Source organism: Cupressus sempervirens, chromosome 4 (genome assembly GCF_028749045.1).
Source record: "Cupressus sempervirens isolate cs-2001-9-10 chromosome 4, ASM2874904v1, whole genome shotgun sequence".
Taxonomy (NCBI): Eukaryota; Viridiplantae; Streptophyta; class Pinopsida; order Cupressales; family Cupressaceae; genus Cupressus; species Cupressus sempervirens.
Genome location: NC_143121.1, coordinates 357,731,417 through 357,875,595, shown reverse-complemented (window position 1 = coordinate 357,875,595; position 144,179 = coordinate 357,731,417). Strand labels below are relative to the sequence as shown.

At 36.4% G+C, this 144,179-nt stretch overlaps 1 protein-coding gene across 1 annotated transcript; it reads right to left on the bottom strand.

The window, feature by feature from the left end:
• Nucleotides 1–34,197: 34,197 nt before the first annotated feature.
• On the bottom strand, nt 34,198–115,316 carry LOC149561547 (F-box protein At2g02240-like). Its single transcript, XM_089825181.1, has 3 exons — nt 114,815–115,316; nt 114,521–114,639; nt 34,198–34,977 (listed from the first exon to the last, which is right to left on the bottom strand). The coding sequence occupies exons 1-3, from the start codon at nt 115,085–115,087 to the stop codon at nt 34,551–34,553; spliced, it is 819 nt and encodes a 272-aa protein (XP_089681307.1). The 5' UTR covers nt 115,088–115,316; the 3' UTR covers nt 34,198–34,550.
• Nucleotides 115,317–144,179: the final 28,863 nt, after the last annotated feature.

The following is a 144,179-nucleotide window of genomic DNA, read 5'->3' as shown; positions in this document are numbered from 1 at the left end:
GAACAAGGGGATGGAGTGAAGAGGAAAATGAAAGCCAAGGAGAAAGGAAATGGTTACGAGGGCAGAAGCGGGGCGTAAAGTGGAGCCAAAAAGAAGGAAGAGAAGTCATGCCACGTCAAAGTGTGCAACATTATGATCGGGGAGTGGTGGAGGCTAGCAAAATTAATCCAGCTCAAAATCAGCTAGAAGAGGAAGAAGAAGATCCGACCTTGTTGCAGCTATTAGCAAAAGGTGTGATGCAACAAACAGAGGTGAGGGGAAAAGAGAAGGAGACAAACTTACCAAATGTGGGAGTGTTGTTAGAGGGAGCAAGCGCAGAAGATCAGCCATCTGTAGAAGAGACACTTCCAGAAGAGGAACAAAGATCCGTGATGTGACCAACAACGGTTGTATGGAAGAAGGGAAAAAGTAGTTTAGGGGATATGATGTAGAGCTCTAGGGAACAAAAGGGTGACCCAGTGTTGTCTACATTTCGGCCATTTCAAGCATTGCAATCCGATGTTGTAGTACAAGTGGCTCATGATGCAGCGGTGATGATGGAGAAAGCATTGGCAATGGAAAAAGAACGAGTTGACTAGGCGGAGAAAGATGCAAATTTCTTTCAAGGCCTGATTGAAAGAGCATGAGAGGATAGTGCACAGACGAAAGATGAGTGCCTAGGGATGATGTTAATGATGGAGCAAACAAGAGTGGAGACTGTGGAGGCGACTTTGGCAGCGAAGAGAGTGGCGATGGAGAGATGTGAAAATGAATTAGTGCTCCTGCGATCGCAAGTAGAAGCGTTCAGGGAGTCAACAGTGCAGACCAATAGTTTAGCGCGAAGGTCACAAGAGCAGTTGAATGCAAGTAATGCGCACATTACATGGTACCAAAATCAGTTGAATACAGTGAAAAATGAGAGGGAGAAAAATGAAAATGCTAGCGAATAGATATGAAAGAGAAAGTGATATTGCATAGAGGACAACAACTATTCCAGGAGCAGAAAGACTACGGGCAGAAATGAAAGATGTCATGGAGCAATTAGTGAGGGTTGCGCAAGAGGCAGCATACTACATGGGATTATATCACCAAGCGGTCCCTTTGGAGCAAAGGAGAGGATTTTTATACTCTGAAAAACATTTTATGGAGCAGATAAACACCCTCTTGAGGCATGGTAACATCTTGATCCCCATGGATACACTTTGGGCAGGTGTGAGGACGACTCTAGGGCCATCATCATCTGGCACTGGGTCTGAAGGAATGCCATTGATTGGACACCCTGTCTTGCCACCTCCCTCAAGGAGGCCAAAATAAAAAATCTACCAAACATTATTAGTTAAATGGAATGTTGTTGTTGTTGTCCTAGGAGAATAGTAAGTTTGTGGTTGTTGTTGTGGCAATCAAAGGGACAACAAATGTTGTTCATAATGTAATGTCATGTTTTATTTTTGGGATTTTTATGGAAGATATATGGATGTTTTTGTGTTTTTTTTTGTTGAATATTTAAATGTTTTTAGTATGTTTGATATATATTTGAATGTTTTTGTGTTTTTGTGATAAATAATGAAATAGTTTGACTCTTGTAAAAGTGGGAACAATACAATCTGTAGAGGAAGGGTAACCATGACTCGTAGGTGAGAATGTTTGTGTAGATTTAGCAAGTATGACAGACAATAATAAGACAAAATGTGGGGACGTTTCTCTAGGTGTGTGATGAGACAGATGTTTATGAGGCATGGAAAAGGCATTGGGACCTACACAAGGCTTGTGATGGCCAAAAGAGGTCAAGAAAGGCCTTGAAAAGGCCAAAAGAGGACCTTGAAAATGGTGTTTAGGCCTAAAAAGATGTCTCAGGGGCCTGAAAAAGGCACTTGATCCTAAAAAGGCATCTCAGGGACCTGAAAAGGTCCAAATAGGGCCTTGAAAAAAGCATTTGGGCCTAAAAAGGTAGTTCAAGGACCTGAAAAAGGTCAAAATAGGGCCTTGAAAAAGGTGTTTGGGCCTAAAAAGGTAGTTTGGGGGCTTGAAAAAGGTCAAAATAGGGCCTTGAAAAAGGCGTTTGGGCCTAAAAAGGTAGTTCGAGGGCTTGAAAAAGGCACTTGGGCTTATAAAGGCATTTCTGGGGTTTGAAAAGGTCAAAATAGGGCCTTGAAAAAGGTGTTGAAGGCCTAAAAAGATGCTTGAGGGGTCCAAAAAGGACACTTGGGCCTTGAAAAATTATTTAAGGCCTAAAAAGGCACTAGAATGGTCCAAAAAGGACACTTGGGCTTCAAAAAGTAGTGAAGGCCTGAAAAGGTGCTAGAGTGGTCCAAAAAGGACACTTGAGCCTTGGAAAAAGGCTTTTAAGGCCTAAAAAGGCGCTTGAGCAGTCCAAAAAGGACACTTGGGGCTTGAAAAAGCATTTAAGGCTAAAAAAGGCGCTAGAGTGGTCCAAAGAGGACGCTTGGGCCTTGGAAAAATTATTTAAGGCTTAAAAAGGTGCTAGAATGGTCCAAAAAGGACACTTGGGCTTACGAGATAGTATTGATATATTTGTTGAAACTAGATAGACTAATCATGGCCACTGCAACTTAAATAAGACTAAAAATCCTTTTTGATTCACATTAATAATGGTTGCATGGAAGGAAGGCGACAATCGACTTTGCAGCATCTCTTTCGTGATCCGAGTTGTGCTAGATTTTTCTAAGCCTAGAATTATGTTTCAGGACATTACCACGCTTCTTCTTAATATCAATTTCTTAATATCAAAATTTGAGAGGAATTTTGGGGTGGTGTTTTAATGTTTCAAGCTTTTATGGCCATATTTGGCAATTATGACCCCCTTTTGAATGCTTTGGAATTTTTTATTTTTTATTTTTGATATTGTTTGGGCAATTTTTGAATTTTTTAGGTATTTTTGGATGATTTTTGAATTTTTTTGGTAAGTTTGGCTGATTTATGATTTTTTTTGGTATTTTTGTATAATTTTTGAATTTTTAAGGTATTTTTGGGTACTTTCTTTGTGTACCGCAAACAAGCAAGCTATTGCCTTGCTGATTCTCGTCGTTGTGTCAGCTATTAGCACTATCTTTCCCTCCATCCTTATGGGTTTGATTTTGGGGTGGTTTGTGCATAATCCTCTAGCAATCCGATGGAGAACATTGAAGAGCGAGTTTGGCTTCATTTTCTAGATGTATCAATGGTTGGTAGAGGAGTGATGGGGTTGGTTTTGGATATAATTGTTCAAGTTGTCTTGTCCTTGATTTCACACAAATGTCATATCACTCATCAGATAGTGTCTACCGAGCTCAGAAGGTTAGCAAGGCAAAGGACAGTGTCTATTGAGCTCAGAAGGTCAGCAAGGCAAAGGACAGTGTTTACCAAGCTCAAAAGGTCAGCAAGGCAAAGGACAGTGTCTACCAAGCTCAAAAGGTCAGCAAGGCAAAAGATAGTGTTTACCAAGCTCAAATGGTCAGTGAGGAAAAAGGGCAAAAATAGTTCTTACCAAGCTCACTCAGTCATCAAAGGAAATGTGGCAGAAATAGTTCTTACCGAGCTCTCATAAAGGAATTCAGTTCTTACCAAGTAAACTCGGTAGCCAAAGAATTTTATAGATATTGCAATGTTATCCTAGTCAAGAAGGTTAACTCAAGAAATTTCTTGAAGCAGTACTTACCGAGCAGGGTCAGCCAATAAAGGATTTTCATTGTTTTATGAAATATCATTCAGAGTAATATTTGTAGCCGACTGATGTATGGTTTGTTGGTAAATGTAACATGTAGATGGGCCGACTTGACAATCTGAATGGTATAAGAGGTCAAGTTGTGAATTCTAAAAGTATGGATGTGTGGAATTAATATGATATGAAGACTAATTATTGTGGAAGCAAATTTGAAGGATAACCAAAGATCATTGAGGAGCAGCAGAGCCATATTTGATCAAGGAGGATCTAATGATGCTAAACAGAGACCTGTAGCCAGCAAATTCAGTTGCATCTTATTCAGGTCAATTCATTGTTGCTTTCTAACCATTATAGCAGTGATTTCAAATCTCTTAACAGAGTTGGTTTAACAGCCATTTTGTAAATCCTCTAAAAAGGTGACAATTCAGTTGAATTGTTCTAAAGACCTCTAGCAAGGCCACTCCTAACAGGGTGATTAAATCCTCTAACAGGGTCACACCTAACAGTGTGTATTGTAACCTTTAATAGGGTTGGCTCCTAACAGGGCTCACTTCAGAAGAGTGAAAAAATTAGTAGCTAGTTACTTGGTGGTTTTTTCCATATTGGATTTTCACATTAAATCTAGTGTCTCTTGTGTTCATTTTATTTAACTTTTGCATACATATTAATAACTATGAATGCTAAATGATCAGTAACTAGTTAACCTACCGAGTTACAGTATTCCTGCATTATTTACTGAGTATCAACAATAAGTAAGCATTATAGACATCTAAGGGATTTGTGAATTGTTTTGGGATAACTGATTCACACTCCGCGCCCCCCCTGCCCCACCCCCACCCCCCCCCCCCCCCCCCTCGCCCCGCCCTTTCTCAGTTACTCCATCTATAATTCCAACAATTGGTATCAGAGCTCTTGGTGCTTGCAGGAAAAGATTTCAAAGATCTAAGCCAAAGGTCAAGATGTCTTATAAGAGGGAAATTCCAAGAATTAACAGGGATAACTTCTCAGCATGGAAAGGGTTGATGAGACTTCATCTAGCCTCTATTGGAGATACAAGACTAAAGTACCTTGATGAAAAATATGCAGAACCTACTGGTACATTATCTATCAATGATATTGCTAAAAAGAAGACCCACAACAATATGATGATAGATATAGCATCTGCTCTGAGTTATGAAGAATTTGATGACATCAAGGACTGCAAATCTTTCTTTAAAATGTGGAACAAGCTGAAAGAAATCTATGGAGGAGATGATAATGTAAGAAGAGCCAAAGCAGAAAGTCTGAGAGGACAATTTGATCAAATGAGGATGAGAGAGGATGAAAACATTGCAAAATATGTTGAAAGAGTTAAAGCATGTGTCAATGCAATCAAAGCATCTAGAGGAGATATCAAGGAGGAGACAATTATAAGTAAAGTTCTTAGAACTCTACTTCCCATTTATGCAATCAGAGTCTCTGCAATTCAAGAAAGAAGATGTGAAGCAAATCATAAGATAAATCTAAAAGCCATTGTTGGAAGATTGACTATATTTGAGCTAGACAACTATGAAAATTATGTTCCAGCTGCCAAAAACATTGAATCAGCATTTGAAGCCAAGCTTTCACTCAAAGAAAAGGGCCAAAAGCTAAAGGATTCTCAATCAGATAGTGATGAAGAATCAAAACAGAGTTAAGATAGTGATCTTGAAGTGGTTGAAGCTCTGCTAGCAAGGAAATATTCTAGAGGCAAAGGAAAATACAAAGGTAAGGTTCTTCTAATATGTTTTTCTTGTGAAGAAATTGGACATATTGCTGCTAGGTGCCCAAATAAGCAAAACAAGGATGAGAAGAAAGGTCACAAGTACAATGGCAAGAGAGAGTTCAAATCATTCAAGGATAAAGGTAAGAAAACATGTTTTATAGCTAAAGATTCTAATGATTCTGATGATGAAGAAGAAGATGAAATTGTTTACATTGCTGTGAAAGATGAATCTGATAATGATGAAGAAATGACACTTATTTCTCATATGAGTATAAATGATACATGGATCATAGATAGTGGTTGTTCTCATCACATGACTGGTGATAAAACTAAGTTTGAACACTTTGAAGACTATGATGGTGGTAGTGTAAGATTTGGTAACAATGAACCTTGTTGTATAAGAAGAAAATGAAGAATCTCACTAACCAAGGAACTTGTATGTGATAACGCATATTGGGTTGAAGGACTAAAGAATAATTTGTTGAGTGTGGCACAGCTACTCAATAATGGATTCAAAGTAGAATTTATGCATGGAAAAGCAAGATTGCTGGATGGCAAAGGAAAGTTGATTGGATCAGGCACTCAAACAAAAGGTAACTTATTTTATTTTGAACTTAGTGAATGTTCATGTTTTATTACTCAAATTGAAGAAAGTTGGTTATGGCATAGAAATTTGTGTCATGTAAACTTTGACAACTTGGTAAAGATAAGTAAATTCAAGAAAGTAAGAGGCATTCCTAACATCAAGAAACCTGAGGTTGGTTTATGCAAAAATTGTCAAATTGGAAAAATGGGAAGAACAAGTTTCAAAAGCAAGAACTATCAGTCTGAAGAAGTTCTAGAAATTGTGCATACTAATTTGTGTGGACCCATTAGCATTGAAATTTATACTGGTGAGAAATGTTTCATTCTTTTTGTTGATGATTATTCAAGAATGATGACTGTCATGTACCTAAGAGAGAAATTAGAGGCATTCGAAAAATTCAAATGGTATTTGGCCAGAGTTGAAAAGGAAACAAGCAAAAGACTAAAATTTTTAAGGTCTAACAAAGGTGGCAAATTTATTTCACATGAATTCAATAACTTTTGCATTGAAAGGGGAATCAAAAGACAGGTCTCAGCACCATAAACATCTGAACAAAAAGGAATAGCTGAAAGAAGGAACAGATATATCATGGACTGTGCAAGAACTCTAATGATTGAAAAGAGCATTGCTATCAAATACTAGAAGGAAGCTATCAACACTGCAGTTCATACCTTAAACCGAGTACAGCTGAAAAAGGACTCATTCAAAACTCCCTATGAATTATGGTATGGCTACAAACCCAATGTAAGTTACCTAAAAGTATTTGAAAGAAAATGTTACATTTTGAAAGAATCTAGAAAAGGTAAATTTGATGTAAAAGGTGATGAAGGAATATTTTTGGGATATTCTTGCAAAAGTAAAGCATATAGATGTTTGAACCTGTCTACTCACAAAGTCATAGAAAGTGCACATGTGAAAGTTGATGAGTTTGCAGAAAAATCTGAAGAAGAAAGAAAAAGGTTACCTGAAGACTACAGGAGATTTGTTTACATTGAACCGGATACAATACCAAGTATACCAGTTAATCAGGAATCCTCAACTCCAGAGTCTTTAGTTACCGAGTCACAGGAAGTTCAAACTGAGCTAAAGCCTCTCGAGTTGCAAGAACCCGAGTTGCAAACAGAGGCTACCGAATCAACATCTATCGAGCCTGAGCAACCAGATCTAGGACAAGAAGTTGAGATCTAGAATGATAACAATGGAAGTCATTCAAAAGGCAAGGAGTCCATGTTAGCCAAGTATGTCAGAAAGCATCATGCACCAGATCAGATCATTCGAGACAAATCAGAAGGAACAATGACAAGAAGTAAGTTGAAAGGAACTTGTTTACTTGCTGATTTTGAACCTAGAAATGTCAAAGATGCACTAGACAATGAAAGTTGGATTGAAGCTATGAATGAAAAGATAGAACAGATAGAGAAAAACAAAACATGGACTCTTGTACCTAGACCTAAAGACAAGAATGTGATTGAAACAAAGTGGGTATTCAGAAACAAACTAAATGAAGATGGTAAGGTATCAAAGAACAAAGCTAGACTAGTATGCAAAGGATACTCTCAAGAAGAAGGTGTAGACTATGGAGAAAATTTTGCTCCTGTTGCAAGATTGGAAGGTGTCAGAACCTTACTTGCATATGTTGCATTCAAAGGATACAAAGTCTATCAGATGGATGTCAAGTCAACATTTCTCAATGGCATATTGGATGAAGAGGTTTATATTGAACAACCTGAAGGTTTTATTGATCCAGACAAGAAAAACATGGTCTGCAAACTACATAAAGCATTATATGGTCTGAAACAAGCCCCTAGAGCATGGTATGAAAGATTGCATAGCTATCTTATTCAAATTGGTTTTCAAAGGACTAATGATAACAGTAGTTTGTACATAAAGGAAGGACCAAATAATAAGATTCTTTTGGCAGAAATATTTGTAGATGATACTTTATTCACAGGAAATGATGATCTTTGCAAAGAATTTTCAGAACAAATGAACAAAGAATTTGAAATGTCAATGTTTGGTGAGATCAAATTCTTTGTTGGTCTTCAAATTCAACAAAGTAAGAATGGCATCTATATCACTCAATCTAAATACATCAAGGAGATACTGAAAAAGTTTGGTATGGAAGACTGCAAACCAGTTGGGACTCCTATGTGTACTGGATTGAAACTTACCAAAGATGATGAATCTAAGGAATTAGATCAGACATTGTATAGATTTATGATTGGAAAGTTGCAGTATGTAGTTCATACAAGACCAGACATTACACTCGCAATAGGAATTGTAGCAAGATTCTCAACAAAACCAAAAGAAAATCACATGATGGCAATCAAAAGAATCATGAGATACTTAAAAGGAACTGAAGAATATGGATTATGGTATAAACTTGGAGGAAATCTAAATTTAAAGGTGTTCACTGATGCAAATTGGGCAGAAAATATTGATGACAGAAATAGCAGAAGTGGAGGAGCTTTCTTTCTTGGAAAAAGGTTGGTTTCTTGGACAAGTAAAAAGCAGAATTGTACATCTCAATCCACAGCAGAGGCTGAATATGTTGTAGCATCAGTAAATTGCTCAAACATTGTATGGTTTAAACAATTATTGGAAGGTATGAAGCAAGAAATCAAAGAACATGTTGTTATGTTTTGTGATAACACAAGTGCAATTAACATCTCCAAGAATCCAGTGATGCATTCAAAAACCAAGCATATTGCTATAAAGTATCACTTTGTTAGAGAACTGGTGCAAGAAAAAGAAATAAGATTGGAATATGTCCATACAAAGGAACAAATTGTTGATATATTCACAAAGCCTTTACCTAAGGATGCATTCGTGTATCTCAAAGGTAAGTTAGAGGTCATTCCCCTATCTAAAGCTCACTAAAATACAGTTCTAGTGATGCATCAACAAAAACAGAATTGAAAATCTATCAGTTGATGCAGCAAACCAATGAAGACATTGCATATGAATCAGTACATCATGTACAATGCTATTCAACTATTTTGAGTTGTCTTTGGCATGTGTTGTCAAAGAGGGAGAGTATACTGTCAATATTTTTCTGAAATTTGCAAAATAATAAGAGTTTGTGTAAGAGGGAGAGATTATTATGAAAGAAGGAGTTTGTTGTATTTGAAAAAGAAAGTGAAGTATTCTGTCAGTAAAAGACCTATTTTCAAATTGCATCTTGTTATGACATGTTGTGTTGCCATCAATGCCAAAGAGGGAGATTGTTGGATACAATTGTTCAAGTTATGTGTTGTCCTTGATATCACACAAATGTCATATCAGTCATCAGATAGTGGCACCAAGCTCAGAAGGTTAGCAAGGCAAAGGACAGTGTCTACCAAGCTTAGAAGGTCAGCAAGGCAAAGGACAGTGTCTACCGAGCTCAGAAGGTCAGCAAGGCAAAGGACAATGTCTACCAAGCTCAAAAGGTCAGCAAGGCAAAAGAAAGTGTTTACCAAGCTAAGATGGTCAGCGAGGAAAAAGGGCAGAAATAGTTCTTACCGAGCTCACTCGGTCATCAAAGGAAATGTGGCAGAAATAGTTCTTACCAAGCTCACTCGGTCATCAAAGGGAATGTGGCATAAATAGTTCTTACCGAGCTCTCATGAAGGAATTCAGTTCTTATCGAGTAAACTTGACAGCCAAAGGATTTTACAGATATTGCAATGTTAACCGAGTCAAGAAGGTTAACTAAGGAAATTTCTAGAAGCAATATTTACTGAGCAGGGTCGGCTAGTAAAGGATTTTCACTATTTTATGAAATAACGTTAAGAGTAATATCTATAACCAACTGATGTATGGTTTGTTGGTAAATGTAACATGTAGATGGGCCGACTTGACAATTTGAATGGTATAAGAGGTCAAGTTGCGAATTCTAAAATTATGGATGTGTGGAATTAATATGATATGAAGATTGATTATTGTGGAAGTGAATTTGAAGGATAATCAGAGATCATTGAGGAGCAGCAGAACCATATTTGATCAAGGAGGATCTAATGATGTTGAACAGAGACCTGTAGCCAACAAATTTAGTTGCATCTTGTTCAGGTCAATTTATTGTTGCTTTCCAACCATTGTAGCAGTGATTTCAAATCTCTTAACAGAGTTGGTTTAACAGCCATTTTGTAAATCCTATAACAAGGTGACATTTTAATTGAATTGTTCTAAAGACCTCTATCAAGGCTACTCCTAACAAGGTGATTGAATCTTCTAACAGGGTCACACCTAACAGTGTGTATTGTAACCTTTAATAGGGTTGGCTCCTAACAGGGCTCACTTCAGAAGAGTGAAAAAATTGGTAGCTAGTTACTTGGTGATTTTTTCCATATTGGATTTTCACGTTAAATCTGGTGTCTCTTGTGTTCATTTTATTTAACTTTTGCATACATATTAATAACTATGAATGCTAAATGATCAGTAACTAGTTAACCTACCGAGTTACAGGATTCCTGCATTATTTACCGAGTATCAGCAGTAAGTAAGCATTATAGATATCTAAGAGATTTGTGAATTGTTTTGGGATAACTGATTCACCCCCCCTCTCAGTTACTCCATCTATAATTCCAATAGTTGGTTCTCCTTTTGTGGTGTGAGGCAACTGTCATGGGCCTTGCAAATAGTTACAACTCCAAAAGATTCTTTTTGAGAGGTCTATGTGAAAGTGTTGTAAGTCTATTGGTTTCTCATTGTGTAGGGTTTTGTCTCATGTCAAGGTCTTTATTGTGGAAAGTAACGTGTGTGTGAAAAGATTGTGAGAGGAGGAAGCTCTTTCTTTTTTTATAATGATGATTTATGAATGTTTTTTATAATAATTTTTTTGGCAATTTTTGAATTTTTTTTGGTATTTTGAGTGATTTTTGCATCTGTGGGGGTGAAATGGAAGATGTGAGCGAGATTTGGTGGAATGCGGGGGTAACCAAGACCATGTGAGGTACCTAAAGAGGTAATGAAAGAAGTTTATGGATGATACTGGAGTATATGGGGATAGCTGAGAGCTAAATACCAATGACAAGGGATGTACCAAGCGAGGGAAAGATGAAGAGATGGTGAGAAGTGCAAGGATAAAAGAAAAGGGAACAAGTGGTTTTGGGAATGACAAGAGAAAAAATAGGGCTAGGATGGGGGGAATAGAAGGATGAACACGACATGATCTCCAAGGAATATAGTGCCCCCAGTCTATGTGATTCAAGGGGAGGATTTATGAGGGAGATTATAGGATGGAAGATTGGTCAATAAGAGGATAAGGGAGATATATGGAAGCTAGGAGTTTTTTATGAGGGGTGTGATAAGATAGAGGGGTGGATGGTGTAGAGGGAAGCTAGGATAGAAAAGGTGAAGGAGCAAGGAAGATAGGGGATAATAATATTTAGTGGATGAGGATGAGGGAGGATTTATATGGATGAAAGGGGGGTGGAGAAAGGATAGGTGGAGACAAACTTCAATGGGGAATGGATGTCAGAAGGATGACCAAAAACATGTATCTAGTGGTGGACTTTATTTTTATCAAGATCTGAAGGAGGATGGAGGGTGAAATGCATAAGATGTGGTGGGTATGGTGGGATGAGATGGGTATGGTGGGTGATGGAACATGCCCCTAATTGCATAGAGCATTTGGATAAAGGGATTACACATGACGCTTGTTTGCCAAGTTTTCATCATGGTACTTATCCATGGCGCTTGAATTGCCAAGTTTTCACCAGTGGATGATTTTTTGTTTTGTTTTGTTTTGTTTTTTACTCTCTCTTTTTATGCATTTTGACTCATAGATGTTGGTAGGAAGGGAGGGAGTTGAAAAGGATTGGATTATACAAGCAGAGCGATAGTTGAGAGTTGGCCAGTAAGGGATGGAAAGACATGAGGCTTGTGGGTAAATGAATGAGGAAAATCGAAAGATCATCATTAGCACACACCCTGAAAGGTGATGAAGTAGTGGGAAAGATGGTATTGAATGAGGTGAAGGAGAAAATGGAGAAAGACAAATATAAGGACTACAAGTAAAGTTGGAAGATGGAGGATGGGAAATTTAGGATAAGAAACATATGGTCTAATAGTGGACTGGGGGGATGAAGGATGTATATATGGAGATTTGGATAAAGGATGAATGGATGAGGCTTTTTGAGTAGCATGAATGGATGCCAATTGAGATGCAATTCTTTTATGAGCATCTTAAGTATCCACATGATTTTTGACTTCTGTAGCTTGGGCCTTTGTGGCCTCTTGAATTTTTCTTTGATTGGGATTAAATGTTTTGCTTTTGGAACATGTATTTTAGAAGGGACATGTCGAAACTTGGATTTTTGTGGATTTTTGGATTTATACTTTTTAATTTTGGCACCAATATGATTCTATTAGCCATGGGATGGGAACAAGAGCATGGAGGAGATGGAGGGATTGTGGATGGAAAGATAGAGGTTGAAGGTTGGAAGGGATTCAAGGATGAGTGCCTTTGATGATCTAGCTGGTGGATTTGAGGGGATGGAAGGATAGATTGGAACATAGGATATGGATGGATATAATTGCCCAAAATGGATGGAGGGAATGAAGGATATGGGCCCAAAATAGATGGAAACGGGGAAGGTGTAGGTCCCAAAATAGATGGAGGAGATAAAGGATTCATACTAGGTATAAGGACCCAAAATGGATGGAAAGGGTGGGGGATTTAGATAAGGGATATACGGACCCAAAATGGAGGGTTGAAAAGAAGTGGTAGGATAAGAACAAGGTGGAGGAGAACTTTGGGGTAAAGGTGGAAGGACTTGTGATAATGAAGGGGTCAGAGGGATACCAACATCTATAGATACACTTTTCTTTCTTTCTTCAATATGATATTCATTATTTGGAACACAAGATGTTTGAAGGAGTTGAAGCTTTGGATATGATAGTTAGTCCTTCTATCAATCTATCGTCATGGATTATGGGAGATATATGATTATAAAGTAGAGGAGATGGAAGGATAGGATCTTGATCTGGATGGGTTGATGGAAAGGGATCTTGAGATGGAGTAGGTGAGATGGTAGGATTGAGATATGGGGGGGATGGTAAAAGTGGATCATGTAGGGGAATAAGTGGGATGGCGGGATCTTCTGTTGTGTCGGGGGATATTTCAAAATGCTTTTGGACAAGATCTTGACAGGAATGGGTGGGAGTGGATAGTATGATAGGAGAAGTATGGATGGTCTTTTTAAGTGAGGTAGATGGATGGGTAGGAGCTTCTACAATGGGGATGGGTTGATGAGGAATGGACTCATTAGGTTTGTTACATGGGATTGGGATAATGCTAGGAGGACAAGATGTAGATGGGATTTGGAGGGATTCAATGGATGGGAAGTAAGGGATGGAAGGGGTTTGATAAGTGGGGTGGATGAGATAGGGATGGTAGCGATAGGACGATGTAAGAGGAGTGATAGGTGTGGGAGAGGGAGTTGCTTTGGGCTTCCTTGTAAAATTCCTTGGAGACGAGTGTGTTGGACTAGGAGTAAGGGGATTGAGGTGATGTATTGTATGACTAGGATTGATTTGAGGATTTGGAAAGGGGTTTGGAAGAGGTTGGGATGGTGGATTTGGACTAGGGATGTAGCTACTAGAATTGTTCTGGAATGGTGGAGACTGGGAGATGAAGGTAGAGGAAGATGGAGATATGACTAATGTATAAGAGGAATATGTGGGCACAATATAGGAAGGCAGTAAAGATGAGGATAGTAATGGATTTCCCTTGTCAAAGGTATGGTAGGGAGTACTAGTGGGTATACACGGAGGAATGATGAAGTGGTTTGGAGGAATGTTGGGATATTGGAGGTTCTTAGGAGCAATATCTCTAAGGCTTTCAATATACCCGTCATAGTCAACTAGATCTTCGTCATCATTGGAATAGGATGAGGTGGGAGAAAAGGTGTGATGACAAAACTCATCGTAATAGGATTGTGACATGATGTTTTGGGGATGAAGGATGAATATGAAAATGCAGATTAGGATAAGTTGGGAAGCTCAGATTTGGATTTAGATGATGAGTTGGGTAGGGATGGGATGTTACTATTTAAGACATGGAGAGAAGAGGAAGACTCTATGGAAGACCTCGAGAATGATGGTACTAGAGGAAGGCTTGGAAGCTTGGATGAATCTTGGATGAGGCAGTAACTATGCTAAGTATGCCCTTCATTTAGGTTGAATGATTGACCAACGGTTGGGTTGTTGGGAATGGACTTGCTAACAACCATTGCGAATGGTGTATAAGTGATCTCTTTACCAAATGGTCTTGATTGTTTTAGAAACATTGGGAGGATTTTGAACATTCAAGCATATCAAACACACCAACAGCCTTATAAGATGTTTGTTAGGATATACAAGATTAGTTAGGGGTGTCCTCGATATACGCAAGGTATGTGAGGCCCAAATTTGTAGATGAAAGAAAATAATGCCACTCAGCCAGGAGGAGACGATAACCCAAATCTCCACCTTCACTTCCCAAAGGTATAAAGTTCTTTGGGGCTTAGCCAAGAGTGACAAGATTATGCTTCCAAGAAAGGTGTCTTTCGATTCACCTCCCAATGTTTATACTCCGCCAGAACGCTAGAGTTGAGGTCATCCCAAGGGGTGATGAAATCCCCAAGAAGGCCTCCTAAAAAGTGTAAAACAAGACCACATACGTGATCTTGGGTTTAAAAGACACGCGTTCATTTCAATTGATGATTTGGATTTTGAAAGCTATGATTGAAGACACTTGTGATTATGGCATACAATGTTCATTCCAACTTGACAGGGTCAACATAATGGAAATTGAGAGATCGTCAACATAAGAAATGAGAGCGTTGTTGAAGTGTGTCAAAATCATGCAATGTTCATTGATTGTTAGGCATTCAAGATTGTATTTAAGTATTTTATGCCCAAATTTGAAGTGTGAGTTATTGCAATGATTATTTGATCATTTGCATTCAAGATTGTGTTTGTTGTTTTAAGCATGCATTCTAATTAAAAAGTTGTTTTTTTAATCCATGGCATTCAAGATTGATTTAAGCGACATTCATTCAATGAGAGATGTGTTTAAACATGCAAGTTCATTCTAAAAAAAACCTACAAAACAAAACATGATTAGGTTTGTAAGATGCTCTAACCTGCAATGCTACAAAAAATCAATTTGATTAGTCACTCAAAAATCCCCAAAATCAAAGCTTAACTATGGTAAAAAATATTTTTAACTTTTTTTGTTATTTTTTATATGCGTAAATCAACTCAGAATAGTCCATATTCTACGAAACCACTAAAAGTCAAATTTTGATTTATATTCTTTTTTTTGTTGTTGTTTTATAAATTTTTATATAAATAAATTATGATTATGATTTGATTATGAGCTTAAAGATATGGTGATAATACCTATAGAAAATAAGTCAGAATAAAAACGTGCACCAAAAAATGTCAGAAATTTGAACCAAGCGGTTAGAACAGCAAACTCACGGGTTTAAGCAGCGATCTCACGGGCGCGGGAACGTGGGAAAAGTCGCGGGAACGCGACACATGACTGGTAAAAAAGAGTGCAAGAAATGAGGCCACAGGTTAAAAGGTTGCAGAGCAATCCTGCGAAACAGCGATCTCGCAGGTTTATGGAACATGTTCCCACAAATAAGTGGGTGAGCAGGATTGAAGGTGAAAGGATAAAATTGGTTTTCTGGGCGCAGCTATTTTGGACAAGCGTTCCCACAGGTTTTTACAGCAATCCCGCTAGTAAAAACTCGCGCTCCCGTAGGAGGATTTGTTAGCGGGAATGTGAAGGTTATTTTTAACGACAAGTGGTAACTGTGGTTAGGAAAATAGTGATCCTGCCTTTGCGGGTTCGTGTTCCCGCGGGTTTATGACAGCGATCCCGCGATCGCGAGTTCGCGTTCTTGGGGTGGCGGGATCGCGAAAAAAGCAGTTTTGGATGTGTTTTAAAATGAAAACCGATTAGATGGCTAGGAGTGTGATTCCCAACAAGAGACTAGTGTACCTACAAGAATATTAGCAAACCACCTGCAAAAACCCACAAGTATAAAAGATTATTTGGGTTAGTTTATCATTAAAAATTCAAAAACATGATTAGATTGACCCAAATGTGGGGTCCCACCAGGCGTGCCAAAATGTATCACCTAGTTTAGTAGTGCAAATTGAAAACTAACTATTAAATGAAAGCTTTAATCATACTAAACATGAAAAACACTTATGATAGGACCAAAAAAGACATAATTGAGGAAAGCAGACCAAGAATGGTAAACTCCTCAAATGCTTCTCATGATGACGAAGCTATGTCCCTGATGGGAGGGGATGTATGCTCACTTTGTGCTCAAGCTTCCAATGGATGGGGGTTTTTACCAAGTGTGTGCATGGGTGAGGGTTTCAAACAAGGGAGTCATGGAGGTATTTCAACATTATAATAGTATTTTGGTAGTTTCTAAGCTCTTAAAATAGCATTATAACTTTGCATGAAAAGGTGGATGATTTTGTGAAGGGAGGAGGTTCAATTTATAGGCCAAGGGTTGGAGAAATGGAGGGCCAAGATGTCAAGATGATGAAATGATGAGGGATGGTCAAGATGCACTCAAAAGGGAGCATATGGATTGTGCTTGTTTAGCACCAATAGGGAGGTGACACTTGTCAAAGGGTGATTGGATGAAGGGAAGGCAAGGTGGATGGTCAACAAAGGAGGCTCAAGAGATAAGGGCTCCATAAATGCTTTGTAAGAGTCATTGAGGGAGGTGTAAGAGATATTTTGAGGATCTGAGAGGTGTGGTTGAGTTTGTTGACTATGGCTTGGGTTAGCAAGTCTTAACCCTTGCTTAAGGTTGTCACCTGTTTAGGAGGGGGATTAAGATTAGCTTAGAAAGGGGGGTTAGGGGGTAAGGGATCAAGATTAGCTTAGAAAGTGGGGTTAGGGGGTAAGTGATTTAGCTTTGATGGGATGGGTTAGGTAGGAGGATAAGTGAGGTTAGTATGTGTGAATGGGTTGGATTAGGGGTTAGGATAGGGTTTAGGGAAGCTCTTAGGATTTTAGATATTTTATTAAATATTTTATTCAATAAAATGAGAGTATGGAATTAAATTGAATAGTTTTAATGACTTATTCAATTTAATAGAGGAATTGGGATTTAATTGATAAATTGATTTTGGGTGATCATTTGATTTTATCAATTGGACTATAGTTAATTAAATAAATAAATTAACTACGGGATGATGATTATTTAATTAAATAGTAAATATTTAATTAATAACGTCCTAGGAGATGACTAAATATGATTACCTATTGGTGTAATCAGATTTAGGTGTCTACAAAAAGATCAACAAGGTTGCATCCATCAGGATGACTTACAAAAATCAAATGGGAGAGGCACTACATGACCAAGTGAGGACATAAGGTGTTAAAATTGTGTTAGTTACATGCTTTAAGTCATTAGGAGGGGCTTCATCAAGTAGGAAGTAGGTCTCACCTATCCAACTCAAAATGTTATCATTTTGACAACTTTTCTTGTCTATGTTGCAAAGTTTTTGCAACTTTTGTAAAATATTGCAAAGTGGAAATCCAACAGTCATATGATTTTTGGAAACCAAGAGTAAGTTGATTAGGAGATCATAGAGGTCGAATGGAATCATTGGGGAGTCAATATGGGTGAACATTGATGTATGGAGCTGATTTGTAGAATGAAGTTCAACTTTCCTACAATTTCATTGTTACAGAGGCCTACATGTGGATGCAAAAATTGGTTAGAGTTTAAATTCAACTAGAAAAGGTAGGGAATTTAATTAGCTTTCATATGCAGTAAGTTTGAAGTTTCTATGTGATAGGAGTCGAGAGAAAATTGAGACTTTGTGCTAACAGGGCTAATTTTGCACCTATACCTAGGGTTTCTCATAGAAATGTCAATAACTTGAAATTCCAATATTGGTTTTTAACAACCTTTTGGAAATTTATTAAGATTCAGAAAACAATCCTTGAGTACATGTTTAGAGATAGTGGAAAATTGCCCTAGGTGGGCTTTTCTATGTAGTCACTACATGCACAGAGCTAGAAACAACTATAATTTGAAACAAGTGTTGAATGGGAAGTTCAAACTTGGGAATTAGGATGCATTTGTTGTCCCCTTGTTGTTCCAAGCATCGATTTTGGTGAGTCTCGTTTACAACAAATCAAGGCTAATTAGGCCAAGTAGGCCTCTGCAATCTAGCAATATTTTGATAGTTATATTGTGAGTCGGGAATTAGTATTTGGAGATTTGGTATAGCTCCCAAATGAGTATCTAGAATGCCCATTAGCTTCTCTGGTCCTTTGGGAAAGTTAAAGTTGATTGGGAAAAATTGTGTTGGCAAGTCTGCTAGGAAATAGGACCCTTTCTGAAGCAAGTATGACCTATTGTGTTGGAAAAACAAAACTAGTGACTACAACTTGTTTAGTTGAAGGCTTTAACACAGTTTCCAAGTTTGCAAGGTCTCATGAATAATAGGGTGTGTTTTGGGGATGTAGAACCAAATAGCCTAGTTGAGGACACCTAATGAACAAAGAGTATGTTGTTGCATTGAGTTTTGTTTTGGGAACTAAGTCATGGCATATTGAGGGTATTGTCAAGCTATTGGGAGAACAAGGAAGTGAACTTGTTCAAAAGTAGGTTCTTGGTGTATTATGTCTCTTGTTGAAGCTTCCTGAGTTGAATTGATCCATTGGGAAGGGTCCCAAAAGATTACTCTACATCAATCACTCCTAGCATAACTAGGGTTAACCTTCAAAGGAAAGCTAACACGAAAGCATTGGGTAAAGAGACAAATATTGAGGAAGCTACCATTGTCTTTGAGGATTCTATATATTTTTGGTCTATTGGGTTGGTTTGGACCTTTAAAAGTACCCCCTTGAAAAATGTCAATCAGTTACAAAAAAAACGCTTCCCTTGTTTCTACCCCTCTCCTAATGGTGATCCTAAAGGCCCACGAGAATGTTTCTTCTCCCCATTCCGACAACCCCACCGTTAAAGATGTATTACATGGGTACCCTCACACTATGGATAAAGTGGAATAATAGTGCAACCTTTATAACCATCCAAATGTCATATCATCAAATAACTCATTGCACAACTTCATATGACAAAGAAAAATATTTATAGACTGGAAGTTATTGTAGAGGTTGAGGTTAAAATTATGAATCGGTCTTAGACTATTGTGTATGATTATGTTTGGGAAGTAGTTGATGACCTGCCAGAAAATTAGATTATTGGGACAATATAGAGGATCAAGCTCATGAATTAAAGGTCATGATTCCTTTAAAGGAGGAGAAACATAATTTGTTGTTGGCATTGGCCAATATTAATCTAATTGTGACTAGGTGTATAAAAAGATTTCAAAAAAATTTGCTTTCAATAAACAAATGAGTGAAAAAGATAACAAGCTCCTTTAACACCCTCTAGGAGGAGCTAATGTACAAAAAAGAAAGGGAAAAGGGAAAAGGTCCTACTTTGCAAAAATCTCCTCAAATGACAAAACTTTGGCCTTGGCCCAGTGCCATCCAGAAAGAGATCTTTCATGGAAACCTTAAAACTGCTAATTAGGAAAGGATGGAGGTTAAATCCCCATCCATCTAATTTTTTGTCATTAAATTCTAACTATTGGTTTTGTTGTGACTAAATACACTCCTGTGAATTCCTTTTGAACTCTTTTTAAATCTAATGTTATCGATTTGAGCCTTTTATTGATTAACTTAATTAGAACATATAAATCATATAACATTTTATTTTATATTGTATTTTTTTTCTAAATACATTATTTTATGTTTCTAAATCCCTTTTATATCTTTATGTAAAACACGTATAAACATTTAACTTTAATTTTATTTTCCATGTTCATATAATAAATTTAAAAAAATGATAAATGATATTAATTATTTATTTATTTTTATTAAATTTCAATTTCAGTTAATTTTATAATTATTTTAATACTCTTTTTTTTATCGGTAATAGAGATAAATTTATTAATAATATATATAAAGTATACATCGATTTTCAGGTCCTTCTTCACTAGACCGTCATTTCAAAAAAACATGGATATAAAACATTATGGCATCCATGAGCCTCTTTGTAGGCTAATTACATTCATTTTCATAACAAGAAAATAGCAAATTTAAAGCTTTCATCACAAAATTTAAAGCTTTCATTCATAAATCGTCCTTCGACTGTCATTCTACTAGGCTTTCACAACCATCTTCAGCATCCGACAAGCATCTCCTCCAGTTTGAGACTGTTTCACCCAGCTACATCAGTTCAGCTTCCCAAAACCTACATGGACCTTGTGCTCGGGTTTTACATCTTCACAAACAGACAGACCACATCCAACCTCCTACAGACTACGGCAACCATCTCAAAACCAGCTCCCCTTCACTTGAGCTTATCGTCACAAAACAACTTCAAAAAAGTAAACTTACTCCATCAAAACTTCCTCTTGCTCCTGGCTGAGCGTTTTCTTTTAGGGAAATTTCTTGGCACTTCCTTCCTCTGCAGCTCCTTGAAATCCAGAATGGCGCATTTTAAAGTGTTCCATGCCTGGCGCCTCTCATTCGTGTAGCCCTCCCAGTCTTTAAAACCTATTGGCCAATTTACAAAAGGCACAATTCCTTTTTCTATGCCCTCCTCTTCCAACTCATAACCTTCACTAAAATCGAATGCCCACCCTGGGTGAGCCCATTCCAGCAGGGATTCCACATTCAGAATTAAATCTTTATTGAAAAGCTCTCGCATCACCCACCCCACCACTTGCTCATGATCCCCAGTCTGTAACCCCCAAGCCATTACCATGGCTGCTATATCCACTTGAAGTTTCCATTTGTGTTCGGCATTTTGAAAAAGCGACCCCAGCGTTTCTTGGACAGCTTGAATAACCGCTTCAGTTGGACATTTTACCATCTTTTTTATCTTGAAATCTGCAACATATCCGAACAATGCTTTTTGTTGTTTTGAGGTCCGAAAGGTGAAAGAAGGCTCCATCTTGCCTGCTCACACCTTGAACTTCCCCTAAAACCATAAACAAAAAACTACCTAGGCTTCACACTAATAGAAAAAACAACCAACTTGCCACCATTGATAATAAATACTCCCACAAACCTCTTTCCTCTTCTTAATGAAGAGTCCTTCGATCACACGAGTCTGAAAAACTCATTCTTAAATTTTGGGATTTTCCATGATACTTAAAGATTTTTTTCTTTTTTTTAAAAAAAAAAATTCCCATCTTTACTGCGGACCTTCCCATCCTTTTTTTGGCCCATTAGTTGGTTAATAAATAGGTCTCTTCTTCTGGGCCTAAATTCATATTCTTTAATTTATTTGAATGTTGAATTATCAACTTTTCATCTTTTAGTGATAAAGCCCATTTAGACAAAAAATCTGCTGCTACATTCCCATCCCTTTTAATATGAGCAATCTCAAACTCTTCAAATTGACTCAATTCTTCTACTATCTGGTTAATAAAACCTTCAAGATGCCAAGCTGTTATCTGCATTTTTGTTATAGCTTGCACCACCAGAAGTGAATCACCTTCCAAATAAGTTTTTTAATGCCTTCTCTCCTAGCTAATCTGACAGCTAATAAAGTTGCTTTGCATTTAGCAGTATTATTCGTTCCTACAAGTAATTTTTTTGCACTTTTTAAAAGAACCAATCCTCTGCAATCTCTTATGATGACCCCAATTCTTGATGATCCCGGGTTGCCACTGGCTGCCCCATCAAAGTTTGCCTTCATCCATCCTTCATTTGGGACTATCCATTCAACTTTCTTCTCATCCTTTCTTTTCTTTTTGGAAACTAAAGCTCCTGAAGGGGATTTGAATCTAATTCCTAGCCAAGAAACCTGTAGCTTTCTATCTGCATTTGTATAGGGAATATTCATGGCTTTTCTATTTGTAGCTGAAGTGCTTACTAGTTCCTCAATAGCCAAAATGACCCGATTTAAACATCTCCTCAAAGGCTCTTTTACGCCTCCAAAAATTCTTCTGTTGCGTTTCTTCCAGAGTTCCCATAAAATAATAGCTGGAGAAACTATCCATATGCTTGAGAGTGTCGATTTTCCTTGCATTCTAGGCCAACTATCCATCACACCTTTAACACAATTGTCCCTTGGACCCTGCCAACCTAATTTGAGTTGCACTATGTCCCAGCATTTTTTTGCATAGTAACATTGAACTAGGAGATGATCAATGGTTTCCTCATTCTTTTCACACAGAGGACATCTGGATGGGCCATTGATTCCAATTCTATTTAATCGTTCTGCAGTTAGAATTCTTCCTTTATATGCTAACCATGCAAAAGCTCCCGCTTTAGGGAGGTTTTCTTTGTTCCAGCACAAATCCTTAGAGTTGAAGGTAACCTCACTTTTCTCTACCATCATGACATAACCCAACTTAACTGAGTAGTTTCCAGATATAGATCCACACCAGATTATTTTGTCTTGTGTAGTGCTAACCACTATGTCTCTAAGCTTTAAAATATCCTGCATTCGTGAGCAATGTGCTTCTGTTAACTCCAAATCTAACACCTCTTTCCAACTCCAAAACTTTCCCACTGGACCATTTTTCTCTACCATGTAATCAGCTACCTGATTAACCCATTTCCTTTTGAAATAGGCTTTAAGATCTGCATTTTCCTCCTCCAGACCCAAAACCTTATATCCATTCTAGGAGTCCTCCCAAAACTTAGCTTTTAAACCATTACCAATCTGCCATGAAATATGTTTCACTAGTCTCCCTGCAAGAGAGCAAAAAATTCTAAATTGCCGATCCTTTGGGGGGATCACGGATTGTTAAAATCCTATGAGTTTCTTCAGAGTCTAGGTATTTTCCTTTCAAAATTCTTACCCAGTATTGCATTGGATGCTCATATATGGACCAAACAAGTTTAGCTCCTAGAGCTTTATTCATCCATTACCAATTTCTAATGCCAGCTCCTCCTTCCTCTTTTGGTTTACATATTTTATCCCACGCCAAAAGGGGTACTTTATCACCATCATTTGAGCCATTCTAGAAAAACTTTCTCATTTTTTGTTCTACAATCCTAATAACCTTTTTGGCGATCCCCAAACACATCATTGAGAAAATAGGCATAGCTGAGATGACCGTTTGAAGCATTAAAATTTTGCCCGCTGAAGATAGCCATCTCCCCTTCCATCCTTCCATTTTTTTTGGCACTTTTCTATCAAGTTGTCCCATAACTCGGATTTATTTCTACCTGCAAAGAGAGGAATTCCTAGATATTTATTAGGCACCGAACTAGCTCTCATCTGCAATAGCCTACATATCTTAACTTGCAGAACGTTTGGGGTATTAAAGAAGAAAATCGCTGATTTGTTCCAATTTATATACTGCCCTGAGACTCTGCCATATAATTCTAAAGTCTCCTTCATAACTCTAGCCTCTTCAAGATTTGCTATCCCTGCCAGAAAGGTGTCATCCACAAATTGTAGGTGGGCTAAAGCCTCCACTGCCTCCATTATTTTGATGCCTTTCCAAAACCCTAATGCTTTTTGCTTAAGAATGAGCCTTCCTAGAACTTCTGCCATAATAATGAATAAGAAGGGGGATAAAGGGTCACCTTGCCGTATGCCTTTTTCTTGTTCGAAGAAACCTTGAGGACCACCATTAACAAGCACTGAGAAGCGGGGTGTGAATAAACAACTCTCCACCCATTGTAGCCATTCCTGTGCAAACCCAAACTTTCTGAGAACACTAATAAGAAAACCTCTATCAACTTCATCATAGGCCCTTTTTATGTCCAGTTTCACCATCATATTTTGAGTTTTGGAAGTCCTTATAGAGTGAACAACCTCATGTGCCACAACAACACCTTCAAATATGGATCTTCCCAGAAGGAAACCACTCTGTTCTTATGAGATGATTGAACCCATAACAGTTTTCAACCTGTTAGCCATTACTTTTGAAATAATTTTATACACAGTGTTACACAAAGAAATCAGTCTGAAGTCCTCAAAGGTTGCTGGATTATCTTTTTTCAACACTAAGGCAATAAAGGTATTGTTGAAGTCTTTAAGAATAAAACCACCCTACCTTGATTCCTCCACGACTGCCCATAAATCCTTTAGGAAAATGAAACTAAGTTTTTTGAAAACCATTGCTGGAAAACCATCAGGGCCTAGGGCTTTGTCCTCCCCCCCCCCCCCCCCCCCCCATACCATTTAATGCTTCCTCCACTTCACATTCACTAATTGGATCCATCAAAGCTTTATTTTGTAGAGCTGTTATCTTTTTTGGGATTACACTCAACACCTGCTCAATCTCACCTTGAAACAAATCTCTATGCTGACTCTTTTGTGAAAAAAAATTAACTGCTTCAGCCTTTATATCTTCTATATCTTGTAAGATAGTGTCATCTTCCTTTTTAATCTCATATATTTTATTGCTTGCCCTTCGAATTTTGACAGAGTTATGAAAAAATTTAGTATTTTTATCCCCTTCCCTTAACCACACCTCCCTGGATTTCTGCCTCTAATAAATTTCCTCTTTCCTTAAACAGTCCTCGAGATCCTTTTTCAACAACTTCTCCTCCTTAAAGTCATCCTCAAACATTCCATTTTCTATTACTTTAAGACTTAGATTTTTAAGTTTCTCTTCTACTTCCCCCTTCTTGCAAAAAATATCACCGAAGTGTTCTCTATTCCATATTTTCGATTGCTCTTTCAGAAATTGTAGTTTTTTGAAAAAAAATAAATGCCTTATTACCTTTCCTAATAGGAGCCTTTCCCCACCAATCTACTATGAGCTGCACAAAACCTTCAGACTTCAACCACATAGCTTCAAATTTAAAGGGGCATATTTCAAGAGTCATATCATCTTGAATCCGTAAACATATGGGGAAATGGTCTGAACCTTGGAAGGGGAGGATCTCCGTTGAGCATGACCAATTTGCCTCCGCCCAATTTCCAACCACAAGAAACCTATCAAGCTTTTCTGTAATGTTTACAAAACCCTCTCTTCTATTTGTCCACGTAAAGTCCCCTTTTTAAAACTGAATATCAACTAAACCATTTGCACTCACAAAATCACTAAAATCTTTCTGGCTATCTGAAATCCACCCTTTCCCCCCTTTTTAATCCCCTGGGTTCAAAATAGCATTAAAATCCCCTCCCAGGATAGCTACTTCAATTCCTAACACATGCAACTTTGTTGATAAAGAAAGCCATAAAAGTTTTTTCTGAACACTATTATTTGGCCCATAGATATTGAAAACTGAGAAGGAGCAATGTAGTTGTTTTACAAAAACTCTAAACCATTGCCAATTACCATCTAGGTAGAAATCAGTTACCTCCAATATCTTCGATTTCCAAAGGATAGCCATCCCTCCAGACGCTCCATTTGCCCCCGAAAGTAAGCAATTCCATCACCTAAATTTGTTTTTGAAAGTCTGGAAGTCCTCCTCCTTTATCTTGGTTTCTTGCAGCAACACCAAGTCCAGTTTCGATTGATCAAAACATCTCTTGATTAAACGAATCTTGTCAGGGGCATTGCAGCCTCTGACATTCCAGGATAAGGTTTTCATAATGCCCGGGAAAAGGCTAAACCTTTTCCCAATCTTAGGATTTTGGATTGATTTGCATCATTCCCAGCTGCCTCCAGCTTCAATTTGATAGGCTTTGGCCCTCTCCTCTTTCTGCTCCCCACATTTGGTTTCTGCTTCTGAGAGCTTGTCTGTTCTATTGTTCTCTCATCTTGAAGCCCTTGTTGATAAAAAAAGGCCTAGATCATTCAGAGTGTCACCAAATTCCCGGGAGTCTTGTGTAGACCCTTCTTCTTCCCTCAAACTACTGCTCTGCACCGTGCCTTCAAAAGAGTCATGTAGATTTCTAGTAGGTGACATCTCCATGTCCTTGAAATTTCCTTCCAAAACATCATCCGGTGATCCTCTACTCTGTGGTTGGTCCCCCAGTGAAGAGCTCCTAAGGATATCTGCATTTTTTACACCAGACTCGGGCTGGGCTAGCTTTCCTTGTTCCCCCTCTGTGACTGGATGAGAGACATTTTTTAAGCTCAGCCTTTCAAAGCCCACTCTCGCACACTCCGCTTGGTTTGTCTCCCATTTCTCCAGGGGAGTTTCTAGCACCTCTTGAGTTGACAGACATTTATCCTTATAAGAGCTACATTCTCTTCCCTCATTGAAAACCTTTAGACCATCTTCCCCATCATGCTGCAAAATTTGATTTGCCTCAGGTTCATATTGAAAAGGGAGATGAAGGGATCTGTCCTATATCACCCTTTGTTCTTCATTTCATTCCAAAGATTCCAATAGCTTATCAGCCATGAGCCCTTTCCCTTTTGTAAAAAAACTGTCTGCCCTATCAACATTCTCTATAGAAGAGTCTCCTCCTTCCCACACCTCTATCGATTGTTTCCAAACTCCATTCGTTGTGCTGATTGTGATGAAATCTGGGCATGGATTCCCCTCGTTTACATTAACTAACAATCTAGGATGTGAAGAGGAGTCTTTTGTGTTCAACACTTCTTTCGCTCTTACAAAAGTCCCTATAGTGTTCCCTATCTCTAATAGAGCATCCTCCCCCCAATATTCTACTGGAAGATTCTTTAGATTGATCCATAAGGGGAAAACCTGTAATTTCTCCTTATTTGGGTCAAAGTTTGGTTCCCAATCCTTCAAAAAGAAACCTTTACCTTCTAATAAATACGGCCGATTGTTAAGAATGTTCTCTTTCTCAACCTTGCTTGGAGCCAAACCCATATAAAAACAGGGATAGAGTCACAACACACAACTGGGCAGCAGTAAAACACATCCAAAATAGTCATCATGAAACAAAATAAAAAGCCCAAATGGAAGAATTGCCGATTCCAATAGTAAGTACCAGAAAGAGCTCATTTCAACAATAAGTCAATTGTGACAACTGCCACAAAGAGAGCGATAGATAAAATTTGATGACTACTCCAAGAGAGGAAAATACAGAAAACCAATGCTAGCCCAACAACATGAGGAAAATACCTCCAGCCAAATAAAATAAGGCATCAAACAAATCACATTACAAGTGATGACTGAGTACAGTCACACAAGAGGGATAAATCACCACACAAGGCTAAGGAATACATCATCCTAGCATCGTTAGAGAACACACTCACACACATTGAGCAGTATACCATTAGTAAATTCATCAAATTAATACAATTCTACGTAAGCTTAAGAAACAATTAGGTTGGGGACTTCAGTCATTTACCCAAGGATATAATGCAAACCTATTACTTTGCAATGATTCACAATAAACACTCATTTTCAAAGAAAGGAACCATTTCATCATTATATCAACAAAATAAAGAATCAAAATAAGATTCATTCATCAACTTATAATCAGGAGAAAACAAGGAAACAATGCACCCACTCCACAAGGAGAAACAAAAAGAGGCACACAAGCCAACACATGGACACCAATCAGTGGTTCCATCCAAAAAGGGTCACACAAGCAACCAACCAAACAAGGCACATCAATCCCACCTACAAAGCCAGGAAGACTCACTTCCTTTCCCACACACTGCTCTAGTTGCATCTACTGGACAAGCAAGTCCATCACGAGTAGATACCAAAGCAACAAAGATCACGAGTTCTCACCCAGACACTCGCACTCAACCAACGCAGCAACAACTACATGGGCAACATAAACACAGAGATCCCAATGTTTGAACATGGGCTCTGATACCAGATGTAATGCCCCGCTCGGAGATCCTTGGAAACAAGGATTCAAATCAAGCCAAGATATTTTTTTTTTACAAGTATGAATGCACAAGACAACATCATACAGGGATCACAAAGATCACAACGGAAGACTTCAACACAATCCCGGCAACCAACGAATCTCTGAATGCCACTACCCAAATGACACACCCAAATGAAAGCCAACAACCACCACAAGAAGATGAGGGCACAAGAAATGACCACTCACCAACAAAACACCAAGCTGGGGTAAAATGCAGAATCCCGAAATTTGGCTAAGCCTAAAATCCTGAAGCCCTGAAAATTGGCTAAGTCTGGATTTCTGAAGCCCTGAAATTTCCAACAATCCATAACTTATCTCCGAGAGGTTTGAAACCTATCTCAAACGATTTGTCGCATATATTAAAATGTATCTTAAGTATAAGAAATTAAATATACGTCAACTTATAAATATATTTTAGACCCCAAGAGACTAAAACAAAAACACGAAAACTCGATTTCAAGAGAAACCGACAGAATTCAAAATGCAACAACATGGGCTCGAAGAACGCCCAAAAGGGTATCCAGATCAACTCTCAAAAAGATCGGATCACGAAGAAAAGTGCCCGCTGATGGCACGCGCAGGTTTTTCACAAAAACCATGCGACACTTTTTACTAAGGGAGGGCGACACTTCTCCCTTACTGAGTGCGACACTTCTCAAGAAGGCGTGCGATACTGGAAAAGTATCGCGCGACATTTCTCATAAAGTCGTGCAACACTCTTCCAGTGTCGTACGACACTTCTCCAGTAATGCGTGCGACACTTTATCAGTGTCGTACGACATTCTTTGTATGGGTGTGCGATACTTTATCAGTGTCGCACAATGCTGAACAAATGTCGCCCATACAAAACCAAAAACACTTCCAAAACTCAAAAACGGGGAAAAACCAACAAAAGAACCTCCACACCGGAGAGTACTGGATCCACAAAGGCTCGAGGAATGAACACTCAAGTGCAACAACACACGGAATGAAGAACATCAAACCATCTAAACTACAGCAGCATAGAACACACTGAATAAACATTGCGGAGAACAAAAGCAACATCGCAATTAACAGAAATACATCTCAGGAACAAAACAACCAAACTAAGTACGCGGTTCCTCCCAACCGTCAATAGCATCATAAGACCATCGTGGGTCCTAGCCATCCCCCGTGCGTAACATCCCAAGCCACCGACCAGATCGTCAATACTGTCATAATAGGGATGTCACTACTAAAACATGCAACAATATAAGCATAAGGAAATCTAACATGTTAGTAGTAAAGCATAAGATAATCCTACAGTAGATAACATCACCTATCACATGCTAAACAGCAGTAAGCAACAGATATACTACTAAAGCAAATCACATCATCTAATCATATGCTAAACATCATAATAAGGGAATGCGCCAAATAAAATGACATCATCCAAACATGATATACAAGCATCCCAATGAAAGCATAAATCACAAGAAAGCATACTCCGGAACCCGAAGTACCAAGTGAAGACATCTAGCAACAGTCGCACTAGGACAAAAGATCGTCTCTGTACACCGATCCCTAGCAGTGGTGAAGGTAGCTATGCCTCCCAACCACGTGGCACCCGTAGGTCCACACCCGCCATGCTAGTGGAGATAATGATCCAACCACAAACACACATAAAGCACAACATCCAAGGCTAACACTCACGCCAGACGGTATGATGGCTGAACCAAGAACCTAAGACAATGCAAGGAGTAAAGGTCCTGATCAGACACTCAATAGGCTACTATGTAGGGGCTGACATCCTGGAGAGTCGCTTGGCATCAAAAAGCCCAAGCTTGGATCGTGTGTCCTCAAACTTAAACGGGTGCTCACACATTGTGTCCTCAAACTTAATCGGGTGCTCACACATTTTACTTATCTTAAGTTTTATTAACAATCACACATTTATTTAATTATCACTTATAAGCTTCCTCTGCCAACCCATGACGCCATGATCGTCGGGCTGCGAGATAGAAGCCCCCTCCAGATGCTACCCTACCCTACCCATGCTCATCCTACGACAAGTGCCCGTGGGCATGCATACTCCCATCCCAACCCCAATGATCATAACTTCCGATAAATCCACAGAAGATTGGGCCTCGCAAGTCACCCAACAAATGTACGTGCACGTACTCGTGTGTGGCGCACCACCATCACGAAGATCATAACACAAGGACAGGAATGAGAACATAATGCAAGGAAAACACCCCACTGAAAGCAACACATGAAGGATGGATTCTACACGAATCCCAAAGCCAATAAAATCATACACCATGAAATCACTCAACCGGCCTCAATCCGAGAGTATGGATTCTACACGAATCCTAGTGCTCATGAGACAAAAGCAAAGGTCCAAAAGAAACCATAACAGGTATAAAATCACTCAACCGAACACAACATCGAGAGTACGGATGCAACACGCATCCCAATGCAACAAAAAGGTACAAAAGTGGTTTGACTGATATCCAAACGGATCATCTAGGTCCACAAACCACAATGTGCCAAGAAAACCTGAGAAAACAAGGCAGCACGCAAAACGAGGTAAAAACCCCAAAAATTTGGAAAACTACAAAATTAAAACCCATTTGGCCTTTGGGTTCAAAAATTCCAAAATTTCAAAAATAAATGAAAACGGACACCGTATGGAAAAACGGCCAACATAACGGTGCAAAATCCCAAACCCTCATCTCAAAAAATAGAGAAATGTTCATACCCGCCCAACCGGGTAGAACTAGCATACAAAAATGGAGGGGAACACTAGTTCTCAGCCTCCGAACAAACGGCTACCAAAAACAGAAGCGGAAACGAAGCAGAAACAATAAAACGGGAAAGCCCTACCTCACAGCCAAAAGGGCAAAACGGGAATCTGAACCATAAAATAAATATCTCGCAGAAGTAGCTGAAAATCGCGGCAACCCAAGGTTTCCCCGAGCTAGATCCAACGAGCCCAACCTCGCAACGATCCCACGCCCGTAGCTCCCACAACGAACAAAACAGTAAATCCTCGTGAAGAGGATTTTGGGTTTTACTCTCCAACTTTCCAATTTGAAAGTGAGAAGTGAGGAATTAAATTCCTTTTTGGATATTTATTCACTTTTCAGGTGAATAATCGATTAGGGCATTTAACCAGCCAATCCAATTAAACCCTGAATCGACCCAAACGAAAACAAGCTATTCCTATAAATAGGAATTCATCTATGGCAAAGCTGCCAGAAATTAAAATAAATCAAATAAAAAGCCCGAAAACCCAAAAACACATAAATCTCTTCAACAACTTTCGCGACAATGCGAACCTCAAAAATGCACAGAAACGCTTACTGGTCTAATCACATAATGCAAATGAGTTCGGATTTAATAATCACCGAAAGGTTTAAATTAAACATTTAATTAAGGATACGTCAACCATACAAAGACGACATTGGTAAAATATGAATGGCTGAATCACTAACTCCATGTGCCACTGCCAGGGATATAATCCTGCACACTAAACAACACGATCAAGTGCAATTGCATATAATAACATAGCTGAAGCAATAAATGTATTAAATCACCTAATTTAACCATTTATTTAATTATATTAAAATAATCTATTTCCATCACTCACGTTCGTATAAAGCATAACAACGCAGGAATGAAGTAAATAACCATAGCATTAAATCCATCACATAACAAAATCAGAGGTATGTCCAAATACCAGATAACCAGATAACATCATAAAACACACTGTCATCTCAAAATGGCATCATCATCAATATGATTAACTGAACAACATAGTAGTATAACATCTATGATACTGGAATCAAAGTGAACATCTGACCCTCGGGTCCTCTCAAATGTAAAACATCACATGAGTAACAAATATCTCTCTAATCAGAAATATAACAAGGTAAATGTCCGCAGCACATAACCAAAGAATCCAACAAGAATAATCAATTCTAATTACTTAAGCATTTAATAATGATTGATTACTCTGCATAAAAAGGGCATTTAAAACACATAAGCAAACTCAATCATAAACATGACTAACCACTGCTACAGGAACCTAGTCCAATGTAGCATGGTAAAAGAACATAGTGCAATCTCTGCACACATCTCATGGTAATCACGGAACAACCTCATGATACCACATCGATCCTGGTAACCACTGGCACAAACCTTAGTGAACCAACAATCACATCATAATCTCATAGATCAGTCAAAAGCATAATCAACGTAACTGATAAAGAAGCATAAATCCAAACACCTCAACGGTGTAGACCACTCAGGGTCACAATCATGATCCCTTCACAACAAAAGATCATCAAGGTTGCATCCATCAGGACGACTTACAAAAGTCAAATGGGAGAGGCACTACAAATATCCTTCAATTTTTCACTTTGCTCTTATTGCATTTTGGGTTTATAGAATTTATGAGCAATCCTTGTGAAATCAAATCTGTCAAATTTCCTCTAAACCGACTTATTTCCCTGAGGTAGATTTCTCCTATTCCACTCATTCCCTCTCTTCCATCCCCGTTGAGGAGGCTGAAACTGCATCTTATTTTGAAAGTAGGGCTTCTGCCTATGAATCCCAGCATATCTATTGAAATGCCATTTAGATCCATATTGTTGCCCGTAACCCCAACCCTCATGCTGGCGAAAACCAAACTTGGAGCCATCGTTTCTCCTGTAGTTTCCTTCATCAAAACCAAAAGACCGTTGCCCCCAACCTCCATAGCCAACCGCATCCCGCACTCTCGCCATTCCTATTTTAATACTTTTATTAAATACATTTTTCTCTCATCTATAAATCCTTTTCTACCTTTATTTAAAATATATACAAATATTTAACTTTAAAGTTATGCTTTTGAATAATAAAGCAGCCAAAACAAGGGGGTTGGCCCTTGCCTACAACCAGCAAATTACCATCCAAACAAAAGATTACCCCCTACTATGGCTTATCAAAACAAAAACATCATTCGAATGAGTATGAAAATAAAATCTACCAAGCATCCTACTAGGATAACCTATAATAATACTACTTAAAAGAAAGAAAGGCAAAACAACCTTTAAACTGACTAAGCATTTAAACCAACAAACACATAAAACAAAGAGGAGTAGACCCTAATTGGGCTTCTTTTCAGCCTTCCCTTTGAGAAGGATGTTCGTCCAATCTTCTGCCAGGAAATCGAAAAGTATCTTGAGGTCCTCCTGAGTCAAATCCTCCTCTTGCTTGCCCTTCAGCAAGTGCAAGGTAGTGGCTGCCGCATGTGTCACCTTGATGGTGAACTTTGACAAAAGTCTGACCCTCTCCTCTAGCGCTTGCATCCTCTCTTTAAAATTATGTTTTCTTTAGTATATTAAATAAATAACAATGATATGTGATTTTAATTGATTTGTCATGTTTGTAAATTTAAATTCTTATCTAATTTTATAAACAAAATTTTAGTTTTTGACCAATAATTTTTTCAATCATAAATTCAAATTTGTTATCAAATTTTTTATTTGAATTATTAACATCTATGTTGATTCCATATTTACGAAAGCTCATTTCTAATTAGTCAAATTTATTGATTCTCCATCAAAACTTTGAAATAATATGTGGATACTGTAATTATTATTAAATCACTATCAAGTCATTTAGAATCACTTGTTATCACATGCCATCAAAAAAATATTTTCAAATAATAACACCTTACTCTTTCTTCAAATAGAAAACACCTTACTAACATTTTTTTCTCTCACAATTACTCATATCTTTATCATTATTACATTTTATACCAATTACTAGTCGATAGGCTAAGTACTATTGTGACACATTTTGAATTTTACACTTTAACTAGTGATTAAATTTTATGGTTTGTACGCAGCAGAATTAATTGATTTTAACTTTTGTTTTCAAACTAATTTGTTTCATAGATGCAAGATTTTTAACTTTACAATTTTTTATAGTTTGTACGCAACAGAATTAATTGATTTTAACTTTTTTTTTCAAACTAATTTGTTTCATAATGCAAGATTTTTAACTTTACAATTTTTTTAAAATATTTTTCTAAGATTTGATTGGGTGAACTCATTTAGCTCTTATATTGTATAGTTGTTTTTTTATTAAGGTGAACGTAATTCATTTTTAAATTTTTTTTAGTGTAAGTAGGTTTAGATTTTTATATTTTAAGATTGCATTTTTTTATAATATAATGTTTGTTCAGAGCACATGTTTTCGCACATTTGTTGTAGGTTAAATTTCTATTTTAAAACTTTAATAATTGTATATAAATTTTAAGATAGAAAACCATATATTATAATAATATAATGAATATTTTGATCTTTCATATTTTAACTATTATAAAAAAAAATTAACAATTATAAATAAATACATTGAAATAAATTTGTTTTAAAAAGATTTTAAATGTTTAGTCTAATTACTTATTACTATTCTTAATTGAGTCCATTTCATTCCATTCAATTTTTATTAATTAGAGATATTGTGAAACAAAAAATTATTATTCCACTTATATAATAAAATTAAAACTAGTACTATTAAAGACAAGTACTAAGCCATTGCGTGACACTTGTTCTAATTATCTTCTCTCTAGAAGATAAGTTCCCATTCCCTAATTTTTAAACACATTTAAGTTTAAAACGCTACTGGTAAAAACGGCAGTGAGGAAGAACAGTTTTTTCCATCTCCCAAAAGGAAACCCTTATGACTGTCGAAACCACATATACAATGCAATTTACGTTGTTTAAAGCAGAAAGCGAAAAATGATGCATGTAAAATGAAATCACAACACAGCTAAGATAATTGCAGATACCCAATTGTGAAGGCATATTCTGCACACAGCTAATGCTTAGGTGCGATCTTAACACCCTCAACCCAAATACCACTTTTGTGGAAGCCATCTATGTTTTTCATGGAAAACTCAATCTCTTTTGCCCCTCCATTGGGAGACTCCTCTTCTACGAAGAATTCGCCAGCAACAAATTCTAGCCACCCATTCTCATCCTGTGAGAGAGGAGTCATATTCAACCTTTCAACTGATTTTTCTAAATCATCCAAAAATCGAGCAGATTCCATTCGATTTCCATCGGCCACTTCAACTGAGAAGATGAAAGGAGTCTTAACATCATAGGGGTTCCAAAAATCTTCTTGATCGATTATAATGATAAACGAAACTGTGTAGTGTGTATTGGGAGACAATATAGTGCACTTGAAACGTTGCCATATGTGAAACCACCACACAGAACGCAATCTGGCAACTTGCTCGAATCTGAAGGGTGCAAAATTCATAGAAAACTATTAGGATTCACAAAGCGTTAGAGCATTTCATTACAATAATGCATATAGTATGACAGGCAGGTAACATCTGCTGCATATTCCAGTTGATATTGCCAGCAAACTATAAGTAAAGAGAGAAATATAAACAGTATTATGGTATATAGTAAGTTCATATTTTGTTTTTATTAATGTAAATAGGGAAGAGTATGAACCTGTCAAAGATTAGACTTGAACCATCAGAGCAGTTATCTCTCCCTCTATAAATATATATAGTTATCTTCTCCAGTCATTATTAGTATCTAGACTTTTGGAACTTTTGGTTGCCATGAAAATATGCGCAGTTCTTCAATGGTGGTGCTTTTTTTTGTTTAGGATTTCATTTTTCTTCCTTTGAGAGTTGTTCTTGAATCTTTTCGATTAGGAAATTTAATCATTTGTTAGAAATAGGTAAGATTAATGACATTAGATTTATTATCTAATGACATTAGAAATAGGTTTATCTATAGCCTGTGTTATTTCTATATCTCTTCAAATTGAATTTTTGATGTTGCAGACTTTGACAATTAATGTTACCCAAGATTTCACCCCTTGTTTGAATTTTGGCCAAGTCTAGTCCTTTTTTATTTCAATGAGTGAAGTTTGTGAAGTCCTTAAGTTAGAGTTTTTGGTCAATTCCTGAACATCTGTTGGACTCTACAAGCCATATGGAATTCCCTCAAGCTGGTGCTGATTGGATGAACCTTAAGTTTGATAAGTCCTGTTCGAGTTCCATCTCTGACATCACTCCCCGACGCGCCTCTTAGAAAGAAGGAGAAAAATGTTGATTGTCGTTGCACCAAAAAGATCATCCTGCTAATGTCTGACACAACTACTATATTTATAGAACACAAGAGGCGATTAGGTCATGTAGCAAACCCAAGCCTCATGCAGTACAACACAAGCAGACCAAAGGTGTACACCTTGCAAAAATACACCTACCCAGTGCAGGGTTTGAACCTGTGACCTAGACTCTGATACCAATTGTTGTCAATGCACCATAAGATTGAACTGTTAGTGTCGTATACAACCACTGAACTTATAAAGCATGGAAAGCGGTTGAGCTATGTAGAAAACCCAAACATTATGCTGCACAGCTCATGGAAACAAAGGGCGCACACCTTACAACAAAAAGAAGACTAAGTGCAGTATTGAAGAGTTTGCAGCCAAAATATTCAAGTTTTACCTCAGTTGACAGACTCTGACCAAGCGAGTTGAAATGTTGAAGACAAAGCATTGTCATAGCTCCAATTTGAATGTTCGCCTCTGACAATTCTTCTTGAGCCCATTTTTATTCTTCTTGTTCCATTTTCTATGTCGGCCTCCAACATTTCTTCTTGGACTCATTATTGTTCAATTCTGCCCCAGTGATACTGCTCCATTCCCTGTTACAACGTCTGGCCAGCTAAATTGAAATGCAGAAAGGAAATGTATTTGAAGCATTATAAGAAACCTCTCCGTGAACTCATGGCAGGCACCACCAAGCAAGGATGAAATCTTCAAAAGGAAGCAATTGTGATTGTATTTAGTAGCATTTGAAGCAGCTGCCAACATCACTTAAGAAGCTAAAATAAGAATAAATGAAAACGACGGTGCCTCCGATGGTTGAGATTGAAGAGCCAATCACAAAGGTGTTACTACATGGCTCACAACAACATTCTTTGTGCTGTCTATCCTAGCCAAATGTTCTAGATGTCTCTTGGTCTTAATAAATTAATCTAATGTACTGGACTAGAAAAGAAAATGATCAAATAGAAGGTGATGAATGTTTAAGCTGTACAGAGTCCACTCCTCCGTTATCCGAAAGTAATCCTCGCAGTGAAGACACATCAACAGACTTGAAGTAAATAAAGGAAGCACAAGGCCATTGAACACAAAACATAATTGACTCTCCACTCAGAAAATTGCAATGCAAACACAGGCAGTAGATCTTTCAGTGAAGGTGGGTGAACTACATCTGTTAACTGAACATTTTTTTGCCACGAATTGCAAATGCACATACTTATGCTGAAAAGATACCCCAGAGAAGAAGCAACTCTAATATATTTTGACTCAACAGGGAGTAACACTGGAACCACCAAATGAAGTATGACAACCCATATACGCAATACAGTGAAGACAGACAAGGGACAAGCTACACCACATTTAGTGGAAGACAAGGGTTGTGTCATTAATCAATTTGAATATGATCCGATTAGCAATATATATGTTCATGGACTTGATCACACTTAGAATAATAGGAATAGTAATAATGGGAATCAATGTGCCTGAAATTACATCAAATGAGACTATGGCTGTGGGTAAACAACGCCTATGCACTTCCTATGTTAAATAACTTAAATTCCAAGTTAATATATACATGGAAAAGGACATTTCTAAAGCTCTAATCTCAACAGCTCAGGACAAAAAAGCTACTATTCATGGTCATATCAAGCATCGAAAAAATAGAAATAGAAGTGCAAAGGTTCAGTTGCAAAACAAAGCTATTACTGAACATTAGTAAGGTGTCACATTAAGAAAAGAGGCAATAACCATAAGATTGGAGGATGATCGTGGCATATGAAATTTTGCTATGGTAGGGAAAATGATCCTGACATATGTGCAAGAGGAAATGGGTTGACATAAAAAGGAGGTAGCAATGTAATGACTGCATGTGAAAGTTCTTATCCTTCAGCCATGCAGAAATATCCTTTCACCATTATGCACAAAGCCTTATGTTTTAATTCATTATTGAGTTATGTAAGCATGCTTTAGCATCCACATTTTAAACTTCAAAATCAACCCCATTAAAACGAACACTGCCTTTGCGAGGTTTGATCCAAGAAGAATCAGTGTTCTAAGGTGAACCTGAACTTGAACCTCAAAAGTTCAAGTTCAGTGGTTTAAAGTTCAAAGATTGAAATGTACATGCAAAGTTCAGATTCACAGTTCAGGTTTGAGTTCCCAGAATCAAAGTCAGAGCTTCAAGGTTCAAGTTCAAGGTTGAAGGTGCACATGGTTCGAGGTTTGGATTTCAAGTTCAAGTTCGAGTTCGAGTTCGAGTTTGCAGAGTTAAAGTTCAAGTTTCAATTTCAGAGGTCCACCATTGTCAGGCTTGAAATACAGTTTCAGATGCAGTTTCACTGGTTCAGAAGAAATGCAGATTCATTGGCTCAGGAGTTCAGGTTTGAAGTGCAAAGTTCAGATGTGATGTTCATAAAAATGCAAACTCAAGAAATGAAGCTGCAATCAGCCAGCCAATTTGGTGGTATGGTTTAATGTTTTGGTTTCAGCACATCTGGGTTCAAAGTGATTCAGATGGTGCTTTTCAGTTCATATGACCTTAATGGTTTTTGATTCAAGGAAAAATGCAATCATTCAAGATCCCCAAATTGATGATATACCAAATGGAGCATGATAAATGACAACAAGCCACATCCTCATGTATCATATCGGGCATCCAGGATCAGTTGAAACAAATGTCTCTTGAAACACATATTGACAATGATAAAATGAAGATTAAAGAAGCTTTTCTTAGTTCCTAAATACCGTGGATGCGGTTGATTTAGCCAAATAGGTTAAAAGTTTTGATGTTCATTTAAAATAATGTAGAAGATACATTGAACAGAATGGCTATGTTTTGATTGAAACCCTCAACAATCAAACTCTGCAATCTGAAATGTGAAAGAACAGTGATGTTAAAGCCTCACTTTAATGTGAAACCTGATAATGCATGTGCCGAGCACTAAAATACAAAGGCATGAAAAACTAGCATTTTGAGTTTGATCACCATCGTGCGGGATGCTTTTGATGCTCGTTTCAAAGAGCAAGGATGCCCAAGTTTTATGACACTGTCAATGTTCAGCCTTTGATAGTTGAAAGGATTTACTACAAATTATGGACAATAGTAAGGAAAACCGGTGATCACATATCTCAGTCTGAATTGATATCGAGCAATCCAAAGCACGAGTTCCTAAACCATTAAATTTAGAGGGCACGCCAAAATCGTGATTGAAACAACACTTTGGCTTCATGTGTCGATGATCACATGTTTGAGGGACCCGATGGAGTATGATGCCAAGAGAAATGAGGCAACCCGTGATCCACAATAAACAGCACGATGCAGCTAGAGAGTCCCTAAGGAGACATGGTGAAGTTCATTTTGTGGATCAAAAGTGTTAAGCCCATGCAACATGAGAGAAATGGATGGAATCGCATTTGTGCCCATATTTCCAGAACTTTAGCAGTCATTAGTTGCCTTGTTTGGAGAAGTGAGCAACTATGAGCATCATCTCTTGATTGCAGTGGCAAACCAAGCATCATATCACACAGAATTTGGAAGGCTTCGATAACATAAGACAGGATAGCCCATGTCAAAAGATTGGAAAGTTCTGATAGTCCCATCGACGACCTGATTACACTACCATAAAATGGAGGACTCTTCTTTATAGAAGGAGCACGGTATTTGGGATTGAAATATTCCAAACCTTCATGAAATGGGTTGAAGATCTCGATAGTTGTATACAACTATGATGAATGAGAAAGATATTGGGTGCCAGCGGAAAAGATCAAACATTTTAGAGCGCTAATTCCTGAGCCACATGGAGTTACATTACACAATTGTTAATGGAACTCGGGCATATGCATTTAGAGCATATGGTGGAAGAGCTATTCACACCATGCCTTACCTATGACATAGTATAAAGACAGGTGTCTTTGCGCAAAACACCTTAATGGGAATTGTCGAAGACAATATCTTAATGATTATCATGTCTTCATGTGTACAACAGCAACAAGATCAATCATGTGGGTTAAAGTAATCTTCTCAACTGACACAGAGTGTTTATCATGCCACCCATCCAATAGAGAATGTGTGATGCTCAACAGTTGACATTTGTCAATTGATTTTATATATCTAACTAAAGTAGACATAACAAAGTAGGGACATTGAGATACCCGATAAAAGATCATCCATTTATTTAAATACTCTACATTTCATCTTGAAGATGTAGAATGATGAGCTTCCTTAAAAGGGCTAAGTTATATTCTCGAGAGTATCCATAAATAAAATGTGGCGACTCCTCATTATGGAAGAGATAATGGAGAAGTTTGATAATTTGAGAAGTCTGTTTTCAAGAATCAGTTATTTGGGTAACTGAAATATTGGGGGAATTGGCAAGTATTAAAGCTATAAGAGAGCAGTGGTAGAGGGTTCTTCTTTTTCTGGGGAAGTCCTGAGGCTGCCAAGGGGAAGGATACATTCTGATTGTAACAGAGGATAAGGGGATTTGTTTTCTGCAACTTGACTGTATGAGCAGGGGCATAACGATTTTGTAGTTGTTTTGTCATGTTTTTTTTAAAATAAAGATGAATATTTGTATGTTGGATCCTAAGGTCCAAACATTTATTTTCTGATTGAAACCGATCATGTGATTGTTTCTTTCTCATTCTGGAATACAATCCTGTGACATCATGTCAAGTATGAGTGTATTTATAAGTCAGTTGGCTGATAAATTTGCAATTTATAGAACAGATCATGCTATTCCTTTAACTTCTTATGTGATGTGAAAGACTTCGTAGATAGTCTTATGGCTATTTTCTAGTTTTTCTTTCATCTTCTAGTTTTTCTTTCATCTTCTAGTTTTAATCTTCATAGTCACATTCGTCCCATAGTGATCAGCGAATGTTAAAAAACCTTTGTCTTCAGGTAAAAGACATAATTAGTCATTTAATTCATTGTAAATCTTTTTAAGAGGGAGCTGTACCTCTCAATTCAGAGGAGAGTTATCAATCCATGATAACTCGTCCAATTGTTAGTACTTTTTATTCTTCTTTTCAGGCATATTGAGTCATTATTTACATTTCTTTCCAAAGGACAAATATGTTCACTAACAGATTTTTGGCGACTCTACTGGGGAGAGAAAGCGAAGTTCCAGTTCTTTCTTTCCTTGGATATCTAAAGGTACCTCTCTGAGGATGGAGGTTGGTGACTTTGATTCTATTTGCTAAAAGAAGTCCAATGTAAACATGGCCTTGATTGCAACTCAATCATGGCAGCTACATTTTGGTCCTTTGGTTTGTCTCATTACATGATCATGCTTGCCGGATCAAAAAGATACTTTCCTGAGTTTGTCAAAGAAGGTGATCAAGATCCTAACAGCCACATTTGAGCATTCAACCCAGCCTATGCGATTCTTGGTGTCTTAGAGGAGGATGTGTATGTTCGTCTATTTGTTAGATCCCTTGTTGGTGATGCCACTATCTGGTTTCAGCATTTGAAAGGTGGGTGCATCACTAGTTGGAGTGTGCTAGAAAATAAATTCCTTGCGAGATTTAAACCTGTAGTCAATGTGAGCATCCTATTATACCAACTTTTCAAGATTCAAAAAGGAGAAGATGAGATAAGAAACTTTGTGGATAGATTCAACCGAACTTTGACAAAGATTCCACAAGTTGACCAGCCCAGCCAAGCTAAGTTGTTGTCAATCTTTATTGCAGAATTGCATCCAAAGGTCAGATTCCATCTCAAAAGGAGCAAGGTATGTGATTTTAAAATTGATAAGCAAGAAGTTGTTAGAATTGAGGATGATTTTTTGTCATCCAATTGGTTTCAACAAAACGATATCACAAAAGCCTCAGGTTTGGATTTGAAATTAAAAGATGAGCTTATATGTGATAACTTTAAGTCCTCAGTGGATGGTTGTTATAAGACAGGAAGAGAGAAAGTGTACAGCAGAGAACCTTTGGTTCATGGTACACTATTGGATGATGATATGATCATTGGTGGAGTAAAATGTGATAAACCTTTGCAGGAAGGAAATTGTCTCTATGAACAGTAGTATCATCCAGAGGTAAAACCTGAACCAAAAAGGCTTGTTCTCAAAACAATGAAACCAGCACCTCCTGCCCCTATTTGTCAAAATAAGACAGTTTTTAGTGCAGAGGATTTGCTAATGCCTCTTGTGATTGAAAACAGTACCAATAATGTGTCTGGAGTATATCATCTACATGTTGAGTACGATGATGAGAATTTTCAAAAGCCCACATCCACTGAGAATAATTCCTTTGATATGGAAAAAGGTTGTTGTTTGTGCACTAAGAGTAATGTTGAACATATTTCTCAATCAAGTGATCTAACGAATCGTCTAGGTGTGCCTCCTATAGAGGAAGAGATCCGTGAAAATAAGTTGAATGCAAGCTTACCAATGGATACCTCTTATTTAGTATTTAAATCTTTTTCTTTTGAAGTTCCTAATTCAGTTTCAGTCATTAGTGTTGATCAGGAAAGTATGACCGATCAGCATGACAAAGGAAAGATTCATGGCGAAGAAACCAAAGGCATCCTTCAAGTTGATGGAGAGGTAGAATATGAAACCTTTTTATTTCATTACCCACCATCTCGAGAAAAATGGCCACAACCTAAAATACTAGAGGAACAAGAAGACTTGTACGCACCTATGAGGTGCTTGAGAGGCTCAAATGCTGATTTGCAGCGTAAAACTAGATCCCAAATGGGCAATCTTCAGAAATCAGAAGTAATCACACTCATTCATGACAACAACAGTTTCCAACAGGGAGGACCTCTCACATGCCCAGGTGATGGAAACATTCTCAAACTAGTTGATAGATTAGTGAGTGAAACAGAAACAAAATTTGAAGGGCTAGAGGATAAGGTGACTCGGAGTGAGCTTAACCTATTATACCTACCAACAAGGTTTCGTGAGGATGTCACTATTAGAGAAGACCCTCTTTTCCAAGCACAGGAATCACCTTTGGGTGAGAAGGATTATTTTTTTCCCTCTTGGAATAGAGAATGCTGAAGCAAGTATACAACAGGGAGAGCTTCTAGTCTTCAAAGTAATACAGTCTGAAGGACCATTGGAGATTTCAGCAAATATATTGCCTCACAGGGAAAAAGTTCTGCCCAACTTTCTCTTAGCCAACAAAGAAGAAATTGCTCTTATGGAAACTCCAGGTATAAGCCCTTCCAATTTCTCTGTTTTAGATAAGAGTTTTCAAACTTGTTAGCAGCATAGGATGATAAATTTATCCTGGCCAAGATTGACCCTATGCTTGAAGAAGCTCACTTCTATTTTGAGGGTGTTTTGAATTCTCAAAAACCTCTTACTTGTGCTGATCCCAAGAATATATATATTGAAAATGATATAATGCCCACTTTGGAAATATTTGAGCAAGTTTTGTTTTTGTGGGTTGTTGGGAAGGGGCTTGAAAGTTCTTTGCAAAAGACCCAGGAAAACTCATAATTTTATGATGAGAAGTGGCTCTTTGGGTGTGGTGATTAGTTAATAAGATTCCTCCAGATGGTCAATTTGAGTTACCAAGATGGAGAGTTTTCCAAATGAAGATGGTGTTGGGTTGCGCCATGCCGATGCAATTCACTGTTCGAAAAAGGATCTTTCTTCTCATAGCCAGTAAATGGCTTCGTGTAAGTCCTCCTCAGCCATGATTCTTATGGTGAGTTCTTCTCACCTATATATACTTGTAAATATCTTGTTGCTCTCTGAGCTTTTGGTGGTGTTTAGCGTAGTTGGTTTGTTTTAGTTGCTAGTAGTTTAGGTGCTTTTGGTGTTCCCCTTGCTCTCTTTGCAAGCAACTCCTCATTGTTTCCTACCCTATTCCTCTGTTTCCCAATGGCTAGACACTGAGATTGTCGGATTCTTCATGTCCCTCATGGCCCACATCCCCAATTAGAGCCACCTGTAAGTATGGTTTAGCATCCACATTTTAAACTTCAAAATCAACCCCATTAAAAAGAATCTCGATTGGTTTTTGTTACTAATGTCACCTTTGTGAGGTTTAATCCAAGAAGAATCAATGTTCTAAGGTCGTTTTGAACCTGAACTTGAACCTCAAAAGTTCAAGTTCAGTGGTTAGACATTCAAAGATTGAAATGTACAAGCAAAGTTCAGATTCACAGTTCAGGTCTGAGTTCTCAGAATCAAAGTCAAAGCTTCAAAGTTCAAGTTCAAGGTCGAAGGTGTTAGAAAGGACAAGGTTGTCGTTGCACCAAAAGATCGACCTTTCAATGCTCGATACAACCATTAGTCTTATAGAACCATAGGAGGTGACTAAACCATATCCCAAACCCTGCGAGGGATGCTGGCCCACTGCCAAAAATCCCCCTCCCAGCATCACTAGCCATGGCTTGCACGATTTGAACCTGTGACCAAGCTTTGATACCAATTGTTAGAAAGGACAAGGTTGTTGTTGACCAAAAGATCGACCTTTCAATGTTGGATACAACCGCTAGTCTTATAGAACCACAACAGGTGGTTAAATCGTGTCCCAAAGCCTACAAGGGATGTTAGCCCACTACCAACAGAAGGTGCACATGGTTCGAGGTTCGGATTTCAAGTTCAAGTAATGAAAACCTTTGTGTCTTCAGGTAAAAGACATAACCAATCATTTTATTCATTGTAAATCTTTTTAAGAGGGAGTTGTACCTCTCAATTCAAAGGAGAGTTATCAATCCATGACAACTCGTCCAACTGTTAGTATGTTTTGTTCTTCTTTTCGGGCATATCAAGTCATTATTTGCATTTCTTTTCGAAGGACAAATCTGTTCACTAACTAGTTAAACTTTATAAGCACAAGAGTTCTTCGTAATTCATTTTATAACTTTACAAAACTCCTATATGTAAATAGCTAGCTACATTGAAACTGAAAAGACTCAAGGGAAGTTTTATTTCCTCAAAGAAGGGATTCAATTTTAAAATAGGGGACAGTTACAAAAGCAATTATGGAAACTCAAAAAGGTAGATTGAGTGAATTTATTTTAATATGCAATGAGATAATAGAAAAAAGGTAATCTCCCTTTCCTTTGAGGCATGAGTGCAAATTGATTAGAATAGGGCATTACATTCAGTTTTGAGGATAGAGGAGAGGCACTAGTGCTTTTCTTTTGACATGTTTTCTTGTACAATGGATGAGAGCTTGTAATGATCTCGTCATTAAATGAATATTTGATCAAACCTTTGTTAATGGGCCGATTGATTTAGCATATCTCAAACCCATTTTTATTTTGTTTCTATAGGTAGGTGTAGTCTTTGACTATCTTTGTACACCCTCGGAAAGGTTTCCATGATGGGTATTTAAGCATGGCTTGTAGGTAGTTGTTGGCATGTGTGATTTGGATTATTTCTTTGTACTGCGAATTCCCATTGGGATTCTCCGTTGTTCGCCATTTCGGAAGTGAAAGATCTTCCATACTTGGCTATTTCAGTTTCAGTGGGATTCAACCCTCACCCTATTCTAACACCTGTAATACTTTGCTCGGATTTGGCACATCGAAGCACTATCTTGTGACCAATATTAGTTGAAGATTATATGTGTTCAATCTCCATTCTTGTTTGGTTTTATTTGATGAATTCAGGTCTATAAGTTTATGATTGCATGATTGAGCATCCCCCCTCCATCTACACACCATCCACTTCCCAAAGCACGAAGTGCATCTTTCCATACTATAACTTTACCCTACTATATAGCCAATCCCCCTGACTTCCTCCTTCCTATTGTATGGATGACTTTGCCTTCATTTTGTACCCCAGCTCATCACCGAAGACTCCCCTCATCCCACCCTATAACTTGTTTTTGATATCGTACGGTCACCATCCTACCTACCGTACAACCTCTGCCTAGATACCATACAACCACCTCTATACCTCCCGTACGACCTCAACCTAGACATCTTGCGACCAGTTCAGTTGCATTGTATAGCCAATACCAATTGTAGTCTATAGCCATCTCAGACGCCATACCCTCTCCGTACCACACCCTCCGGACACTTGACAAGAACGAATATAGTAAAATTTTGTCTTCTGCAAGATTGGAACATTACGGTGGTATCAAGCCTAGTTATTATGCCAAACTATGGAAGTGAATGCAAGTTTACACCAAACGGAGAAGGCAAAATAACCTTGGTGGTAGAATGACAAATCATCAGGATCCTACGACAAAACTCATAAATCTTTTAAGAGAGCTAAGCAAAAATCAAATGCAAATCAGTGAAACCCAAAGGCCTATGCAAGACACTACAAAAATTAGCCAAGAGAAAGACAACAAGAGAACAAAATGGGCATAGCGACGACTCTGTTTCGGGAAGGAATAACTTTCAACCCTCTTGCTCTCAACCCTCGATACCCATCTTCCTTCCAAGAATGAAAGCACCACATAAAGAAAGAAAGCCCACTTTTTAGGAAATGCACGAAAAACTTCGCGAAGATTGGAGGAACGCAAATATGGAAAATGATATATCTTACAGACTATGCTGATCTAAGAATGAGATATTCAGGTAGGGAAAATCAAGGTTATTTTAATGATGATCTCAGGAGAAAGATCGGTAATGTAAACTTATCACCATTTGATGGATCTAGAGCCATCATTGCATAGGCATGGGTTCTAAAGGCAGACACCTAAATCCAACTCAACCCGATGCCCGAAGAGGAAGCAATCAAGTTTGCAACACTTCATCTAGAAGGAGTGGCGCAAAAATGGTGGCACCATGGATTGGTTACTCTTGGCTGCAACTAGGTAACATCTTATGTTGAGTACACTGAGAGACTCATTGACCGTTTCAATGGGAAGGATCCTGAACTAAACTTCAAAGATCTAGCTTAGCTAAAGCAAACAAGTACGGTAGAGAATTACATTACTGAGCTCCAAAGGTTGTCAGTATTAGTCACAGACATATCTAAAAGACGTTGAATCATGTTATTCATGGATGGGCTAAAAGAGCCTTTGAGAGGCTGGATCAAAGGGTTCAACCCGTGCGCACTCAATGAGACTATTAAGAAGGTACATGACATGGCCGCATCTTCCTCCAAAACTCACGTACCTACACCAATGCTGTCCCTACAAGAAGACAAAGACAAGGAGCCAATTTAAAAAAAACCTCCGTTGGACGAAGACTCAAGGCAAGAGCTCTAGAGGAAAAAGCTTTGTTTCAGGTGCAAGGAACCATGGGGATCAGGTCATTACTACCTTGGGAAGGGAAAGATTCATTATATTGAGGTGTTTCCTGATGATGATGAAGGACAAGTACCAATAGTGACTAACATAGAAAGTAACCAGCATTAGAGACTAAGTGCCCTAATACAAAAAGGGGGTTTCATTGCCACCCTCACTACAATGGCAAGAAGTAGTATCTTCAGGGTTCATGGCATACTTCATGGAAATGAATCACAATCATGATTGATAGTGGTGCCACACTCAAATTTCATCAATTCATCTTTGGTCACTAGTGAGGGCTTGCATGTCGTAGAGCACGGAGGATTTGAGGTTAAGGTTGCCAGAGGAACCTTGTTACCTTGCACTCATGTGATCCCATGACTAAAAATTTCCATGGGAAACTATACCTTGAAAGAAATTTTCTTTGTCATAAATTTAGTTAATACTGATATTATATTGGACATCCAGTGGATGGAGACCCTTGGCCAGTACACCCAAAGTTGCAAGATGATGGACTATTCATTTGAGACGGATGGCAAGAAGGTGCTGCTAAAAGGAATGTCAAATAAAGGATCAAGGGAAGTCACAATCAAGAAGATGGAGGCCATTTTTAAACATGATGAGATCCCAGCCGCTGCAAGTAAAAATATAACAATCAACACCTTGCCCCATTCTCTGGATAATTGGCAGGCCCATCTATTGGTCGAGTACTCCAAGAACCATTTTGCATGTCAGTTGATGGATGGCTATATAAATGATGAAAGATACAAAGTTATTGATGATATCATTTACTATGGCAATAAGGTCTACTTGGTACCTAACTCGAAATTGAAGAAGTTGATTACAAAAGGTTTCCAAGCATCGAATTTGCATTTGCTTGAGGAAAAGCAAATTTTGGGACGGAAGGATTGTAATGTTCCCGTCATTAAATAAATATTTAGTCAAACCTTTGTTAATGGGTCGAATGATTTAGTATATCTCAAACCCATTTTTATTTTGTTTCCGTTGGTAGGTGTAGCTATTGGCTATCTTTGTACACCCTCAAAAAGGTTTCTCCGATGAGTATTTAAGCGCGGCTTGTAGGTAGTTGTTGGCATGTGTGATTTGGATTATTTCTTTGTACTACGAATTCTCATTGGGATTCTTTGTTGTTCGCCATTTCAGAAGTGAAAGATCTTCCCTACTTGGCTATTCCGGTTTCGGTGAAATTCAACCCTCACCCTATTCCGTCGCCTGTAATACTTTGCTCGGATCTGGTAAATCAGAGCACTATCTTGTGGAAAATATTAATTGAAGATTATATATGTTCAATCTCCATTCTTGTTTGGCTTTATCTGATGAATTTGGGTCTATAAGTTTATGATTGCATGACTGAGTGTTCCCCCTCCATCCGTACACCATCCACTTCCCACAGCACGAAGTGCATCTTTCCGTTCTGCAACTTTACCCTACTGTACAACCAATCCCCCCCGAGTTCCTTCATTCTATACCCCACCTCATCACGAAAGACTCCCCTCATTCAACCATACAAGTTGTTTTTGATATTGTATGGCCACCATCCTACCTACCGTACAACCACCTCTATACCTCTCATACGACCTTAACCCAAACATCCTACAGCTAGTTCAGTTGCACTGTACGACCAGTCTACACCGAATGGCCAATACCAATTGCAGTGTATGGCCATCTCAGACGCCATACCCTCTCTGTACCACACCCTCTGGCCACTTGACAAGAACGGATATAGTAAAATTTTGCCTTATGCAGGATTGGAACATTACAGAGCCATTGAACTCTCTAATTTTATCAAGTAAAATAAATGGGATTTTCTGAATCTTAGTTTTCCTTATATTTCTTTTACATTGTCATTTTCCTTTGTGTTTTGTGATCACTCATTGATTTTTATTATAGGTTATGTCAGACAATGGGTGTGTGGATTATATAATATTTGAATCATGTAGTTGGTTCATATCATCTAAAAGAGTCATTGTTTGTTTCTTAATCATTCTCGTCATTATACATTAGATAATCTTTATATCATTCGTCCTTTTTTCCTTTTACTTCTAACATATATTTGCATTTGCAAAAGCCTATGCTTAGATGTTAGTTCACCTTTCGAACTTTCTGGTTAAAAGCATACCCCCAAATTAGATCTCTATCCCTCTAAAATTTAGAAGAATATTTCTACTTGCATAAGCAATTTCTCCAACTGTTAGTATTATGTTTGTCTTTCATTCTGGCCATATTGGCTCATTTTCAAAGGTTATCTTGGAAGGAGAAATGCATTTAATAACAGATTTTTGGGGGTCTCTGCTAGGGAAATTGAATCAAAGTTTTGGGGCTGCATTTTCTCAAAAATCTAAAGATGCCTTCCCTATAATGGAGGTTGGTTACACTATTTAATTTGATTCTTGAAGCATGTTCTTGTTGATGTGTGGTAGCTTCAGTTGGATAAACCTTTATATAATTATCTATGACATATATATGTGTGTGCGCGCGCATTTTTATTATTATATGAGATAAATTAATATAATAATAATATATATAACTATGGTTATATTTATTATAATATTAACTATTTATTAACAAATAGGGACATTATTCATGGCTTATGCTTATTAATATAAGGAGAGCTGCCTTTGGAACACACATACCAAAAATAATGGCAGTGCTATTACATTTGCAACGACCCCGAGAAAATTCAACATGGTATCGGAGCCAAGTTCAAGCACAACCAATGATAGGATTTGAACTTCTGAACATCAAATACTTTGGAATTAATATTTAGCATCGATGTGTTCATAGCAATAAATATGTGATTCGCAGGTGAATTAATTTACTGTGCATTAAAAGAAAAGTATGAATGATAGAGATCATGCTTTCTTATGATGGACCACCGCTTCAGGAGATTGTGCACAAGTCTTGTTGATCTCGAGCAGATTCCAAAACAATGGTTAAGAGAAGAATTTTTAGATCATCGTAGATCCTTATGTTAATGAGGCAATCGATGACATGATCAATGTTACTCTAATCAGAGAGCTAGAAGGGTGGGTGAGAAGTTTCTACATTGTCAAAGGTCACGTGAAGTATAAGTGGCCAAAGTTACTTGAACCCACCACAAGCATGGATCAAATAATAACCAAAACTGATTGCATATTGGAAGATTTGCGCTGACTCGATACAAACGTACCCTTTATCATTGGTGTCATCCACGTCCAATGACAAGTTTCCCTGTTAAATATATAATATATTGAATGGCCAAATACTTGATTCATCTATAAGACAAGGAGGCTCCTTAAATGTGTAGAGGAATGTGGAAGAAAAACAGTATGCTATCACTATGACCATGAAAAGAAAGATAAGACATCGCATATAAAAGGGAGAATAATTGATAATGAATGCCAGCGTGGAAAGAGCCTTAATACGAACTTGGTGCATGAAAAGGATATGTTTAAAGTCACTTCTTGACAAATTGTGTTTGGTAGCAAATTTCATTATTAGTAAAAATCAATGGTCTGCTACATATTAATAATTAGAAAAGACAATAAATCAATCACAACAGCACAACATGTTGCCTCAATCTATGTTGTTTTTACTTTTTCACTGCTCCTACGAGTTCATGTTCTAGTGGTTACTGAGTACTTGTTTAGTAATATGACCCGTAACCCTAAGCATGGACCCGTCACTCACCAAATGGATGTCACGGGGATATGATAAGGAGGCAATATAAATTATGTTTGGACCAATCTTCAGCCACATGGGAAAGACATTCACGTTGGAAAGCACCCAATGAAGATAACGTACATCAGAGTAAAGTTGAAATTTATATAATTCAAGGTGCTTAAAAGTGGCATCAAAAATATTGTTCTTGTTACCTTCTGACACCCGGGTGAGGGGAGATTTAAACAAGGAAAAGACAACTCTTCATTCGCTAACTCAGCTACTACGTGTACTTACACGTAGACCCCACAAAATCTTACAGGATTTATAACTAACTATCACTCGATGGGTGAAAAGAGAAGATCAACAAATAATAGGGGGTATATATAATAATCTTTAAATGTTGAGCAATTTAACAAAGATATTCACAATTAGAATAAAGATTAAGGAATATCAAAAGGATGATTGGTTACCTAATGTAAAGGTATGTTCCTTTTACATTTTGATTCCTAAATATATAGGCATCTATTTAGGAATTAAATAATTGAGGTGATAAGCAATTATTTATAGTTATAGATAGATTTTTAGTTCATAATAGTCAATTGATATTATGAATGTGATTCTATATATATAAATAAATAATATGTTGAAATATAGATTAAAGTATATATAGAAGATGGAATATATGCATATATGTTCAAAGTATATATTTCACTTAGACATTTATCTATATTATTCTCTCTTCTTATTTGTATTTCTATGTGAACTATATGAGCTATGATCTTTTCCTTTGAGAATGTTATTGCAAGCAGAGGAAGATTGAGATTTAGAGGGAGCTTGACATTTCATTATGGGCAACCTTGAAAGAGAGGGAGCGAGATAGGGAATATGATTTAGTCAACCTTTGGTGATTTTGGTCATATTGATTCAGAGGGAGTAAACCACGATGAGATGGATTATCCAGTGATCAATAAATTGTTGTTGTCAAGAGCACCGTAATTCATTCATATATCGTGACCATGTGATTTTAATGGGCGTACCTCTTGTGTACATCATGAGGAAGTGACGACTTCCAAACGATCATCACTTGTATTTGGAGAAGTTGTTGTAAGGTGACGATCTTTCAATAACTTGTATTATGAGATCAAATAAATTGAGTAAATGGTCATTGTCTTGCATCTCAACATTCTGAAAGACCATTACTTAAGAGTATTTTGTGAATATCATTGATATTCTAGGAAGCCAATACTCTTGATGTCAGATGTGTTATCAAACCTTATTTTGAGTTCTTGGTGAATATCGTATGATATTTTGGGAGACCAATACTCATGATATCGGATGTGATATCACACCTTAGTTGAGTACTTGGTGAATATAGGATGTCGATATTCTGAGAGACCAATACTCTTGATATCAGATGTGATATCAAAACCCTATTTGAGTAATTAATGAATATCATATGTTGATATTCTGGAAGACCAATACTCGTGATATCAAAATGTTGAATATCTTCTGATCAAAGATATTCTTATACTGAGGTAATATATGGCCATGTGTTTATCCTCCCTAGCTAAGAGGGAGTGTTGATGTGTAATAGATTCAACTGGATAAACCTATATATAATATCTATGAGATATAGTTATATGTGTGTGTGTTTTTGTTATTATATGAGATAAAATAATATAATACTAATATATATAACTATGGTTATATTTATTACCATAAAAATTATTTATTAACAAATAGACATGTCTATTCATGGCTTATGCTTATTAATATGAGGAGAGCTGCCTTTGGAACACACATACCAAAAATTATGGCAGTGTTATTACATTTGCAGCGATCTCGAGAACATTCAATAGTTCTAGCTCCAACAAAGACAATCATATGTCGCTTCTATAGAAGATGTTAGGGATGAAGATGAAGAAGATTCCTATTGTCACACAGTTAAGAAGAATCTGTTGAATGTGGATTCCTTGAAGAGCGTCTATCACAGTATGTGATTTCAACCTCATGAAGTCATTCCTTCCTTGCTCCGATTTTTGCAAGTTATTGAACAAGAGACCAATGGGAAAAATCACTTGCTCTCTCCAAGTTTGGATGCTCTCATTGATGGTGAATCTGCATGCACAAGTCACTTGATACCAGATGATGGAGAAGCTAAAAAATTTTGTGTTAGTGTGGATGATTAATAGAACTAAGACATGGTGTTGAATTTGTTGAAAGCCTTCCTTTTATCAAATCAGAATTTCAAGTTTTCATCTACAAGACTGAAGACCATCAAGGAATATTATGTCCAAAGAAGAGTCCTCTTGAAGATAAAAAAGCATACTTTCTCGCAATGCATGTAGACATTTGTGACAGAGAAATCATCTTCTCTTTAACATAAAGTTTTGATCCCAAATTGGTGTTTGAAGGTTTCAAAGGATGACTTTTATGTGTAGAGGATGTTTCTCCTTCACCTCTTGTGCTCATAGACGAAGTTGGCCATGCTCGTAAGCTTGAAGTAGATGCACCTAATTATAGTCCTGAAGAAGGTATTAGTGAATGTGTAGTGGAGTAAATCAGACCCTACAAACATGAAACTATGTTCATTTCAGAGCCAATTTCACAACACATTCAGATATCTTACACCAACTAAACTAGTGATGATATCTAATTATGAAGAAAGAAAGTGAATATTGTAGTTGCAAAAAAGGGAAAACCAAATGACAAGGAATATCTAGTCCAAATCTAACATCTTGGCAAAAAACATCAACTCCAAGTGTGAAATCCTATTTAGCGCACTGTATCTTGTATGAATAGAAACATAAAATACTCATAATCTAGCAAAAATCTCGATCTTTACTTCAAATAACCTACAAAACTCAAAAGTCAGAATTGTAATAAAAGGTATTGAACAACAAAAATAAAATGGATGCAAACTCATGCACTCAATAAATTTGCACACACTCAAGAGGAAAAAAATTTGGGGTTGTTTGGAGACTGGCCTTAGTACAAAGGATGACCATGATCTAACCAGTTAAATTAAAAACATTATAAAAACTCAAGTAATATTACCTTCATTATATGGATGAATATATTACGAAGTGATTGGTAAAATAATTGCTTGATATTAACAAAGACCAAGAGGTCAATATATATAAAAGAATAAAACTATGTTTCCTTAGGAAATGAACGTAAAGAATAGAAACATTCTATTCTAGCTAAAAGAAAGCTAAAGAAAGCTAACAAATAACTACAAACTAACTAATATTAGAAACATTCTAATATTTACAATAGATTACAAATAGATAACCATTAACTAAAAATATTGGAATATCGTCCCTTAATGGTTAATCTATCCACAACACCAAGTTGTCCTTTGAATTTGACAAACTTATCAAGACTAAGAGGCTTTGTGAGAATGTTTGCAGCCTGATCTGCGGTAGGAACATACTGCAAGTCTATTGTCCCGTCTTCAACTAGCTGTCATATGTAGTGACAGTGAACATCCACATGCTCGGTTCGTTCATGGAAGACTGGATTTCGTGCTAACTTGATTACGCCTTCGTTATTAACAAACAAAGTGGTCAATCCTACTAGTGACATCTGCATATCCCCAAGCCTCCAACGAAGCCAAACAGCTTCACAACCTACCTTGACTGTCCCTTTGTAGAGGAGAGAGAAACTACCTGTTGCTTCTTACTGATCCATGTGACAACACCTGATCCCAAACTGAACACATATCCACAAGTTGACTTGTTATCGTCAACAAAGCTTGCCCAATCTAAATCTGTAAACTCACTGAGTCTAAGATTAGAACTTCGAGAGTAAAGAAGCTCATAATCTAAAGGGTCATTTATATAACGAAACACACGCTTTGCTGCCATCCAATGATCAACCTTGGGAGCTGTCATAAAGTGTGACATGTAGCTAACTACAAAGTTGATATCAGGCCTAGTTGCAGAGAGGTAGATGAGGCTGCCTACTAGTTGCCTATATGTAGTATCATCAACAAAAGGAGAATCAAACTTCGCTGATAACTTGAGACTTTTCTCCATGGGTGTAGAGACTTGCAATCTTGCATACAGAATTTGTCTAACAGAACCCTGGCATATCTGGACTGAGAGATGAATATACCAAAAGACTATTTCCAAACCTCAACACCTCATCAATAATGCTTGAGCCCAAGATCCATCATATCAAAAGACTGGCATAAATTATGTTTGATTCCCTGAATCAAAGATGTTGAACTGTCAGTGATGATCAAATCATCCACATAAATAACCAGAAAGATGATGTCACTGTCAATAATCTTGATATACAAATTTGAGCTTGAAGAACTCCTCTTGAAGCCTTAATCAGTCAAGTACTTATCAATTTTATGTACCATGCCCTAGGGGGCTGCTTCAAGCCATAGAGAGCTTTCACCAATATGAGAACCTGATAGTTGTAATGCCCCCTTTTTGAGACATTAGAAAATTTAAAGGACACATTCATTTGATGTTAAAATTGACTATGGAAGCATGGACTCAAAATATAAAAGGTCAATTTAATATTCAAAGTGAGCTAAAAATGACAAGGAGAGATAAGACGAAAATCTAGGAGGGGAGTCGAAGAGTCACAGCTGTGAGGATAAAAGGAGAAGAGACTCATTCTTTTGGCATGCCTGATTTATGATTCAGATTTCAATTTCTCTCTTGTGAGAGTTATTCATAAAGCTTCAGCTTTCAACCAATGTTAGGACGTAGCCCCTCGTACTAGCAGACAGTGGATGCAAACCCATTGTCTGTAGAGACGTCACTTTAGGTGTCTCGTATGCACTTACAAGTTCTCTTAGTGTTCCAATCTGACTGTAAAACTGTGTTTAAGATTGGATTTTGAATGCTGGTTATTATTGTTGTTGTATAATGCAATAACATGTTTTAACGAATTTTATGAGAGTTTTCTGGTTTTATACTATTGGTTTGTAAAGCATTTTCATATGCTTGAATCCTGAATATTATTCTTAGAAAGAACGGGTTAATATCTTTTGGAGAATCTACTAGTTTCTATTGTTGTTTCGTGATACATCTGCCTATGTTTAAGTTTTGAATGTATTTATGAGGAAGAAATCGGGTCAAAATTGGTTTGGGATACTTCACTGGTATTAGAGTTGTGCATCTTGCCATCCTGTGAGGTTATTGATTTTATCAAATTTGGAGAACCTGGACGTAGCCCAATCTCTCGTTGGAGATTGTATTTGACGCAAGGAAAATCAGATTTCTAGATAATATCAACAGAGATACGTCGGAAAAGAAATCTATATTGCACGAACTTGTAAGTACGGATTCTTTGATCAAAGTAGCTAATAATTTCATAAGTCTCAGAATTCAGTAATTGCAAGCAGGTGATCCTGTGTGTGGCAGTAGTAGTTTTAAATCTGTATATCGTTAGGGATAGTAGGTTGGATTTAAGGATTTTGAACACTGAGTTTTGATAGGTACAGCCGGAGACTAGTCTATATTGGGATCATTGCAAACTTTACATTTCCTTAATCGAGTAGAGCTAAGGGTGGTTATCATCGGCCTTATTGTTGATGTCAATTTTGTACCACTACATAACATATAGCAACTGAATACTTAACATGGAATGTCAAACACTCAATTCCTCTCTTGAAAAATCAATAATCATGAAGACATGAGAAAAACTCCAATGTTCCTTACACCTATGGATACTAACTCAGTTATCGATGTGATTTGTTGATAATCTCGTAGGTGGCCTTATGCTATTTGTTTAAGGACAACTTGGACTTCTAGTGGGATGGTGGTGACAATGGTGTGAAATATTCGAGTGCCAGATAATATTGATGGTGCTATTGATGGGGGTGGTATGTGTACCAATGATGCCTTTCTTTACTCCCTTCCTCAAAACTCCAAATACTAAACTATTCACTGCTCTACTCCTACTCCTATGAATGAAAAGATTAGCAAATGGATGGAGATCGAATCAAATGAAAGTTTACCAATGGCTCCACCACCATAGATGCAACGATTCAAGGGAAAAGAACTAGTTTACCACACAAGGCTTCTTGACAAGCAGTTAGGATGCTAGTGGCCTGGTTATAGATCCCTATCAAACATCCATTAATACTACCATGCAACTATCCATCTACTTTTCTCTTTGCTTAACAACCTTCTTGAAATGAAATCTACTTTAGCAACTTCAAAGAAAATCTTATTCTAACTATTGGAAGTAGAAACCATGCAACAACACCAAAAAGTTCTTAATCACCATGCACGTCACAACAATGAGAAAGAAAAGCGATTTTGGCATTAGCAATAATTTTCTCCGACCCTTTACAAATGAGAGCAAATGGCCTTATATAGAGGCCAAAATTTACAACCGACGATAGAGATAAAGAGGCAAAATCAATGATCCAAATTAGATCCTAGAAACCCTAATTAGGGTTTCCACTCCATCGGCCAATGAGAAGACGCCACCTCATCAATGGACTAATGAAAAAAAAAAAAGTGGCAACCAATGAGAAGGCACCAAAATGGTAGCATATCAAAATTAGACACTTGTCCTATTTAAGAAGAAAGAGAAATTGCCACTTGGGCTTACATCAAATAATCTTCTAATATAGTTCTACCCTTTTCTTTCATCTTTTTAGCCAAAGTAATGAACTTGGCTAGCTTGTCATTGACTTCCTTCATGGGAGGACAAGGTGTGTGTTTCATCTTGACCTTAGTTGAATACATCATGATGTTTGCTGCTTGCAATGTCTTCTCATGGTCCTTCTCATACTCTTTTGCATATCTAATAAAGGCATTGAGGGAGGCAAGGGTGCCCAAATGTTTCTTCTTGATGGCAACCTTCCCCAACTCATCCAATGTCAATCCGAATTCTATCTCATTGATGTTTTCCTCTTTGATATCTTCAAAATCAAGCGCAACCCCAACATCGCTCATCATGGTTGAAATGGAAGTGTCAACGCCTAGGCTGTGTTGTACAATCTCGCTCTATACCTCTTCAAGTAATCTCAATCTGATAGTCAAGGGAACAAACCAAGACTCCACCGTACTCAATCCTCCTTCATCGATCAACTTGGCCCTTTCCAAATATTTCTCTGGTAGCTCAATGAATGCCTGTAGTCTAGGAATAGCTAAATCCTTGACTGGAAGGAAATCCTTCCATTCACCTTCAAATGTTCTAAATTTATCTCTAATAGCCACTCATGACCTAAATGTTGAGACAAAGGAAGACAAGAAGTTTCGCCTGTCTTGGATTGTATCATGGATCCAATTCTTGACTTCACGCAGCTGAGCCAATATCTCTTCCATGTTGCTCCCGCTATCTTGAGGAAGGGGTACCTGGTGCAACTGTTGGATAGGCTGGCAATCTCTCCAATACTTGTTCTCGGCCTCCAACTTTATGATCTTTTCATTTGCCTTCCTTAACCTTTCTCTGATTGAAACTATGCCCTGCTGGATCTCTTCACATTCCATGTCATCTATGTTTCTTCCCAAGTTATGCTCTATTATCTCGTATTCCTGAGCAACAATTTCATCCAATGCCTTGTTAACCATTGGTATAGCAATCTGAACCTTCTGGTCACCATCGTTGTCACTCCTAATCACCTTTGCCACTGTTTTTGCAATTTGTCTTTGGTTCTCGCTATTACCCTTTTCCATCAACCCTTGGATGTCTTCAACTATTCAGGCAGTTGCTACCTCGCCTCTTGGCATAAGCATTTTCCTTAACCATAGTGGTGCAATACATCTCCCCAAATCTAGATTTGGTTCAATTAGCAAAGCATCACCAACGACCTCAGGTGTCTAACTTATTTCCTCAATATCAATTGGCTCATCCTCTTCTTCACTAGTAACTATCACATCTTCCCCATGTTGGTTCTCTGAGAGAGGAGAGTACTTGGTGTTGTCACTGTAACCGCTTGATTCTGAATCAGAGCTCACCTCTATCGCGGCCTCTTGTCCACTTGTATTAACTTCTTGGCTTCTAGCCTCAATTATGCTCTCTCTTGATGGCGCTGCATTCTGTCTCTTTACTGGAGGTTCCTAATGTTCTTTACCCTTTTCAACCTCCAAACCTCTCTTCTCGCTTTGAAATATTCCTTGCTGCTAGCCACCTCCTTCACCCATCTATCTGACCAACTCTGCTGGACCTTCTTTTGGTTTCATCTTTTCATAAGTAAGGTGTACCCTTTGTAATTTCCTGAACTTCCCATTGTACCACGACTCGGTGTGCAAATCAACTGCTCTTGTAACTGCCTCCAAGGAAGGATCCTAGTGATCGTTCCAATCCACTGGATTCAACTCTATTTCCTCCATTGTATTATAATCTTCTCTCAACACATTTTCATCATCCTCCAGTTGATCGGGAATATCAAGGCCTCTCCATCTAATTGTCCTCATCATGTTCACTGACAATCTTGAGAAAGCTAGCTTTCTCATGTGAAAATCATCCCGTGCATTGGCCCAGAAATCTTTTATAGTAGGAACATGTTTGAATGTATTTCCATGAGATACCTTGATAAGACCATTAGGATCAAATCCTTGCCTTGCTCTATACCATGCTAGATGATACCATTCCAATTCTTTCTCCACAGCTGCAAAGGCGACATGATTGGGGCAACTATCATTACCAATTCCAAATGAGAAGGAAATACATGTCTCACCTTTAAGTTTCATCATTCTATCATAATGCTCAAGTTGCCTAGCCAATTCCATCAAAACTACCTTGTTGGGTGGGTACCTTGGAAGTCTCTTGGAACATACTATGCTTCCTGCTACTCTAATATATGTGAATTGCGGAAATTGGATGAACCAACTTCCATACTTTTTGACTTTTGCTTCTGCTTCTGATGAGAGTCTCTTAGCAAGTGTCCCTTGCAATATCCTTACCATTTTCATGGAAAAGGCGTCACAAAATATCTTATAGTCTTTGTTGTTGTGCAAGTGAAGTTGTGAATAGCATTCATGCACTAAACATTGCCCCGGCCTATTACCAATTACTCCTAGGGCCTTAAGTCTCAAATTTTTGTACAATCTCGCAATTAGATAGAACAGATAAGGAGCCATATAGAATTACTTTTGATTTTGTAGGTCCTAAGTTGCAATTCTAGATTCTTGCTTATGATCCTAGCCCAATTAAATCTTCTTTTTCCTTTTTCAATTTCATCAATAAAGAAGTAATCCAATTTTCAAATTGCATACCTTGAGCTAGGCCCATGATCCGGCTGAGAAGCACAATGAGATCGCCACACTCTGATTTGAGATCTGACACGGTGAGCCTTGATGATCCGGTAACTCCATTTTTGCCTTCGTGTAGCTAATCTTGCTTTAGATGAATGAAATAAGCCTCCTAGTTATCCTGAAATAACTTAACTGCCTAATCCATCATTACCACTGTCATACTTTTTACTGGGGGATATTCAATGCTTCTTCGATCAATTGTCCGCCGATGTTGGCTAACACTCTCTTCCCTTCATCAAAAATGGACTTACTAACCAAATCAAACAGGGATGTGCATTCCATTACCAATTCTGGACAAGGCAAGGTAGGAGGTAAGGCTGCCGCGTGTATAATTCCGCTTTTGTAAATCTTCTTTGCCATGGGGGATTGTCTTTCCTTCAGTCTGTCCTTTAGCTATATCATGTTTATTGTGCCGATATTAGTATCGCTTATTCGCCTCACTTTCAAGAAGAAGGTGGTCTTAGGCATCATGTCTTCCTTGTCTTTCTTAGTATTTGTTCCCTTGGGGTTCTTTCTTGCACTAACATCTACCATCCTAAACACTTATTTTTGTCCCTTCGTTCTAAGTGATATGGACTACCCTTATCAATTTCCAACCTTCTTTCTATCAATGGATTCTAACTTATTTCTACCTCACCAAGTCCTATCACTACACTTATCAATCTCGAATCTTCAACTTAGGGGTGGGACTACCACTTATTTCTGCCACTTCATTACTTTAGGATGGACTGCACTTATATCTCCCAATTTTATTCCTAGAGTGGTCTAGCTTATTTCTGCCTTGCCAAGTGTCCTATCATGGAATCTACACTTATCTCTACAATCTTCAACCTATAGATGGGATGATGAAGTGGTGGATAATGAATGCAAGAAGAACATAAGGAAAACGAAACCAAGCAAGAACAAGGAGTAAATTCCGCCTTTGAACCAATCTTCAGCTCTAAATTGAATTGAATTTTACTTTAATTTTACCTTTACCAATAGTCGGGCTCTCTTTGAATTTGGATCAGACCTTAAAAAATTCAAGCCTCCTTGCAAAATCAGAATTTTAATCTCTTGGAAAATGCCCACATTTGCCCAAAAATCAGATCTTGGATCATGTATCTTCTACCAAATAAAACTTGCCCAGATCTAGTGCAAAAAAAAAACCGCAGCCCTTTGCAAGAAAATCAGTCCTTTCCAATCACCAAGCGAGAAGAAGATATTCTGATCTGCCCCAACAAAATCGCCAAGGTCTGAAATTCGCTCAATTTGGTGGAAGGAGAATCCCCAAACACATGAAAATCTGCTCAAGGAAAATTGGCCAAGGCAGAAAATTGCCTCCTTTTGTGAAAAAAAATCGCCAAGCAAGAGAATATTCAGGTCTGCTCTATCATTGCTAAGGTTGAAATCTGCCCCCACAAAATCGCCAAACATATAGAACTGCCCTTCCTTAGAAAATCGCCAAGCAAGAGAAGGCTGTGATGGAATGAAGAAATGGGAGAGGGAGGAGCCCTCTTATACCACATTCCTTTTACTCCTCCAAGCTGGCCGACTAGCACCTATAGGAGAAGACAATTAAATTAGTGTCCCGTTAATGGTCCCAATTTAAATGCCAAGCCGAAATTGACTTTGCATATAGCAAAAATTTGCACATTTAATTGCCGGTTAGGACCAAAAATTGCAAAATAAAATTAAGAAAGCCTTGGAGATGTTAAAAAATTTCATTTAATGACATTTTAATAATTAAAATCTCATTAAAATCAACTCTAGCCAAAATTGATTTTCAATTTTAATTTACCAATCTTTTTTAAAATATTTTTAAGATCTTCAAGGCAATTTTAACCAATTTAATGCAAAATTTTGCAATTAAGTCCATTTTCGATTTTGCAATGCAATTTCAATTTTTTTTACTAAAAATAAACCATTTTTCTAGCATTCAAAATCAATTTTTCCAATTTAATTTCACTTTCGCAAAATTTTCTTTTTCACCAAAAAATTTAAAAAAATCCAAAACAATTAAATCTAAAGATTTTTTCATTTTGAAAATGCTCAAGATTATACAATTACATCCAATTTTCAAAATTCATCTAAGTCCAAAAATTTGTAAATTTATCTTGTCGGGTATTGTTCTAACCATCGAAAATGTTGCCTCTGAAATTTGCTCAGCCTAAGGATAAAATTACAAGTTTTGGAAAATCAAGTTAAGACCGGGTGAAGAAAGAAATACAACCACATCCCTCTTGGCCCGAAGGCATCCAAAGTGTAAAATTTCCAAATTAAAACTTTTGGACGACTCCGAAAAAATTCGCTAAGGCGATCAAAAAAAAAACAGGGGGGTCCCCAAAATTTTGGGGTGATGATGTGAGAACCTCAAAACACTTATCACACTCTCAGGTCTAGTATAACGTGGGTGTAGCAGTAGCATCCGGACGACAGCATAGTATTAGATTTCAAAGTTGTGGGGAAATGCAGAGATGTGTGGACCAATCTAAGTTAATGCCTAGTACCGACAGAGTTCATCAATTAATGTTATCTAATGGCAAGACAAAGGGATTGGCTCTAGTGGATGTTTCCAGTGACACGAATTAGAAGGCCCACATCCTAGCACACCAATAACAAAATCTATTTGGTTGCCGCCGTGTTAATATTTTGGCGAAGGCTGTGAAGGAAATACTGTGAGGCAGTGCATATTTGACACAGATCATTGCCGTTACACAATGCAAAAAACTAAATGACATTCCAAATGATCGTAACCATAAACATAGTAGAGTCACACAGTCCCAATAGTTCGATCATGTTGGCCGCACGAAGGGAGTCCTGACTATCCGGGTATTGACAAGCCTTTGGAAACATTCTTGTGAAGAGTCTTCCAGTCTATTTCTGAAGCTTGGAAATTATTCCATTGAGTGAAAGTAACAGGAGAAGCCATTGTCATAAGAAGCAAGAGACCCTCACACAAGAAGGGAGTATTCTGAAGTCAATACAGAGACAACGCTAGCATTGGTTTGCAGAGAGCCATGAATTCTGGAGTATTACTTCTCTTACACAGACAATAGTGGGGCAACGTCTATTATTTGACTCTACGATTTGATGGGAGAAATGATTCAATCTTACTATGAAGGCATTGGGACAATTGCTATTAATGGAAGGACCTTCTGAATGTTCATCTGGTTTATGAGATTGGGTGACTGGGACAATAACATCTTCTTGCCCAGCATCTCTAGAAGTTGATACAAAAATTGCTTTCAGGCGTGAATTTGATTGTAACTTGAAAAGGCTTAGATTTCATTCATGGTAATGTTCAAATGTTACCGAGAAGACTAAGCAAAAGGATCATTGCATAGTTGTGTCTTCCTAAGCATTACAATTTTGCCTTCACAGAAATGCGAACAGGTTGGAGATTGCCAAGTTGTGGAAACGACAATAATCGAAGGGGAATGATTCCAATGGTAACACATCTGGCATGACAAGAATTGTAAGGAACTTCGGTTAGTTTGAAACCGCTATGTTTGTGTTGCCAAGTGTATAGCAATTGCAAAAACATTTTGTCTCTGAGCTTTGTCCTCAGTATCGGGTTTGTGATGACATAGCATTGGGTCTTGTTGATATATGTGGTGGCTCAAGTTATGACCGATGTGTCTTACCTGGTGCCTTGGTGATTGTGGGTTCTTTGAGATTGAATCAAATAAATATTCTAAAGGTGGAACTATCCTGACATATTCTAACAAATGCACCGCTGATGGTCAAGCTTCTGACAAATATGTTTACAAAAATGGAAATTTACTTAATAGATCAGATTTGCAGACTGTGAAAAACAAGGAACAAGACAAAGGAATAACAAACTCACAAGGAGAAAGCAATATAATTCTGTTGGGCACAGTGATTTCAACACATGATTTGATTTGTGATTCCAGTTGTCAAGATACTTTCAGCTTAGAGGAAAGTCTACACTGTTGGCATGACAAAGAAGTACGTGATACAAATGATGGATCTTTTAGTTCTATTGTTAACACACAGAAAGTTAAATTGAGCATAAATCATGTTGATGAATCAATAAGAAAGAATGCATGTCTTGAGCCGTTTTTTGTGTATACAACAGATTTAGGGGAGTCAAGCTAGGAAGCGTTGAAGGAAATTTTCACTTAGGGAATTCCATCGGATTCAAGAGTGAAGTGAGTTCTGTCTTCCAACTATTGTATTTAGCAAATGCAAAGGGTGTGAGTTGAAAAGTTTGATGTCATGGAGTCATCCAAGAGTTGACGTAATGAAACAACATTACCAGGAATTGATATTTTACAGCAGATATAGAAAGGCACAAATCGTTATGGTGGCTTTATTGTGCATCGTTTGGGCACCAAGGAGGAATACAAACCATCACCATATGTTTACAAGACAACAGAGTTCACTCCAAGGGAATAAATGGTGTGTTTTGATGCTAGTCAGTTTGTTCAATCCTAATCATTTGAGTCTCTTATATTTGTCTCTGTGAGCCTTCACTCATGAGTGAACTTATGACACCATTTCAAAGTGTTGTAACCTGAGCATTTGTAAAAAGCTTGGACACAGAATAGATTTTTATGTTGTGAAGAAATTTTTGCAAGACCATAGTGTTTCCTGAAGGCAACAAATATTCATTAGGTCTCATTATATTGGGATTGTATGTCACCTATTCAGGTCAGCTGACTAGTTCATTTTCCTTCAGTCATATTATGTTCAAACAACTTCAGATTTCAACTCTAAATTCGTGGGAATTAGCTAAAATAAATCAGCAGACTATTTAAATAATTCTTTAATAGGAAGAGAAAATTGTCTTGGGCTTTGCTTGCAAAAATGCCCGCTCATAATATCATCAAAGGAGTTATAGGAAAGACACACGATTTGGAAAAGGTCAGAAGAGATCTAGTTAAAGTAAAAGAAGTAGTCCAAAATTCACAATGTGATGTAAGAACAGAGGTACTCAATATGTATGATGAGTACAACAAATTTCCTCCACAAACTCGGAAAGAGTTACCTTTCAATAACTACATGGACCTCCATTTGAAGCTCCAAAACAAGACTGGTATGGGAAAAAAGTACTATGAATTAGCCCAGGATCTTCTTGCAAAGGATAGATGCAAAAAATCGCAGTCAAAAGCCAAGTAACAATTGGTTTGGAAAAAGAACAACCAACTACCAGTTATTTACAACCTTCACATGATCATGGGATAGAGGTTAATAGTGGTGCAAGTTTCTGCGTTGGTGATTTGGAGGTTAGCTTTGACAAGCGGGTTGATGAGGTCGGTTGCACACGAGGTAATAGGAGGTTGGGGTCTTTGTATGATGAGCCTTTATATACAAATGATAACACGGAAACACTTTGGTCTTTGCATACAAATCAAGAGAACAGGGGGAAGAAGGCCTATGATTTTGAGAGGTGTGTTGCCAATGACATGAATTCAGAGGAACAATCGAAGATGACACTATAAGACAATGAACCGCTTCAACATGGCAACAATGAAATGCATACCTTAAAAAACCAGCTGAAGATTAGTAAGGACATGGTCTTGGCATCCTTGGTACGTTCTGACAGCGCTCACAAGATGGTTGAGGATCTCTACAAGTAGGCTCAAAGGGAAGTGGAAGGAGGTTGGCTTGTTGTTGATTTGCAGGTAGTCAAAACAGCTCTTGAAACTATGAAATCAAATTATTTGCATTTTCTTTCCGACAGGGATTGTATTCTTAAAGTTGCTGGAATATATGTTGATGAGTTGAATAAAGAAAGGAATAAGATTATGGAACTCAACAGGGAGCTTAAGTATGTTCGTGAGGCATTGGATGATACTTAGGTTTCTCTTCAGGAAGCAGAAGATCAGGTTAGGGTCACAAATCATTTTTGGAAACATGAGGGTAAAGAGAGGCAAGAGTTTTTCCAAGAAGTAATTGAGAAACTTGATAACATTCAACATACTTAAGACTTGGACAGCTGTCCGAAAAGACCAAGTATCAAATTTTCAGATCACATTCAGCTTATAGACAAGCCCATGTTTGAGGTGAATGCTAATTGGATTTGCGATAATCCTCTTTTTGAGATAAACAAGAGCCCTCCTTTTGATTGTCATGAAAAGGATGATCCAGACTTGAGGATTTTGGATCCAGTTACAATTCCTAGCGATGAACCCTAGTCACAGAATGGGAGTGGTGAATTGACTACTGTCGCTTGTCATTTGATCAGTCCAGATATGGTTCCCAATTTCACACCATGCAAAAGTTGGATGGATTTCCTACATCAACCATTGAATAGATCTTGGTGGAGTATTAATGAGAGCTATGTTTCAATTATAGCTAATGGCTTTTCAGCTTCATACTTACTCATAGCACCTATGTACTTGAGGATTCTCCAGATTTGGGACAACGGTATGGTTTTTTCAACTTTTGAGCAGCTCGTTTCTTACATCGTCTATTTAAGTCGGGTTGTCACCATCTATTGGGTTAGACATAGTCCCTTCATACATTTCTACCTCATCATATCAGCTAGTCATGACAACAGGGTTTAGGATCCAGGTGTTGACAGTATGTATATATGGCTTGTTGAGGATTTTGTTGTAGTTCTACTCAATTTGAGAGTGGATGCGAGGATAATCAGACTTGTACACTCTACAGGTGCAGCGATATTTCATAGATTTGTATGGGATCCAAGGATTCGATTGATGGATGGGTTGCAGAATGACACCTTGCTTCGCAGTGTGGTCGGATTTTTTTTCAAATTGGGCTACAAGGCTACTTGCAAAGTCATATGGGATCCTAGTATTAATTGTTTGAGGGCAAGCAATCTCAAGGAGGGAAGATTTGTAATGTCCCCTTTTTGGGACACTAGAAAATTTAAAGGACACATTCATATGATATTAAAATTGACTATGGAAGCGTGGACTCAAAATATATAAGGTCAATTTAATATTCATAGTGGGCTAAAAATGACAAGGAGAGATAAGATGAAAAGCCAGGAGGGGAGTCAAAGAATCATAGCTGTGAGGATAAAAAGAGAAGAGATTCTTTTGGCATGCTTGATTTATGATTCAGATTTCAATTTCTCTCTTGCGAGAGTTATTCGAAAAGCTTCAGCTTTCAGCCAATGTGAGGACGTAGCCCCTCGTGCTAGCAAACAGTGGATGCAAACCCATTGTCTGTGGAGATATCACTTCAAGTGTCTCATATGCTCTTACAAGTTCTTCTCTTGGTGTTCCAATCTAACTGTAAAACTATGTTTAGGATTGGATTTTGAATGTTGGTTATTGTATTGTTCTTGTATAATGCAATAACATGTTTTAAGGAATTTTATGAGATTTTTTTGGTTTTTATACTATTTGTCTATAACGCATTTTCATATGCTTGAATCTTGAATAATATTCTGAGAAAGAACAGGTTAATATCTTTTAGAGAATCTACTGGTTTCTATTGTTGTTTCATGATACATATGTTTAAGTTCTGAATGTATTTCTAAGGAAGAAATTGGGTCAATATCGGTTAGGGAAATTTCAATAGTCTTTACCAACAACCCTGAAACCAGGAGGTTGCATCATGTAGACCTTTCTTCATGGAGATCACCATTCAAGAAAGCACTCTTGACATCCATCTAATGGGCCTTCCAATCAAACTCTGTTGCCATGGCTAGGACTAATCTGATTGGAAAGGTCTCCTCATAATCAATGCCCTGACGCTGAGAAAAGCCCTTCGCAACTAAACGAGCTTTGTACATATCCAAAGTACCATCAGATTTGTATTTGATTTTGTAAACCCATTTGCAGCCAATAAGTTTCTTCCCTGGTGGAAGATCGGAAAAGACCCAAGTGTTATTCTTCAGCAGGCTCTGGTGCTCAGATGTCATGGTTTGTTCCCACTCTGGAATTGCTTTAGCCTCGAAATATGTTTGAGGTTCAAACACACTATGAATGTTGGCCATGAGAGCAAAATTAACACACTAATCTGATTGTGCTCATCTTTGCAGGAGCAAAGGTTTCCTCATAATCAATGCCCTGACGCTGAGAAAAACCCTTCGCAACTGAATGAGCTGTGTACTTATCCGAAGTACCATCAGATTTGTTTTTGATTTTGTAACCCATTTGCAGCCAATGGGTTTCTTCCCTAGTGGAAGATCATAAAGGACCCAGGTGTTATTCTTTAGCAGGCTCTAGTGTTCAGGTGTCATGGCATGTTCCCACTCCAAAATTCTTTTAGCGTCAAAATATGTTTGAGGTTCAAACACACTATGAATATTGGCCATGAGAGCAAAGTTAATAAACTGTAGGTTTGCTCTTTTTCCAGGTAGTTCTCCCATCAATGAGCTCATCATCACAAAGATCAGCAAATGTCTTAGCCCACCACTTAGGCTACAGAGGAGAGTGACCAACATTAGTATCAGGAGATGCTTGGTGATCATGTTCCTCATCAAAAGAATTTGGGTCAAACTCAAGTGAAGCATCTACAAAGTGAGGTGATCCTACAAGAGAAGTTGGAGGTGTCTATACAGGGATCACTGGTATAGTTGGAGCTATAGGAGCTAAAAGAGCCCTCCCATCATTTGGACCTAATGGAAGCTTAACACCCAAATAATGAGCCTTCAGACTAGTTTGTTGGATTAGGAACAGGAGAAACAAGCATGAATGGTCCTCATTGTTCATCAAAGACTACATCACGACTGTACAAGAGACGAGATGTCTCAATGTCAATCAAGCGGTAGGCTTTGTGAAGACTACTGTATCCAACAAGCATAAGTTTTTTACTCTTGGCATCCAACTTGGTGTGTGACGATCAGGGATCCAAACAAAAGCAAGGGAGCCAAAAACCTTCAAGTGACTGATTCTAGGCTTGCGACTTGACCAAGCCTTTCCAAAATCTTACCTTTGACAGCCATTGTGAGTGACCAGTTCAAAAGATAAATTGCAATGTTAACTGCTTCTACCCAGAACTACTTCGGAACATGTTTGTGCTCGAGCATGGATCAAGCCATCTCAGTGATTTTTCTGCTCCGACATTCAACTACACTGTTTTGTTGTGGTGTGTGGGGTGTGGTTAACTAGCATTTGATGCCATGAGTATCCAAGAAGCTAGAGAATTCATCAGAACAAAATTCCCCCCCATTGTTTGACCTAAGAATAATAAAATGATATCTCAAACTCTTTTTCAGCTAAAGGTTTGAACTTCTAAAATACAGGAAATGCATCTGATTTCTTTTTAAGAAAATATGCCCACATTTTTTTACCGAAGTCATTGACAAACAATAGAAAATACCTGGACCCAAGAACAAAATGAATGGCCATAGGGTCGTAGATATTGGCATTAACAAGCTGAAGTACTTGAGAAGCTCGCCATGAATCACATTAGGGAAAGATGTGTGATGTTGCTTCCCAGTCTGGCATGCATTACAAACTTCAAGTTGAATTTGAATCTCTTGCAAACCGAGGACAAGCTCCTCCTAAGCAAGCTAAGAGAGATGATGCACATTTAAGTGCCCCATACCATTGATACCAAAATGTGCTAACAAAAATTGCCAAGCAGCCATAGCTAAGTCTCGAGAATCACCAAAATCAATAAGTCGGAAAAGACCATGATCCTCAAGACCCACTACAACAATTGACTGAGTTGCCCTATCAATGATGATACACTAATGTGAACTGAAGGTGACATCCAACTGTGGAGAATGTTGCAACAACTGCCTGACTCGGAGCAAATTTAGTTTCATCCCTGGTGTTGGATCACAAAACTACAGATTGGAATTCTACGAGCCTTGCCCACTTGATGTTGGGATATCCAACTAGTTATGGCCAACTTGATAGGATCAATCAATTCAATCTGGATCCTATGTGCTTTTGGCTTTGCAAAACCAAGGCGGGTGCACTTGATCTTGGATAACAACCTTAGATCCAAGATGTTTATAGCAGCTAGATTTAATGCAATAATAGATTTCTGAAATGGCAAGAGGCTTTTAGGAAACTTTTGGATTGTTTAAAGTGAGAATTAATCTTTGAGAATATGATTACTTTAATAAACTTGTGAATGCTGAAATAAGATCAAGAGTAAATTATTAAAACAAATAGATATCAAACCCTTAAAAGAAAGAGACTAGATTATTGCTAGCATGTAGATTGAGAATTATGAGCAAGTTAATGATCAATGCCAACATTCAAAGAGGCAATAGAGTCAAAACGATACGTTTTCACATACAACTCTATGATATTATGTATATTAAATCTATAAACGATTCAATTATCAAGATGTGACAAATCAATCGTGTTCATGCATATTTGAACTAGTCTATGATGTTTTAACTCTTATAGAGACAAAATAGATACAAATAAGGAAACAATTATAGTATCTCACAATATTTGTATTTATCAAGTTCAAATAGCAACAAATGATTTAATCCACTTATTCTAATAACAAATTATTTATAGAAAATAAGAGATGATCATAAAGGACGAACTATATAGTATTATGACACTAAAAGCTTTAAATAAAATATCTTACTGATTATGTTGTAGATAAAATTGTATTGAAGACACTCGTACACTAATGCTCCATTCAACAAAACTTGATCTCAAATAACACTTAAAATTTATGCCTAGTAATTCAACATCCACCAACTTGGTTCAAAATCCAGTCTTTTGCCAATGAGGAAATTTGATAACATAGATGCTTCAAAAATATGCAGAGAGTTTTTATACAATGGAGTTGTATCTTTTCTAATTTTCCATCATATATTTATAAAGAACCAAAAGGCATTGGTTGCTTTATCAAACTTTGCACCTCTTCAAAATTAAAAACTAGCCAATATTTAATTGAAACATGGCTTTAATATATTTTAGTTGTGACACATAACTGACAATATATGCTTTATATTTATAAATTTCATCGTAGATAGTTCTCCTTTTTACTCGGCGCTTTGCCTTCTGTCTTTTGCGTGGATCATATGCAGGGGATGAACGATATACTCCAGGTGTTCATGATTGAGTCACCACTACCAATATTCCACGTCTTATATACCTAGAACAATATTGTTTACTTGCAACTATGAATACCGGATAAATCTGACGTGTATCAAGGGGTACATATGCCTTGAACCTCTTCTTCCACAATATCCACAAATTAGATACATCTCCTTTGCATGAATGTATGTCTCCAAGCCTGCAAATACATAGAATATCGTTAGTTATAAATGGAAACATGAACTCTCTGTGCCCAACTCCTTCATCCTTTACGCAAGATGACACTAGTAGATATCCGATGCCTTTTAACGGGGATTGTTAGTCCACAAAGAAGGCTGGCTCTAATCCTGCATAGGGTCTCTCACAACACACATCCAATTCATGGGTGCTGATGTTTCTAATTTCCAAACTTTATATCATTTGCCGCCAGACACAAATCTTCTTCATTGTATACTTTATGCTTCATTGAATTCTTCATGTCGTTAATGATCATTTATATTACTTGTGCGACTCCAGTCACAGCTTGTGGAATGGTGGCTGAAAAGTCCAAGTGTCATTATTTTCCCTAATTTACTAGTATTTGCTCTATCCATAAATTGTTTATCACTTCTTTTGTCACAACTGTTTAAAAATGGATCCAATAGTGGCATGTTGTGATGGTCAAGTTGTTGAGTTGTTATCCTTGCCATCAAGGTTCAAATCTAATGGGGCTGAGGTCCCCCGTTTGTGCCCTCACTAGTTCATAGCTCCAAGTCAAAGCGTTTACCCCTCTTTAAAAATAACTGTTTAAAAATGGACTGCTGCTTACATTTGCTGCCTGATTCAAAATCTCTGATTGTGAAGATACAACTACATAGGAATACACTAGAATAAAAATTGTTGACAGCCTATTTGAGGTAAAACTGTAAATACTGTTATCATCCTGATGAATTCATCCATCATCAATTTGTTGAAGGGCCAATAAACTGAAAATGACTTCAAAATCTTCTATACTTCGTGAAGTTCTGCTTACTCCTTAAAATAATACATATTGAAATGCTCTTATGCATACAAGTCTACATTGGGACACTTGTATTTTATATAAATTCTATCACTACCTGTATGTTGTTGTACAGTTCAAATTGAACCCTCAAACACTATATATCTTGTACATATCTACTCACACTTTCTTATCCAATTTGATTGAGTGAATGATCGGATAAAAATGTTTTGAATGGAGGCTATAATTTGCAAAAATTTCAAGGCTCCATCAATGGCTCTTGCTAGGGACATATGCCCCTTGTGGGCATGATGAGAACCTCAGCTATCTCTGGATGAAGAAGACCTGCAACAATCAAAGCAAGACAAAAAAAACAACAATTAGTCCAAGCAATAATATCAATAAAAATAAAAATAAACAAACAATAGATAGAAAACCCCTTGAGAACTTTATTGGAAGAATGGCTTCAAGTACTATCTGTGTACTGGGAAATCCTGCATGCGACCATCTGTATCTTGCAAAAAATAAGAATGTTCCCCAACCTTTTCAAAAACGATAAATGGTCCTAACCATAAGGCCTCAAACTTACAATGTTTCCCTTTGTCTTGATCTTTTGCGTTCCACTTTAGGACCCAATCACCTACCTTAAAAGATCGGTTTAGAATTCTTTTGTCATGAAGAAATTTAACTTCTTGTTGTTTGTTAATATTTTGTTCTTGCGCTTACTTCATCTAGCTCAATTAGTGCACTCAATCTATTTTCCATGAAATTGATACCCTCTAATTGCTCCTCAGTAACAAATTTGTAAACAGGAAGTAAAATGTTTAAAAGAAGCTTTGCTTCCTTGCCATAAACCAAGTTAAAAGGGGAGAAACCGGTAGATTTTTCCACAATGATTCTGTCTGCCCACAATGCCAGATTCAACTTTGTGTCCCAAGCGCGCTTGTTATTGTGTAGCATTCTTCTGATAATCTTTAAGATATTTTTGTTGCTAGACTCAAATTGTCTATTGCATTGAGGATGATAAGGAGATGAATAAGACACGATAATATTGTATTTCCTACAAAAATCAGCAAACTCGTTAGATCGAAAACACATACCATTATCTAGAATAAAAATTGTTGACAGCCTCTTTGAGGTAAATTGTAAATACTTTTATCATCCTGATGAATTCATCCATCATCAATTTGCTGAAGGGCCAATATACTGAAAATGACTTCAAAATCTTCCATACTTCATGAAGTTTTTCTTACTCCTTGAAATAATACATACTGAAATGCTCTTATGCGTATAGGTCTACATTAGGACACTTGTATTTTATATAAATTCTATCACAACCTATATGTTGTTGCACAGTTCAGATTGAACCCTCAAACACTATATATCTTGTATATATCTACTCACGCTTTCTTATCCAATTGGATTGACTGAATGATCGGATAAAAATGTTTTGAATGGAGGCTATAATTTGCAAAAATTTCAAGGTTCCATCACCACAAACGTAGTGCACACCGAGGAAAATGAGATTCCTTCGAACAAACTGAATTTGAATGTTGCCTTTGCCGACAATGGTGTACTCTTCTTCGCCACCAAAAATAACAGAATTTGAATAAGGCTAGTAGTCAATGAACCAGTCTCTGCGGTGGGTGAAATGACAAGAGGCACCTGAATCAATGTACCAGGCAAACGACATTACATGATCTTGTCTTTTAGCCATGAAAGCATAATAGGCAAATTCCATCTACTTAGTGTGCTCTACATTGTTTGCTTTGGGCTACGAACCTGATTGCTTAGATTGGGCAGCTAAGCATTTCCAAAATTCAACCTTCATGTGACCAAACTTGTGGCAATAGTTGCATTGAATGTTCTTTTGGAAGCCTTGTGAATCTAGAGCAAAGGATTCCTGCTAAGAAGGCTATTGAGACTTGCCTTTATCCTTCTGAAAGGATTTAGCAGCAAAGGCTTGCTTTGTGGAGGTTGAGCTAGAACCACTACTAACTGTTGTTTCCACTGGTCTTGCTGAAGCAAAAGTCTCATAAAGATTTTTGAGATGTGCCCATATCTCGACAGTTGTCTTGCCGGATTGAATCTAAGAGAGCTGATCATCAACTATGGAAAATTTGAGAAGCATCAGCGCCTCTCGATTATTCAGATCACATCTATCCTGATCAGTGCCAAGGGCAGTCGAACGTTGTGTAACATCGAGAACAATCTGATCAGTACTCCGATATTCAAAAATTTCTATTATCTGCTACTTCCGAGTGCCATAATTTTGACCATTGAATTTTGAATTGCTCTCGAGCAGAATATTAGTCAATGATGCCATAACAAGTTTTTCAATGAAAAAGCGTGAAAATCTATTAAGGAACGTTCTTCAAGGCAAAAACACGAAAAACCCAAAAAAATGAAAGGGTTTCCAAAAGAGAGCTTGAAAAACCCAGAAAAAATATGTTGTCGATTTTCAAATCTGCTGGCTCAAAAATCGAGGCACCCAGAAAAATCGTACAACCCAATTAAGCTCTCAAAAAACCCACCAAGTATTTGCAATAAAAAAAATTGAACCTAAAAATTTGGGTCTTATACAAAAACGGCCCTACTGCAAATAAAATCATAAAAAATGGCAAAAATGTGCAGAAAAATAGACGACAATTGCAAAAAATTGCCCATAAGAAGCAAATATCACAGAAAATAATTTTGAAAAATATTGCTCCGATAATTTTGAACAAGAAATTATAATCTTTTTCGAAAAAATTCAATGAATTGGCTATGGTACCATATTACAAAGTACTTGGTAAAATACTTGCTTGTTATTAACAGAGCTAGAGGTCAATATATACAAAAGAATAAAACGATGTTTCCTAAGGAAATGATCGTAAAGAATAGAAACAATCTATTCTAGCTAAAAGAAAGCTAAAGAAAGCTAACAAATAACTACAGACTAACTAATATTAGAAACATTCTAATATTTACAATAAATTACAAATAGATAACCATTAACTAATAATAGAAGCTTATCTATTATCATAATAGAATCTCAATGTATCTTGCAAATGCTATCACATCTTAGTATAATAATATCATGTCTATTCTCATACTTGTGTGGGCATAAAATGTGTACATATATATGTACACACAACACACAAACACAAACATGTATGCAAATCTCAAAATTTGGCATATACATACATACATACATACATATATATTAAGGCTACTCAAACAAGCATGAATATAAAGGGGCAACATTACTATATTGAGGCATGATCAAAGATGTTGCCACCCTTGTTCTTTTATTTCGAACCTTGGCTATGATTTTTTTTATTTATATAATTACCTTGAGCAGCCACCCTTTATTTCTTGTCGCCTTTATGGCATTGGGCTATAGTCTTTTCCTTTACTAAAAATTATGAAATTGGAAGGCTGTGCAAAAAAATTTCTTTGACACCTCAGTCTTTTGCGTAACTGAGCATGCATGCACGTGGGTGACCATTTCTTATCTTGCCACTCTCCATGGATGCATTATACGCACATTTCTCTCACCCTCTTGCGTGGCCCTTTTTCATACATTTCGCTGCCACAGAATTTCTTTTTTGTTCATACTATATTTTTCTCTGCCTTCTCCCAAGTAAGAAGGTGAATATGATCAGTGATTGTCTCAGATTATGCTAAGCTTGTGAACTAATTCAGTATTCTTTTTTAGACGCAATTGAAAGCTTATAAACATAGGCGAGTGCTCCATTCATACTTCTCAAATCGTGTCGATTGAATTAAGTCATGCTTTACATTTGTTAGTGTAAATGATTAATTATTATTACACTCTACTTAAGTTTACTTAGGAATATGCATAGTCATATGAGTTCTCTTGTTGACAACACAGGAGTTAGCAACTTATTTGAGCACATGGTGTCTACAACATCTCTTTATGAGATACACCTTATCCTCTCATCATCGCACAAACTCCTGTGCTCAATGGAGGATAATCCACCTTTGGTGGACATGTGTTGAGTTGTAATCCTTATCTCTTGTGTGATTTCTAGACATATTGGTTGCCCTTATATACAGGCACCCTCTATGATGTATTCATCCATTATCCAATATTCCCATTATTGTTATTATGATCATCCATTATTGGTCCATATTGTGCTAGTGCTTGAGCTTCTTGATCTTGGCGTCATTTCGCCCCAAGGCAAATTCTTACATGGTATCAGAGCCATAGGAGATCTCTTCACATAGCCATTGGAGACCATTTGTGTTTCACCTCTCAGAGGGCCACGATTCAAATCCAAAGTATTCGCAGATATTGGGAGCATTTTGAGCAAGATCTGACCTCACCATTGCGTTCAGAGAATCGATTCGGCGAATTTTGACTATAAATTTGCCTACCTTAGACTATAGTCAAATTTGAGGCAAAAATTTTTTGCAAACTGAAACATGAAGGCCTGATTTGCAGAACTGGTATGTTAAATTTAAGATCTTTACTTTCCTTTTTCGAATCTGCAATTATTCATTTCCGTCATTTATTTTTGGAAATTTTTGGATCTATCAAATTCTCGAATCTATAATTTTCTGAAAAAAATTGGCCTTCTAGGCCAGTGGGAAAGCATTTTTTAATTGCAGGCAAATCGAGTGATCAAACCTTGGCCACTTACGATTAGGCACAGTTTGCAGACCAAAACGGCTAATGGCTTGCCAATTAACATAGACCACAAACGGCAACACAAACCATGCGGGTTAAGGCATCACCCCCGGTGGTTTACTTAACCGCAAACCCCATACGAGAACATTGCCAGCGGCTTGCAAGCCACATTGCCTTCCACAAGTTTCGGTATTTAAACTGGATATAAACCTTGCGCAAGGCGCATGTGGGATTAAAACCCACAACCCTCGCCGCCAACGGGCCACTAGCCTAGGCCGACTACGACGCCACCTCTGCTCCGGATTGCCGACGGCCAACGCCGCCTCTCCGTTACCTGGGCAAACAACACTTAGGTCATCTGTCGCCCCCATGGTCAATCTTCGCAACTGCCACGTGGCAAACAAGGATTCGTGAGCAAAGCCACATTAGCCACATGGTCAACGCACACGTGGTTTTCCACGTCAAGGGCCATGTCAGTTGAACTGTACCACCACGCAAGCAACCACATCATTGTTCGTAAAGTACGAACTCCACGTCACCTGCCCGAGTGGAATTATTGTTGACGTCATCATCTTGGCAAGCCTAAATTTGACGTCCATTTGACTGTCACGAAAAAGCCAAATTGCACTACTGAGATAGCCGTTTGGACATCAATGTTAACATAGTGTTTTACTGACATCATTAGGGTAGACTCCTCACCATATGCAGTTTTGATTTCACAGTCCAACTTTGGGAGGCCATATCTCAGTCATACAAACTCCAAATTAGGTGCAATTTTGTTTTATTTGGGCTAGAATATCTTGAATTTTTCAGTGGTGCTATTATTTTTTGGTTTTGGTTCACGGATTTTTCAGAAAAATCAGTTTTTGGTGACTAAACCTGTCCAATCCTACATTTTGCAACTTCAAATGCTCTGTACGGGCTTATCTGGACACATATTCAGGGTCTATTTTTTTGAAAGTGCATAATTTTTCATCTACTTTCCAAATCTGCAATCAAATTATAAGCTTGTGTGGACAGAAATACCACTTTCAGAAATAGGTCCTTTCTTGCATTATATTGCTTTGATCAAACTTCAAAATTGTTGTATATCTGAGCAACATTGCTAGGTACCAGATTTGAACTCCAAGAGGAGGTTGTAAACAGAAAAATCAGAAGTCCACTTACGCCCTAAATTGCGAAGTGGCTATTGTAATCACACTAAATATAAAGTGCCTAAAGCATTCATTTGGGGGGGGGGGGTTCTTTGATTGAGTGAAAAGGGGGGGGGGGTGTCTCTTGGTGTTGTGTTCCTTTCTTCTTCTTGTTATCTTTCTTTCCTTGCATTATGGGAAACATTAAAGTTCCAAAATTAACACCACATAATTATGCCACATAGTCAGTTAAAAAATGGTGTGAATCAATATGTAGATGGATCTCTTCCTAAACCCACAAGTGATAAAGTAACTCAAAGTGATATCCGTCCTTGGGAATTGGCAGATAGAAAAGCCCTAGGAATCCTTAGGTTAGGGGTTGATGACAAGATCCTTTATTAGATCATAAAATATGATACATCCAAGGAAACTTGGGATGCCCTTAAAAAGCTATATGGGAAAGTGACTTAGGAGGATGTCTACAAGATTGAAGATGAACTTATCTCCATCGATCCTAAGAACTTTGATTCCATCCAAGATTTTATCATTAAGGTGAATGAGTTGAGAACAAAACTTGATGATTGTGGTAGTCCCATTAAGGATGACAGGTTGATTTATCTAACTCAGAATAACCTGCCATTAGACTACTCTACATTTGTCTCTACTTTCAACACCTCAAAGGCAACCTGAGGGGCTTCTTATCAAAAACTCACTTTTGATGAATATGCCCAATTGTTAGAAAATGAACAAGCTAATTTGATAATGATAGGGATTCTCAAGTCTTCAAAGTCTAAGGCATTGGTGGCTAACAATGAGAGCTCCAAAAATCCAACTAGTGGAAGTTCAAACAAAGGCAAAGGTAAAAAGAAGAAGAGGAAAGATAACAAACAAGGGGACACAGAAAAGTCACCACCTAAATCAAATCAACAACAAGGCAAGTCTTCTCCTAATAACAACAAAAAGGGGGACAATAATCAAGAAAAGAAGTGTGCCTATTGTAAAAGAATTGGTCATGATGAACATGAGTGTTATCACAAGCAGATTGATGAATTGAAAAACATCATGAAGAAGCGCAATGTTCCATTGCCTAATGCTTATAAGGAAAAGGGGTCTTCATCTTCAAATTCTAAGAGCAAAGGGCAAGCTTTACTTACACACACTATCAATCAGGGAGAATGGATTATTGACTCAAGTGCCACACATCACATAGGGGCTTCAAAGAGAGATTTGTCTTCAATGACACCTTCAGAGGTACCTCACATCTTTGTAGGGGATGATACTAAAGTAGAAGTTGAAGGAAAAGGTGAAGTTGAGATGGAAAGTGGAGCATTCAAGGATGTTCTCTATGTTCCTAATCTTACCTCCAACCTTCTTTCAGTCTACCAAATCACTTATTATGGATGTGGAAACAAGGTTGAATTTCTTCCAGATTCAGTTATTGTGAAATGCATCAAAGATGATTCTATGGTTGCAATAGGTAAAGCTAAACATGATTCAAAGTTTTACACTTTCTCTTCCTTTGTGCCTAAATCTAATGCACAAGCCCTATTGATTCATTCGAATACAGAAAGCAAACTGTCTCATGAGAGGTTTGGACATCTCAACTACAAGTATCTTCAACAACTTAGCAGCAAGAACATGGTTCATTTGTCATGCCCAAAATATGGGACAAAAACACACAATTTTTTTTTTTTTTTTTTTTTTTTTTTTAAAGTTAATCACACCACTAAGTTTGATAAGTTGTTCTCGGAAGTTAAAGTATAGGTACACTGTAAGGTGGATACGAGATCTCCAATCAATACTTTAAGACTACAACTCAGCTTAAAAACATCATGTAGGAATAGGTTGATTAAACTTAAACATTCATTGTTATATCAATTAATTAAATTAAATTAACTCAATTCAATTTATTAAAAGACCTAACACATTATCACTTTTATTTACATTTTAAAATATTTAAAACATACAGATAGCAATTTGAATAATTATCGATCTAATTATTTCGAAACATTTGAAAACAAAAAGAACTTCTAATTAATACAACATTACATCCGTAATTAAACTTTATTTAAAATTTATACTAATTACCATTTTATTTAAAACTATAATTTATTTAAAATAGAACATTTCTAATAAAAATAATAATACAACTAAAATTAAATAAACACTAAATAAATAAATAAGATATTTGACACCCTTAACATATATAATACTCTACTATAATTAACAACTCATAATTCCAAAACTTATGCTAATCTAAAAATTTAACACTAAATAATACTAAATTTACAAAAAATACTTAAACAAAATAATGCTAACTTATTAAAACAATAAAACACTAACATATGGAAAACTAATTAATATTTAAAAACTAAAACTAAACTACATTAAAAAAAAAAAAACTAACACTAACCACATCTAAATTAACTTAAACATAACACTAAACTAAATTTTAACACTTTATAAAACAACTTAATAACCTAAACAAAAACTACTAACACAAACCTAAAATATCCTAACTTAACATTCTAACCCCCACCTCACTACCCACGTGGGTCTGCACCTTCCTACACATTCTAACTTTACATTAACTTCCCACCAGCCCACGTCACATCCCACCCAAAATTCTAAGCGCTTGGACGGGGTTGGCACACTAACCAAGTGTAGAGTGTTGGAAGAAATTCGCATGAGTGGGAGGTTAAAAAGGTAAGGAACACAAAGTTTTTTAAACAAACCTGCACCATACTAATCTTCCCCAACTCTTATTTGCTAAGACAGCTGTTGGACTGACATGGCACGTTTTAAGGGGGCACGTGAACCCAGTCCAATTTAAATGTTTGCTAAAAAGCAAATTGCATGGTGGGAGGGTAAGAAGTTTTAAACTTTAAACAAACTACCCACCATAAATACTCTGCCCCCCGCCCCCTTCCATAAAGAAATCGATTTGCAAGGAATGACATGACAACCATGTCAGGTCGACCAGGGGTACGTGCCACTTATATCAGCCCCTTTTGCAATTTGCCTAGGAATATGCAAGGGGGTAGTTATGACTTAAGCTAAAGGGGGAAAGTAATAAGTGAGTGAAGATTTATGGTATAAAGTTTTGTAGTTGGGCATTTTAGGGTAGACAGGATAGATATTTTATTTTATGCATTTATTTATTTGTTTATAAATTATTTTGATATTAATTGAATTTAGCAATGAATTTTCAAAAGAATCAAATAAGAATATTCTCTGTTCCAAGAGCGGGTTAATTCATTATTTCCATACAAAATCCAGAGAGTTTTTACTCCTAGGATGTTTAAAAAAAAAAATTCTTAAGTGTTGAAATTTTCTAACTTGTATAATTTTCCAAGAGGAATTTTTTTTTCTAAGTATAGATTTTCCAAACAATTTGTTTTTATAACAAGGAGGTTTATGTTTTTCTTTTCTAATTGAATTTACTACATACCTAGTTAAACCAAGGGATTGAATAATTCGTTTTAACAACAATGTAAGATTATTCTGTCTCCCAATAATCACGAAAATGAATCGAAGTTCCAAACATAACATAATTTTTTTCTTAACATATTGGAACTTGAAATTTGCATAATTGAACATCACCATTTTATCTACTTTTCAATACACGTGCATATAACTGAAAATACAAGAATCTCATAAGCAATGATATTACTAAATCTTTTTTTCTATTAAACCACTTAATTCAAAGGCTCCGCCGGAAAAGAACCAATAAGAAAACCTGACATCATTGCCACTTCAACAATAAGTTCAAATGTAATATTTTTACACAGGATATTATCTCGAGGGAAAAACTCCCACCATAATTGAAATCCAATACAATTCTGAATTTTCTTCCTGGCCCTTAACAAGGGATCCATTATGAATATTGCAATACATCATAGTGATCGTGGAGAGAACGAAAACTGACCAGGAGACAACCAATCATAACATGAAGACAAAATCAGACATTCACTCCCATTCCGGGTTTACACAACAGGTTCGACATAAAACCAGACTAGGGAGAAGGTGGATTTTTCCAACAGGAGACGTCAGACACAACACCAAAACAAGTGCCCTTTCGGGGCTATAAACTCAGGAACTTTCGTTCTTCCATTCTTATATTCCAAAACTCATACGTGGTTTGTGCTGATGAGTAGGGGCCCATAACACCCTACCCTCTCTCCCTCTTCTCGTACTGAGAAGAGACTCTACATTATCTGAATCTAGCTAAAGACCTTCCCCCGTACATGGCCACTTCTACCCTATCCGAGGGTGAGTAATGCCAATACACCCATACAATCCCTTCAAAATTCAAAGTAAAGAAACAAAGGAGCACATTTAAGAAAAACCTGTTTCAATCACTCCCAAACATAACACACACACGAAACATACATATGCAATCAAACTAAAACATGAAACACAACATGAACCAAATGAGGTGAAGTATTCCTACCTTCAAAATCGGGTTATGACAATTGAACAAGTTTGAGATGAGCATTCCCTTGCTTCTCTTTCTCCTTCAATCTTGATTTTCACTCCAAAACTAAAGGTTGGGTGAACACTCCAAACCCTCTCAAAATTGCTTCCAAATAAGATCCTAAACTCAACCGCCTCTAAAATGCAATAACTCCCCCACTTGCCTAAAAGTTCTAGAGGCTTCTAACTCAACTAGACCTGAGGCTAACATCAAGGTGGAGTTAAAGTCATTCAACCCATGATAAAATCAATCAATTTTCGCAATAAAGCAAAAATTGAGTTTTTGAGTGACCATAAAAGTCAACAAAAGGGGTTAGGGGGGTGGAAAATGCCCCCAACCCATACCCATACCCCTTAGGTACTTACATTTCATGATTTTAGGCCTTTAGGATTAATTATGGACCTATCAAAAGCTAGAAAGTTTTAGGACTATCTAACAACCTTCAAAATGCAGATTAAACACTAATCTGGATTAAGGGTAATTAATCTCAATTATAAACTAATTAGCAAAAAGGTCACTAACTTAGTCCAACTTAGATCTTTATGTTACTCGGTTAACCCTATCATGCTAGAATGCATATACAATTCACGAGTGTCAAGTGATACTATAAAAATACTATTACAAAACATTAACATTTACTGATTACAGAATGATACATTCATTCAATCCACGACACAAATAAAATACGGACAAAGGGGTTTGCATCTTTCATCAGGTTTAACCCTGGTTTCCACAAACGGTACATAGGGTTCAATTTCATTTCTCCGTTAGATTTCTTGGCTAAAATATCCTGCACACTCATTACACACATCAATAGCTCAAAAAAACCACATGCATATATGTATATAACGTATCAGGGAAATCACATAAATTAAAACATTCATCTTTCAAATAATCAGTTGTTTATCTCGTTCTACTCATATTCTCAATCATTAAAATTGCATAATCAAAGTGTTAATTCTGCATTCACTTCATCAATATACATGTTCATAAAGCATTAAATGACGAAATCAAATATCTGAAAGTAAATATCACACAACATGAAATAATATAATATGTTCAGTGTATCTGATAGTGTCTCGACATATCAAGTCGTGAGTATCAAAATAATAATGTATCAACTATGCTACGATAGGTTGCAGTGAGGCCTCACATCATTTTCTACCTCAAGTCCAATTCTCAGGTGGTGTTTGTTCAGGTTGCACACTTGGGAAGCATCTAGAAGAAATGTTTGATAAGGGGAAGTCTTGGAGAGCACAAAGTGTTCTTGACCTAGTTCATAGTGATGTGGTGGGCCCATTTCCAGTGCCATCATTTGGACAGTCTCGCTATGCACTCACCTTCATTGATGACTACTCTCACTATACATGGGTATTCTTCATGGCTCATAAGAGTGACGTGTTTGAACGATTTCTCACCTTCAAGGCTCAAGTAGAAAAGCAGTCAAAGAAAGCCATCAAGGTTCTTCGAACAGATAATGGAAGGAAATATGTGAACTCAAGACTTATAGAATTTTGTACTCGAGGGAATTGACCTTCAGCATTCAATACCATACACTCCATAGCAAAATAGTGTTGCAGAAAAGAAGAATAGAACCCTCAAGGAGATGACCACTTGCATGCTACTACATAAGTCTCTTGATCAAGTTTTTTGGGCTGAAGCAATGAATTGTGCAAACTAAATCCAAAATAGGAGTCCTCATAAAGCTTTGGCTGGTTTAACTCCTTTTCAAGCTTGGAATGGAAGGAAGCCTACTGTAAAGCACTTTAGAGTCTTTGGTTGTCCAGCATGGGCACAGATACCTCCACAGAAACGCAAGGCATTGAAACCTCAAAGTAAACCTTACATCTTTGTTGGTTATATGGACTCTCATAAAGCCCACAAATTGATGGATCCAAAGACAAATGAAATTTTCTATGAGAGGAGTGTACACTTTGAAGAAAGTTGTCAAAGCTTTACTTCTTCAACTCCTCCTTCCTCCTTCATTGAAGAGAGTGATAGTGATGATAGTGACTTGGAAGATGTCTGTCCACAACCCAAACAAAGGCAGCAGATAGATGAGATTGAGGAAATCCCTTCTAATTCTACATCTTCTTCAACTAGATCAAAATGGGCTCAGCAGACATTGGATGCGGCAAGATCATTGGTAGGGAATCCTTTAGATACTAGGAGGACAAGATCACAACATAACTCACTCCCTCATACTTATATTGCAATTGCTTCCGATCCTCAATCATTCAAAGAAGCCTCAGGAATTCCAGAATGGGATAACGCAATGGAGGAAGAATACAATTCTCTTATGAGAAACAACACATGGGACTTAGTCTCTCTTCCTAAGGGAAGAAAATTGGTTCAGTGTAAGTGAATCTATCGGACCAAGTTTGCAGCGAATGGAAGTGTGGATAAGTATAAGGCTAGACTTGTTGCCAAAGGTTTCTCACAGGTTCATGGTATTGACTATACTAAGACCTTTGCACTGGTAGCTAAGATAAACTCCATCCGTTTGACACTAGCTATAGCTACAGCTCAAAGATGGGTTGTTCATCAAATGAATGTGAAGAGTGCATTCTTGAATGGTGATCTTTATGAGGAGATTTATATGGAACAGCCACAGGGTTTCATTCAAGATTCTACTTTGGTTTGCAAGTTGAAAAAGTCTATCTATGGATTAAAACAAGCGCCAAGAGCTTGGTATGCCAAAATGGATTCTTTCCTTCTCTCAACAGGGTCCACCAGATGTCATTCAGATTCGAATGTCTACATTCTTCACTGGGATGATTCTCACTTGCTACTTGTGCTTTATGTTGATGACTTAATCATTACAGGGAGTACAACATCCATCATTGATAGTGTCAAGTCTACTTTGTAGGACAAATTTTCCATGACAGACTTGGGTCTACTTCATTATTTCCTCGGTATTGAGATACAACAATTTTCATCAGGGATCACATTATCTCAACCCAAGTATGCTCTTGATCTACTTGCTCGATTTCGCATGAGTGACTGCAAGGCTGCATCTACTCCATTTCTTTCAGGTGTTAAGTTAGAAGCAAAGTGTTCCACTCCACTTGTTGATGTTACTTTGTATAGACGGTTGGAAGTCTCATCTACTTGACACATACACACCCTGACGTATCATTTGCAATTGGCATGGTTTCTCACTTCATGCAAGAGCCACATGAACTTCACTGGAAGGCAACCAAACACATCTTACACTATATCCAGGGTATACATACATATCGGATATGTTATGCAGCTAGTATTGGACTATAGTTAGTGGGTTACATAGACTCAGACTATGCATGGGATCTTGATTCTCACAAAAGCACTTCAGGATACATGTTTCATCTTGGTTCCGGCCCCCTTTGTTGGCAAAGTAAAAAGCAAAACACTATTGCTCTTTCATCTATTGAGGGTTGAGTATCAAGGAGCTATCACTGCGGCTACAGAAGCTATTTGGTTACAACATATTCTGAAGGAGTGTGGTCTTGACATACCTAGACCCACAATCATACATTATGATAATCAGAGTGCCATTGAAGTCTCTAAACATCCAGCGTAGCATCAACGCACAAAACACATTGAGGTTCATATGCACTACATTAGAGAGTTGATTCATAAGTAGGTCATTGCATTGCAGTATTGTCCTACAGAACAACAGATTGCGGATATCTTCACCAAGCCCTTCACTGAGGTCAAGTATCTTCATTTGCGAGATCTCTTGGGGGTGTGGGATTTTTCACCAGGGGGGTCACATGACTCTTCTCTTCTTTATTGTACTTATCTCTCTTTTTGGAGAAGGTTTTTCCCATGAGGTTTTCCCTCTTTCTCCATTTTTAGAGAGATTGTATTGCATCGCATTGTATGTAGAGCATTGCATTTGTACATGGGTCCCTAACATGGCCTAATAGGCAGGACCCACATTGCATCTTGCATTTAGCTTCATGAGCTTAAGTGCATTCCCCTAAGTTGCACTTAAGAGGGGGTCTTAGTGTAAATAATTAATTATTATTACACTTTACTTAAGTTTACTTAGGAATATGCATAGTCATATGAGTTGTCTTGTTGACAACACAGGAGTTAGCAACTTATTTGAGCGCATGGTGTCTACAACATCTTTTTATGAGATACACCTATGTAAACTTATCCTCTCATCATCGCACAAACTCCTGTGCTCAATGGAGGATAATCCACCTTTGGTGGACATGTTTTGAGTTGTAATCCTTATCTCTTGTGTGACTTCTAGACATATCGGTTGCCCTTATATACAGGGACCCTCTATGATGTATTCATCCATTATCCAATATTCTCATTATTGTTATTATGATAATCCATTATTGGTCCATATTGTGCTAGTGCTTGAGCTTCTTGATCTTGGCATCATTTTGCCCCAAGGCAAATTCTTGTAACATTTACATACAATTTATCATGCTTAAGTCATGCAATCTAAATTTGTCGGTTGCTACTTAGAGCCAGCCTCTATATTTGTTTTCCATTGAAAGTCCAAAATCAAGAGGTGTTATTTTGAAGTATTCTTTTATACCATAAACTTGTTACAAGAAGGGAATTATCTAATTGTCGAAAGGCTTTACCTATGATTGTATTTGAACTTGAAAACACATGTTTCTGTCATGAGTGTTGACACATACAGAGATATGGTTAATATATCTCTAAGATGGGATGTTGCTCTATATGATAAAGTAATAATCAAAATGAAGGCTTAATTTACTTATGATGCCATATGCCAAAACTGGCATGAAAGATGGCAAATGTATAAGTACTCTTGGAACTAGATATCATATAATGAAACTCCTTAGTAAATATCCATGAGGACCAGCACGGTCAAGATAAAGGGAGAGAGTGGGAATGATTTGTATAAAAAGGAAATTATAATCAGTAATAACATTCAAATACAGTAACTAAGTTCATGAAAATCCTTTGTACAAATTATTGTTGTCAAGTCGAGCGGTGGGTGATCAGGCATCTAAGTTGCCCATCCAAAATCCTTGGCCAAGGTAGTTAATGGCATGATTGCCACTATGATCACCAAAGGTCAAAGTGCTAGTAATTGTGAGATACGTTGATTGGAATGTGTCCACAGCCTCATCAACTAACTAGTTGACACTCTAACACTATGATGCTCAGTGGCTAGACATGGGTGTCCCAAGTCAACTGCCAGGGTAGGGAGGTGAAGAGCACACACTTATACTAAGAGGGGGGGTTGGGTGAATCGGTATAATAATAATTTTGCCAATTTAAAACTTTTATCCACACAAGTAACTTCAAATATTGAAATAAACAATTATGCACATGAACACAATAACACAGATTTTATGTGGAAACCCAATGCTGGAGAAAAACACAACAAATAAATGCTTTTATATAAACTTGTTCTTTTACAATAGATTTGTAGGCTCCAACCTACTTAAGGCTCGAACCCCAATGTTTATGAGCACCGAGTCACTGGAAGCTCCAACTCCCACACTTCGCAGGCTCCAACCTATAAGAAGCACCAACCCCCGCTTATGTCTTCATGAGCACCAACTCACTGCACAAAAACTTCTTCTCCACCTTGATAATGTTTGCTTACTCAACTGATGATGGATGCACTATATCCCAATTTGAAGTCAGCCAATATTTATACTCTTCCTTCTTGTACTTAAATCTTTGGTACAAATATATTTCAGCAAAGTCTGAATATATATGTATTTTACCTTCCTTTCATCCCTTTTAATTATCTCTATAATAAATATATAAATTAGAAAATCTAATTCTATATAATCTTCTTCTCTCCTTAATCCATCTGCTTCTTATATCTGTACATATCTTCTTTTATAATCTGCTGTTTCTTACACATATTCTTCACTACACTTCTTCTATTTATCCAAACTGCTGACTTCTCAATCTGATCACCTCTGGTTCTCTGACTTCTTCTTATCCACTTCTCACGTTTCTCACATCTTCTATATTTAAATATATATCAGATTTATCAAATCTGAATATATATTCTTTAATCGCCACTTCCTATCTTCTTCAAATCTTAACTTACTTGTCTTCTTGGTTTTTGTTTTTATCCGCTGCAGTCACATATTTTATTTATATCTCTTTATTTAAGTCAAAAGATATGACTCTTAAGAAATTCAGATCTCTTCATTAGGTTGTATTAACCATTTATTAATGACATGATTAATTATTGTTTCTAACATAAGTCGAATCATTACCAAAATGTCTTTGTCTTCATTTCTTACACCGACTCATTTCTGAGATTGGCATGTCTTTTGAGTTTTATCATTCCCCTTCTAACGTTATCACTGAACCACATTTCACCTTTAATACATTTGACACTTATTACACATTTATATGCTGTTGTATATTATATCCTTCACCATTCCTCTCTTTTCATCCTTCTAGGATTTACGTGGTAATCATGATGGTCTTTGTTCTCTTATGTGATCTGTATTTTTCTGCGATTGTATACTGAGGGCACCATAGTTCTTCTATACTCATTATGTTTTCCTGGTTCACCTTTCTTGTCTTCTAATAGTTAGTCTGAGCAGTGTCGTCAGGTGATGCTAGAAAGGTATATTAATACTGACAGTTTCTTGAGCTTTGCCTTCCGTGGTAGACGTGGTTCAATCTCCTGACACTTGAGACCACCGCAGGTTACAAACTTTGTCCCCTAATTTGCTGTGCAGGTTTGGCATGGATATTTATATGATATGGCACTTCTTTTTACAGATATGTCTCTGCTCTTTTATCAGTTCAGATTCCCGTCAACAGTGTGCTGTATATCTTTTAATAGGCTTCATCAATTTGTTTATACGTTGACTTCTTAAAGCTTATATCAAACACAACCATTGTGACTCCATGCTAATTGAATTTTGTCAACATTTTGTTGCAAGTTACATCAATCAATTCTTTAACTCACAGCTTTGGTCATTCATGTGATAACACATTCCAATAGCATATTTAACTCTTGGTTCAAATCGTGATATTTATTTTACTCCCGTGATTGTATATTGAATCAATGTTTAAACATCTTTCACTTTACATCTGTGCATTTTCTTCTTTCTATTTAATGCAAAATTCATATGTATATATAGCCTTATTCATATAGTATTGGACCTTCACCAATTAGTATTGCTGCTGTGTATGAATTCACTGAATGCATCATGAGTATCGCTGCTGCGTATGCTCTGAATACTAAAACCTTTGTTCTTGACTATATCCAGCTTTTATATCTGTCTTGGAGTTCATACAATGCCTGTAGCAAAATCTGCATCTGTTAACTTCATCACATCATTATTGTATTATCTTCTGATGGCACTGGAGTTAATGACATATTTCTTCCTTATATTCTATCCGCATTCTTGGTACTTTGTGATGTGGGAATCACCGCTTATTCAATTGGCAACTCATTATTTTGACTTTAATATATTGTTAGTATCTCTTCTATAACCATTCCTCCATAGTTTTACTAAATTATTAGAGTTAGACATTTCTCTTAATAGTATATTCTTTGCCACACTTCAGAATTACTGCTTTGAACTGAGGTTGTTCTTTTACTTGATTGGAAGAGGTTCTCTTTATCGTCATCCTTAAAATACTCAAGACTTCATTACTACGTAAGCTTTGTGTCACCCGTGTAGAAAGGATAGCTGATATGTATGTCTTTCACACTGTTGATTGGTATGGAAACTTCTCATGCTACTGTATATGTACTGTGTATTTATTATATGTATATATTACTTTATGCATACAACATTGTATACATATCTCTCTATTGTTGTCCGATTCAGCTCAAATATTTATTGGTGATTAGTATCCTTCATATTAGTGTCACACCTTTGAATGTAGCATATAGTAATATTTAATCAATGTTTAAACATCTTTCACTTTACATCTGTGCATTTTCTTCTTTCTATTTAATGCAAAATTTATATGTATATATAGCCTTATTCATATAGTATCAAACCTTCACCAATTAGTATTGCTGCTGTGTATGAATTCACTGAATGTATCATGAGTATCACTGCTGTGTATGCTCTGCACACTAAAACCTCTGTTCTTGACTATATCCGGCTTTTATATCTGTCTTGGAGTTCATACGATGCCTGTAGCAAGATCTGCATCTGTTGACTTCATCACATCATTATTGTATTATCTTCTGATGGCACTGGAGTTAATGACATATTTCTTCCTTATATTCTATCCGCATTCTTGGTACTTTGTGATGTAGGAATCACCGCTTACTCAATTGGCAACTCATTATTTTGACTTTACAATATTGTTAGTGTCTCTTCTATAACCATTTCTCCATAGTTTCACTAAATTATTAGAGTTAGACATTTCTCTCAATAGTATCTTCTTTGCCACACCTACTTCAGAATTGCTGCTTTGAACTGAGGTTGTTGTTTTACTTGATTGGAAGAAGTTCTCTTTATCATCATCCTTAAAATACTTAAGACTTCATTTACTACGTAAGCTCGGTGTCACCCATGTAGAAAGGATAGCTGACATGTATGTCTTTCACACTGTTGATTGGTATGGAAACTTCTCATACTACTGTATATGTAGTGTGTATTTATTATATGTATATAACATTGTATGCATATCTCTCTATTGTTGTCCGATTCAACTCAAATATTTATTGGTGATTAGTATCCTTCATATTAGTGTCACACCTTTGAATGTAGCATATAGTAATATTTATGTTGTTCATTAATCAAATCCTTAAATGGATTTGATAGAGACTTCTTCATACCTTTGACATTGATACTTATAGGTTTTCTCATGAGATCTTTGACATCAATGGCAATTCTTAGGAGGACCTTTCTCAATGGAGATTGTGTGGGGATACTAAAAGGTCCGCGGTTGGGAGGTTAAGCCTATGGCAATGCTTCTCGTCTCTTCTAGATGCCAAGGCTTGCACAACATAGGGTCATCATCCACTTGTTCTCTAATAACCTTTTCATGTTTTTCGCATTTCATTTGATGAATATGTTGCTATCATGTATTTTGAATATTTTCCTAAAGTCAAGAAATTAGTTTATGAAATACAAGTGGAATGGTAGTTATTAACTAAATGTCATGTGAATCTAGTAGTTGAAATGATTGTTAGTTTCTAGTTATTTGGAAATGTAAATCACAGTTATCTCGTATTTTTTCTTCGTATGAAAGAATAGAATAACTGATTTAACTGTATCTCTTTTCATTCGGTTAAGATTGATATTTTTTCCTTTAGTTAATCGGTTGATTAGACTTCAGATTTTTAGAATGTTACATCAACACAAATCACTCTCAGAAACAACAATTGGCAAAGGAAACACACTGGTTGATGCAAACATTGAGGCTGAAAGATAGATGTTGAAAAGGACCTTGAGCACCTTGAAAGAGAGAAGGCTAATGTAAGGGCTGAAATGGATCAACACAAATATCAAGAGAATGGACACTAAAGTGACTTCAAAGGTGTAGCCTAAGTTGCAAATAGGGTATGCAATTTTTTATTGACTCTATAGAATATAAGAAGGAAGAGCTACAAGAAGATTTCGGTAGGGAATGTGACATTCTTGAATTGGAATCGCCTAAATATTTTCTGGAAGAATATCCATTGGGAGCCATGACTCATACTGAAGCAGACTTTTTTGTCGATTTCATCATTGAGGAAGAAAATGGAGTAAAATGTCTACAACAAGAATGCTTGGAAAGTAATGAGGAAAGTTGTGGAGACAATTTATGCCTAGAAAAGGTGAATTATAATTTAGCTCTAGAATAGTCTCATTCTAAAGAATGAAGATATGCAGTTCTTCTCTTTCTTGCATGGTTGTGATCAAGAGATGTAATGTTAAGAAGAAAATATTGTGATGGTGGATGAGTTAGGATTTCCAGCCGATGAATTTGACGAAAATACATTTCCAGTTGTCAGTGGCCACCATCGCAGGACTTAATTTGTTCTTTCAAAAAGATTGTTTAGAGTGACGCAGATGAATTCTTTGTCTCAAGGAGTGTAAGATGAAAGGTCGCTCTTTGGTCGTGAGTTGGTGTATCATGAATTTTCAACAAGTCTTCAATTGGTTTACCTATCAGCTTTGTGTTTTTAGGTGCTTTGTGGGTATACAATCCTATCTTGCAATGGATCCTACTTCTCCCATCTTGTTAATGGCTTTGCATGAGCATCTTGTTGATATAATGCTGATGGGTGAAAAGATTTTAGGAATCAGAATGCATGGCAAATCATTATAGTGTTGTCATTGCTAGAAACATAGTGCTCTACAAATGATAGATTGGATGTAGCGGCAGAGAAATGGAACAGACATTCAGAATCATGAATTATTCAATGTACCGGTAACTAGATAACTAGTTATAGATTTTGTGATGTACGATGAAAAGTTTGATGTTTCAAAGTGTGTGATTGATATGGAATCATTATCAAAGCTATATCAGTATATGTTCTGAATTGCATCATCCATAGTGATGTACAAATGAAGATTTGATGTGTTAAACCAATCAGCAGTGTGAAGAACCGAGCAATTGGGAGAGTTAGTTGTGATGAATCGATAATTCGGTAATGTTAAAGTCAAAAGATGGATTAGTTACCTAGTATATTGTGTTGAGCTGACATCTTGGCACAGAACTCAAGATATTGGCTCTTGCTCATGAGATTTGAATTGCACATTAAGCCAACTAATGGTAAACCATTTAGGGTTTTCCCACCACCTTAAAGAAAGTATAAAAGGAGATAAAAGAGGGAATTGCAACAACTGTTGGTGCAAATAATGATGTTGTGGTAATAGTTCAGATGTTCAACAGTGTGTAAGAAGCAATTCAGAGCAGTGCATTGATCAGAGATACATTGGATCGGTCGTGCATTTAGTGCAAATATGAGATCACTCTTCACTTGTTGATTCTAATAGATTGACAAGCAAAATCCCTTAACTAGGTCACTCCTAATAGTTTGAGCAGGATCCTAAGGTTTCATGCACAAATCCTCTAACAAGGTGACTCTCAGAAGGAGTTTGAAATCACTCAATAGGATAGATCCTAATAGGTTTTTGTAATAGCTCTTAATAGGGCTAAGATACTCTTAACTGGGTATACCCTTAACCAGGTAGATGTCATTGCTCCTAAGAGCACAAACTTATTACTGCAGTAGTGAGATTGGTGGGTACTAATTCCCACTGTAGTTTTTACCCCAAACGAAGGGTTTCCACGTGAAAAATATTGGTGTTACTTTGTCTCTTGTGTGGATTCTTGCTTTACTTTACTTCTATGCACTACCAGATTTTTTTTGCACTCCTATCCCTTGTGCTCTTCGTATGGAAGGTTTCAAGAATCCTTATGAATTCTTCACTGATTTATCATATAATTGATGACATTGACTTTCTCCAGTTGTAGCTAGGCTCTTGGCAATACAAATTTTAGAATGTTTTGTTGGTTATTGTTGAACATAGGCTTATTCATTTTACTTGCTGAAAGTACAAGATTAATTCATCTCAAAGTTATCAACTCTAGTTTCTCGATTATGTGGACAACAAGCAACTCTTAAGCATCATTTTAAGTTTTTGTTTTAAATCTTAGGATCTTTAGAATGAGATTCATGACTTCCATAGCTTGAGTTTTGTAATGCCGTATGATTTTGTTGGAAGATTATCCTAGAAGTCCTACTAAATTGACACAAAATTAGCATAGTACTTTTCTTGCATGTTTAGTATTGTGGATGATAATAGTTAAAAGATTTGAGGCAATGTTTGGGGCTACTGCAAGAGTTTCAAGAAAAAGATGCACCAGAGATAAAGAATTCCATCAGTTGTTGTTGAGAAATACAAAGACACTATTTGTTTTATGGTAGATACTAACACTTGTGTAATGGAAGCAATAGAGCCTAAAACTTAGTCGATGGGCTGTGAACTTGAAGCAGAATTGTTGATAGCCTATGTAAAGGACCTACTGTCCAAACAAAAGGATCCAAACGTTCCTAGATTTGGGACATTTGATGAGAAGGATAGAGAGGTGTTTAGTCAATTACACCAACTGGTTATAGAGAAGAAAATAAGGAAGTGGAGCAATTCCCTATCAAGAAAGGTTTTACAAAAGAAAATATTAGAAAGGCCACAACAAAATATGAAATAGAACAAGCTGGCACATTTGTTGTTGCCACAGCAGGAGATGAAGAAGTTGAAGCGTTATCTTCAACAAGTGGCAGCTCCAACCGGCAAACAAACCGGGATCACTACTGAAAAAAGAAGAAAATCACTCCACCACAGAAATTGCCAGTAAGAAGGAAGGAAAAGTTGTTAAGGCTGAAGCCTGAGCCATCAAAAGGAAAGAAGACAGCTGAACTAGTAAAGATAAACGGATAGAGAAAGAAGGAGAAGGCCCAAAGAGAAAAGGATGATGATTCTCGTGAGGAAGGCCAAAAGGAGATAAAGGCCACCGGAAAGAAATCTAAGGAAGTTGGTGCACCTACTATGAAGACTATCAAGCCTGATATGAGTAGGTTTATTGTTGTTGACAAAATTGTAGATAAGGTTAGAAAATAGGCCATTTTAGTAGATATGAATAAATATTATGAGAAGTTCAATACAGATGCGCAAAAAAAAAAAAAATATGTTGTAGTTTCCAGTATGAATAAGTTGAGTAAAGCTCTAATTGCACTACAAGGTCAGATACCTACATAATTGTATAACAAGCTAGAGGCTACGTGGAAGTATGCACTGAAACAAGATAACTAACTTGTCGAACATGTCTTAGTACAACCTCAATCGGAGCTGTCATCAAAAGAGATTTAAGAAAATCTTGGCAATACCAAACTGACCTTAAAGACCAAGAAAAGGTTGACCAGATTATTAAATGGAGTCCCAATAAGTCCAAGACGAGACTGAAATCATATTGATAAGGTTTTGGGAACTAGAGGAACTGGAAAAAGAAAAGTGCATGATGTTGAAGATAAACAAAAACCAAAAGATCCAAAGATTACTTGTGCTGATGAAGGATGGGATATTGAAGGTGTAAAGATTACAATTGATGATACCTAATGAAAGTAGCGGAGATGACTAGCACCAATCCAGTAAAGGAAGAATTGACAGTTGATGATGCCACAATAAATGCACCTGTCGATGAGAAATAACATGTAACAATAGATGTTACCGGAAGTGAAGAACATAAAGATGAACCTGCACATACTGATGATGTGCAAACTAAAGGTGAACAGGAGAAGCAAGAGCAAGTAGAGATAGGTGTTACAGACAAGGAAAAGGATGAGGAAACCATTGCGAAGAACTTATCCTTATTGAAGACAAGTGTTAAAGATGATGATGATGATGACATATTGGTCATTAAAGGGCCCATTGATGTGAATATTTTAAGCCCAAGTGAGCTAATGGAGATTGCCACAGCTATGCAATCTAAACAAAAGAACCAGATGATAAAGAATCATAAGAAAGAGGCTCAAGTCATCCAATCAGCTAGGGATAAACTTTCAAACTTGATGCCGGAAGTGGATTGATGCATGTACAACACCCATTGCACAATTGGACAAATTGGTCACTGCAACTAGTGAACAAAAGCAAATCCTAGAGGATGCTGCAGTGTACAAAGTCCAAAAGGAGTATGAGCATAATAGATCTGAAAAATTAGTTTAGTCAATAGCCTTAGACCAAGTCACTTTGACAGTGAAGGTGAACCAAGTGAAGGAGGCACTCCAAGATGATGGTAAGCTACTTCCCACTATATGTGACTCTTAAAAGTGTGTGCAAGATCGTGAGCAAAGGAAGGCTGAGAAGAGATAAAGAAGCTAGTAGCAAGTTTTGATCTGGTAGCCCATTCTGCTACAAATTTTGGTATATCTGTAGACTCAGTTGATCATAAGTTGAAGACCTACAATAATGAAATAGAGAAGAGAATTGCAACATTGTTGGAGTAGTGAAGTAACTTTATTCCCAAAATGGACTTATTACAGAAAGGATTGAAGGAAGCAGAGGTATCCCTTGCCTTATCGGATATGTGTGATGTAGATGCATTGGAGGAGTTAGCATTTTTGCTAAAAGGCCAGACAGATATAGTAGGAACTATACTGAAAACCTGGCAGAATGATCTTCAGGTATTGAAGACAAAATCTGCATATGTTTTCAAGAGGATATAAGTATATGTCAGTAAATATTTTTTAGGTTTAGCATACCTTTGTCATTTTTGTCAAAGTGGGAGTAATTAGTCAATGTGAGTTTTGTAAGAAGTAGTAGTTCCTGTAAATATTCATAAAGGGAGCCAATGGTCATGTTGTCAGAGGTCAAAGATCAACTAAGAGAGAGTTACATTTTAATGGTTGGTCAGCAATTCAGTTTTGCCATTTTTGGACACTTAGTCAAAATTCTCGCTAAGTGTTGACATCAATGCCAAAGGGGGAGATAGTTGGCATAATGTTGATGTGCAACGAGGTTTTTGAAATTAGAATGCATGGAAAATCATTATATTGCTCTGTTGGCAACATAGTGTTCTACAGATAATGGATTGAATATACCAGCAAAGGAATGGATCAGACAGTCAGAATCATTAAGTGTTTAGTATACCGATGACTGGATACCCAGTTACAGATTTTGTAATATGTGATGAAAAGTTTAATGTTTCAAAGTGTGTGATTGTTATGGAAGCATTTCCAAAGGTATATCAATCTATGTTCTGAATCGCATCATCTGGAGTGATGTATAGATGAAGATTTGATGTGTTGAACCGGTCACAATGTGAAGAACTAAACAACCGACATAGTCAATTGTGATGAATTGGTAATCTAGTAGTGTTAAAATCAAAGGATGGATTAGTTACCTAGTAAATTGTTTTGGGTTGACATCTTGGCACATAAATCAAGGTATTGGCTCTCACTTATGAAATTTGATTAGTAGGTTAAGCTGACTAATTGTAAACCATTTAGGGTTTTCCGACCACCTTAAAGCGAGTAAATAAAGAGATAACAGATTGAATTATGACAACTGTTGATGCAATTATTGATGTTTCAGTGATAGTTCAGAGGTTTAGAAGTGGGTTAGAAGCAATTCAGAGCAGAGCATTGATCAAAGATACATTGGATTTGTCATGCATTGATTGAAAATAGAAAATCACTCTTCAATTGTTGATTCTAACAGATTGCCAAGCAAAAGCCCTTAACTAGGTCACTCCTAACAGGGTGAGCAAGATTCTAACAGTTCTGAAGCACAGATCCTCTAACAAGGTGACTCTCGAAAGGAGTTTGAAATTGCTTAATAGGGTAGATCCTAACAAGTCTTTGTATTAGCTCTTAATCGGGCTAAGATACTCTTAACTGTTTATGCCCTTAACTAGGTGGATGTAATTGCTCCTAACAGGGAAAACTTATAACTGCAAAAGTGAGATTTGTGTGTGCTAACTCCCACCGTGATTTTTCCCTCCAACCAAGGGTTTCCACATTAAAAATATTGGTATTACTTTGTCTCTTGTGGGGATGTTTGATTTGCTTCGCTTCTACACATTATTTTTCATTGCATGTTTACATTTATGGAAGATAATAGTTAAAGGAATTGAATTTAAGTGCTATCTCGCATTAACATATCTTTGAGATTATTTCTTGGGATAAGGCCCCCTACCATTTATATATTTGTAAATACGTTTTTGGTGTGTGTTGATGCGAGTTTTGTATCACTTACATAACATATTAGGAGTTGAATATTCAATATGGGATATCAAACATACAACTCCTCTCTTGAAAAGTTAATGCTCATGAGACATGAGTATAACTCCAATGTTCCTTACTCTTGTGGATACTCGCTCAGTTTTATCGATGTGATTTGTTGGTAATCACGTAGGCGGCCTTACGCTATTCATTCAAAGATGACTTGGACTTTGGTGGAATGAAGATGATGGTGACTCGGTTTGTGAAATGTGCGGAGGCAGATAATGTTGATGGTGGTGATGATGAAGGGTGTGTCTGCCGATGATGATGTTGATGGGAAAGCGATGGTCGTGGAAGGTGAATGGATGTGTTCTAATGCTTGACCTACTCCTTCTAACTTCCCTCTCTAAGCTTCGATTACCCAGCTACTCCCTATTCTACTCCTACTCCTATGAATGGAAGGTTAGCAAATGGACGGGGATCGAACCTAATGAGCGCTGACCAACGGCCTCACTTCCACAGGTGCAATGATTCAAAGGAAAAATAAACTAGTTTACCACACAAAGCTTCCCAACCAGCCGCTAGGATGCTAGTGGCCTAGTATTGATCCCTATCAAACATTTACCAATGCTTCCATACGACTATTCATCTACTTTAACTTCACTTAAACAACTTCAAATGCAACCAACTTTAACAACTTGAAAGAAAAATCTAACTAAGTGGAAATAGAAAACATGCAATAACACCCAATGTTCTTGATCAACATGCCAATCGCAACAATGAAAAAGAGAGCAATTTTGGTATTATTTTCGCAACAATTTCTCTGACACTTTACAGATGAGAGCAAATGGCCTTTTATAGGGGCCAAAAATACAACGGACGAAGGAGATCAAAACGAGATCAACAATCCAGATTGGATCCTCAAAACCCTAATTAGGGTTGCCACCCCATCAGCCAATGAGAAGCTGCCACCTCATCAATGGACCAATGAAAAAAGTGCAAAAAGTGGCAACCAATGAGAAGGCACCAAAATGGTGGCCAATCAGAAATAGACACTTGTCCTATTCTAGAAGAAAGGGAAATTGCCACTTGGGCTTACATCAAATGATCTTCTAATATAAATCTTCCCTTTTTTTTATTTTCTTAGCTAAGGCAATGAACTTAGCTAGCCTTTCATTAACTTCTTCCATAGGAGGACAAGGTGTGTGCTTCGCCTTGAGTTTCGCTGTCTTTGCCATGCTGTTCGCTGCTTGTAGTATTTTTCCATGATCCTTCTCATATTCCTTTGCAAATCCAATAAAGCGCTGAGAGAGGAAAGGGTGCCCAAATGCTTTTTCCTAATGGCAACCTTTCCCAACTCCTCCAATTTCGATCCAAAATTTGTCTCACTGACATCTTCTTCTCTGATATCTTCAAAACCAAGGGCTACACCGTTGTCGCTCATCATGGTCACAGTGGAAGTATCAATGCCTAGGCCGTGATGTGCAACTGCCATTTGTATATCCTTTTATTGTACCGCCATTGGTATTGGTTATTCACCTCATTTTCGAGAAGAAGGGAGTTTTGGGCATCATATCCTCTTTGTCTTTCTTAGTGTTTGCCCGCTTGGGATTCTTACTTGCACTATCATCCTCCATGCTCGTCGCCCTATTACGGGATGGTAGAGTGGTGGACCAAAAGGCAAGAAGAACCAAGCGGAGCAATCCTTAGACAAGAACGAAAGATGGATGTCAGCTTAAGGACCCCTTGCAACTCTAAATGATTTGAAATTACCTCTACCTATAGCCAAGGGGGATTCTCCTTCCCTCAGTCTGTCCCTCATCCGTATCATGTCCACTGTACAGATATTGGTGTCGGTTATTCACTTCATTTTCGAGAAGAAGGAAGTATTGGGCGTCATATCCTCTTTGTCTTTCTTATTGTTCGCCCGCTTGGGATTCTTACTTGCACTATCATCCTCCATGCTCGTCGCCCTATTACGGGATGGTAGAGTGGTGGACCAAAAGGCAAAAAGAACCAAGCGGAGCAATCCTTAGACTAGAACGAAAGATGGATGTCAGCTTAAGCACTCCTTGCAACTCTAGATGATGAAAATTCACCTTAACCGATAAACTTACAGCGACTTTTCGGAACCTAGGATATGACTTTCAAGTAGTTCAAATCCCTTACAAATCAGGAATTTACCATGCAATTCACCTCCAAATAAAATTACCCAACCTAGGGCAAAAATCGCAGCCTCTTGAAAAAATCAGAATTTTATCTTCCACAAATTTCGGCTCCCACAAAATTCGGCCCCCACAAAATTCGGCTCCCAAAAATTTCGCCCAAGTCTGGAAAAAATCTGCTCCACAAAATTCACCCACATGGAGAGGAAGAAATGATTTGTGAAAATGAGATGGGGAGGAGACTCCTTTTATAGCCAATTTTCTTTCTCCATAAAGCTGGCCTACATGGTCTAGGAGAAAACAAAAAACAAAAATTAAATTCAAGTTAAGGCCCACAATTAAATACTTAGCTCAAAAAAAAAAAATTTGCCAAAAGAAAATTGCACTTTTAAATTTACCAATTAGCTCCAATTGCAAAACGAAATTAAATGGCCTTGAGGGTGTTAAATATTTCTATTTAATGAGGGTATAGTAATTAATACGTCATTAAATTTGGATTTTGGCTAACCAAAAACCATTTTTTCAATATTAAATTACCAATTTCATTAAACGCAAAAAGTTTTCAAGACAATTTTAATCTATTAAAATCAATTTTTTGCAATTTCTTACCCAAATTGATTTTGCCAAGCTAAAAATTAAAAAATTAAAATTTCATTTAGAACCAAAAATCGATTTTTTACACTTTCCTCATTTCAACAAAATTAAAAATTTTCACCAAAGAAAAATTTGACATTTTCCAAAAACTTAAGTCTAATTAAAATTTCTCTTTTGAGAATTATCCAAATTTACAGAGTTAAGACCAAATTTTCAAAAAAAAGCGCCTAAATACCACAACTTTATCCTACCAAGTTGAAATTAAATTAGAAAATTATTCAGCCTAAGGACAAAATTGATAGATTTGGAAAATCAAGTTGAAACCGGGTGAAAATAAATCTAACCTTCTCCCCACTGGCCCTGAAGGTGTCCAAGGCTCAAAATTTTCAAAACTCAAAATTGTTGGACAATCCAAAAATTTGCCAAAGCGATTAGAAAAAAGGGGGTCCCCAAAAATTTTGGGGCGATGGTGTGAAAACTTCACAATAGTGTACTCTATATAGGATTGGGTTGTTAACCGCTAGAGTTGTCGTTGAACCAAAAGATAGACCTATCAATGCCCAATACAACCACTAGACTTGTAGAAAACACAATAGGCAGCTAAGTCATGTCGCAAACCCCACGAGGAATGCTGGCCCACTGCTAACAATCCCCCTCCCTGCGTCACTCATTGCACCCTACATGGATTTGATCCTATGACCACACTCTAATACCACTTGTTAACTGCTAGGGTTGTTGTGGCACCAAAAGGTCAACCTATCAATGCCCGATACAACCACTAGACTTATAGAAGATACAGGAGGTGGTTAAGCCATGTCACGAACCCTGCCAAGGGCATTGCCGCACTACCAACATGGGTGGTTTTGGCTTTCCTATTTTGGTCACTCCTTTTTGAGTTTGTATGCAATTCCCCTTTGCCCCTCTTCAAAGAAAACCCCTATACTATTACTATGCCTTCTGAGTATGTTGTACAATGGAATAAGGTGCTACATTTTTGTTAGGAACCTGTGTGTTCCTTCTGTTTATTTTGTTAGAGTAGTGTTGTTGGACGCATATGCTTTGTAAGTCGTCCCGTGAGTATATTTTATTATCCCACATGCATAGGTAGTATTACTTTTCTAGATCGTACTCAGTATATAAGAATAGGTTGAGGCCCTTGATGGGCACGGACGAATTTATTGTATTGAGCTTGCTCAAAGGAGGTTACCCCCTCGAAGTGGCCTGCGATCAGTAGATTCATTCTGAGTTCTGCTATCACTTTGTATTCTGTTATTTCGAGCATTCTCACGATATTGCTATAAGGAGGTTCTTCACATCTGGTATCAGAGCACTCTCTTGGGCTCGCTGGGTGGAAATTACATCAAATTTTTTTTCTATCGTGGCCTTCAGGTTCCTCTCACTTCTAATATCTCTTGTTATTGCAATAACTCTTTTCAGTTGTTCTGTCTGTGAGTGAATTTTTCTAAGTCGACTGTTCAAAAAAAAAACAAAAATAAAAAAAAAGAGAGTAAAAATTTTTCTGTTTTTTAGTCGTAGCTTCCTTGTTTGCTTTCTGTTTCTGCTCATACTTCCGCAGAACGTCTGCAATATCATTTCGCATACTTCCTTCCTTGGCGACCCAACCCCAAATTTTACATATCAAAGCCCTAAATCCCTCATTTATCTAATTTTAGGGTTTGCCCTATCTTTTTCACCTCTCATCCAATCGCCACCAAACTGAGCCACAAGATTCAATTCCTCATTTTGCTCCCTTATCCCTCTTGGACTGTTCGCCTCATTTCGCCTCCCTACCCTTGAAACCCTCATTTTTCTGTTTCCCTTGTCCCCAGATAGTCTCCCACCACCCGTCGAACACCCATTTCCTATCTGAGTTTTACCCAAATCCAAGTTTGCCGTAACTAAAAAAGTTTTTGTTTCTCATCTTCTACCCATTCCAAAAATAAAAATAAAAAATAAAAAATAAAAATAAAAAAACCTTGTTTTATGGTTGTTACGCGTACAGGCGCAAAAATCATGGAAGAAGAAATGGCATCCCTCAAAACCAAACTTCAAGATCTGGATGACAAAATTCTGGGTCTTAACTTTCAGCAGTCAGCCATGAGCCGAAACCATTCAGGAGATACTGGGTCCTCTTCTGGCAATTTCCGTGGACCAAAGCTTGATTTTCCACGCTTCGATGGTTCTGATCCGACTGGATGGATCTATAGGGCAGAGCAGTATTTCAGCTTGCATAATACTTTGGATAACCACAAAGTCCCCCTTGCATCTTTTCATTTGGAACATGAAGCTCTTCAATGGTTCCGTTGGTACATCAAGGCTAATGTAGGCCCAACGTGGAGAGAATTGTGCACCCTCATTTTGGAGCGCTTTGGCCCTAGTTCCTTTGATGATTTCACAGGAGCACTCACTAAACTGCGTCAAACAGGCACTGTAAGAGAATACCAGACAGAGTTTGAAAAATTAGCTAATCACACAGAGGGCTTGTCTGATGAATTCTTCCGTAGTTGTTTTGTCAGTGGTCTGAAGGATGCACTTCGCTCAGAAGTCAAAATGTTTCGACCTACTACAATGATGGAAGCCCTTGGGTTGGCTAAGTTAGCGGAAGACAAGATTAGTGCTCTACAACGCTCCAGATCTAATTTTGTTCCATTCAGAAATACAGGTTCTCACAACCCTCCAGTCATACCAGCTCCCAGAACTACTCCGATCAAGCACTTGTCTGAAACAGAGATGCGAGTCAGGCGAGACAAAGGGCTTTGTTATAATTGTGATGAGAAATGGTCTCGGGGCCATAGATGTGTTCAGCAAAAGCTCTATCTCTTGGATGTGGATTCTCCACCGGAACTGGAAGAATATGTAGATGCTCAGGAAACAGTGGATGATGAGGTTGAGCCTCACCAGCCTGAACCTCCTTCACCAGAAGCTCCACCAGAGATATCTGTCCATGCTTTGGCAGGAGTCACTACTCCACAAACCATGCGGGTCAAGGGTTTCTTCAAGAAGATCCCTCTTACTATACTCATTGATTCTGGTAGCACTCATAACTTCATTGATCCACGAATAGCCAAACAGGCTGATTGCTTTATCCATCCCTGCTCTAGCTTTGAAGTCATGATTGCCAATGGGGGCACTTTACCTTGTAAAGGGAAATGTCGCAATGTGCGTCTCTCTATTGGAGATTATAACATGCGCTCTGACATGTTTGCCTTACCCTTAGGTGGCTGTGATGTGGTTTTGGGTGCCCAATGGTTACGCACTCTTGGCCCCATTCTCTGGGATTTTGCTGAACTTTGGATGCAGTTTTCAGCCGAGGGGCACCAACACACTTTGAAAGGCTTACAACCAGGGTCTCTTAGCATCATCAGTTCACACCGTATGGAAAAACTTCTTAAGAAGAATTCACATGGTGTCATCGCTCAGCTCCATTCCATTCAGATGCAGCCATCAGCAGTCTCTAGCACTCCTGCCGATCTCCAACACATTTTGGACAAGTATTCTGGTGTATTTGCTGAACCTGTGGGATTACCTCCTTCTCGTCCAGAGGACCACCGTATTCAGCTCCTTCCTGGCAGTGTTCCGCCCAACATCAGGCCCTACCGCTACCCATTTCATCAGAAGACCGAAATCGAGATACTTGTCCGTGACTTACTGAAGCAAGGTATTATTCGCCCTAGTACCAGTTCCTTTTCTTCTCCAGTTCTGCTTGTTCGCAAAAAAGATGGGTCATGGCGACTCTGCATTGATTTCCGAGCACTTAATCATCTCACTATAAAGGACAAGTTTCCCATTCCAGTTGTTGATGAACTTCTTGATGAACTTCATGGGGCTCATTTTTTCTCCAAGTTAGATCTTCGTTCTGGGTATCATCAAATTCGGGTTAATGAGGAGGATATACCTAAAACTGCCTTCCGCACACATGATGGTCACTATGAATTTTTAGTCATGCCCTTTGGCCTCACGAATGCTCCTTCAACATTTCAGGCAGTGATGAATAACATATTTCGACCATACCTCCGGAAATTCATTCTGGTCTTCTTTGATGATATCCTCATATATAGCAAAACTTGGGCTGAGCATCTCCATCATCTGGAGCTTGTCTTGCAACTTCTCTCTGATCATCAACTCTGTGCAAAACTATCTAAATGTGTGTTTGGCCAGGAGGAAGTGGAGTATCTCGGGCATATTGTTGCACACCATGGCGTGCGGGTGGATCCTACAAAAATAGATGCCATGAAAACTTGGCCGCATCCTAAAACTCTCAAGAGCCTTCGGGGTTTTTTGGGGTTGACTGGCTACTACCGCAAGTTTGTCAAAGATTACGGGAAAATTGCAGCACCATTGACAGCTCTGTTAAAAAAGGATGCCTTCTCCTGGACCCCTGTTGCTGAGACTGCATTTGAACAACTGAAACAGGCTATGTGCAGTACACCTGTTCTCGCGATGCCAAATTTTTCCAAACCCTTCACTATTGAGAGTGATGCTTGCGGCAGTGGATTGGGTGCTGTTCTCCTGCAAGATGACCATCCTATTGCGTTCACTAGCAAAGCCCTCTCTAGTAAGCATCTAGCCCTCTCTACTTATGAAAAAGAAATGATGGCTATTTTGCATGCTGTACAGAAGTGGCGGCCATACCTCTTAGGGAGTCATTTTTGCATCAGAACCGATCACCAAAGTCTGAAATACTTCCTGGAACAACGGGTATCCTCTCCTACACAACAGAAATGGGTCAGCAAACTCATGGGGTATGATTATGAGATCACCTACAAGAAGGGTAAGGAGAATATTGTGGCAGATGCTCTTTCTCGCACATTTGATAATCAAGCTTCCCTTTCCGCTATTTCTATGCCCATTCCCAATTGGTTAGCGTCTGTTCAGCAGGGCTATGACAGTGACTCTTCTTTATCTCAAATCATTCACCAGCTAGCCAATAATCCTTCTGCTATACCACATTACTCTTGGGATGGTGCTTCTCTTCGATACAAGGGTCGGCTAGTGCTTCCTCAGAACCCAGCTCTACATCAGGCTATTTTTTATGAACTCCATGCTTCTCCTTCAGCAGGGCACTCAGGCTTCCTCAAAACTTATGAGCGAGCAAGGAGAAACTTCTTTTGGAAAGGGATGAAACAGACGATTCAACAGATGGTGGCTGAATGTGATACTTGCCAACGCCACAAGGGTGAAACGACCCTCCTTCCTGGCTTGCTCGAACCATTGCCCATCCCTACACGGATTTGGACTGATATTTCTATGGATTTCATTGAAGGGCTTCCTAAATCCGGTGGCAAGACAGTGATCTTGGTTGTGGTTGATCGTCTCTCGAAATATAGTCATTTTTGTGCCCTCAGCCACCCCTATACTGCCTCCTCTGTTGCACAAATCTTCATGGACCAGATATTTCGTCTTCATGGACTCCCTTCTTCCATTGTCTCTGATCGTGATGCAACTTTTACCAGTCATTTTTGGACTGAACTGTTTCAGAAAACTGGCACCAAACTGAAGATGAGTTCGGGCTATCACCCACAAACTGATGGTCAAACTGAAATTGTCAATAAATGCTTGGAAACTTATCTTCGTTGCTTCACTTCCGAACAGCAACATCAGTGGGCCAAGTGGCTCCCTTTAGCTGAATGGTGGTACAATACCTCTTACCACACTGCCTCTAAAATGACTCCATATGAAGCAGTCTATGGTCAGGCACCTCCAGTGCTCCTTCCCTACACTCCCAACAGCTCACCAGTCCAGGCAGTTGACATAGTTCTCCGCAGCAGGGATCAGATTCTTCGTACCTTACAGGATAATCTTCACATGGCCCGTAATCGGATGAAACAGCAAGCAGATCAACACCGTTTTGAGCGCTCATTTCAAGTTGGGGATATGGTTTTTCTTCGTCTACAGCCATACAAACAATCCTCCCTAAAGCTGAAAGGGCGTCATAAGCTGGCCCCAAAATTTTATGGGCCTTATAAGGTTCTGCAGAAGATTGGTTCAGTTGCTTATAAACTGGAACTTCCTCCTTCTTCCCGCATTCATCCAGTCTTTCATGTTTCTTGTCTAAAGAAAGTTCTGGGTACCACTGTCAGAGCACAAACTACTCTCCCTGAAATGGATACGGAAGGATCCATTATCCTAGAGCCGGTGGCAATCATTGACCAGCGCACTCGCCAGCTTCGCTCTCGCTCCATCTCTGAGGTCTTGATTCAGTGGCATGGCATGCAACCAGAGGATGCTACCTGGGAACCCCTTCTTCAGATTCAACAACAATTTCCACACCTTAAGCTTTGAGGACAAAGCTTTTTTCTAAGGGAGAGGGGATGTTAGGAACCTGTGTGTTCCTTCTGTTTATTTTGTTAGAGTAGTGTTGTTGGACGCATATGCTTTGTAAGTCGTCCCGTGAGTATATTTTATTATCCCACATGCATAGGTAGTATTACTTTTCTAGATCGTACTCAGTATATAAGAATAGGTTGAGGCCCTTGATGGGCACGGACGAATTTATTGTATTGAGCTTGCTCAAAGGAGGTTACCCCCTCGAAGTGGCCTGCGATCAGTAGATTCATTCTGAGTTCTGCTATCACTTTGTATTCTGTTATTTCGAGCATTCTCACGATATTGCTATAAGGAGGTTCTTCACAATTTTCTGAGACTCTAGTTCCCTTGCATTGTTGTTTGTAGTCCATGTCCCTAGTCAGAGCCAACTTTCACAAAAGAAACTAATTCATGTTCAAATTTTGACTAAATATAGTGCTTGTTCAATTTCAAAATGTTAAATTTGTTAAGCCTTTAAGTTAGTAGGGATTTTTGGTCAGTTTCTAAACACTCGTTGAACTCTAAAAAGCCATGTAGAACTCCCCCAAACTAGTGATAAACCATAAGTTTGTTAGGTCTGGCTCAAGTTCCGTCTCTTAAATTGTCCCCAACACGTCTCTTAGAAGTAGAAAAGAAGACCATGTTGGTTGTTTTATCAAAAGATCAACTTGTTAATGCCTAATGCAACCACTTGACTTATACAATCCACAAGAGGTAGCTAAGCCATCTTGTGAACCCAAGCGCAGCACTGTGGATCACAAGGAGACCAAGGGTGCACATCTTGCAACAATCCTCCTCTAAGGCAAAAGAGGGGTTTAAACACATAACTTGTGCTCTAATAACATTTGTTAGTTCAATGTGGAATAAATGTGCTTGAAACTATGTCAACACAAATGAGACTATGGTTGTGGAAATACAATGTGTATTTACCACCTATGTTAAATTCCAATTTAAATTAGACATGGAAAAGGAGGCTTCTATTGTTGTAAACTAAACAGCCTAGAACAATAAAATTATTATTCAGTCATATGAAGCTTAGAAAAAAAAGAAACAACAGTGCAAATGTTCAGTTGCAAAACAAAGCAATTACTAAATATTAGGAGGTGTCACACTAAGCTTATGGAGGATAATCATTGCATATGGATTTTTTCTATGCTAGGGAAAATGATGTAGACATAGGGGCAGCAGGAAATTTGTTGACATATAAATGAAGGTAGCTAAGTAATGACTGCATTTCAAAAGTTCTTATCCCTTGACCATGTACAACTAAGTCTTCAACGTTATGCACAAAGCCTTATGTTTCATGTTTTACTCATTATTGAGTTAAAAATTATGAGCAATAGAGTTCTCCATAATTCATTTTATGAACTTCAGAAAACTCCTAAATGTAAACAGTCAGTTACAAGTACACTGAAAATACTGCCTGGAGAAGGTTATTTTCCTCAGAAAAGGGATTCAATTGAAACAGAGGGGACAGTTACAGAAGCAGTTATGGAAACTGAGAAGGTAGATTAGGGGAATTTATTCTCGTAGGCAGTCAGATGAAGGGAAAAAGGGCTAATTACGAGTGCAAATCAATCAAAATAGGGAATTATCATTCAGTTCTTAAATAGAAGAGAGGCGGCAGTGATTTTCTTTTGACGTGTTCTATTTTATAGTGGAGGAGATCCTTTGAGTCTCTAATTTTATCAAGGAAATAAAGGGGATTTTTTTAAAATCTTTGTGTTCCTTATATTTTGTATAGATTGTCATTTTCCTTTGTATTTTGCAATTGCTCCTTGATTTTTCTCACCTAATATCAAACTGTGGGTGTCTGCGTTATATGATCTTCGAGTTGTAGTTGTTTCATATCATCTAAAGGAATCATTGCTTGTTTCTTAACCACTTTTGTGTATATCGAGCAGATGATCTCTGAATTGTTTGTCTCTGTTTCCCTTTCATTTTAAATATACATTGGCATTTGCAGCATGGCTATGCTCAGATGTTAGTTTGTCTTTCCTACTTTCTGGTTAAAAACATACCTCCAGAAGAGAGCTGTACCTCTAAAATTCAGAGGAAAATTGCTAATTCAATAAGTAATTTTTGTAACTGTTAATTTCTTACTTATCTTTTGTTCTGAGCATATTGGGTCATTTTTAAAAGTTATCTTGGAAAGAAAAATCTGTTTACTGGCACTTACATATGAATTCATAATGTAACTGGGTAAAATATTTGCTGAATTCACGAGGAGCAAATAGCCTTTTCTTGAAACCCAATATTTAATAGTTTGTGCTTTTGTTTACACTATTGGCTTATTTGGCTAGGTGATAAATGCTCTCTTTCAATGCTCTGCTTCCTCGCCACATGAACTAATAAAAAAATACCTCAAACAAATGTGCTTGTAGTGTTAAATACTCTATCAACGGTCTGCTCTCTCACCACATGAAATATTTAGTAAAATGCCTCAAATAAATGTGGTATGTTTGACTGGACATAGATTTGGATTTTAAATTATTTATGTAGGTAAAAGAGTTTCATTTAAGAGAATGCTAATTTCATTTTTTTATTAAAACATACCATCAGATGCAATTAACTTTATACATTGTATCCTTTGTATTATTAGATTATAGTCCTGTATTTTTTGTCAGAACAAATAGGGTTTCATCATCTCTCTGCTCTCTTATTTAAACAAATACAAAATTCTGCCAATATGTGAGTTCTGGAACAGACATGGACATCCATCAGAGCATAATAAATTAATAGGTTTTGTCAAATGTTGCTACAATTTCCCGACAGACATGGAGGAAGTGTGCATACAAAGCATTTGAATTACTGGACTCAAGTGTATTACAGAAATATCATCTCATGGAATGCAGTGATTGCACGAAATGCACAAAATTGATTTTGTGAAAATGCTTCACAAACTTTCTGGCAGGTCGTATATGCTCTGGGCTATTCCAACGTTGGTATAATGTGTCTAAGGATTTACTGCATTGAAATGACAACAGCATAATTTTTTGCACTCCTATCTTGTAAGAATTTTCCTTGGAGCAAAATGACGCCAAGATCAAGAAGCTCAAGCACTAGCACAAGAGAAACTAATGATGATTAGATGAGAATGAATATCAAATGATTGGATATGAGATGAATACACACTAGAAGTGCTTGTATATAAAGGCAGCTAGAATGACTAGGAGTCAGCAAAGAGATAATGATTACAACTCAGCGCATGTCCACCAAAGGTGGATTATCCTCCATTGAGCACCGGAGTTTGTGCGATGATGAGAGTATAAGTTTACATAGGTGTATCTCATAAAGAGATGTTGTAGACACTATGTGCTCTAATAAGTTGCTAACTCATGTGTTGTCAACAAGACAACTCATATGTCTATGCATATTCCTAAGTGTCTACATGACAACTAATATAAAAATGCATTATCCTAAGTAAACTTAAGTAAAGTGTAATAATAATTAATTATTTAAACTAACACCCCCCTTAAGTGCAACTTAGGGAAATGCACTTAAGCTCACAAAGCTAAATGCAAGATGCAATGTGGGTCCCGGCTACTAGGCCATGTTAGGTACCCATGTACAAATGCAATGCTCTACATACAATGTTATGCAATGTAATCTCTCTAAAAACGGAGAAAGAGGGAAAACCTCATCAAAAAAACCTCCTCCGAAAAGAGAGATGAAGTAGTACAAGATGCATGCAACGATGGAGTAATCTAAACCCCCCATATATCATGCATGTACAAGCATATATCCCCCATAAGAAAAAAATACATGATGGTATCCCCCGATATTGAATAATCTCCTGCAAGGATGTCATGAAGACCAAAAAGTATCCAATGTCTACAAACGACATTTCTCCCTTTAGGAAGAAGATACACCAAGTATAGGTGCAAGTATACTTCCCATTGTGGATAGGAAGATGGATGAGGAATCCATATGTAGTATGCTATGGATGCTGCCTCTGAAGTTTGCTCATATGTTGACAAGTCCTTGATGAATGTAGATGCCACAAGCCAATCTGGTGGATGCCCAAAAGAAGGTGGCAAACAAGGTAACATGTCCACATATGAAAGTGAATCAAACTCCAAAGACAAGGAATCATCCTTATAGGAAGATATGGGAAGAGAAGCAATGTAGCCTCCCCTCAATGATGAATGCACACCCATGAAAGAAGCTCCTTGATGACTGAAGAAGCTCACCATGAAAACTAAATGATGTTCCTCCTTGTAGGAAGAAGTGGTGTCATAGGTGTAGTAGAGAATGCTCCCCAACTAGTAGGAAGAATCCTCAAAAGATATGATGTTTGAGGAAACGGGAATACAATCTCCAAAGATTGATATGTCTCCTTTGAAGTAAAAGAGTCCTCCTCCAACTGCTGAAAAGAAGTGTCCACAATCATGTCAGTCTCAAAAGAAAGATCAAGTGGTTGAGGGTCAGAGTGTTCCCTCGCAACAAGTGAAGAAGAATTCTCGTCAACAAAGAGAAGATGGATGTCATCAATAATGTCTCCCACATCTTCAATGTAAGACTCCACAAACAACACTGCAATATCTGGAAGGAAGTCATCCCATGAAGCTGAAATAGGAAGACATGGTGTTTCCTGCTACACTGAATCAGGAGCATCTGTGGCTGGAATTGGATCGGTAGAAGCAACAAGAGCATCAGGAGGTATGATCTCAACTAGAGTTGTAGGTACCACAACTGGAGTGACTGGAGATAGAATGTCTCTGATAATGGAAAGACTCGTGAATCTCCATATGCTTTCCAAAGACACATCCAAACGTCATGAGGACTACTTGCCTTACTAAGAGAAGCCAAAGATTCCTTACTCATACTATTATACATAAAGTGAAGAAGAAGAGAAAGATGTCCCTAATCAGCATTAGGTGGAAATATCTTCAAATATAGATAAGGAAACACTTCCTTATGTTCTCTTAGAGGATCAATCATCAAAGCACTCCATTTCTGATAGTTCCTTTTTTTCAATTTGAATCTTAAAACAAAGTGACACTTTTGACATGACTCCATGAGATCAAATAATGTATGCACCCCCAAAATGCAAAAAAAATAAAATAAAAAAACTCCACCTAATGCATGATTTGGCACTTTATATTTAGTGCGATTACAATGGCCACTTACCTATTTAGGGCCTAAGTGGACTTCTGATTTTGCTAGTTACAACAACAAATATGAAGTTATATCGAACTCAACAAGATGAGACACAAGTGTTAGATTATGGTGACTGATCAAGAAAGTACTGTACATACTCAATGCCCCGAAAAAAAAAAATTGGTACGATTCGCCATTCGTAGAAATTTTTTTGGTACTATTCGCCATTCGTAGATTCGCCACTAAAGTTATGGCCGACATATGGCCGACATGTTGTAACCCTAAAACAACATAAAATACTTGTATAAAAGGGTTTAGGGTTAGGTATTTTTTATTATGTTGTGATGCAAAATTGGTTCTTGCGGCGGTATTGAGCTGTAAGGGATTATGGATTGTAATCAAGTTGTAATCATTGGATTGTAATAAGATCGGACTTGCTGTTTGGTGGACGTAGCCCAGGGATTGGGTGAACCACGTTAAATCTTGGTGCCTTGTGTTTATTTCTGTGTGATCTATTATTTTTTGTTATTGGTTATATTTGCATGTAGTTTTCATTTCTGTCCGTAGTTTATCCTAACAACAAGACCTCTAAAGGATCTAATTAATTACAAGTGCCAACAGGCCAAAATGAGACCAAAATTTGAAAGTACTATGTCTACTCAAAATTACTCCAAACTAATACCAAATCTGGAAAGTAGATAAAAACTCATGCACTCTCAAAAAAAATAGCACCTAAATATGTGTCTAGATGAGCCTGAACTAAGCCTTTGAAATTGCAAAAATTGGGATTTGCAAATTGCAAAAAAATTCAAGAACAGAGATCTCAAACATCCTGCACCAATGTGTAGATCACGAAATTCTACCCCAAAATTAAAAAATTGCTGGAAAAAAAGGGTCCATATGAGGGAGATATCGCTGTTTGAAAATCACCTCTGTAATTATTTTTCTTGAATCGCCATTGTCGCACCTCCAAAAATCAAATGACTCTAGATTTCACCTCAGATGTCCGAATTTGATGAAACAAAATTCGATTTGGGAGTTTTTTGACCTTCTGAATGTGATGCCAACATTTGATTTGCACCACCAAGCTCCAATTTTCACTTGCAATAGAAGGCCACAAAATACGACTCCCGAAATCTCCCCAAATTGTGATGTACAAATTGCCAATGCTACACCAACAATAAGTCAAGCCAAGATTGCACTTCTTGAGAAAAAGTTTTCACACCATGAGAGCTCTAATACCACGTAAGAATTTGCCTTCGAGCAAAATGACACCAAGATCAAGAAGCTCAAGCACTAGCAAAAGAGAGACTAATGATGATTAAATGAGAATGGATATCAGATGATTGGATATGAGATGAATACACACTAGAGGTGCATGTATATAAAGGCAACTAAAATGACTAGGAGTCAGCAAAGAGATAATGATTACAATTCAGCACATGTCCACCAAAGGTGGATTATCCTCCATTGAGCATAGGAGTTTGTGCGATGATGAGAGGATAACTTTACATTGGTGTATCTCATAAAGAGATATTGTAGACACCATGTGCTCTAATAAGTTGCTAACTCCTATGTTGTCAACAAGACAACTCATATGTCTATGCATATTCCTAAGTGTCTACATGACAACAAATATAAAAATGTCTTATCCTAAGTAAACTTAAGTAAAGTGTAATAATAATTAATTATTTACACTAACATATCCCTTGTGTTCTTCATATGAAAGGTTTCAAGTATCCTTATGAATTCTTCACCGATTTATCATATAAATGATGACATTGACTTTATCCAGTTGTAGCTAGGCTCTTGGCAATACATATTTTAGAATTTTCTGTTGGTTATTGTTGAACATAGGCTTATTCATTTTACTTAAAGAAAGTACGAGATTAATTCATCTCGAAGTTATCAACTCTTATTTCTCTATTATGTAGACGACAAGGGACTCAACCATCTTTTTGAGTTGTTGTCTTAAATCTTAGGATCTTTGGAATGAGATTCATGACTTTCATAGCTTGAGTTTTTTGATGGCATATGACTTTGTTGGAAGATTATCCTAGAAGTCCCACTAAATTGACTAAAAATTAGCATATTTTTAGGATGGAAATTCTTTATAATATCTAATAAGCAGTCTATCAGTATCAAAATCTAAAATTGTAATGTCCCCTGTGGGATTTCAACCAATAACATTCTCTGCTATTTATAATGTCAAAATAGTCCTCCGACCGAGTGATATTGTTTGCAAATTTAATGGATTCCAAATGCTGTGATCAAGTGGAAAGAGCAAGAACTCAAGAATGCTGTATAAATAATCAGTGATATGCTTAGTTCATCAGCTCGAACCATAGTGATTAAAGACATACAGTGTTATTAACCTGAGATATGCATAACGACTCTGCATTTTTTTACCAGTACAATTCAAAAGAGTGGTGCCAAAATGTAAATAGTTCTACAAGTTACAAATAGGCCCACAAATTAAAAATAAGACCTGACCAAAACATAAAACAATTTACTTTAAAGGGACATGACCAAAATCAACATTGAAATCTAAAATTTAATATCGAACTATTAAACAGTACAAAATATAAAACCCAAAATCTGCATCTAATACTAATATTTAAACAAATAAAATCAAGATCAAAATCTTAAAAACTAATTTATAATATGAATGCTTATATGCTAACCTTGAATTATCCCGCCTCACCCATTCCCAATGAGAGGGGTCTTCACCCCAAGTTATGGATAAATCTCTTGCAGATATCATGCAACCAATCTTTCCAGTAGAATCATCCAACCAAATATTCTGCAATAGGCAACAACTACTACATTATAAGGAAGAGAATGTTTTTCTTAACAGTCATACAATTTGGAAATTAAAATAAATAAATAAACATTGGGGGATCTATAACTCCTTAAGACTTTATAAAAGTGAATATTAAAGTCTTTTTAATAATAGAAGAAGTGATAGATCTCCGTACCTTGGTCCCATGTTCTGTGACAAGATAGATATAGAGCTGTTTCTTTGACGGGAAGGCAAGATAAGGGAATCCCTTGGAAATGTTTTGGCCAAAGCGTTGAGTGGTCATATTCTCCCAAACCAAATCTGCATCGGCAGCAGATCTCCAAGACCGACACACGGCGGCCAGACTGCGAACATCTTCCACACTTGTGAAGGAAAGAATTGTTGAAATACAGTTCTCTGCTAACTCCTCCAACGAAACGCCATCTTTCCCTCCTGTTGAAATCTCCATCTTTAACCTAGTTTATGATTTGGGCTTGCAAGAAAATGTGCCTTTAGTCTGAGAAAACTGTTGTATTGTTGTTTGCTTCGAAACGAATCTACTTTCTGCAAGTAATTCAAAAATATTATTTAGTGCTGTTCGCAAGGAGGCCATCACATGCTTTGGCATTACGAATCTATTCCTATTAAATAGCGCTTGCGGCCGAAGGAGGTGCCAGGGATAGTTCAATATTTTATAAATTTGTAAACTAGCAGTCGTCAGCTTTTCTGTGTCCAACGGGTAAGCCGATAAAGATCTTTTATTTTTCAAAAAACATTTAAATGATTTTTATAAAAATCAATATGAAATACTAACAATTATTTGGAAAATTGTGAAACATAAATTTTCATTAACTAGGAATACAAAATTTTCTTCCCAAACACACATTATTCTTTGATATATATATATATATATATATATAACTTGAATATAAACATAATCCAATTTTAAAACCTTAATCACATTTTGAATTGAATTGTACCTTTAAATTCAAACTTTATCATTAAACAATATCTTTACTATTTTATTATTTAATTAATAGTTAAAATTTAAATATTAATGGTGATAATAATTGTTATAAATTAACATCTTTTATATATTATAGAAATAAATTATATTCTTAATTTATAGCTAGTATAAGTTCTAGCGTAACTTCTTGAAAACTTCCTCATATTATTGTTTCTATTTTTAACAAATCTTAATATTCAAACAATTTCTATCATAAAATCTTAAAAATCTAAAATTTATTTTTTAATTATATAGTATTTCTAATTATATTTTATTTCTATATTTTATATTTTAATTAAATTGCATATCAATTATATTTTATATCTCTTAATTGTCAAGTATGTTTTACCTATAAATCAAACATCATTTTTTATTTTATTTTTACTTTCTTTAATGATTTTATCTCAATGAAAAGTGTATTTTCTATGAACACTTAAAAAAATTAAAGTTTCATATTGTTATAATTATAAAGGCAAGAGCCTACAACACAACGGTAAATTGTGAGCCTCTTATCAAATCTACCCATACTTAATAAAATAATAATTAATCTTGGCTTCGGCCTCTTATATATATATATATATATATATATATATATATATATATATATATATATATATATATATATATATATATATATATATATATAGTCATAATTATAAAGATTTGTTTTTACTTATAAAATATATATTTCTATTATAAGATAAGATAAGATAAGTTTATTAATGTCCAATGGGAGATCAACAAGGGTCTATGCGATTGAAAACTTACAGGACAAAAAGTAAAGAACCAGCAAACCATGAAACAGTGGTTGGGAAAGCAAACAAAAGTGAAAAGAAAACCAGATACAAAACGCAAACTAAGAGTTCTTCCTAGGCTAGAAGAAGTCCAACACTAAAGGATATGGACCCAAGTAAGTGAGAGAATGTAGTTGTCTTTGAGATCTACTAGTGGGCTGACATTGATGAAGATGAAGTTGAAGATAAGCCCTACGGGGTCACATGGATCTGGAGTGAACAATGGTGGAGGTATTTGAGGGCCACTTCACACCCCGCCCAGAGGGTAAGGGTAAGAAGAAGTCTATAATGAGCTACTCTACAGCCTGCTTCAGGGGGAATAGAAGTTGTAGGGTGTGATCACAAAGTTGCATCGCCTCCTAGAGATAAAATGTCAAACATCTTTGATCTATGTAGCTAAAGAAGGAGGTCAATGAGTTGCACTCTTTGAATAAACAATAAAATCTCCCTCTGATCTCATAATAAGTAAGGCAATAGAAAATGAAGTGTAACTCAGTCTCAGTCTCGACCAATGTGCATAGCCTGCAAATTTGATCCTCTCTATCAATGTGGTGGTATGTTTGGGCCCATAGACGGTGGGAACCAACCCTAAATGATCCTAACATGAACCAAAGAGCATGACACCAACTCTAAGATAAATATCTGGGTCAAGCAATAATCCCATCCTATGTGTCCAGAAAGTGCTCAACATAGAAAGTCATCCTCAGACTTAACCCCCGAGGTGGGCTAGTCCAAGTCATAATGAGGTATTGTCTGTAGATGTCAAGTCTGACCTGCTCTTTCAACTCCTCTCTGGAAGGGAGAAGATGAGCAAGAGTGTCTAACAAGAACCGAAAGGGGGGCAAGCAATCAATGTCTATCCAATGGAGCTCATAAGGGATGTGAACTGGGCATACCAACAGCAAGCTCTCAAAGAGGTGTTAGATCTAGCAAGCACAACTAAGGAGCAGTATGCAAGGTAAGAGTATCTATCCCAGCCTTAAGTGGAATCTGCAAAGCAACGAAGATAGTGGAGAAACTATATCAAGTCAAAAATAGCTCCCAACCTAAAGGGATGAGCTTCGAACTCAATCAGAATGATACTGTGGGAGATCGAGTGATGACATCTGATAATCCGTTGAAGGAAGAGAGTCTGAATACGCTCAATGAAGGCCCAATCCAAATCAAGCAATGATGGTCCCCAAATGACCGAACCATATAGAACAGTAGGTCTGACCAAAGAGTCCAAGAGGGACAACTTGGATGAGGTGTCCTGGAAATGGTGTATGAAGCACTATCTATAAATCAAGCATAAAAATAAAATCATTATTTAAATTAAACACATTCTTCAATTATTTCATCCTATTGAAAAGTGTAGTTTCTAATTGCATATCAAATGTTTCTATTATAAACCCTTAAAAACATAAGTTTCTATTATAAAATAAAGAAATTTGCATCATTGTAAAAAATACTATTAAATTTTATTTTGTATAGCAAAGTTGTTTTAATACAAATCAAATTTCATATCAAATGTTTCCATTATAAACCCTAAAAAAGATAAGTATCTAAATTATAAAGTCAAGAAATATACATCATTATCACAAATACTATTAAAATCTATTCTTTAAAGTTATTTCAATACAAATCAAATTTCATATCAAATATTTCTATTATAAACCCTTAAAAACATAAGTTTCTATTATAAACCTTTAAAAACATAATTTTCTATTATAAACCCTTTAAAATGTAAGTTTCTACTATAAAATTAAGAAATTTGCACCATTGTCACAAATACTATTAAAATTTATTTTGTATTATAAAGTTATTTCAATACAAACCAAATCTCATATCAAATGTTTCTATTATAAACCCTTAAAAAACATAAGTTTCTATTATAATTTATAAAATAAATGAATATGCATCATTGTCACAAATATTATTAAAATCTAATTTGCATTCCAAATTTTATTCATTTGAGTTATTTCAATACAAATCAAATTTGTTCTACCCTGAATTCAAATTTTAAAAGGGTGTAATCATATGAAATTTATTGGATAAACTTAGAACAATATTCATAGCAATGGGATAAAGTAGTCCATTAATAAACTGCACGAGGGTTCCTCACAGTGAAAAAATTGCAGCATCTATGATCAATAAGTGATATTAATCCAAGAGCTCAAAATTCTAGAAATTGTTATGGACAAAAGATACGAAGAAAATTTGGGAACCCAAATCCTTAGATTTTTCCTTACGATTTAAACCTATCATTAAGAGACATCTCTTGGAACTTGATAATTCTAAGCACAACTACAATCAAATAGCAAAACAACAATTTAAAATGAAAAATTGCTACAATTAAATAGAAAGACAATAATTTCAAATAAAAACTTACACTTGATGGTGATCTAAGAACAATGCAACCCAAAAGAAGGGGGATCAATGCTCTGAAAGAGCTTTTAGCCTTCTTTAGCATGAGGAGAAAGAGCTTCCCTAATCACATCCATTAGTGTTTCTTCTATAAAGATGAATATAGAAAGAGGCCCAATGCTTTGTACAAAAATCACTAACAAGCAATTTAGAAGCATTGGTTTTAATGGAGACATATAAATATTTTTTTTCAGATGTGGAGGAACTTCTAGATAAGAGCAACAATTTCTACGAACTTATATGAAACTAACAATTTCTATGTTCTTTGTTCACATAAATTATATATAACTATCTCTTAAAAATTAGAAAGTTTGTATGACAAGATTAAAAATTTTTTTTTTTTAATTTCTTAAAATTTATGTGTTGGAAAATCCACCAAAAATTTCTTAAACCATTGGGGCTAACAATTTTCTGGTGGAAATTTGTAAAATCTAGGAGCAAAGCTCCCACATATAAGCCTATTGGCTTGCAAAATGGTTGAATATTATAATTTATATATGTCAAAAAGTTTGATTTGTTTTTTAGTCCATATGAATTTTATGTATAATTAAAATTAATAATCATTTGCATAGTAATTTTTTGTGTGTAAAATGTTACTATGCTTTCTTATTATTTGATTTGAAGATACCTTGTAGGATTGTTCAATACTATAGACACTATATTTTAATATTAAAAACTTTACAAATATTTACATATAATTACAGTAGTAAAATCTTCCCAATCCATTTCTTTATCGCATATTAGGATATTAAGATCCATTAGTGTATTATTTTGATTAATGCATGATATTGTAGACATAATATGTTTTAATATTGCATAGTATTTCCCTGTGCTTGTAAAGTATGAGATTGGGAAATGCTTCCTAATTCATTCCTTCATTGCAGACCTAGACATTGCAAAGAGGCATTAGTGTATTATTTTGAGTAATGCATGATATTGTAGACACAATATGTTTTAATATCACGTTGTGTTTCCTTGCACTTGTAAAGAATGAGATTTGGAAAGGCCTCCCAATTCATTCCTTGATTGCATACCTACACATTGAAAAGATGTATTTGCGTATTATTTTGAGTAATGAATGAATAGTCTAGCACAAAAGATACAAAAATGCACCTATTTGAACTAATTTGAATGAGAAAAAGGAATTACTTGAAAAAACAACTTTGGTGTGTAAGAAAAGTTGTACCTTTCCACACTATAATGACAAATCTGTTGAAGTTGACTCTCTTCCTTTTTCCTAATAATTGTGTATGGGTTATTTTGCATTTTTGTTTATCAATCAAAGGAAAATGATGACTTTTTACAAAAGGCATTTAATGATTTGACTCTTGATATAGATACAAAATGCACATATTTAAACCATTTTGAATGAGGGAAAGATATTGCTTGAAAAAATAACTTTGGTGTATAAATTGGAAAATTTTGAGAAGTTGTACCTTGCTACACTATAATGACAGCTGTTGTAGTTGAGTCTCTTCCATTTTCCTGATAATTGTGTATGGATTATTTTGTAATATTCTTGCATATCGATCAAAGAAAAATGGTGGTTCTATATGAAGGTCATTTAATGATTTGACTCTTGATATAGTTGTAAAAGCCAACCCTTGTCTTTATGTTTTACCTATATCAATTGTTGCTTTGTGGAGTGTCATTCCTTGCAATTTATGGATGACGATTTCACATGCCACAGATAGTAGTATTTTGTGATTACCCAAGGATATAGGTGTTATAGGTTTAAAAAATTGCTCATCTTGGTTCCAAGGAGGGTTATTATAAGTATCAAAATGGACAACCATGTATACAAAGGTAAATATGGGGGTTTAGAGCCAATTGTACACAATTTCTAGTACCTCCCTACGAGATCCATTTACAAGACTTGTTTGAATACAAAGGTTTGTCATTAGCATTATCTATTGGCCTCTACATAGTAGGAGTTCCAAGGGAAATTGATCAATGTCATCTCCATTATTTGATTTTATGTGTGTTTTTAGAGAAATCCTAAGTGCAGTAGGATGATTTAGTAATTTAAGCATTTTCTATTATGATTGTTTGTATATTAAAGGTGCATTAACTGGTCAAATTCATTTTTTTAAAAGTACATATTGATTCATTTGTGCATTGTATTAACTAATTCTCAATCTTTCTCAGTTACTTTTTCATTGTGCATGTTCTATAATATTTGATGAAAGCTAATTTGGATTTGAGAGTCACCTTGTTAGGAAAAAATTATTGTCAATGTGTTAATTTTTTTGAATTACTCACACATAAGTCGGGCACTAGAGTGGGATGTGTACATTAGTTTGTCCATGATAGGTGGTAGTTGTGCCAAGTCACCAATAAGAATTATAGGTATTCCCCCAAGGTAGATTTGGTGTTGACTGGAGAAAGCATCACACAATCTCAAATCAATTTTCAAAAGTAACTTGGGTCCTATGAAGCTGATCTCATCGATAAGGAGGTATTTTATATGTCTCATGACTTCTTCAAATACTAATAGAGATTATTTGTGTAGTGGTTGTGTTTCTCTTATTGGTATCTTAAGAGTAGTATGTATTATTGAGGCATGTATATTGAATGCAATGATTCCCATAGGAGCAACAATAAGGAATAGATTTTTTGATTTATGCTAACATCCAAAGTGAATGTTTGATACAATGTATCAAGTATGGATTTCATGTGTCTTTTCTTCTGTGTATGATCATGTACAAGGGTTTTTTGGAGGAATTATCACTACAATGCTATTTAATAATAGTAAGTGCTTGTTCTTGTTTGGGAGATAATGAATATAATGGAGTGTGGCCTTGTAATATGGGTTGTTTATCTTTTTGGGACATCTTATTTATACTTATGAATCACTCTGCAATGTTGTGCAAATGTGGAGGTACAAAACCTTCATCCCATTTGTTAATATTGGCTAAGTCACATTGACCAAGAATTTCAAAAGCATTTAAATTATCACCATTGGCAATCCCCATTTGTGTTAGCAACTCCCATTTATCCATCTGAATTATATTTCTCATATCTACCTCATTGTCAATATCTTCTTCCTCTTCATAGTCAACCTCTACATTACCACACATAGTATTTATTTGAATTCATCTGTCTCCAGTTTCAAATGACTACATTTTTGTTAGATCTATATCTATCAAAATATTATAGATATGCTTGCATAAAAGAAGCTCACTATAGCAAAATATCACAAATCTATATGATTCCTCATCTATAACAACACATAACTGGAGAAAGACATTGATAATTGCATTTAATATATGTCTTTCCATTTGCACCCTCTATAAGTGGTTGAGAATGAAAATCATATGGCAGATTTAATCAATGGTATCATTTTAATCTCATCAAGGTGTTGTATGTAGAAGTAAAAATAGTTCAATAATAGTATGTTATCATGTAGAATTTTTGTATCTAGTGAAATACTTTTCATCCAAAATTTAGTGTTGCAAAAGAGAAACTACAAATAACAAGTGGTAATTTTTGCAACATATGGCATGTCTCTTGTGCACAATATCTACCATAAATTTATGATATGTTTCTACTACCTAGTCTTCACCTACTTATTATTCGCATATTTATGCTAGCATATCAATAAAACTCTTATATTTATCATCATTGTGTGTGGGCAGATATGTTTTCTTTCAAGTTACATATCACATGTTAAGGATGAACTAGCACATTCAAGCCATGGAGCTTTGTAATGACAGTCTGAAATGTGACCTTATTAATGTAGGCATGTTGTTCTAGTAAATTGTGCATGTCTTTGGACACAATTGATCAAATCTTCATAGTCAACAAGTGTATCTCTAGAAAATATTTTAGGTGTTTCAACAACAAGGGTCTTCTTGTATATAGTGATGTCGTACATTTCTTCTAGTAGATGACATACGATGATTCAATCATTGATATATTTGTCAAATAATGTCTCTGCTTATTCTACATCACCATGGTTTTCCTAATCAAGTTTTTCCATGTCTAGTGCATTGGATAGCCAAATGAACCCATGTATGTGTCTTGATCCTTAATGTTGTCACTCATATAAATACCGGTAATCAATTGCACCAATGAGCTTCTCTATAATTTCTTCACAAAAGATTGTGAATCATTGATGTAAAAATAGAGATGTGGTATGTGGGTTATTCATAATGACATTTGTGTGGTCTTTTTTTTTCTTCCTCAATCTATATTGCAATCCATTTGGAAATAGTTGGTGGAGTCATGTCCATTGAGTATCAATGACACTAAATGTGAAGAATAAAGTTGGGGCTCCTATTTGTTTGATCATGTTTGAAAGATCATCATGACATATATTCCAATATGAGCATATTCCCCTCAAGGAAGATCCAAAATGCAACAATTCTTCAACAAGTTGAGTGTTGGAAAATTGTAAGAATTGTTGTATGTGGAGGTGAAGGCTATCAATCATCATCAATATGGAATATTCTAAATGTTTCTTGACAAATATAACAAAATTTTGCTAGCTTTGATGTCGCATCTTTAGGTTTAGTATAAAATACAAAAATCTTTGATGACTCTCAAACATGTTATTGTGGAATCTCATTAGTGCAACACATATTCATTCATATCAACTTTTTGATAATGAGGTTACATTGGTAATGCAATTCCATGTGGGAAGAGTGTGGGAAAAGACATGTCTAGAAGACCCTCAATGTTATATTCATTTGTTGGGGGGTGAACCCACAATAGTGGGTTACACTTTTTCAGAGGAATAAAATCCTCCAAAATTGTACAACCACAAAAATTTCACATCTTAGTTTCGATAGAAACTAATTAGTTTTTATCAAAACAAACAAAACAAAAAGTTTCCATAGAAACTTTTAACACATCTTAGTTTTGATTAGATCTAAGAAGGTTGATTGCGGTTTATTAAACCCACGGTTGGGCTCCCTTGTTTCGATCGAAACTATATTAAGTAGTTTCAATCAAAACTACTTAATATAGTTTCGATCGAAACTAGAAAAAGGGGGAAAGATTGAAATAGGCCCGACCCAACCCAACAATATGACATTTTTTACTATGGCAAGTACTTTCGATTGGAAGTGCAAGAAGAGAAAGAGCATCCAAATTTATTGACCTTTGAAAAAGGTGTGGTTTTATACATTTTTAGTTTATTTTTGTACATTTTTAGTTACATTTTATATGTTATTTGCTTCAATCTATATATGTTTTTTTTGTATGTATGCACATATATATATCATGTATATATGTGTATCTCTATATATATATATATATATATATATATATATATATATATATATAGTTGATCTCATATTGGTTTTGATGAGTGAGTGTCTATACACTTAAGTCATTTACTTAGTTCATGTCGAACAAGTAGTATATGTCGAGCAGAACATGTATAAGATAGAGCATACCAAGTCCACAATGAGTGACGAGTCACTCATGTACCAAGAAGACAGTGTATGCCAAGTGATTCAGGAGTCGAGTAAGCAGTGCATGCTGAGCCATTCAGATGCTGAGTCACAGTATAGAAATCAATATATGCCAAGCATCAGAGACTTTAGATGTCGAGTAATAAAGTTTTGTCATAGTTGTTTGTATTAGCACAAACTACTTTGTAAATCATTTTTGAGTCGACTTAAAGATTGAATTACGATAATTTGGTGATAAGGACGAATCTCAAGTTAGAATCCCTATGCATTACATGCATCCAATCAAGTAAAGGGAAGGTTTAAGTGACAAAATGGATGAATCACAACTGTTGATTCATACCTAACCCTAAGTCACCTAGGTCTTCTTAAGGAAGACAAACCCTAAACTTCTTATGTGTTTGGAAGGAGCAAAGAGAAAAGTTTGCATGCGCAAATAGAGTATTCATGGTGACTAATGTATTATGAATTGAAATTGCATTGCAAAATTAGTTAAAGGAGAACAAAGGAAGGAAATAGTGAATAGCATAGAGACATATGATCAAGAAGGATCAAGAATACATCAGTCTAGAGGTGATATGTTATAAAGCAACAAAGTGCTAACTGCAGGATCAATGTTGAGACACTCTAACAAGTGAATCAGTTAAATATCTTAATAGAGTAGTCCTAACAGGTTGTATTGAAATCCTCTAACAAGTTGCTTACTTTATTGTGAGTTAAAGTTCTTTAAGGAGGCACACTTTTAACAGGGTGTTGAAATCCTTTAACAAGGTACAACCTAACAATCTTTGTAAGCCTTTAACATGGCAAACCTTTCACAAGGTAGATCATGTTTCATGATCAAATATTTTAACCTTCATCGGATACACTTTATTACTATAGTAGTGAAGATTTGTGGGTGTCATCCCCACCCTAGTTTTACCTTCTTATTGGAGGGTTTCTGGGTAATCATATCTGGTGTCATATATGTGTGAATGCTTACTTGTTTACATGATTTAGATGTACATGCTTTACATGGTATTTTAGTTTACTTATTGAATGTATGAGATGGATGTGTGGTGAATGTTTTATGAGTTAAAGTTTAAACTATTGATTCACCCTGCCCCCCCACACCACAAGAAGTTTACCTTTCCTATTGTAATTCCAACAATTGGAATAAGAGTCTAGTTCTCTAAAAGAGAAGCTTTACAGCTTTGAGGAAAGATCTTGAAAATGGAAGTCTACAAGTTTGGAAAGATCATTGAGAATCAGGGAATTGAAATACAACTCATTCTACATCAACTGAACTCACTCTACATCAACTGAATGAAGCAAGAGAAGACTTAAAGAAATCTTTAAATAGAAGGAAGGAAATTGCTATTGAGGAGAATGACACAAAATTTAGAGAGATGGACACTACTAAGCTATTTTTTAATGGAGACTCTGATGAATTTGATGCAACAGTTGTAGATCTAATGGAAAAAATAAAGCCTAGGCTAAAGAAATCAGAATTATCAAGTTAGAGAAAGAATCACAAGCCATACTACTATGTGAGGTGACTAAATAAAAAAAGGAAGCTATGGAAGATAAAACCATGATTGAAGATGACAAAAGAGTTTTGACCAAAAAACTGTAAGAGAAATCATCAGAGCTAATTAGGATTGCTAACATGCAATTGGATACTTTGAGTCAAATGATGGATGCCAACTATGAATTGAATGTCAAGGACATTGAGATAACAACATTGAAGTTGTAGAATGAGTAATTGAATAATGACCTAAAAAGGGAAAAGGAATTTGTTGAAAGTTTCAATAAACCAGGTAAATCCATCAAATACTTTGAGTAATTAATGAGATCCCCTAGACCTAACAATGATAAATTTGGATTGGGATACACAAGTACTGAAGAAGGAGAGTCATCCAAAAGTGTTGAAGAAAGGAGTAACAAAGGTAAGAATTATAAACCTACTTGTCAAAATTGTGGTAAGAAAGGACACACTACAAATGTATGCAGAAGCAAGACTATAAATTAGAGTGTTAAGCAAAAGAGCATGGGTCACTATCATAAGTGAAACAAACAAGGTCATCAAGCACATGAATGTAGAACTAAGACCATGCGTACCCAAAGATTTGAAGAATATTGCTATAACTGTCAGAGTTATGGCCACAAAGCTTTTGAGTCTAGATCCAAACCCATGTGGTCATCAAGCAAACAAATGTAAAGAACAATGACAACTCTTATAATTGGGATTATAATGCAAGGTATAGTTGACATTATTGTCAAGAGTATGGACATGCTCTTGAGAATTGTATTAGAAGACACTTCAGAAGTGACTACAAAAAGGTGGTTGAGTCAAACCACATGTTTTAGCTATTTGAAGACTGGTCACATTAGTCGATATTGTCCAACAAGTTGTGAGTTCAATAAAGGTAAAGGCAAAGGCAAGGCAGAGATTAAAAATGTCAGAAATGAAATGAATAAGAGATGGAAGAAAAAGGAGGATTGCAACACATCAAGTGGAGAAGGGATCACTTCACCCAATGGGTTAGGTGATCACACCTCATCAAACTAAGCAATCAAAATGTATGTGGGACTGATATTCAAAGTTATATCAGACATTAGTTTCAAAGAATTTAGTTCTAAAAAGATTACATAAGTATGAATAAAGATGCAAGGTGTTATTAGGAATCAAAGAAAAATCTTTAAGTTTTTCATGTTACTATCAAGCATGAAAAGTTTCATATGATTGCCAAGTGAAATTCTTGAGGATGTCGAGCTAATAGTCTAGCTAGTTGTTGTCAAGCTTGTAATGGTTGTTGAACAACTAGTGGATGCCGAGTGAGCCAGAAATTGGTTGATGCTAAGCTTATAGCTGTGTAAGTACTTAGCATTAATTGTAGCACTTCAAAGGGGTATTTGATAAACTTTTTCTCATTTAACACCATTCAAAATCGAGAGAGCAAAAAGAGCTAGAGGCGATCTGGAAATTCCATCTGAAGTGATTGCAGGAGATTTGAATAGCTATTTGACATCATCTCATCAAATTTTGCAAGGTATTTATCATGTGCCAAGCTACATTGTTTCTAATTTTGTAAACCCTAGTTTTGCAAAGTGGCATCTAGTTCTTTGAAGGCAAAAGGTGTAGAGGGAAAAGAGGTTTTGAATGCTTAGTTGGTTAGCAATGAAGTAAAAAAACCTATTTTCAAAGCCATTCCAAACATTGCACATAAACAAGATCCCTTCAGTGCACTATCTATGATACCACCAAAAGTTTTAATGATTCAGGATGTCAAAAAGTGTTACAATTGTAAGATTGGTAGTATTGGTGACATGGAAATAATAGAAGCATATGGAAAACTTTGCGAAAATGGTGTGTTAAGGGAAGAGTTTAAGATTGTAGAAAAGAAAGGATTAACTTGTGCCTTGGATTTCCCTAACATTTTTAAAACTGAATGGATTAGGATTGTTTTGAGTAGGATCTGTGATAGTTCACTGTGGCTAGATAATGGGCCAATCAAAATCACAAAGAGAATAATCCATAGGGTAATAGGGTATCCAACCTTAGATTTGCCAAAAACTATGAGGAGTGAATCCAAATAAGTCATTGAGGAGAACACATGGGCTGTGTGGAATAAGAGGGGAATGAACATATACACCATCATATATACTCTAATAGATTTTGCACTAAGGGTAATTGCACATAAGTTTTACCAATCAAATAGATTGAACACTATACCCTGCATTGCAGTAGATATGGGTGATAATATTGTGAAGAAGGATCATACATATGATCTTGCCAAGCTGCAGCTACAATAATTGATTGAAAACCTAGGAGCAATAAGGAAAATAAAGAGTGCTCAGTGTAAATTTGGATCTATTTTGATATGCATCTTCTTTTATGTTCAGAACACATTTTCTACATTTGGCACTGTGGCATGGAAGAAAAATAGGTCTATTGTAGTTCAAATAGGAGAGTTCATTGAACAATTAGGTGAAATTTTTGAGTCAATAATGATTAGTTACTTTGAGGACTTCAAGCAATCTATGAAGAAGAGATTGAGAATTCTAGTATCATTAGCGAAAAAACATTCTGATGATGTTTGCTTTCTAGATGAAACTAATTATACATTTTTTCAAGAAACAAGTCCAAGAATAAGATGGTTGAGGCCATTAGGCTATGAAATTAATTTAGATGAGACCTTTGCAGCAATAACAACATTACTTGTAGAAGAAATAGACAATAATGCCAAAGCATTGGTAATTATGAGATGGCCAAATCTAAGATTACTATGGAACTAAAGATTTCCTATGTCATCAAGAAGAAGGAGAAATTAGTAAAAAAAATTAAATCAAATTTTGGTGAAGGTGTCAAGCAAGAAGAGGATGAAGAGGAAGAAGCCACTTAGATTCAAACCCCATTTGCATTGACACAAGGAAAGGGTGAAGATCAACAAGAGGAAGAAACAAAAATTGCAGAAGGTGTTGAGGAAGAAGAAGCTGAGGAAGCACCTATTCCTACTGATTAGAAGAAGAGAAAGGCTAAGGCACAAGCAATAACAACACCCAAAAATATTGTTAAATCAAGCTAGCCCAAAACTACTGCTTCTACCACAAGGGCTAGTGCACATGTCACTACACAAAAGGCTAAAGAGAAAGCCAAACCTATAGAGTAGGAAGGAGGAGCACAAAAAAGACCAAGGAGAAAATACATTGCTTAAGTTGAATCTAATGAGTAAAGAACTGAATCTGATGACAATAGCCAATTCTAAGTGGTGAGTCATAATCCATCTTCATATCTAGAGAACCTATGTGAGAATGTTAGAAATAATGCAGATTTATTAGGATTTTCTCACATTGATTTGAAAATCTTGAAAATTTTGAAAAGAATCAAGTAGAGGAGGCAATATATGTCATGATGGCTACTTTCAAGAAAACTCCTCTAAAGATTGCCAACTCCATACCTAAAAGTCTATATGAAAGAGTTGAGCAAAAATGACACTTTGTTTGGATATTGAAAGGAAAATAAGAGAAACTGTCCTCACTTAAGTTATGCCTAAACTTAGCAAGGCACAAATGGCTAAAGCTATAAAGAAATATGATGTTAGATTTGTTCCTAAATATAGACCCTTCAACATATTGCAAAATAACATAGAAGATGTTGTAAAGAAGACTACACAGATGTGGAAAGTTACATATGGGTTAGCCACAGTCAAAGCAAGAGAACAAGAGCCTAGTAACATTAAAGATGATGAAGAAGATGACAATAATAAAGGAATAGTTGAGGGAGGTACTAAAATGAATATAGATGATCAGGAAATAGCTGAGAAAGAGCAACAATAAGAACAAAATGTACAAGATACACAATTTCAAAATGTTAGCCCTCAACAAATAACAAGTGTGAGTACTAAAACTATCACAGTAAAGGATGTTTCTGATCTCATTGCTCAGAACATCAATCCCCTAACAAAGGAAGGCTTGAAAAAGATACTTGATCAATCTACACTACAAGATAAATAGTGTGACAACCCTATATTGGTAAGTGTAGATGAAATTTAGAAATTAGTGACTATCACTACAAGGGAGGAGGTGGAAACACAAGAACCACCTACCATCACCCCTCAAGTCACTAGTGTACAACCTTTAGATAAAGTACCAAAAGTTACACCAGAAAAGGTTGATACAATTGGAGAGGATAAAGTGGAAACTCAAGCCACTACTGAAGCACAGAGTCAAATAGGTTAGATAGATTCATCTACACCTCCAACACAAGTTCAAGGTGCAATTCAAGGTAGTATGGCAAAAAAGGACAAGCCTAAAGAGATTGAGTTGACACCAAAGCCGAAGGAGCTAGCAACAATTCAAGCACTGGCAACTTTACCAAAATTTGGCACTCCTTCCAGTCACATTATTCAAAGGTCGAGCACAAAGGTAGTACCTTTGCAATTCTCAATGCTGAATCCAAGTTCATCAAAGGTAGAAGAGGTAATAACATATGGAGATGTAAGAAGAAATTATTTTACCAAAATATGATTAGGCCACAATGATGATAGAGCAGATGGGTATACTTCAAGAAGCCCTAGCTAGAAAGGCGCATCAAGAACTACTTAGAAGGGAGCATAGGCAGAAGCAAGCTTTTCTTGATATTAAAGACATCTTCCTAGATTCATTTAGTCTACCTACTCTAGATGAAACCAAGCCACTTATTGAACAATTGATAAATATAGTGGAAAAGGTAAGTGATGATGACCTTGATACTAATACAAAATTATTAGAATGGTCTAAAATAAATTTCAAAGTAAAGTGAATTATAAAATATCCAATGATATAACACTTACACAAGTTGCATTGGCAACTAAGATAGAAAGTGCAAAAAAGGTACTTCAGAACATTTTCTCTCTATACACCAAACTATGTAATCCTACACTCTTCAACAGGTGCAAAATTGACCATGACTCCAGCTCAAAGTGAGAAGCATTTTAAGACCTTATTACAAACCCGAAGTCAATTAGCAACATTATCTGTAGATGAAGCCAACATAAGGGTCAAACTGATAAGCATCCAAACAACATTGAATCCTCACATGGAGATTTTGCACAAGGAGATAGGATATGTAGAAACTATTATGAAGAAAGATCCCAATCTTTCTAAATTAGATGGCCTAGTTCACCTTGCTATCAAGCTAGCCATCCAAATTAAGTCTTTGGAGGTAGCTTGTGACAATTGGGATGCCCCTCTTAAGATTATCCTTGAGGTCTATAAATCTTTCTTGGACAAACACATTATTAGTGTATAACTTATTGACACCAGTGTCAAAAAGGGGGAGAAAGATAGCTTAAGCAAAGGGGGAGAAAGAGAGCTAAGCTAAGGAAGAGTAAGAGCATGAGGGAGCAAGCAAAGTACAACACGCAAAAACAACAAAAAAGTAAAAGAGTATCAGTTGAGGCACATCTACTCAGCAGGAGTAACATTTTGGGTACAAAATCAAATCTAACAACTCAGGGGGAGTTATAGTATTTTGAGGTATACGTTGTTGCAAAATTTTGATATTTTGAAATTTTGTACAAAAGCCAAATAAGGGATATGTTATGCTCATAATAATAGTAGTATTAATGCATGACCTAAGTGTTTTTGACACTCATGTCAAAGGGGGAGATTGTTGATCTCATATTGATTTTGACGAGTGAGTGTCTATACACTTAAGTCATTTACTTAGTTCATGCCAAACATGTAGTATATGCTGAGCACATGTATAAGATAGAGCATGCCAAGTCCATAGTGAGTGTTGAGTCACTCAAGTGTTGAGCAGATAGTGTATGCCAAGTGATTTAGGAGTTGAGTAAGTAGTGCATGCTGAGTCATTTAGATGCCGAGTCATAGTATAGAAATTAGTATATGTCAAGCATTAGAGACTTTAGATGCCGAGTAACACAATTTTTTCATAGTTGTTTGTATTGGCACAAAATACTATGTAAACCATTTTGAGCCAACTTACATATTGAATTATGATATTTTGGTTATAAGGATGCATCTCAAGTTGGAATCCCTATGCATTACATGCATCCAATCAAGTAAAGGGAAGGTTTAAGTGGAAAAATGGATGAATCATAGTTGTTGATTCATACCTAACCCTAAGTTACCCAGGTCTTCTTAAGAAAGACAAACCCTAAACTTCTTATGTGTGTGGAAGGAGTAGAGAGAAAAGTTTGCATGCAAAAATAGAGTATTCATGGTGACTAAGGTATTGTGAATTGAAATTGCATTGTAGAATCAATTAAAGGAGAACAAAGGAAGGAAATAGTGAACAACAAAGAGACATATGATCAAGAAGGATCAAGAATACATTAGTTTAGAGGTGACCTATTGTCAAGCAACAAAGTGCTAACTGCAGGATCAATGCTGAGACATTCTAATGAGTGAATCAGTTAAATCTCTTAATAGAGTAGTCCTAATAGGCTGTATTGAAATCCTCTAACAAGGTGCTTACTTTATTGTGAGTTAAAGTCCTTTAACAAGGCACACTTTTAATAGGGTTTTGAAATCCTTTAACAGGGTAAGACCTAACAGTCTTTGTAAGCCTTTAAGAGGGCAAACCTTTCACAAGGTAGATCATGTCTCATGATCAAACATTGTAACCTTCATTGGATACACTTTATTACTGTAGTACTGAAGATTTGTGGGTGTCATCCCCACCCCAGTTTTACCCTCTCATTGGAGGGTTTCTGGGTAATCATATCTGGTGTCATGTATGTGTGAATGCTTACTTGTTTACATGATTTAGATGTACATGTTTTACATGGTATTTCAATTTACTTATTGAATGTATGAGATGGATGTGTGGTGAATGTTTTATGAGTCAAATTTTAAATTATCGATTCACACCCCCCCCCCCCCCCCAGAAGTTTACCTTTTCTATTGTAATTATATTTGTGCATATATATATATATATATATATATAGCATATATATGTACATATATACATGATATATGCATGTATGTACATGATATATATACATATGATGTACATGTATATATATATGCATGCATGGCACATATGTATATACGTACATGTATACCATTATATATATATAAAACATGTATTCATGAACATATTGTGGATATGTATACATTCATTTAAAATTTTAATGTACACGTGTTCAAACAATGTAATATATTAAATTTTAAGTTCATATATGTACATGTGTGTGTGTGTGTTTGTGTTTTTAAATCTTCACCTTACCTCCAATAATTTAATTTCGATGATTTAACTCTTTAACATTAGTTCTAATGGGTTATATGTCACACACACAAGAACCCTAATATAAACTTCACCTTGACCTCCTCACCCTAATCTTGAAAGTCTAATTAAACCTTGACTAGATTTAACCTAATCTAATTTAAATAAATATAATTTTGCAATCTTAACCTTAGAAATTTCATGTAACACAATGCTAACCCTCATGTAAAATTAATCCTAATCTTAACTCTAATGTTCATGTTATGTATTTATCCTAGAATTAAGACATGTTGATCATGTAACCATAAAATCTAAGTTACCTATGAAACATAAACCTTTAAAGATAAAGTTATATCATTTTAACCCAAAAGTTATCACTAAACCTAACCATGAATAATATTTTTCTAACTTTAAATTTTTATAGCACAATTCTCACTTCATAACCCTAAAAAATAGGCTAATTTATGAATTTCCTAACTAAAAACTTTAATCTAGAGATTTGTACACTAACCCTAAACATTTAATCCTAAAGATCCCTAAACATTATAGCAACTTTCCAAGTAACATTTCAATCATGATTCTAACAATATAACTATGTAACCATGTACAACTATAGCGTGAATGATAACATATTTACCTTTTAATCATAGGTAATACTAAACTAGTTAACATGCTAATTATATTAACTTACTCAACATTTAATTTTACTAAATTAGGTATTTACCTAGAATCATAATTCTACCCATAACGCTAACATAAGTTTCACATTGATATTAAGCACTAATGATCTTACTATATAAGTTATCTACAATTTTATAACACTAGTTAACTTTAGGTAAATCTAACCACAATAGCTTGTATTCTACATCAACATAGAACAAGTTATTTTGAACACACTCTCCTTTAACCCTAGCTAGGTAAATATTTTCCTCACAGGCTAACTTAATGAAAATTTACCATGATTAAACCCTAGAATAACGGTCCCCTAAACTCAATCTTAATACTAAACTAGGTAACCCTAAAATTAAACTTAGGTTCCAAATATATAAGTTCCATAATCATGATAAAACATTATCCTCAAGAATGTCAACCCTAATCAAATTTATTTAACCTAACTAGGTAACTTTTAAACTTTAAGTGTAACCCTAAAATTAACTCTAAGTTATTAACACTAACTAGATAAAGTTCTAACAATTTTATAACACTAACCCTAACTCTAAGGTCATAATAGCTTACTCTTGACTTATAACACTATTTTGAACACACACACAAACTTTTAACCCTAGCCCTGAATATTTTTCTAACCCTAACTTAATGAAAATTTACCAAGTAACCCTAAAATTAACCTTAGAACCATAATATAAGTTTCATAATCATGATAAAACATTAACCTCAAGAATGTCAACCCTAATCAAATTAATTTAACCTAGCCAGGTAACATTTTAACTTTAAACACATGTATTATTTAATTTCATGTGTTTATGAAATTCTAGTTTATTAAATGTGATATATTTTAATTTAGGATACATACAAGTTCTTACATGTCTAGTACTATATGTGTATGTTATGTTCATTTCATGTTTACACATATTATATTAGTTTCTTAAATGTCATTGTACTTGATAAATTTCAAGTTTATTAAAAATGTCATATTTTAATTTTAATTTCAACTTTAAACATTATATACATGCATGCATACTACATACATTAACCTTCACATGGAAAATCAACAGCCTCATATCCCTCCCAAGCAGTAGCCTCCTATCCCCCCTAGCAGTAGCCTCCTATCCCCCCCGATCAATAACCTCCTATCCCCTCTGAGCAATAACAACCTCCTATCCCCCTTGAGTAGCAGCTCATCCCCCCAACAGTGTACTATTCTCATAGATCAACAACCTATTCCACTCAACATGCTCTATGTTTTCACTAACCAAGAGATTCATAGACTTCATGAATCCTTGGCTAGTATCACATGCTCTAGTGTGTATAGTAGTACATGTTAGAGTATCTTATAGAGTCTCGCATATATTAGAGATGAGAATCATGGTGTTGCTCCATATTCTACACATACTATATAGATTGTCCTTGACAATAAGAGATGAGAGGTCTCTTCAGGGATCTCATTGTAGCAGGTACAAGGCTTAGTGTCCAAAGAGAGACTAAAGAGGGAATGTTTCCCTCATTAGCTTCCACTAAAGTATGTGAATGGGTATTCTCCCAATGGCTTCACTTATATACCCACGCTTCCTTGTTGCTCATGGTCACTATCTAAATAACAATCAAATTCCACTCTATTTTGCACAACAACTTTATGCTGAGGTTTGTTTATGAAAGGTGGCGAACTACACTAATTTACCATCGTGTTTAGGATAGGGGTGTAGTAAACTAGTTGATAGGTAGTCAGGTCATCCACCACTGACATATAGGTCAAATTTCAGAGAGAGGGCACCTACTATTTCCCTTATATTAGGTCCATCAGCTGATGAGGTTATGCGTAGCACACAATTTTGGGGGGTGATTCAGAGTTGGAGACATTGCCAGAGCTGTCAGATCTATTTCCAATGATGAGGTTGGCTAGTATTTGATGTCATGTCGACATTCCAGATCATCACCTGGTGCTTCATATTTAGGAGACTTGTATAGTGCAATAGACATCCGTTCACTAACTAGCTTAGAGGGTCTCATTGGAGTGTTGGCAGGAGATACTATGAGTAGTCTTTCCGAGGATCTATTATATTCATATAGATTCATATCAGAACATCTTGAGATACCCATATCAGATGTTCAAAATCGTGTCCATGGTGGTATTGGGACACATCCTTAGCCACATTCCTCTCATCAATCAGGTAGTGCTCATGGTGCTAGTACACATCAGGATCCACCTACTAACCACTCTTTTGCTATAGAGGGACTTATACATAGTAGTACAGACCCTTCATCAAGTGTAAGGCATGGTCAGAGTTTAGATGTGAGCCTTGATGATGTTGGCTTTAGCTTGTCAACCATAGGATGGATGGACTTGTTGACACGTGATGATTCCACTTCTATGCCATCTCATCTAGTCAGTCCATTTGGATTGTCATTATTACAACATTTGCCAACCACCAGTCATGCTACCATAGATGTAGCGATGGAGCTAGGTGAGGCCCAACATGTTAGAAATGTTTTAGAATAACTAAGAGGGGGGTGAATCAATTATTCAAGGTCCAAATGTCCTATTCAAACTTTTTCACTAAGTGTAGTGAGCCCATTCAACCATTCATTCATCCAAGCTTTAACTTCCATATTGAACAAGTTACTATAAATCAACATGCAAGCATAACACATAAAAAGATCAACACATAACACAGTGATTTATGTGGAAACCCAATTTGGGAAAAACCACTAGTAACATGCTACTCAATTCTCACTCTTTGGAAGTGGTGCCCTATGAAAGGCCTACCCTATTAAAGGCTACAACACACTGTTAAATGTGACCTAGTTAAAGGATTTAACCACCCTATTAGAAGTGGGCCTGGTTAGAGGACTTATAACATTCACTTGGAATGTCACCCTGTTAAAGGATTTACAAATGGCTATTAAACCAACCTAAGTCCATAGGATTTTCTTCTACCTTAACTGATATAATTTCTAGAGAGTAACAATAAGGGGTTTTGACCTGATTGTAGCATACAACTTAACTTGTAGATTTCAGATCACCATTTAGCTCATAACATTGATTGGCTTTCAGTCCCTACAACACTTGATAGCTTGCCCTCCTTTCAAGCTTTGTCTCCTTGAGTCTCCATGCTCAATGTACCAATGCAATCTTCTCTCTTTGACTAGTTGTCGAAGTAAAGTCTTTGTGCTCCATTCTTCCTTCTCCTAGATGTCTTCTCCTTGACACCCTTCTAACCACTTCACAATTTGGCACTCCAATAGCTCTTGCTTCTTGGTCCATGACTTCTTAAATAGAAGTCTGGAATTCCTTTTCCCACTCGATTCTTCCCTCCTTTAATTTCAATTCATATGGATTAGGTAGGATTCATTGAATCTAACCCATATTATGTTTCTTCTAGAAACATCATGAAGAATCCTCTAGAATTCACTCAAAAATGGTTTACATAAAATTCTGTGCCACCAGCTTATCATTCTTATCCTCCAATTGGTTCAAAAAATTCAAGGTAACAACTTTGTTGGCTCAGATTTGGAAAATCTTTGACATTTCCAATAATGCAGCAACTCAACACTATTGAAATTCTAATGCTCAACCCATACTATGTTACTCGGCATTATCTACGTTTTACTGATGCTCGACACCTGAAGTTCACTCGACACCTACTAAATTTTTTTGATGCTTGGCACCTATTACTTTGCTCGGCACTTGAACTTCACTCGGCACCTAAAGTTCACTCGGCACACACTAGATTTTTCATTTGCTTGGCTTCAACTAGCTTGCTTGGCACCCACTAATGAACTTAGTTTAAGCTTTGCAGTCAACCTTGTTACAACTTATACTTCTAATGTTTCTAAGTGTGACCAACCTCTATATCTTCAAGTATGTTACCAATACATCATTTAACCATTGTCTTAACTAATCCTTGCACTTCCTTAAAAAATCATAACTCAACCTTTCCCTTAGGTGCTCTTGTTACATCTTGTTGATCAAATCCTCTTCATCAATTAACTAAGTGATAGTACTTGGATCTTATAAGCAATTGTCATTCCTACACATAGCAAGTTTGACATCAATGAAAAAAAAATGATTGAAAACATTCCTTTAACAACAAACTCCCTCTTTGACAGTAAACCTTTTCAATCAGATTTCAAACACAACAAAATTTAGATATATTGGTGGACACGATTGATGTTAGGTAGTCTGAGTATTATCAGATGCCAACATCTACATAGGTAAATCTATAGTTTTTTTATATTCATGTTAAAATTTTGATTTCAAACATTTGTTCAACTAATGATTTATGCATGTACATGTTTTAATATGATTTTTTGCGCACATGATGTGGGCCTTGATGATGTTGACTTCAGCTTGTCAACCACATGATGGATGGACTTGTTGACACGTGATGATTCTACTTCTATGCCATCTTATCTAGTTAGTCCACTTGGATCATCATTATTACAACATGTGCCAGCCACCAGTCATGCTAGCATAGATGTAGCAATGGAGCTAGATGAGGCCCAACAAAATCTAGATATATTGGTGGACACGATTGATGCTAGGTAGTCTGAGTATTATTAGATGCCAACATCTACACAGGTAAATCTATAGTTTTTTTACATTCATGTTAAAATTTTAATTTCAAACATTTGTTCAACTAATGATTTATGCATTTATATGTTTTAATATGATTTGTTGCACACATGTATATATGTATTGTAGGGGGACATTCCTCTTTTTACTCCATCTGTGATGCTCGATCGTGTACGTCATCGAGACTCATTTGATGATGTCAGTAGTGGACAGGTGAGTTTTATTTTTTTTGAATTATATGCATGTGAGTTTTAAATGTAATATTTATATTGCATGCAATTTGTAAATTTAAAAGATATTTAATTAAATATGAAATTATGTACATTGATTTCACTTTCTTAATATATATAGGGGTTAGCACATCCTAGTGAGCATCTTGATAGTCAATCTTCATACTGCACTATGAGGAGATGTCATGATGATAGTCCTACACTTGATGATCCATTGTTATTTTTATATTATAGATTATTTGATCTAGACTTTCATCCAGAGAAATCATTTGATCTAGAATTTCATCCAAATTATACATGTTTTTGTTATTTGTTATTCGATGTAGACTTTCATCTAGATTTTACATGTTTGATGATTGACATACATATATAGTTATGCTCTTATATGTTACATTATGTTGGATTATGTTAGACTATGTTCTTTCACATGTTAGATTATGTTGGATAATATTCTATTATGTTGGATATTATGTTAGATTAACTGTAAGATTATGTTGGATAATGTTCTAGTTATGTTGGAAATTATGTTAGATTAGAAGGATTATGTTGGATTATGTTCTTTTAAATGTTAGATTATGTCAAGGGTATGTTGGATTATCTTGAAAATTATGTTAGATTATGATAGATTATGTTGGATTATGTTAGGGTTACTGTTAGGTAATTAACTTTACATAATTCCTAATTAACAAATCACAATTTAAACTTCAAAAGTTAAATGAAAGAGTAAAAGTAATATATAATTAGTTACAAGTCCTAATTTCATCCCCTTAAGACAAGTGTTCAAATTTCTTCCCCTTGAGGCACATGTCCTAATTAGTTGCATACAAGTTCTTAATTGAACTATAATCAGTTACAAGTCACAATTTAAACTTCACAAGTTAAATGAAAGAGTAAAAGTAATATATAATTAGTTACAAGTCCTAATTTCATCCCCTTAAGACAAGTGTTTGAATTTCTTCCCCTCGAGGCACATGTCCTGATTAGTTGCATACAAGTTCCTAATTGAACTATAATTAGTTACGAATCACAATTTAAACTTCACAAGTTAAAGATCAACCAAATTTCAAATTGTTCAACCAAAGTTTAGATTTCAAATAGTTCAGCCAAATTTCAGATTTCAAATAGTTCAACAAGTTGTTTCTATCTCATATCAAGTGGGTCAGCTTGTTGCTAGATAACATTTAATATTTTCCTGTGCTCATCAATATCAAGCCTCCACTTATGTATTCCAGGTCCTTTGACTGGATGAAGAGTTAGACTAGTGGAAATAACATGGTTACTATACTGATATACCTTATTGTTAGGTTGATAATCAGTGAAATGAATCCCATTCTTAAGTACTTTATTTTGCTTCAAATATGTTCTCTGTACAACAACAAAACCTACATACAGGTCAATCAAATAAGTCAATAAATTTGAATTCATAAAAAAAATATAGATGTACATACATGTACATAATTCAACTATATACTAACACGTGGGAAACATAATTCCATCACTTATTTAAGTCTTTATTAGCTTCTCTCTATGTATGGTGCAATACAATAAATAATAGCTAACACCTTCTACATTTTTAGATTCTACGATGACTACAAAGACATTGCCTACACAAAGTATATGTATATAAATTCCATGTGTCATATACATGAGTGTATATATATAAAATAAATTAACAAAAATTATGAAATACATACCAACTCTAATCAATTTTGAAATATGGCCATAATCACTAGAAATCAATGGAATATCATCATAGTTTTCATCCTCAAACTCATTCATATTGATAACATCTAGTGGCACCAAATTCCATTCACCCACATATCCACATTCTTGATTAATGCAACCATCATAGTTTTCATCAATGTAATTAGGACAAAAACATGATTATTCTCATGTATAATGACCACACATTACCATATATACTCATAATTGAATGCAACGATCGTGTCTTCTCTACCCTCTTGCATGCATGCATTGATATTCTATTGACACTTGAATGTAAGGTCCATACATACATATATAAAATGAATTTTAAACATGTGTGTACCATAATTCAGTTATGACATAATGTATTAAATATAAAATTGATTCAATTATAATATTTGAAAATTAGTTTATACTTGATATCTCCCAAAACACTCTGAATGGTATGACTTGCTCCACTTGTGATGACATGTTATTTGTATTTGTTGGCATCATCAAATGTGTTTTTCACCACTCAACCACATCATGCGAATTATTAATGAAATATCCTTTATATTCCATTTGATACTTTTTTACAGAACATTTGGTACAAGCTCCTGCACCATCATGCTCACCCCTTCCATGTCCACTCTAAAAAAAACTCCAAATGTGTGGTATATTAAGGTATCAATGATATCTACATAATGCATAAAATGGTCTAGCTAATTTAAATTGTGATGCACATCCATCTGTCCATACAAAATGTTTTTCCATTTTTATGCTTTTGTTTTTCAAATAATAAAAAAATGTCTTCAAAAAAAGTTCCACAAAATGTGTGTCATGTTCTTTGTCATCACCAATGTAAAAGTGATACTCTTAATTAATGACTCGTGCTTGATCTATACTTTCCACACCATCCAAATCAATTTGTGCATGTCGATAAGACACTTGAACCATAATAGTAACCTACTCTGTATAGTACTCTTCTGCTTGAAGTTGTTTTTGATAAATGAATGAGTAATTCTCTACAAAGTCAACAACAAATAAAATTGTCCTAAGTGGGAAAGTTTCTCTTAGTGTTTGAAACTATTATGCTTGCACTTAGCAAAAAAAGCATGATGTATATGTGGTTGAATCAATTTATGAAAATTTGACATAAATTCTCCAGCAGGTATGTCATTCTCTACATATTCCAACCTTGTTGATTCTTTTCCAACTTTTGTTTTGGACTTTATGTACTTATATCTCTTACATTTTACTATCCTTGTCATATCAGTATCTCCATCTCTCAAAGGAAATTTGGTCAAGTTACTACATGTTTCACAAGTTTCTCTCATGCAATCTATTTCACCTATTGCATGATGATTTGGTTTGTCACATAAGATTGATGTTATGAATTGGCTCACTCGTTTATGATTTTTTTTTTGAGAATCACCACTTTCTTCTATCATATTTTTGAACCCTTGATAGCACAAATCAAATTCAACATGGTATCGACAACAACATGTTTCAAAAGATCTATTTATCTTCACAAAATAAGGTTTCAATCTTTCAAACATTGTTTATCCAATCTTTGGTCGGGATTTAAATTACAAAATGAGAGATACAATTCATGTTGTGTGACATCCAACCAATGTTTTGCATGTTGAAGATATGATATCTCTTCTATTTGGTGAAGGGCACTAATTATCAATCCAAAATTGAATGACTAAGTTCTTAGTTGTTTCCACAATCCTATCAGATCGAGGAACTCTACACATTAGCGCCCAATTTCCTTCTAATGTACTATCATCCAAATTGTTTCTCCTTTTCAGATAATGTAATATCATCTTTCGACTATACCTAATATGAGATGATGGTGAAAAGATTTGTCTTTTTTACCATAATTTCTTATTTAAAACATATGTTAGTATCACTCTTTGTGCAATGGATTTATCTGTAGATCTAGATTTTTTCGTAATGGAGTGTAACCCTTCCTTAACACTTTCAACAATATCTTTTTATAGTTTAGAAGTCTTCCTCTTTTTTATACTTGTATCTATACCCAATAGTTTCAATGGCTCTTTTAATTCATCTTTAAGAAGTGAAATTGATAATAGTTGAGTTTTCTCCAGTGTATCAAGATTCTCAAATTTTGCAATTATTTCTTTAGAATTTTTATTCAATTTCCTCTTCGTAGTATGTGTAGGTTGACTAGCATATTCTCTCAAATTTTCCACATCCATTTCAATTAAATGATCTAAGTTTCTACGATTATTTTTCTCTTAAAACTTTGAGCTAGATTAACATTCTCATTTATTTTTTGATCTCGAGCTGCAAGAAAAATTAAAATAAAGACTTAAGATGCAACTTTTCTTTAGTGTCCAAATATGTGTATATATATATGTGTGTGTGTATATATATATATATATATATATATATATATATATGTATGTATGTATGTATGTATGTATGTATGTATGTATGTATGTATGTATGTATGTATGTATGTATGTATGTATGTATGTATGTATGTATGTATGTATGTATGTATGTATTATCTAACCTTCATATGATCCTTCTTTGATATCCATTGCTTCGTCTTCAATTTCCTCATGTCCAACATTTTCATCATCTACTACTGCATGTGCACAATATAAAAAATAAAATCAAGCAAGTTTGTACTTGGGGATTTGTCTCTAAAAATAAAAATCAAAGATATAAGGTTTGCCTCTACATAGGTAGAAATCTAGATAGAGATTATACTTACGAGAGATGTGTGCATACATACATGTTTGAACTTGGGATGAACCTTCTCCAACCTTAGTAGGTTGTCTTGTTTCACTACGTCCTAAATAAATTCATAATTTAAAACACCATAATTAAAATGTACCTAAATTCTAAATATTCATAATTTAAAAACCATAATGTAATAAACCCTAATTCTAAATATTCATAATTTAAAAATCATAATCTAATAAACCCTAATTATTTATATTCATAATTTAAAAACCATAATGTAATAAACTCTAATTCTAAACATTCATAATTTAGAAACCATAATGTAATAAACCCTAATTCTAAATATTCATAATTTAAAAACCATAATTTAATAAACCCTAATAGGACTAAATATTCATAATTTAATAAAGCCTAATGCTAAATATTCATAATTCAATAAACACTTAATATTAATATAATAGTAACCCTATGTTTATATTTACCATATTCCTAATTGGATAAACCCTACTCCTAACTATATACATAAAAAAAAGTCTCCAATACGATTGCACACTATATGAAATAAATATGCTTTGGAAAAACTATATTGCACATGTATATACCTTGCTTGCTATAATATCCTACTAAAGTTTTTCGACGATTTTCTTCTTCTTGTTCATTAGTTCTTCTTTATGAATATTTACTTGCTCTTTTACTTTTATTGCCCATGTTGTAAATTATTTTTCCAAAATTCAAAAATAGACAAGTTGCAAAATATTTCCTCCCTCCTAATTGAAGTGTGAATTATTTGATTGGACTTGAATGTTAGAATTGAAAAAAATAAATTATTATTTATATGACAATTTCTAATTTTTTAAAAAAGCCCTAAGGGCCAACTCTAGTTTTGATCGAAACTAGAGCCTGCCCATTTAACTGTATAGATTAGGTTTCCTAGTTTTGATAGAAACTAGAAACAATAGTTTCTATAAAAAACTATTGTTTCTAGTTTTGATAGAAACTTAGTTTCTATTGGAACTAGGAAATTACAAGTTTTTTCTGAGTGGGAGAAGATTTACTATGTTTTCATGGCTTCCAGGCTCCATTACTAGTTTCAGATGGAGCATTGAAGTCATGTCCTTTCACATGATAGAAGTACTTTGAATGAACTTTCTAATGACTATGAATTTGCTACATTTTGAAAATTTTAGATATACATTTTTACACGTGAATTGAATAGAGGTTTGTTATAAAAAATAAACGTATATATTGGACGCTCATGAAAAAATAGTAACTAAGAGAAACAAAATTTGAAAAATAACTATGGTCTTCATATTTGAGTCCTCTTTTAATCATTTTTCTTT

What these genes read in the sequence shown, in the direction of transcription:
- LOC149561547 (XM_089825181.1), bottom strand. Translation starts at nt 115,087, where the DNA reads ATGGAGATTTCAACAGGAGGGAAAGATGGCGTTTCGTTGGAGGAGTTA. An exon ending in TCACAGAACATGGGACCAAG is followed by an intron (nt 114,640 to 114,814) that starts GTACGGAGATCT and finishes TGCCTATTGCAG; the next exon opens with AATATTTGGTTGGATGATTC. An exon ending in GTGAGGCGGGATAATTCAAG is followed by an intron (nt 34,978 to 114,520) that starts GTTAGCATATAA and finishes TGCACCCTTCAG; the next exon opens with ATTCGAGCAAGTTGCCAGAT.